General features: G+C 30.8%; 17 protein-coding genes across 20 annotated transcripts in view; 9 read left to right on the top strand and 8 right to left on the bottom strand.

The window, feature by feature from the left end:
- Nucleotides 1–3,009: 3,009 nt before the first annotated feature.
- On the bottom strand, nucleotides 3,010–5,217 carry LOC113874460. The gene is made up of 3 exons (XM_027512684.1): nucleotides 5,011–5,217; nucleotides 3,753–3,990; nucleotides 3,010–3,158 (listed from the first exon to the last, which is right to left on the bottom strand). The coding sequence occupies exons 1-3, from the start codon at nucleotides 5,215–5,217 to the stop codon at nucleotides 3,010–3,012; spliced, it is 594 nt and encodes a 197-aa protein (XP_027368485.1).
- Nucleotides 5,218–10,074: 4,857 nt separating this feature from the next.
- On the top strand, nucleotides 10,075–14,331 carry LOC113846741 (receptor protein kinase TMK1). Its single transcript, XM_027475335.1, has 3 exons — nucleotides 10,075–10,202; nucleotides 10,294–12,651; nucleotides 13,392–14,331. Exons 1-3 carry the CDS (start codon nucleotides 10,109–10,111, stop codon nucleotides 13,922–13,924), a joined length of 2,985 nt encoding a protein of 994 aa, XP_027331136.1. The 5' UTR covers nucleotides 10,075–10,108; the 3' UTR covers nucleotides 13,925–14,331.
- Nucleotides 14,332–19,200: 4,869 nt separating this feature from the next.
- Nucleotides 19,201–21,028, top strand: LOC113848001 (U-box domain-containing protein 20-like). The gene has a single exon (XM_027477346.1). It carries the CDS (start codon nucleotides 19,292–19,294, stop codon nucleotides 20,597–20,599), a length of 1,308 nt encoding a protein of 435 aa, XP_027333147.1. The 5' UTR covers nucleotides 19,201–19,291; the 3' UTR covers nucleotides 20,600–21,028.
- Nucleotides 21,029–28,008: 6,980 nt separating this feature from the next.
- On the top strand, nucleotides 28,009–37,540 carry LOC113848216. Its single transcript, XM_027477625.1, has 5 exons — nucleotides 28,009–28,133; nucleotides 28,263–28,301; nucleotides 29,642–29,911; nucleotides 37,124–37,270; nucleotides 37,388–37,540. Exons 2-5 carry the CDS (start codon nucleotides 28,269–28,271, stop codon nucleotides 37,538–37,540), a joined length of 603 nt encoding a protein of 200 aa, XP_027333426.1. The 5' UTR covers nucleotides 28,009–28,133; nucleotides 28,263–28,268.
- A 2,138-nt stretch (nucleotides 37,541–39,678) lies between these two features.
- On the bottom strand, nucleotides 39,679–42,229 carry LOC113848407 (PHD finger protein MALE MEIOCYTE DEATH 1). Its single transcript, XM_027477896.1, has 3 exons — nucleotides 41,917–42,229; nucleotides 41,336–41,579; nucleotides 39,679–41,230 (listed from the first exon to the last, which is right to left on the bottom strand). The coding sequence occupies exons 1-3, from the start codon at nucleotides 42,209–42,211 to the stop codon at nucleotides 39,679–39,681; spliced, it is 2,091 nt and encodes a 696-aa protein (XP_027333697.1). The 5' UTR covers nucleotides 42,212–42,229.
- A 4,188-nt stretch (nucleotides 42,230–46,417) lies between these two features.
- LOC113847059 (potassium channel SKOR-like) lies at nucleotides 46,418–57,129 on the bottom strand. Its single transcript, XM_027475905.1, has 13 exons — nucleotides 56,506–57,129; nucleotides 53,557–53,781; nucleotides 53,270–53,333; nucleotides 51,963–52,302; nucleotides 50,881–51,176; nucleotides 50,158–50,238; nucleotides 49,477–49,575; nucleotides 48,894–49,115; nucleotides 48,584–48,769; nucleotides 48,363–48,438; nucleotides 47,983–48,277; nucleotides 47,236–47,357; nucleotides 46,418–46,713 (listed from the first exon to the last, which is right to left on the bottom strand). The coding sequence occupies exons 1-13, from the start codon at nucleotides 56,805–56,807 to the stop codon at nucleotides 46,472–46,474; spliced, it is 2,550 nt and encodes an 849-aa protein (XP_027331706.1). The 5' UTR covers nucleotides 56,808–57,129; the 3' UTR covers nucleotides 46,418–46,471.
- Nucleotides 57,130–67,597: 10,468 nt separating this feature from the next.
- Nucleotides 67,598–70,967, bottom strand: LOC113846309. Its single transcript, XM_027474404.1, has 6 exons — nucleotides 70,844–70,967; nucleotides 70,269–70,359; nucleotides 69,824–70,040; nucleotides 69,045–69,184; nucleotides 68,838–68,969; nucleotides 67,598–68,761 (listed from the first exon to the last, which is right to left on the bottom strand). The coding sequence occupies exons 1-6, from the start codon at nucleotides 70,930–70,932 to the stop codon at nucleotides 67,598–67,600; spliced, it is 1,833 nt and encodes a 610-aa protein (XP_027330205.1). The 5' UTR covers nucleotides 70,933–70,967.
- A 121-nt stretch (nucleotides 70,968–71,088) lies between these two features.
- On the top strand, nucleotides 71,089–77,100 carry LOC113846310 (tRNA threonylcarbamoyladenosine dehydratase). The gene is made up of 11 exons (XM_027474405.1): nucleotides 71,089–71,302; nucleotides 71,600–71,643; nucleotides 72,269–72,362; nucleotides 73,005–73,152; nucleotides 73,705–73,917; nucleotides 74,279–74,413; nucleotides 74,850–74,984; nucleotides 75,266–75,481; nucleotides 75,813–75,937; nucleotides 76,439–76,496; nucleotides 76,802–77,100. Exons 1-11 carry the CDS (start codon nucleotides 71,208–71,210, stop codon nucleotides 76,910–76,912), a joined length of 1,374 nt encoding a protein of 457 aa, XP_027330206.1. The 5' UTR covers nucleotides 71,089–71,207; the 3' UTR covers nucleotides 76,913–77,100.
- A 10,556-nt stretch (nucleotides 77,101–87,656) lies between these two features.
- LOC113846878 (aspartic proteinase PCS1-like) lies at nucleotides 87,657–91,350 on the top strand. The gene is made up of 2 exons (XM_027475597.1): nucleotides 87,657–90,270; nucleotides 90,424–91,350. The coding sequence occupies exon 1, from the start codon at nucleotides 87,867–87,869 to the stop codon at nucleotides 89,190–89,192; it is 1,326 nt and encodes a 441-aa protein (XP_027331398.1). The 5' UTR covers nucleotides 87,657–87,866; the 3' UTR covers nucleotides 89,193–90,270; nucleotides 90,424–91,350.
- Nucleotides 91,351–93,710: 2,360 nt separating this feature from the next.
- On the bottom strand, nucleotides 93,711–96,605 carry LOC113847535 (putative pentatricopeptide repeat-containing protein At1g09680). Its single transcript, XM_027476703.1, has one exon. The coding sequence runs from the start codon at nucleotides 96,586–96,588 to the stop codon at nucleotides 94,750–94,752; it is 1,839 nt and encodes a 612-aa protein (XP_027332504.1). The 5' UTR covers nucleotides 96,589–96,605; the 3' UTR covers nucleotides 93,711–94,749.
- A 1,855-nt stretch (nucleotides 96,606–98,460) lies between these two features.
- On the bottom strand, nucleotides 98,461–99,277 carry LOC113848388. The gene has a single exon (XM_027477874.1). The coding sequence runs from the start codon at nucleotides 99,130–99,132 to the stop codon at nucleotides 98,617–98,619; it is 516 nt and encodes a 171-aa protein (XP_027333675.1). The 5' UTR covers nucleotides 99,133–99,277; the 3' UTR covers nucleotides 98,461–98,616.
- A 1,485-nt stretch (nucleotides 99,278–100,762) lies between these two features.
- LOC113847015 (glutamine synthetase cytosolic isozyme 2) lies at nucleotides 100,763–109,378 on the bottom strand. Its single transcript, XM_027475838.1, has 13 exons — nucleotides 109,361–109,378; nucleotides 104,259–104,332; nucleotides 103,748–103,787; nucleotides 103,320–103,423; nucleotides 103,084–103,132; nucleotides 102,782–102,888; nucleotides 102,590–102,677; nucleotides 102,001–102,129; nucleotides 101,611–101,685; nucleotides 101,473–101,526; nucleotides 101,347–101,384; nucleotides 101,096–101,255; nucleotides 100,763–100,912 (listed from the first exon to the last, which is right to left on the bottom strand). The coding sequence occupies exons 1-13, from the start codon at nucleotides 109,361–109,363 to the stop codon at nucleotides 100,763–100,765; spliced, it is 1,071 nt and encodes a 356-aa protein (XP_027331639.1). The 5' UTR covers nucleotides 109,364–109,378.
- Nucleotides 109,379–117,940: 8,562 nt separating this feature from the next.
- On the top strand, nucleotides 117,941–119,844 carry LOC113847224 (nudix hydrolase 18, mitochondrial-like). The gene is made up of 5 exons (XM_027476191.1): nucleotides 117,941–118,140; nucleotides 118,353–118,464; nucleotides 118,584–118,667; nucleotides 118,953–119,081; nucleotides 119,197–119,844. The coding sequence occupies exons 1-5, from the start codon at nucleotides 118,043–118,045 to the stop codon at nucleotides 119,350–119,352; spliced, it is 579 nt and encodes a 192-aa protein (XP_027331992.1). The 5' UTR covers nucleotides 117,941–118,042; the 3' UTR covers nucleotides 119,353–119,844.
- A 3,514-nt stretch (nucleotides 119,845–123,358) lies between these two features.
- Nucleotides 123,359–124,743, top strand: LOC113848107 (cysteine-rich repeat secretory protein 60-like). 2 transcript variants are annotated; one of them, XM_027477494.1, is made up of 2 exons: nucleotides 123,359–124,161; nucleotides 124,632–124,743. In XM_027477494.1, exons 1-2 carry the CDS (start codon nucleotides 123,425–123,427, stop codon nucleotides 124,741–124,743), a joined length of 849 nt encoding a protein of 282 aa, XP_027333295.1. In that variant the 5' UTR covers nucleotides 123,359–123,424. The 2 variants fall into 2 exon arrangements, with proteins under 2 accessions (XP_027333295.1, XP_027333296.1); XM_027477495.1 differs by having other exon boundaries at nucleotides 123,359–124,136; nucleotides 124,622–124,743.
- A 2,575-nt stretch (nucleotides 124,744–127,318) lies between these two features.
- LOC113848131 (15.7 kDa heat shock protein, peroxisomal) lies at nucleotides 127,319–128,121 on the top strand. The gene is made up of 2 exons (XM_027477520.1): nucleotides 127,319–127,533; nucleotides 127,722–128,121. Exons 1-2 carry the CDS (start codon nucleotides 127,392–127,394, stop codon nucleotides 128,012–128,014), a joined length of 435 nt encoding a protein of 144 aa, XP_027333321.1. The 5' UTR covers nucleotides 127,319–127,391; the 3' UTR covers nucleotides 128,015–128,121.
- Nucleotides 128,122–135,368: 7,247 nt separating this feature from the next.
- On the top strand, nucleotides 135,369–138,719 carry LOC113846223 (probable inactive receptor kinase RLK902). 2 transcript variants are annotated; one of them, XM_027474242.1, is made up of 3 exons: nucleotides 135,369–136,445; nucleotides 136,506–136,862; nucleotides 137,666–138,719. In XM_027474242.1, exons 1-3 carry the CDS (start codon nucleotides 135,584–135,586, stop codon nucleotides 138,325–138,327), a joined length of 1,881 nt encoding a protein of 626 aa, XP_027330043.1. In that variant the 5' UTR covers nucleotides 135,369–135,583; the 3' UTR covers nucleotides 138,328–138,719. The 2 variants fall into 2 exon arrangements, with proteins under 2 accessions (XP_027330043.1, XP_027330042.1); XM_027474241.1 differs by having other exon boundaries at nucleotides 135,369–136,862.
- A 3,117-nt stretch (nucleotides 138,720–141,836) lies between these two features.
- Nucleotides 141,837–143,545, bottom strand: part of LOC113847039 (ADP-ribosylation factor-like protein 8c) — a 3,667-nt gene continuing 1,958 nt past the window's right edge. Inside the window, exons 5-6 of one of the 2 annotated variants that reach the window (XM_027475877.1) lie at nucleotides 142,380–142,541; nucleotides 141,837–142,251 (exon numbers count right to left, since the gene is read on the bottom strand). In XM_027475877.1, coding sequence (XP_027331678.1) covers nucleotides 142,134–142,251; nucleotides 142,380–142,541 — 280 coding nt within the window. In that variant the 3' untranslated portion in view covers nucleotides 141,837–142,133. The remainder of the gene's footprint in view (nucleotides 142,252–142,379; nucleotides 142,542–143,545) is intronic. The other variant, XM_027475878.1, reaches the window with a different exon arrangement.

Here is a 143,545-nt window from a genome sequence, read left to right on the forward strand (position 1 = left end):
TTTTTGTTGAGCTGCTTGTTCTCAATTTCCTCCCTTCTGATCTTTCTTTCATGTTTCTTCAAGGTCGATCACCCCCTCTTAATTTATTGCTTTTCTCAAAACAATAATATGCTTCAAATTTAGTAGAAAATAATATCCCACGATGACGACAATATCTTATATCTCTCCCCCGAAAAGGACAAATAAAAAAAAGAAGATAATATATTCAAATAATCAAGTTATTCCAACTCTTTAAGTACATACTAGTAATTAATCTGGCTTGAGGGAAAAAAATAACCTAATCTCCACTATCATATATAAAATCACCATTTATCAATTTTTTACCTAATATAATGATCTAATGGTTAAAAACCTCAAACTTCATAAGACATGATTTTTTTTTTATAACAAAACAAAGTAATTAAATTGAAAACAGTAGAAACTCTAATTTCATATATATTTCTTCTTTCTTTTTTTTTTGGTAGACACGTATAATTTTTCTGAATTAGTCTAAGAAGTTGTAAAACTCTAAGGCGACTCTTTTTGGATTGCCAATGGCCCAATATTCAACTGGATCAAATTTAGGTCCAAAATCCCACTAGCCCTATTGCTCCATACCTACTTGCACATCAAATCATAATTAAAAGTTATGCCTTCTATTCCAAGGGTTTATATCTTAATATTTCTACAATTAAGCTACATTGAATTGTACCTCGTAAGACTGCTACAATATCTTGTCTTTCCTTCCCTCACATCTAAAACTTGGCTAGCATCGCTGTTCTAAGTACATTGTTTATTTTCTGTTGAGTGCTTAATTAAGTCTCTTGGCAAGTACATCATTTTTCATTCTCAACTTCAAGCTCGTTATGTTGCAACAGACTAACCACCAATCTCTTTAAACTGATCATCCTTAAGCCTTTCAGGTGACACCAAAAGAACAATATATATACACACACACACGAATTTGCTATAGAAAAACTAGTGGATCTATACCAATAAGATAAAACTTCTGTTTTCTTTCTTTTTCTTTTGCGTGCAAAATGTTAATGTAACATTAATTAAATGTTAAAAGTCTCCAGATCCATTTCTAAAAATTTTACCATTGTATCAATTCAAACTGTTAAGTTTGGTTAACCTTAATTACTTCCTCTAACCAAAGCCCGGAATGGAAGATAATGAGTTAAGGATGTAAAGTACAAAATCCAAGTCAGAGTATAGTATTCGTTTAAATTATATATTTTTATTTAAGCGTGTTTTTTTATTAAAAAAAAGAAAATTGATTATCCAACTGTGACAATCAAACTGATGCGTACCAGTTTCAAAGTGATGAGAGCAAAATACACAACGAAGATCCTGTAGAATAGAGAGCATAATCCTGGTCTGCAAATTGTGTTCCGTGAGTTTATTCTAGATAAAATGTACTAATAATGGATCAAGTACACTAATACTACAAACCAAGGCTCTCCTAATTAAACTTTGTATAAGCGTTTCATGTTTCCATTTGAATTCACAAAGGTTCAGTTTGAGTAAACCTATTGGAGTAGTAGTTATAAAATAAAAAAAATTAATATAAATAAAAAGTTAGTTCGAGTGCATGATGAAGGAAGGATCAATAATAACTATGTGGGCCCATCTGACAATAGGGGCATAGCCCATTTGAGGCCTTAGTCTGTGTTTTGTTTGGGCTATTTTTATTTCTTTTTACCATTCAAATTTTTAAAAAAAACTATGTGGGGTAAATTACATATTATGTTGATTCTAGAAGTTCTTCATCTTCATAGATCTTACCCCGCGCAAATTTTTATTTTCTGTTTCCACCCTTGTATTTCTCTAACATATATATTCATTAAGCAAATACAATATTAAATATTATAAAATATATAGAGTTTTTAGATGAACTCCCGAGGTAAATTTGGTTATAAGAAATCTTCATATTAATCTTTCTATTAATTCCGAAAAATAATTGTTATGTATCTAATTGTACATTTTTTTTTTCTAACTTGAATATATATGCCGTGTCCTATACTTCGTAAAATCAATGAAAACGATTAGACCTTTCAATATCTCTCCCATTACATCTCGCAAAGACAAATAATTTGATAAAGAATAAAACACAAATTGGCGACTATAAAAAGACTATATGCATTTCGCAAAAGAATATCGAGATAAGAATTTTACATTGCATGGTGAAGACATAAATTGCTACAATCGAAACCGATAATTTGTTGAAAGCTTTATGTACTTTCTTTAATCTTTTTATCTACATAAGCAAAAGACAATTATATTCCTTCTCCCGATTTCTGCTTTAATTTTTAATGGTATAATTTGGTTTTTCTTTTTGGTCCGCTATAATTTAAAATTTTAAAAACAAAAACCAAAGACACGAAAATGAAGCTGGATGTAATCCGGATCTCAATTCTACACCTGGCTTAATTGCACCATTTCAGAACATTTTCAAACATACACTCCAAATTGCACCCCCAAAATGGCAGAAGAAGAACCAACAAATTAATGTTACAGTATTACACACTACTTATATAAAAACAATAATAAACTGTTATGATAGGACCTTGAACTCAGGTTTGATAAATGTAATGTCTTCGAATTTTCTATATGTAATTAGTAGCCGCGCTAATATTGCATATACACTGTCGCTTTCACAAAAGCATAAATTACAACACTTTCCATGATTACATCATTTACCACAGCAGTCCAGTTTCATGGATGTTATAAGTTGTACAATAACACGTAGCAACATAAGCTAAAGAGGGAGAACAATGGCAAAGTCTTTCCAACTTGAAACATCATACATAAAACCAAGAGTTTTATCAATTACTATGAGCTCATTCGTACAAAACCGAACCGTGGCATTTTTATCAACACAAAACATGCATGCTAGTGACAGCCGTCGAAACCAACCCATGAGCAAGACCAAGGATAAGACACTCTACCAATCAACAGAAGAAACTTTTGTCATTCCAAAACATGCACGCCTAAGAATCCCAAGAAGCTTCCATATGTGATCGGCACCTAATCTGAATCGTTGTGTACAAGGTTGCGGGTACCCCAAGCAGCAGAGTAAGTAGTAATTGCAGAGCCAGTCACACTCAATGACTGTTTTGCAAATCCAAGGCTCTTTCTAGCTACCAGCCACCCGGAATAAAAGAATCCAATCCATCCTGGCTCGTATCATTTTCATGTTCAGACAATATTACAGTGTTAGCCCACACAAAAAAGAGATAATAAAAGAGCAAATCAAGTCCTAAAAGACTCTATCCTCGAAAAGGTAAAACATAGTTTTAGATTTTAGTGTGGAAGGGACCAAATCTATTGCCATCATAAAGTTAGAGATGCCGCAGACCCTCTGCAGTGGCCAGCATCTCCACAATACTGGTCTATAATTTAGTTATAAACTAAGGTGCATTTGGAAAAACTTATTCTTTTTATTTTATTCCAATAATTTTTATGATTAAATTTATAATATAATAAAAAAATAAACACTTAATTAAGCTAAATAGTCAAATGCACTGTAACGCAATCTTTAATCCCAAATAATCTGAGTCTTCCTATTTCAACTACAAAGGGTGGCAATTCAATTAAAATTAGGAATCTTGTCTGCTGTAAAGTTCAATTTAATCATACATTTGTTAAAAAAAAAGGTGTTACTTCATGCCCCAACCTGAACTATTGGGATTCACATTGCACACAACCAATCAAAATCATCATAACAATTTAATACCAACAGCTAATATCAGGTCCAAACAGAGTGTTACCTGTAGTAATCAAAATAGCCACAACAGCCCAAAATGTAACAGTGGAAATAACAAATACGGTTACTGATAGTGCTCCAATATATATAGCTGTCACAAAAGCAAAGAATAGAGCCAAGAATCCTCCAGCTACAGCTAAAGAAATTAGAAGGGAGACGAAGATAGCATTTATAGTTGCAGCGACAAAGAAAATCATAAAGGCAAGAAGTCCAGCAAGAGCAACAAGAGCAATTGTCCCAACCTGCAGCAATTCCGAACACAAATCAAAAGCCATTCATCACAAACATCAGACAAAAATTAACAACTAAAATCAAACCCAACTTTATTTAATTACTCCTTCCAGACATCACGTAATACTAATGCAGATACAACAGCAACAATTAAATTTATTCCGTTTGGTGAGTCGGATACACAGCGCTATTGAATTTGGTAAAAAATAATACTAATGTATATATCTTGATAAAATAATTAGTTTTTATTTATTATTATGATAAAATGAATTGATTTTACTAAAATATTGTTATTAAACGATTTTTTTTACACGTGAGTACACAATAAGAACTTACTTATTATAATTTTTTTATTAAAAATTACGTGATATTACAAAATCCAATACGAAAATAACATTAAATGCTATCATTTTCAATAAAAACTTACACCTTTAAATATATGTTAAAAAAAATTGTTTATTGAAAATATTAAAATTATTATATTAATTAAATGATAACATTTAATTTTAAAATTATTTTAGTTAAGTTTTCAAGACAGTCGATGATTCAGTCTAAACCAATTTTATAAAATATAGGATTTTAACTTTAAATTTAGAGCTTAGATTAATTTTTATAAACTTTTTAACTAAATACCAATCAAGCTCTTTGCTAGGTTTATTACTACTTTTAGGAGATCAAATTGAATTTAAGTTCGTTTAACTTGACTCGTTAAAGTTCATCATCAGCAATGAGACGGTCTGAATGGCCTGGGTAGCGGATTTTAACAGCTCTAATTTTAGCAATTAGCTGGGAAAATTTATTCCTAATAAATAATTTTTTTAAGAAAAAAAGTAATTCATGCTTAACTTGAGATAAATAAAATATGTTCAAATAATTCTAATATGAGACGAGAAGAAGATGAAAGAAGCGGAGGCAATGTAGAAGGTCAAAAGCTACGGTCACGAGTGATGCTATTCCTACATTCAAATGTTGAATTGAATTATACGGGTGTGTGTGTGTGTTTGTATAGAGAGAGAGAGAGAGAGACTAACGGAGATGAGAAGTAGAAATCGGAGGGGAGAGCCTTGGCGAGACCAGAGGAGAAGGTGTCGAGCGGAGTTTCTAGAAGATTGGGGAATTAGAGGGACAATCTTAGAAGGTTCGTAGATGAGACGGTAAACGACGTCGTACAAGCTGGCCTTTGTCGTCTTCTCCGTCTCGAATATCACTTCTTCTTCTCCCTTCGCCTTCTCCGCCATCTTCACTCTTCAGAATTCTGATGCAACTAACTGAAATGGTCAAAATACAGACTATACTCAACACGAGAAAGAGTAGCTATGGTCATTCTATCACAAGTGCGTCCCTCGTTTTAGTCATGCTTCATTATTTTATTAGTAGTTGAAGAATATGCAAAGAATTTCATTTTAATATGATGTTACTGGTGTCAAAAATATTTAAATTATTAATTATTTTAAATAGACTTATTATGATAATTAATAATTTTTAATTTTATGATAAATTATTATTAAATAATAATATAAAAATTATATTATTAATATATGTTAATTAAATTCGTATACAATTTATAAGGTTGAACTTTCGTCGTGTGAAATTTTGTGATTAATATTTAAAATATTTCAATGCTTAACATTTTTTTAAAGTGTATAAAATTGTCTTTTATTGTTTTTTTAAAGTAAAAATAGACATATTATGAATTGAATATTAATCTTATAATCGTTTAATTGAATTAAATGAAAAAAATCGTTGAAGAATTGTTTGAGAATTAAGATTAAGAGAAAATGGGCCACTCTGGCTTTCAGAGAAAATGTGATTTGTGCATAAATGTAAACACTTGCATTCATTCCAGACTCAGTGACTCATATTCTTGTCTGAGAGGCTCTTCGTTTGCTTCTTTCTCGCAGCCTCTCTCTATCTTTTGTTCCAGAACAAATTGTAAATAATTTTTTAAGTTTTAACTCTACATTTATTAGAATATTTGTGTATGAGAAAACTTAAATTGAAAATCTTGAAATTGAACCCAGACTTATTTTAAACCCATGACAATTTAGAATCTTATAAAATTGGTCCTTCAAAATAGCAATAAGTGAAAAAAATGGTTTTGTCTTGTAGTTAATTTGGAATTGCAGCTACAATTTTGTCGTTTCACTTTTGTTACATTGTTTTGGGTCAATTAATTTTTGTTACATTTAAAGTGGTATTTTTTTAATATACTTTTTAAGATTGATCATGTGGGCCCAGTCCAAGTTTAATTTCCCTCGATTAGGTTATTGGGGTTTTAAGAATTTATTCCAATTCATTTTTTCTTAGTTGACCAAAAACATACACGCGCGTGCGCAGAAAAGCTATATATATTAAAAGTTATTTTTAAAATTACAATTATAAATGTATAATTTTATTTTACATGCAGTATAAGTTTATTTAACAGTTTAATTAATAAAATTTAATATATACTAAAATTTGTCATTATTTATATAAAACCAACTAATTTCATTTTTATCATTATTTTTTTTTATAACATGCCGTTATCATATCACTTGCTAATATTAATATCACGAAAGGATGATAATAACGTCCATTGTTTTAACATACATTAATATTATAGAGCATTTCAATTTAAAGTATTATGTAAATTAGGTTGAATTAAGCTAATTATTCAAAACGTGCCTCGACCTCAACCTAAAATATAGCAAATCTAATTGCAAAACTTTATACATATATATATATATATATATATATATATATATATATATATTTTGTCAACTAATTTGAAATCTTTTTCCTGGCCTAACTAATTAATTTCATGCTGAGTTGGGCTGGTTAAGTCTTAAGCATCCTCGTTTTTAATAATTAACAAAAAAAAATATATTTTTATTAAAAGTGTAATATGTTAACTATAATAAGTATATTTGGTATTAAGGGTTGAACTGCATTAACTTCTTATATCATAGTCAGAATGTGTTAGATACCGTGACTAATTTTGCTTAATAGACTAATAGAAAAAGATATAGAACTTTAAATAATGAAGACGTTCATTGTCAAAAAGGCTTCGTCGCATTATTTGGTACGTAGAATAATTAGTGCTGTTTAAAAAAATTGCGGCAGTTTTTGGTTGTACCTAAAGGTATGCTTATGAGATGAATAAAAAAATATAAATATATTACTTTAAATTTTAAATAGGTATATAATATTTACTAAAATAAATAAACTAATATATTAAATTTATACTAATTTATTATTTCACTTCTAAAAATTTATTACTAATTTACTAAAATAAAGAATACTTGTTTGAAATAAACATTTCACTTTTTTTTTGTCCTTTCCAAAATTTAACACCTAAAGCATACCCATTAAAAATTCTCTTCTATTTTTTCTGGTAACTTTCTTCTATATACAGTTAAATTATAATAATATTTATGCCTTCAATTAGTTAGAATTTATTTTTTTTAGCCAAGTTTGGAGTTAATTAAAATAAGTTAGCTTCCCACTTTTCGGAATCATTGACTTTGGTATAAAGACTATTTTCAATCTAGTATTATCTTTTGTACTTTCTTACTAATCTTATGGAATTTTTTAAGAATATTAAATAAGAAATATTATTTTTTTTAATATAAATGTTTTAAAAAATTTGTAGAACTTTTAAATTTAAAAGTCACAATAAAATTTTTTCATAAAAAGAGGTGAGAATTAAATATTCTTATGAAGATAGAATGTTTTTTATAATATAAAATATATAATTATATCTCCTGATATTCTTAAATCTAAATAAAATTTGTGCTATATATTTTTATTTATCGTTATCGTTTATCTAAAAATCCAATTATGGTCTTATTAATTATATGGTTTATTTAAGATTTTGTTATGAAAAAAATATGTTGTTAAAAAAATAATTACTTTTTATTTTTTTTAAACTTACTTAGTTACTTAAGACCATGAAATGAATCAGAAGTTAAAAGTAAGCATATTTTAAATAACTTATAGATCTTGCTCACAATATTTATTGATGAATCAATAAACTATTTTGATTAAAAGTTATGCTAAGATGTATTAAAATTATAAATTTATAACAAAAACGAAATAACAGTTTTGTATCTAATAATCTTATAAAATAGAAACATATTTTTACCCAATATCTTTAACAAATCCTACTCATTGCTATCCATATATGATAATGAAAATTGAAAAAAAAAGGTTTCCTTTTGTCTTAGTTACTTCAAAAGGTTGAAAGTGGTTCTTCAAAGTCTCTATTTCCCTCACTAGCAATAGCAATATATAAATGTACCCTCCAGCTAAGATATTGAGAGCACAACGCAAGAGTGACAAATTGAGAGGTTCATGATAAGGGAGTGTCCACGGTTCCCCATTCAACCTCACTCCTTATTTAATTTCTTCCTTTTTTGACACTTTATCTTTTTTTGTGGGGTTATTATTAATAACAATCTCTACCTTTCCCTTTCTTATCTGTTAACATGCCCTAGCAAATAAGGACTCAAACATAGTGTTAATATATACTTGTATATCTTTTATGAGGGTAGTTGTAATCAGTATTAAGTGATGTTAATATTTTTTTCTCTCTCTTCAAATATCTAAAATCTTTTTTTTTAAATTGTTCTATTATCATATTTTTCATTTAATTCCTTTAAAATAAACATCAAATGAAATTTCAAAATATTCAAAAGATAAAATAATTTTTTTTAATATAAGAAAATTTTGATAAAAACATTACAAATAATTCATTCAAAAATATAAAAAATGGTGAATTTTTTAAGAATTCAAAAACTTAATTATACTTGTACCCGATCTCGTTACTCACATTTTAATACACTCAAATATATGTATTTATTTGATAAATTAATAAAACATGAATGCTATTATAATGTTAATATTAATTATTAAAACTAATAAATTAGAGCATTAATTACAAGTAAAATACGTAACATAAATATAAAAAAATTAAACATGGTATAATTCTTAATTATAAAAGTATTATGAAAAAATTGTTTAAAAAATATTTAAATTTTTTAAAACTTTTGTTGTAAATATAATACATCTGTTATTCGGACATAAATATGATCATATAAAAGAATACTTATAATTTCGTTTTTACCTATAAATTGTTTTATAAGTAATTAATCATATTTACATTTGAACTTATTTAACACATGTATTTTATTTACTATAAATATTTTTTATAAAAAATACATCCATTGACGTTGAATAACAAATTTAAATATTTATATTACTTAATAATTTTTATAAAAAAAATTTATTAATCTAAATTTTATCAAATAAATTAATTTATAAAAAAAAAAATTTTAAATTTATTTTATTATTTAATTTTATTGTATAATATATATTAAAAATTAAATAAATATTAACTGTTAAATGTTAAAATTTTAAATTATATAATATTAAATATACATAATAATAAAAAAAATATTATATAAATTAATAATCAAATTAATGAATATTATATTTTATAAAATTTTATTAAAGAATATAAATATTTGAGTTCGGCGTTACCGAACTCATTCTTTTAATAAATATCTATTAGATATGGATTCAATTATCTATCCTACCTGTTAGTCATAGATACAGATAACAACTAGGCTAGGGTTTGCTGTCTCTTACCATTTAGCCCATATTTGCATGTGACGCCTATACAGCACAACGTTATTTTGTACATATATAAAAAAGTGACATTTGATTGCTTTAAACCAAAAGTATTTTCGTGGAAAAAAAATAATTTTATTATTAAAAAAATGTTTAAAAATAAAAATACAGATTTTCGTTTTATTTCCATTATTCGAACTATAAACTTATTTTAAAATATTGTATCTTAATTGCATTCTATATCGAAAATTAAATTCATAAAAACTCATTACATGTTTAATTTATTCTAGGAAGACAACTCTTTTTTCTAACTTCCTAGGATTGTTTTCTTCAAAATCAAAGATGCCATTACCCCACATGGCCACATATATTCGAGGTTTACATTAAATTCCAAAATTTAATTTCTTACATTACACCCTAATTATTTTCTTTACACATTAATAATAACATATATTTAATAAAAGAAAATGAAGATGAGAATGTGGCCCATGCAGCAGAATCACAATTCACACCCCATTGATGACAATACAATGCAGCCTCCCAATCTTTCCTCATCAACAATGGTCATTACAACCCGGGCTTTCAGATACCTGGGCCCCACATCCATGTGCATGTGCGTTACTCACACACTCTCTGTCTCGCTTTCTAATTTCTATGCTCTTCATCACCATTCTCTGTAATCTCCCTTTCTCTCTCCATTGCAGACCCAAAGAAGAAGATGAAGAATAGCTACACTGACACTAACACTAACACCAACACCCACCACGTAAAGCCTCAAGCTTTGGCCATTTTCCTTTATGGGTTCTTCTCTATGACCCTCTTCGCCACTTCACAAGACGACGCTGCTGTAATGCAAGCTCTCAAAAACAGCCTCAACCCACCCGACTCACTCGGGTGGTCCGACCCGGATTGTTGTAGATGGAATCACGTGACTTGCTCTGATGACAAACGGGTCACGCGGATCCAAATCGGGCGGCAGAACCTGCAAGGCACGCTTCCTCCAACGCTTCAGAACTTGACCCAGTTACAACACTTGGAGCTCCAGTACAACAACATTTCGGGTCCTCTTCCTTCTCTAAACGGGCTAACGAATCTTCAAGTTTTCATGGCCAGTAACAACCGTTTCTCCGCCGTCCCCGGCGACTTCTTCGCCGGCATGTCGCAACTTCAAGCGGTGGAGATCGACGACAACCCTTTTGAGCCTTGGGAGATTCCTCAGAGTCTTAAAAGCGCTTCTGCACTTCAGAACTTTTCAGCTAACTCGGCTAATATCAGAGGAAAGGTTCCAGATTTTTTTGGTTCTGATGTGTTCCCTGGCTTGACCCTTTTGCATTTGGCCTTCAATGACCTTGAGGGAGGGTTACCCTTGAGTTTGTCTGGGTCTCAGATTGAGTCTCTGTGGTTGAATGGACAGAAGAGTGAGAACAAGCTTGGTGGAACCGTTGAGGTTTTGCAGAACATGACTTTCTTGACGCAGGTTTGGTTGCATTCCAATGCTTTCACTGGTCCTTTGCTTGATTTTTCTGGGTTGAAGAGTTTAGAGGATTTGAGTTTGAGGGATAACAGGTTTACTGGTCCTGTTCCGGATTCTTTGGTTGGTCTTAAGTCGCTTAAAGTTGTGAACTTGACAAATAACTTGTTTCAGGGTCCAATGCCTGTGTTTGGTGATGGGGTTAAGGTGGATAATGATAAGGATTCCAATAGTTTTTGCTTGCCGGGTCCTGGTGATTGTGATCCTAGGGTGGATGTTCTTCTTTCTGTTGTGAAGGATATGGGTTATCCTCAGAGGTTTGGTGAGAGTTGGAAAGGGAATGATCCTTGTGTTAATTGGATTGGGATTACTTGTAGTGATGGGAACATTACTGTTGTTAATTTTCAGAAGATGGGTCTTACTGGTGTGATATCCCCAGAATTTGCTAAGCTTAAGTCATTGCAAAGATTAGTGCTTGCTGATAACAATCTCACTGGTTTGATTCCGGAGGAGCTTACTACTTTGCCTGTGCTAGCTCAATTGAATGTTGCAAACAACCAGCTTTATGGAAAGGTGCCAAAATTTAGGAGCAGTGTGGTTTTGACCACGAGGGGTAACGTTGATATAGGGAAGGATAAAAGCAGCCATTCCCCTCAGGATCCGGTTTCTCCCGGAGGTCCCAATGTGAATGGAGAAAGTGGAGGGAGTTCTGGAAATGGTGGCAAAAAGTCTTCTTCCCATGTGGGAGTAATTGTCTTTTCTGTGGTTGGGGCTGTGTTTGTGGTTTCGTTGATTGGTTTCTTAGTTTTCTGCTTGTTTAGGATGAAGCAAAAACGATTAACCAGGGTCCAGAGCCCAAATGCATTAGTTATTCATCCCAGGCATTCTGGATCAGATAATGAAAGTGTGAAGATAACGGTTGCAGGTTCAAGTGTCAGTGTTGGGGGTGCTAGTGAAACCCGAACTGTAACTGGCAGTGAGGCCGGAGATATTCAGATGGTTGAAGCAGGAAACATGGTCATTTCTATACAAGTCTTGAAGAATGTCACTGACAATTTCAGTGAGAAAAATATATTGGGGCAAGGAGGTTTTGGAACAGTTTATAAAGGTGAACTCCATGATGGTACAAGAATTGCTGTGAAGAGAATGGAGTCTGGGGCAATAACTGGGAAGGGTGCAGCAGAATTCAAGTCTGAAATTGCTGTTTTGACGAAGGTTCGCCACCGGCATCTTGTTGCACTTCTTGGTTACTGCTTGGATGGGAATGAGAAGCTTCTTGTGTACGAGTACATGCCTCAGGGAACGCTAAGTAAGCATCTGTTCAACTGGCCAGAGGAAGGGTTGGAACCACTGGAATGGAATAGAAGATTGACCATTGCCTTAGATGTGGCAAGGGGTGTTGAGTACCTCCATGGCTTGGCCCATCAAAGCTTCATACACAGGGATTTAAAACCTTCAAATATTCTCCTTGGAGATGATATGAGGGCAAAAGTTGCAGATTTTGGTCTAGTGCGTCTTGCTCCAGAGGGAAAAGCCTCTATAGAAACAAGAATTGCAGGAACTTTCGGCTATTTGGCACCGGAGTATGCAGGTAGCTTTTAACTTTTAAACTCCACATCATCTCCCTATGTCTTTGTGGGCTATGCCATTTTTTAACCAGTTTTCCCAAATAAACAGTAGTGATAATGTAGGTGATATATTTTGAGTCAATGGCTTAGTGTCACAGTATCCCAGGAAAAGTATACTATAGTAAAATCTAGTTTGATTAGCATATTTATTGCCAGCTAGGATCCACAATGCTTTAAAAGCAACTGGAGACATTCATTTCTTTTTAGGAAGCTAATAAGACTTTTTTTTTTCTTGCATAATCTCCATAACCAACTCTATGCCAAGATTTGGCTAATTTACTGATGAAGAGATAGAAGGAACTAGGAGGAGTTGTTTTCTACCACCATACTAGGGCCTGGTTGTATTGACTAGAAGGTTCAGTAAAACCATTCATTAAAAATTTATCCTGTACTAAAAGTCAAGAATGTAACTTGTGCATTCATTTATTCATGTTATTAAAAAGCATTAAAATGGCAACGGATATGGATTTCGCTTCTTCAAGTCTGAAGCATTCTTTGTTAAATGTGCTTTCAACATGTAAATTTCCTGGTCTTCCATTGATATGGTGTATTTGGATTGACTGCATGTTTGTGATCTGATTTTTTTTCTTGGTGGTATGAAAGTGCTGAATGCTTGTTGAGTTGTGTTTAATCTTTGTTGGATGTTCATTGATTTTGGGCATATGGCTCTAACACCACCATGCAAATGGCTATCTGCTTGCAGTTACCGGCCGTGTGACAACTAAAGTTGACGTGTTCAGCTTTGGCGTAATATTGATGGAGCTGATGACTGGAAGAAGAGCGCTTGATGAAACCCAACCTGAGGATAGCATGCACCTTGTAACATGGTTCCGCAGAATGTCCATAAATAAGGACTCATTCCGCAAAGCCATTGACCCGACAATTGAGCTCAACGAGGAAACTCTTGCGAGTATTCACACTGTAGCAGAGTTAGCTGGCCACTGCTGTGCAAGGGAGCCATACCAAAGGCCTGACATGGGTCATGCTGTTAATGTGCTTTCATCTCTTGTAGAACTTTGGAAACCATCTGATCAGAGTTCTGAAGATATATATGGTATTGACCTGGACATGTCCTTGCCGCAAGCTCTTAAGAAGTGGCAAGCTTACGAAGGTAGAAGCCAAATGGAGTCTTCTTCTTCTTCTTCTCTTCTTCCAAGCTTGGATAACACACAAACAAGTATACCTACACGCCCATATGGATTTGCTGAGTCTTTCACATCAGCAGATGGTAGGTGATCATGCTTGGTTGTAAATAATTGTAATTTGTAAGGTGTTTCTTTAGTGTGTATGTTTATTCTCCTTGATTCTTGCTGGCTTTTCTTTTGTGAACTTGTTTATCTTTTCCCCTGGTGTAGTTCTCCATGATTATTTTTTCCACTCTTTTTGGCACTTGTTAAGGACTTTTCCTGGCGGTTCTCAGTAGAGGGTTTATTTTTCATCTCACATTCATGTTTTTCATCCTTTCAGTTAACATTGAGATGTGTAAATCAAATAGCACTATTGAGCACCCCCTTATAGCTTTAGCTTATAGTTTGATTAGTTCATGTATTGTAGATTGGTTGCAAGTTGTATTGTGTGCATGTGGATGATGAATGACACATGGGGATCAACCCACAACTGGCATCATTTTGAAAATCTGCAACTTGAATAGATTTTTAAAAATTCTGAGAATACAACTTTAGTACTACCTGCCACAAGGTGGCTATCATATCGATGTTGGGTGAGAATTTGGCGTTTATGAAGCAGTTTTGGATGAGCATGAAATTGTGAAATGGACAAAATAGACAAGTGAGGTAGTAGTTATAAGAAAGAATCAAATATTATTTGTTGCTGCAGCTTGCCTCTTTGTGAAAAGGTCACAGTGTGGCAAAAGGCGAGTGCATGTTATGCCAAAAGATGTCTGTCAACCCTTTCCAACTGGCTTCCACAAAGCACTTTATGGTTTCTTATCTGTTAAGTTTTAAGTTTTAACATTTTAAAAATAAAGGAGAAAGCATGAACAAAAAGCCATGGTCCCTTTTAGCCTTTTAAGTTAACGCCTGGTTGTTATTACAATGAGAGAAATTATAATTGGACAACAAATTTGTATACTTTTTTTTATATAAATTAGGAAAATATAAAAAAGAGAAAAAAATAAGTGAGTGATAAAATAAGTGATGTAATGAAAAGAGATAAATAAAAAATTGAATTGTACAAAGTGTTATAGAAATTTTTATAAATATATTTGTCTCTTACAATAATTGAAAATAGTTATCGATTCATTTTGAATAGATGGATTAATTCGTTTTGAAGACTATAGAGGATTATTAATGGAACATTTTAAGATGACTATTGGGCAATCATGCATTTTTGTTTTGTTTTTGGTCCAATGCCTTTATGTTTGAATTAGTTAGATGAACCTAAGTACATCTGAATTCAATATTTAATACATTTTTTTCATACACTTTCTATTATTAGTTGATTTTATTTAAAATTATAAATTACTATGAAAATCATTTATTTAGAAGTTAGATTTACATAATTATGTAATTTTTAATAAATTTCAATCAATAATAAAAAAAGTGTATTAAAAAGATTATATTAAAAAACTGTGTTACTAACCTTTCTCATATTTAAATTAGTATTATTAATGTCAAGAAAGTTGACATTAGTATTAACTTTAAGAAAGATGGTGTAGTTAGTCTTTTTATAATTCTAAAACAGTTATATGTTAAGATACTTCCATTTATAAAGACCTTTTTTGTTTAAACTTAAAAAGAAAAGTTAACATAAAAAACAATTTTATGATATGGATTTTACTTTTTGTTTTGCAACTCATTATGATTTTGCAGTTAAAAAATACTTTGTAAAAAATTAGAAACACAAACAAACAAACGTTCAACTTGTAACATGAGAGAAAAGAAAAGTTCATTTTTTCAACCCAACATGTGTAATCTTTAACTACCATTTCAATTAGTGCAACTAACAAAAAGAGACACCAAACCACTTCACCCACAAAGTCAAGGATAGAGGGATTAAAACAACGAATGATGACTGTAGAGGATTTAATTCTATTGATTAAAAGAACAGTATAATTATCCATGCTATGTGTTCTTTTAATTTAACTTTTTTTTTTCTTCTCATACCCTCAATATTCGAATGTGGCATTGACCTCATCAAGTCATGTTGATCGTACAAATTTAATGGAACTATAGAACACAACTTAATTACAATTAAATATCCATGATTTCTTATATTGGAGGAATTTAACCATTATTCAGTGCCATGCATGTCTTTTTATATTTTTTGGGTCTAAAACGCTTATATATTTCTAACAAGGTCACCCCAAGTCATTTGGGCATAGTTTGAAGAACAAGTCCAATTTGGGTCATTCGAGATCCATTAGTGGAATGTTGATATAATGAAAAGACTTGAAGAAGCCCTCATATTTTTTAAGATTTTGAAGACTGACATCCTTATCTGACCAAAAAGAAGAACACTGACGTCTTTCTAAAGAGTTTTTGTTTTGATATTCATTATTTTCTTTTAAAGATTATATTGTCGACTTTCTTATACTTTTCTTTGAATGAACGTAACTAAATCCATAATCTTGTTATGTAATTCTGGGTTTCTTATTTTAATACAATTTGTACTTTTTCCTTCACTAATTGAATTTAATCTATTATTATTTTTATTATAAAATTAAACTTAATTCACTCAAAATACTAATTCAAAAAGAATAATTTATCTAAGAGAATCATAAAAAATGTCTTATCATACTTTTAGCTAATGTAAAAACACTTAATGCACGTTCTCATGCCCAAAACTAAATAAGTAGTAGTAAAGTTTACAAGACTGCGACATTATAAAAAAATATTATTTATACTCTTAATTAACAATTATAATTATTTCAAATTGAAACTTGATCGATGTTATTTTGTTTTGTTTAATTAATTGCCTATTGACCATCACAATTAATTAATAAAACTATGAAACAAATTCAGTTTTAGAATGGTCAAATGAACAACTTGTAATTCCTTACAAATTATATGATTAACAAACCTCTTGTTCTTTATGCTTTCTTGACTAATATCTTTCACGATTGAATTGGATGTTTTATTTAAGAAAAAGAATAGTTTAACGTTATTTTGATACAAATAAAAAATGAAAGATTGTCTATACCACTCTCATATGTTTGTTATTCTTCTTCATTTAAGATTTTTTATTTGAATATTGTTATTATTAATTTAATTAACCAATAAAATGTTTTAGAGTGATATTAGACTTACTCATAAAATTTATAATATATTTTACTAAATTTGACTAACTGTACTGTATTTGCTTTAATGAAATTAAGTTTAAAATAAGGTTAAATTTAGTGTAGAAAAGGTGTATAATTATTTATTCATATGAATGGTTTATCACATTAAATATTACACAATTTTACTCTAGAAGAGCTAAACTCAAAATCTTAGTTACAATATTTGAAGTATTTTTTTTATTAAAATTAAAGCTTAACATAAGAAATAAAAGTTAACTTTTAATGTTAATTTTATTATACATTACAATGAAATATTAATTTTGATTAAAAAAACACTAAAAATAGTTAAGATAGTGTAATATTACGTTTTGATCTTTTTATTACTTCCGTGTTTGTGAAAATTAATTCTCCCTTCTCTCCCCACGTTGCACAACTATAGCTATAAAATGTGCTAAGCTTGAAGCTCAACGAACGCGGGTACTTGAATAGTACTATAGGATTCAAATAATATACAAAAATGGAGGTTTCATAGACTTTTTGTATAAGAACAATAGGGTAGATATACACAAGAAATTAATTAGAGATGACAGTGGTTAGATGGTGACTTTTGTAGCTGTTAACAGTTCACCTATGCTCCTTACTCAATGGGACAATAATAGCAGTCTGGTATGTACAAGAGAGTCAAAATTCAACCCAAGTATACGAGACAGCATTAGGAGCAACAAATTAACAACTAAGCAAAAATATATAAACATCAACAAATTAACATTCAGATGTCAAGTTGAGTTACATTTTAATTTATCCAATTTTACGTTGTTTATTATGTTTTCTCCTACTTATTCGTTATGCAATATGCTATATATTTTGTATGAATACAGTTTTAAAATATAAATAATCCATTACATACCTAATAATGCCAGGCAAATAGAGAGGAAGATTAGTTCCAGCCTTCCAGGCAAGACTGCATGAATAATTAATAGGCGCAGTTACATCATCTTTCTATACATCTAAATTTTTTATTATATTTCGCAACTATTAAAAAATAAATAAATTAGCAAGTCCATTTCACGTGAAGAATAATATAAGCTTATAAACTACTCAGAATTGAAGCAACTTATCAGGACTAAAAATGTACATATTAAAGTTTGAGTAACCATTCACAGAACGCTTTTCAGTTAATGAAGAAAACAAAAGTAAATTTACATGTGAAAAAAAATTCAAATTTCATCAATTGTTAAAGATAATATTTTACATCACCATTTAATAATATATATATATATATATATATATTTTACATAATTATTATGATAGGTAAGTTTTTAATAATTTAATATTATCATTGTAAAAAAAAATCTTCCAATAATACTAAATTAAATCCTAAAAAATGTAACTAAAGCTATTGAAATGAAATATATATTTCCGTGTTATATAGGACCATACCACACTTTTTATTTTCGTTGAATGAAAGGATTAAAAGCAGCATACACCGACCCATGTTTCCTTACGCGGCTGGCACAAACTAAACGCGCACACGCACTCGAAGACTGACCTCATGCCTTGACAAAGACAAAACATAGGTATATATAATATTTTTAGTATTATCTTTTAATTAAAATAAAAAATTTACTTTAATAAAAGATTAAGTTACAAAATTATCATAATTAAAATAAATTTTAATTTAACACAATATTAAAAAATTAAACAAATATATTATAATGCATGTATTTTAGATTCACAATTGAACACACTTTATCTTGTTAATTTTATTTTCTGTATTAAATTTAAATTTAAAAGTACTTTAATGTATTTTCGATTACGCGCAATTAAAATTGATTATTGTTATAATTACAAGCAAAAGCATAACGAGCATGCAAATAGCTCTGCATGCAAGTCAGCGCACCGACCAGCTGACTCAGTCCGAGTCAGCTCCCGAACCACGCCGTTCAAACTTTCGACCGTCTTATTGGTACAACCTCAACAACTATGAGTATTCTTAATTTCCTTAAATTATTTATTTATTTTCAAGAACCTCCAACCTCGACTCAGTTTTCAAACTTTCAACGTTCAACGTTCAAACAATAATCTTAGCCTACTAACACCCACGCACAAAAAAAAAAAAACCCTCGTTTCCCTCTCATTTTTCGCCTTGTTTGACACATTCTCTTTAAACTATTCCTCTTTACCTAGCTATAGCTTTGACCCGCGTACCTCTCAACGTATGACTTATCATTGTATATATATAAACAAACCTCACAACCTTCCCTTCATCGCATCACATATCCTTCACCACCACTTAACCCGGAAAACAAAACATAGAAACAATTCGGAAAAAAAAAAAAAAGAATTATCTCAATTGAAGCAAAATGGTTTTGTCTTGGACAAGGGGGAGAGTTTTCCGTCGGGCCCGTAAAGGGAAAGAGTTGAATTCCGGTGGTGATTTGGAGATAGAAATTGCTATCCCCACCCACTTCCGATGCCCGGTTACTCTTGATTTGATGAAAGATCCTGTGACACTGTCCACGGGAATAACCTACGACCGAGAAAGCATTGAGAAGTGGATTGAAGCAGGGAACCACACGTGCCCGGTTACCAAGAGAGAGTTGACCAGCTTTGACATGATCCCAAACCATGCCATTCGGAGGATGATTCAGGATTGGTGTGTTGAAAACCGTTCTTATGGGATTGAAAGGATCCCCACTCCTCGTATACCCGTCACTCCGTACGAGGTTACCGACACGTGTACGAGGATCCTGTCGGGTGCGGAAAACGGTGATGAAAACAAGTGTGTGGAATTGGTGAGGAAGATTAAGGCTTGGGGGAAAGAGAGTGAGAGGAATAAGAGGTGTATTGTGGGCAATGGTGCTGCTCTTGCGCTGGCTAAGGCTTTTGATTTTTTCTCACGTGGGTCGGTTGATAAGCACGTGGGTGTTTTGGAGGAGATTTTGGGGGTGTTGACATGGATGCGTCCTCTTGCCGAAGAGGGTAGATCCGTGTTGGGGTCAGTGAATTCTGTTAGTTGCATGGTTTGGTTTTTGAATGGTGAACAAGTTTATACCAGGCAAAGTGCTGCTTTGTTGCTTAAGGAAGTGCATGTTGAAGCGTTGGTGAAAAGTGTTGGTGTTGTTGAGGCTTTGGTTAAGATGATTAGGGAGCATGTTGGGAGTGTTGCCACAAAGGCATGTTTGTCAACGGTTTTTAACATGGTTTCCTCGTTAGAGAATAGAGATGGAGTTTCTCAAAGGTTTGTGGAATTGGGTTTGGTTTCACTCTTGTTGGAGGTTCTTGTTGATGCGGAAAGGGGGGTTTGTGAGAAAGCTTTGGGGGTGTTGGATTGCATTTGTGATTGCAAACAAGGGGTGGAAGTTGCGAAGGCAAATGCTTTGACTTTGCCTCTTGTGATTAAGAAGCTGTTGAGGGTGTCTGAGTTGAGTTCTAGTTTTGCTGTGTCGATTCTTTGGAAGGTTTGTGACAAGACGGAGGAAGGAGTGTTGATTGAGGCACTTCAGGTTGGGGTGTTTCAGAAGCTCCTTGTTTTGTTGCAAGTGGGTTGTGGTGAGGGCACGAAGGAGAAGGCCACTGAATTGTTGAGATTGTTGAATGGTTATAGGAGCAAGGCAGAATGTGTTGATTCATCGTTGGATTTCAAGCACTTGAAAAACCCTTCTAATTGATCCATTAGCTAGGGTGAGATTTGATTTGGTTTCCCTTTTTTGTATAGGTCATGTCATAGAAACTCAATACACATTTGTACAAAGACAGTCTCATAGAAGACACAAATTGTATCCCTAACATTCAATTGAAGTTTTGAGATTCATTCTTTTTTCGGGTATTTTAGATTTGAGTCATACGGGCATGCTAAGGGCTTGTAGTTGTATGCTTATAATTCATAAATTCAGAACTCAGTAGAAGAAACTGTTCTGGTTTATTTTGCAAATTGTTCCATTATTTGAAGCACTAATTAAGGAATTCTTAAAATACTAAAAGCGAAATTGGTATTTGTAAATTATATGATGCTAATTTGTGAATTATGTGATACAAATTGTAAATAAATTGTGAATTATTTACATCTAAGATGTTTGCTCCAATGGCATAGGGTACCCAGCGGTTAAAGTTAAAACAAAAAAAAAAAAATTTTTTTTTAATAATTTAATATTTATATAACATCTTTTATTTCTTTTCATCTCTTTTTCCTTTTATCATATTACATTGCTTATTAAATATATTACTTCCTTTTATTCCTATCCCTCTCTAGGTGATATTCAAATAGTTCTAAAAAAATAATGGAAGCAAATTCTTACAAATACACTTTTAAGAATGAAATTAAATGTTTAGATTTTTCCATAAATTAAAAATGTTAAGATTTTAAGAAATTATCATGTACGACATTTTGTTTTGGTCTGGGAAAACACTAGCCAATGCAAGAACCTGGAGATTAGTTACATGAGCAGAGGAATAAGAATATTCAGGGTGTGGAGGTACAAAGAAAGACAGCCAATCACGGCATAGTCCAATGGTACTTGGATTGGGGTGGATGCAGTCCAACTTGGTTGCAGAATGCCAGAATGGATTCTCAAGTCCAACGTAGACGGCTACAATCATGGTCAAAATCGGATAACGCCAAAATTGCTTTTATCGTTTATGTGAAGTATAGGCCTTAGCGATATCGTTGTTAATGTAACCAAGAGAGAAGTTTTAGGCCAAGCCCATTAGCTTAATTCAATCTTTTAACTATTATAAAACACTAAAAGCCCAAGTTCATCAGCATGTGCATAATTTTAATCATTTAAAATATTGTAGTAAAATAATGATTATCTAATAATTAATACGCGAGGATGCAAAGTACAAGCTTGACATTAATTGTTTACAGAAATTTCACAGTAACCCATGTTAAGTGAAAATGATTTTCTCACATCTGGTATGAAATGAGGATGGAAAAGAGAGAGAGAAGTAAAAGAAAAGAAAGAAAATAAGGGATAATAACTGGGTAAAGATATCACATCTTCAAAGAAAATCTGGTCATAATGATAGGAGCTAATATATAGCTGCGTTTAAGATTCGTTCGTTGCTGTGTTAAGGTTCTATTCAACATATGGATGATACACTGCTTAAACTAAAAGGTTTCATATACATGTATGGGAGTTATGGAACCCATTTTATGCCTACTTCTGGTTGGACTCGAGTATCCTAAGTCTAAATTCTCACGGACTATTGCAGCGTTTAGAACAAAAGATTTTGACATTAAAAAAGGAACAAAAGTTTCAGTTTGATAAAGAAAATAAAAAGCACAAATAATAGTTAGGAGAATTAAAATAATATTAAATAGTAAAAAAAAATATTTTGACAAAAACTATATACAAAAAACTTGACGTGATTTCAGTAAAATTTATTTTTTTATTCTTTTAACTTTTATTTAACCGATCATAAATCATGCCTAAAATTGTCAAAAAAATTTCATACAAAATAGCAATGCTCATTCAGAAAAGCTACCATACCATTCTGGTTATTATACAATAAAAACTTGTCCATAAAAACGGATAGGTTCATACCAAGCCATCAAAATAAGAGTCAACCAAATAAGATTAGAGGGTATTTAGATATAAGATTTAATTAAATTTATATCATAATTTTAATGATAAATTTCATTATAATAAATTAAATTTAACTTATTTTAATAAGTTATATCAATAAGTTAAAAAAAGTTAATAAACAAATTTTATAAACTGTTTGTGAACTCTTTCAATCCCTAACCCAATAAGCACACTTATTTCTCAATGGATTATCGTATAACAATAATCCAAATAACCCCCTCTCTGCTAATCCCACCTTCATTTCTCTCATTTTATTTACAAACCTTTTTTCCTTTCTCTTTCACGCAATCCCAACTTTGCAAAGGATAAAACTTAAAACTGTAGCATTATAAGTATTATTGGTGTTATTTTTTAATTAAAATATTTAAAAAAAGAACATGACCATAGGCAACACGGTGTTAAACTTGTTTTTTTATTTTTATCCTTATAATATAGTTCAACAGTGAGAGTTAACAGAATAAATGTAGCATGACTATTATTTTAAAATTATTATCTTGTATATAACATTCTAACATAAAGTTGACCAAGGTTTCGAAAAAGATGTCGTTGAAGTTAAATGGACCGTGAAACAGCTTTATAGCTACATGTATTGGGTAATGAGGCTTGGTGGAGTGTTTTTGTTGGACCATTATTTCCGTCTTGGGGAGCAGCTGGAGAAGATTATGGGCCAATGATTTAGGTGTTGGACCTGGTAATATATATATATATATATATATATATATATATATATATATATATATAATCTTTTATACAAAAGTATATGAGTTTTGGAGAAAAATTTGTTTTGACAACTACATTAATATTAACATATTAATATATTTATTTTTATAATAATAAATATTAATATTTTAATTCAAATTAATTAAATGTATTTATCTTTAATGTGCAATTTTAATACATTCAAAATGTGCAATATTTAAGGCAATTATAAATTTTAATATTAATGGTTTATTATTTTTATAATGTTTAAGGCAATTTTGAGTTTATATATATAAAAGTAAATAAATTTTTGAGAAAAAATTGCCTTCACAACTATATTAATATATTAATACATTTATTCTTGTAATAATAAATATTAATAATTTAATTTAAATCATTTAAATGCATTTATCTCTAATTTATAGTTTTAATATATTCGAAAGCTGCAACATTTTTTTAAGGTAATTTTGAATTTTAATATTAATATTTATTTTAAAATTTATTATTAGAAACTAATAACTGATAGAATTAATATGAGTTTATATATTTGAAAGGTCGTAAAATGTAATATGGATAATTAAATAATTTTAATGTTGTAAATACAATTAAATGGTGTACGAGAGCCAGATGGATAGATGAAAACCGTTTAAAAGTGAGAAAAAATTATATTTTATTTGGTATATATAAAAGAAAATATAGGTTGTTTGTTCGAAATAATATTCCTCTAAAATGGTACCTACTATTTTAATGCATTCTGAAATACAACTTGAGAAAGTACACTAGAAGATAATAATTCTAATAATTCATTTGTGATTTTCTTTTGAGATTAGAAATAAAAGTCAAGTCAATAGCGTGAACATGATATTAGTTGATTAAAAGGTGAAGCTGTTTGATTTCTTTTGTCGAAGTGCACAAAAATTTCTTATTATTTTAATTCTTTCATCTTCTCTCATTATTTCAGAATTCAAAGATTCATTGTACTGTTAGGAATAATATTATATCATGTTATGAAAAATTATTGCATGAAGGCAAAGTGTATATCATAGAAAATTTTATGGTAATTACTACTGAAAAAAAGTTGCAACCCACTAAACACAGATAGAAGTTAAATTTGATAGGAACAATTGAAGTTTCAAAGGTCAAATGTGACAACATCTTTTGATTTTGTTCTATTCTCAAAAAATTAACTTTCCTATAAGAGTTTTATTCAATTGATTTTCTTCTATTTTATTGTTGTAGATTTAGTCTTCACATAAGAACAACTAAGGAATTTTACATTTAGTGAAATTGCTAGAGAGCAACAATAAGAGTTTGGCTAACTTCTCAACCATGTCTCAGCCAGATATGACAATGGTTTCAAAAACACAAAATAGGCTTACTCTCGATGAGATAAATTGTGATACTAAAGTATTGGCTACTGAGCATATTCATTCATCGTCTAGATTTATATATGAATAAAGAAATATTTATGACAAAATTATGTCAATTGTTTCTAAAAATGTTGAAGGAGTTGGTTTTGTTTTTATGGTTATGGTGGTATTGGCAAAACTTTCATTTGGAATACTATATATGCAACTATTATGATCTAAATGTTCATTCGAGATTTGTTATTCCCATCAATGTGAATGAGGACTTCACTTGCAATTCAAATACGAAAGTCACTCGGCTGAATTGATTATTAGATCAAAATTGACAATATAAGATGAAGCTCCAATGTGTCATAAAAAATGTTTTGAGGCTGCAGATAAAACATTTAGAGATATTTTAAGATTTTCTAATTATAACAAACTAAACAAGCCATTTGAGGGGAAAGTAGTAGTTCTTAGTGGAGATTTTAAACAAATTTTACCAGTAGTTCCAAAGAAAGGAAACAAGACATCATTTATGCTTTTGTTATTTCTTCTTATATGTGATAGTATTGTCAAGTGTTAGAACTCACAAAAAACATCAGACTTCAAACTAGAAGTTATAATTCAGAGGTTGATTATTTAAAAAAAAAGGATTAAATTTTGAGTATAGGTAATGGAACAATTGATAAACAATTAAATGAGAAAATTATGGTTCAAATACCAGATTATCTACTCATAAAGGAAAGTAATGATTCAATTGCTTCTATTGTGCAGTCAAAGTATCCATCTTTTTTTGGAAAACATGATACATCATTTGTTTTTCCAAGATCATGCTATACTAAACCAAGTAATGAGATTGTTGACATGATAAATGATTACATGTAGACTTAATGCCATCAAAACAAAAAAAAAATATCAGTTTTGATTCCACATGTAAGAGTGATGTGGATTTTGACAAGCTTGATAATATTCAGGCTCTAGAATTCTTTAATATTATTAAATCATCAAGTCTTTCAAATCATAAGTTGAAGTTGAAAATTGGTATTCCTATTATGCTATTAAGAAACATAGATAAATCTTATGGCATGTGCAATGAAACTTGATTAGTAATTACTTTGATGAGAACTTATATCCTTAAAACTAAGGTTATTTTTAGAAACAATGTTGGTTAAAAGGTATTCATACTAATATTATCTTTGACTCCTTCGGATGGTAAGATATATTCTAAGTTTTAAAGACGACAATTTTTAATTACTCTTTCTTTTGTAATGACAATTTACAAAAGTCAAAGTTAATTTTTTAAGCATGTTAGGATTTTCCTTCTAAAATAACTTTTTTCTCATGCTCAATTATACAGAGCAATCTTTAGGATAATTAATCAAAAGAAATTAAAGATTCTTCTACAAAATTGTGATGAAAAAAGTACAAAAATTATTACAAATATGGTGTACAAGAAAATCTTTTAAAATTTAAATTAAGTTTATTATAATTTTTTTTATTAATATCAATATAAAAGAAAAATAACTTTATAATGTTATATATTATATTTCTTTCTTTTAAATAATTAATATTTTTATTAATAATAATATTAATATATACTAATTAATTTTAAACTTTAAAATAATTTTAACATTATCATAAAAAGTTTTATAAAATTGTTTTTTATTTTATAATTGATAATTATAATTATAATATTATACTATGACATAATATAATATGTATTAACTTTGTTCTTATCATAATATTTGTCTATATTTTATATGTGACTCATAAATTTTATATTATATTAACAAGTATAATTTTAATTGATACAAAAATTAATTTTTATATTTAATAAAACTATTTTTCTCTTTTAATTTTTATTTAAATCTTAATTAAATTTTTTAAATATATAAAATATATAAAAATATTTTTATCATATTATTTAATATAATAAAATTTTATTATTATATATTTTTATATTTAAATTATAATTTTTTATTTTAAAATAAAATAATTTAATAAACAATATAAATAAATTTGTGTACCACACAAATATATTTACTAATTTATAACTAAATTATTATTATTAAGACTTATAATATTTAAAGTTATATAAAAATTAATTTTAATTTATATATTTATTTTTTATAGATAATTTATTTTAAAAAATAATCAAAATTTTTATTTAATATTTTTTATATTTCTGTTATATTAAAAATAATTATTTTTATATTTAAATTATAATTATTTTAAAACTAAATTAAATAATATATATATGTGCAAATTTGTGCAACACACAAGCATATTTACTATAATATATATATATATATATATATTATCCGTCAAACTAATTGTTTTTTTAAATTTTTTTGTGAGCTTTTGGTTTCGACCCTTTTGATGTGGGCTAATTGGACTGACCCATTGTATCATTCTCGGGCACAAGAAGGCCCATGATGACATTATCCAGAGAGGTTTCTTCAACAAGTTTTTGATTCCTGAGATTGCAAACATCAACTTTGGACTGATCCCAGAAAACCCTTGTCTATTTTTGTCTCTTCTTCTTCGTTCAAACTTCTCCTTTTCCCTCCCTCTATTCCTATTCTACCATTCAATGTCCATATACACTGCACATGCTGTGCCCCACATTGCTGGACCATTGTTTCTCCCATATTATGCAGTTTCTCATCAATATTCACTCACTTTTTCTCATGGGTCTGTATTTACAAGGTAAACCCCATTCATAAAATTTGTATCTTTATTTTCAATTTCTGTTGGAAAGAATGATCCACGTGGGTAATTGTGATAGATTGAGACATGAATGTTCATTTGTTAGAACAAGTCTGAGAAAAACAGCTAAAACATAAGCAGTGTTGCTGTGTGAGGTGTGAACTAAATTTTGGTGCAAATTTGCATGGATAATTGGCACATAGAATAATACAGATTTGCATTGGCTGATTAAATTGTTGACGATTAATTGAAATTCATGATCTTCTGAAAAATGGTATTTTTTTTTTCTGTAAAGGTTTGTGATTCTAAAGGTTCTAGAAACTCCTTTGATTGATACTTTATTCATAACAGCTTCAGTTTGAGTGTATATATATATATATATATATAATATTTTCTTTTGAAGAAAAGAAGGTTCTCTTTCAGTTGGCCTTCTGTGATAAGGTTGAAAGTTGTTGAAAAGTTCAGCATTAGTTCCATGGTGTTTATGCCAAATGTCAAATTTGGTGGTTACATTCAGATGTGTCCCTTATATCATTGTATTCTCTATCATAATAAATATTTACATCAGTGAAATGGCTTCTTCTGGATTTTATAATGGCTTTCTAAGGAAGGATAGTAATTGAGGCCATAAAGATGAAACTGAATTATGCTAATGACAATTTTGGTGAGTCATGAGACATATAAATGCCATTGCCAAATAAACACCTGTCATGCATTTTGCAAATAAGAAGTGAAGTTGAGCCCAAACGCATCCGTTTCATCCGTAGTCCTCGCTGTATATATTTGTCTTTCTTCACTGACCGTATGAACTCATTTTGGATCATCAAGTTAGCATCGTATCGAAACGGTTGCTTTCTAGGGTAATACTTTCTCCCCTTTTCCTTTGTGTCTTGGGCATTAGTCTGATTCATCCAACTGCATCTGAAATTCCTCCTTAAACATCTATTCATTCTGAAATACATACCTAATTTTCCATTTTAATCTGCTAGGAAATTATGAGTGCTTCTTCGTCCAGAGAAGTGAACAAGGTATGTGAGTCAAAACCTTTTTCCTGTATATTTTCTACTTGTTAAATTGAGTAGTATTTAGCTGATACTTAATTCTCTTTGATCTCTTAGTCATTCTGTTTAAATTTCCCACAACACAATTTTCTGTAAATGGAATCTTGTGAGGAGACAATTTGTTAAATTTGATATGGATAAGCTCTTTTATCCTCTTGGTAAATTCATTGTTCATTGTTAGTTTTTCTCATTTAGAATTTATGAAGCACATACGGTTTCGGTTGCCTGGTAAGGGTTAAAGAGAGGAGAACAGTACAAATCCTATTTTAGTATTTTTAATGCAACTGAATTAATATTTAGTCAAAGAAGCAGCATGGAAGGACCAAATTATTGAAGATTTGGTCTCTTGGTCTTATATGGTTCAAAATCAAGATTAAATTAGAAAATGATTGAAGACTAGAAATATATGTTCTCACTAGATCGAGACAATTTTGAATTATTTAACTTCGGTTTCAGTTTATCTTTTGTTGCATTTGAACAAGGCACGCTCTCAAGCATAGAAAGGAACAACTATTGCAACTAAGCTTCTTTAATCATATCCTACTTTTCCGTATTGATTTGATTGGAACTGATCTTTGCCTTCTAGGTTTTTTGACACTCTTTTTGCTCATTTTTATATGGTTTTATGAGGAACATTTGTTCCATGGAATAAACTGTTATTGGCATATCATATTGTATCTTTGAAGTTTGAAAATCTTAAAGCTTTTCGTCATGTTGGTTTTGCTTGCAATAATAACTTCTCACATCCAATTCAGTTTGAAGCTAGAGAGTAGCTACTAAACTGAAGTAATTTCTTTTCAAAATTCCCTGTTTAGCATGCTTAATTTGCTAGTTATAGTTCCTGTCTGGTTCTGCAGTAAACCACTGGGAGCTCTGGCATTTAATATCATTCAATAATCAATATCATATAGCTAGATATTAACTGAGGGAAAAAGTAGCAGTAGGGAATGCCGGTATCATTTATGCTTGGCCTATTGTTTACAAATATTAGTTTACCATTATTTGTGATTGACTCATATGTACTGGTTTTTGCCATTGCGAAGATAAAGGAAACACTGAAAAGCGACAAAGTGCGCTTGAATACATTGGTGCATTAAAATGTGATGACGTAGTCTTCCCACCACAATATGCCAACATTTATGCAGGATGGCTGCTGTTTGGAAGGAAAGGAAAATGAAAACAAAATAAATAATGAAAGTTAACAAAACGACAGAAGGATAAACAATGATGAGATGATCATTGGTTTCAGAAAAGAAACTTATCTGCCCCTTTCAGTATAATCTTATGTGACATGGTTTACTTTGTAGGATGAGCAAGTGGCCCAATGCAAAGTCCGCAAGCCAAGGTGGCTTGAGGCTTTTCTGAAAAAAACTTTCTTTGACTCATGTACGGCTCATCCATTTCGTAGGAATGAGTTGAATAAGTACTGTATAAACTGCAATCTGTCAGTTTGCCAATATTGTGTATCATCAGGCCCTCATCGCAACCACAAGATACTTAAAATCTATAGACATGTTTACAAGGATGTTGTCTCCCTTGCTGCTATGGAAAAGTATATTGACACCTCGCAGATCCAGGTATGACATGGTATCTTTTTATTCTGATCAAATATTTTATCAATACGATTCAAAACTTATGTGATTCAATGCATATTTGTATGCTTTCAGTGAATTTGTTTGCTAGTCTAATTTTAGTTGCTTACATTCACATATTGAAGTAGTTGGTGATCATTATCTTTTCTAAGTCTTGATTGTCTATTTTGTGAAACACAAGAAGAAAACAGGATACAGGTCCAGTGGAACTTGATTTGAGTGCATTATTGATTTTCCTTTTAATTGTGTTATTGGGTAATAATCTTCCATAGTATTGCTCAGATAGCTTTAAATTTAGTGATAACTTAAAGTGCTTTATAAGAGATTCATTCTCTTATGTTATTTGACCTTGGAAATAACTGTGAGATCAATAATCATAAACAACTTGGGACTTGTATCATTATAGTGGTGGCATGAAAAACTGTTATGTAGGTATAATACAGTGTTGGATAATAACTAAGGCTATATTTGGATAACTAATTAATGATGAGTGGAATAAAATGACATGAAATTGATTTTTTTTTATCACTCCATTATTTAGATATTTTATGATGAAATGGAATAAAGTTCCATTCCATTGTCTGAGAAGTGGATGAAATGGTAAAAGATATAATTTTATTATTCTTATCTTACCCTTATCAGCAATAAATATATATTTGTGTTAACTTATAATCAAAATGGTAATAACTCAAAACACATATATTAAATGTTAAGAGATTATAACATATATTAATATTTTATAATTTCTAATACTTAACATAGTTACATAAATATTATGCTTAAGAAAATTCTCCACTTATCAAACACAAATAATCAATCTGTGGTCAGAGCATTGATATGAAACTAATGGACCATTTTAATTAGAGCTATATTAATATTAACAAGTTATAAACTGAGGTAAACACAGCTATATTGAGCATTTTAGTCGCTATTGCTTGGTAGTTCTCTACTTCTCTCTTACATGTTTGCAAAGGAAGATGGACACTGATGCATAAGGAGGAAACCGGCTGCTGTAATGTTGGACCCATAGCAGAAGAATATATGATTGATACTAATAAGAGACCGAAAGTGTGGAAGGTTTATGTTAGAAGGAAGGGAAGGAAAGAGTCAACTGCTAGTTAGTTGTTAATATGGTTAATAGATGCTATAAATAGAGTTAGATTCAGTATTAAGGGGGCTTTTTGTTTTTCTGTAAATTCTGTTAGGTGAGAACTTAGTATTTGTACAGGAGCTGACAGCTCTGGAGGATTCTTGCTAAAGAGAGCATTAACAATTGTCAATACTCTTCAATCTTTCTTGATCTTACGCCTGAGACCCTAACAATTGGTCTGACCTGCTGGATTCATTTTTTGCATGTCAACAAGGATGAGTGAGAGGGTGGAGGTTCTTGAATAACAAGGAAGATGAATGTTACGCAACAAGAATTGTGGAAGGAGATACAGAAGATGAGCGCTGCTAAGGTGATAGAAGACCAGTTGTATATGGAGTTGCATGGAGAAAGATTTGTAAATGTGAATGATGTGAATGCAGGGGGAGGAAACATTGATGTGGAGTTTCATTCTTCTGCCAAGAAGGTGGAACTTCCCGCTTTCAATGGTGTTGATTCTGTGGGATGAATTTGTAGAGCGGAGACCTATTTTGAAGTGCATGGCATAGGTGAGGCCGTGAAAGTGAAGTTGGCCAAGATTTGTATGGAGGGAACCACAATTCATTGGTTCAATTAGTGGCATGAGGAGGAATAATTTACCTGGTATAATCTGAAACAGGCCTTGACTGTTAGGTTTTGGAGTGATCGTTTGGACAATCCTTTTGAGGAGTTGAAGTTGCTAAAGCAAGAAGTTTCTGTGGAAGAGTTCATTGAATGAAGCTCTAGCCTCTCAGGTGCCAAGGCTGCTTGAGACCCAGTATCTTGGGTATTTTGTTGGAGGATTGAAAGAAGAAATCAGATTGAGGGTACGTACTCTAGATCCATCAGCTAGATGACATGCAATGTGTTTGGTGAGGGGTATTTAGGCCGAGATTGCCGAAGGTGGTGAGTCATTCCTTATGTGGAATAGGGGTTATGTTGGGGGAATGTTGGCTTCGGGATATCTAAGAAATTTTTTTTTGGTCTTTGTTCAACAAGATTTTGGGTGCATAGGGGGAAACTCAGTTAGTCAGGGGTTTAAAGCTCCTGCACTAGCTCCTTATTCCAGTACAATGATGATGATGTAGTCAGGTGTGACGAGAAACAATAGGGGAAGTCATAGTAGGGGCTTGAAGCATCTTTCTCATAATGAAATGATGGAGCGTTGACAGCTGAGATTATGTTTTAAGTTTGACAATTTTGGCAGAGGATGAGTAGAGTGAGGAAGATGAATCAGTGGCGGTTGTAGTGGGAGGAGATAGGTTTGAGGAAGAAGGGAGAGAGCTCAAATGCTAGGGAATGGGCCTCGTGGGTGAAAGTCTAGGTGGGCCAACAGCCATGAAGTTAAATGGGTTGTTAGTGGGGGTACTTGTAGTTCTCTTTGTGGATAGTGGAGCAAGTGAAAATTTTGTTGCTTCCCAAGTGGTCCTTTCTTTGGGCCTGAAGGTGAGAGAAGAGCCTAAGTGTAAGGTTAGGCTGGGAGATGGACACTTAATACATTTTAGAGAGTTTTGCCCACAGTTTCCTTTACAGCTGGCATTGAGATGACTTTAGATGCCCATGTGTTGGATTTAGGCAGGTTAGATGTTGGATTGGGGGTCACATGGCTTAAGACTTTAGGGATGGTGACGGTGAATTGGATAGATATGGATATGCAGTTTGAAATATGATTGAACTTAAGGGAGTTAGCTCCATGGAGAGTGAAAAACAGTGGAAATTTGGAGAAGGTCAGGTTCCTCTTTATAGCCTTGTTGGTAGTGCAGCCCTGTTGATTGAGGGGATGCAATGGTCCAAATCGGATTAGTGGGTGAGAGGAGATAATGTAGACTTATCAGCTGGACAACAACAAGATCTACAACAAATTTTAGAGGATCATAAGAGCATTTTCAGCGAGTTGAGCAGACTTCCTCCTAAGAGTTCAACATAACACATTATCATCTTGAAGGAGGGAATGGAACCTGTCAATGTCATATCTTACAAATATCCTCATCATCACACGAATGAAATTGAAAAAGCAAGTTCAGCTGCTGTTGGAGTAGGGAGTGATCCACTACATTTCTAGCCCGGTCATTCTAGTTAAAAAAAATAATAATAATACATGGAGAATGTGTGTTGATTACTGAGCTTTAAATGCCATCACCATCCTCGATAAGTTCCCTATTCCGGTAGTTGAAGAATTATTAAATGAATTTTTCGGGTCTCATTTCTTCTTTAAATTGGATTTAAAATCCGAATATCACCAAATTTGTATGCGAGAAGAGGATATACTGAAAACTGTTTTCAAAACTCATGAGAGGCACTATGAATATTTAGTTATGTTTTTTGGGCTAATGAACACTCTATCTACTTTCCGTTCTATGATGAACATGATTTTTCGTTCATATTTATGAAAATTTGTTTTGGTATTCTTTGATAACATCTTGGTATATAGTCATGATTGGTCTTCACATATCTAGCATCTGAACTGTGTTCTGCAAGTGCTAGAGGAGCATCACTTTGTGGCCAACAAAGCAAAGTGTTGTTTCAGGAGAAGACAGGTTGAATATTTAGGACACATTATCTCTTTTACTGGTTTACAAGTGCATAGAAATAAGGTGAAGAGTGTCTTGGAGTGGACCATTCCTAAAAATATAAAAAGTGTATGAGGATTTTTAGGCTTGACAGGGTATTATCAAAGATTTATAACTGGTTATGGGAAGATTGCTAAGCCTCTTACTGAGTTGACTAAGAAAGAAGGGTTTAATTAGGGACTCAATGCAGAAAAGACATTTAATTTGTTGAAGGAAGCTTTGGTGACAACCCCTGTTTTAACTTTTCCTAATCTTGATGAGAGGTTTGAAGTTGAAAGTAATGCCTCTGGAAGCAGAAGTGCAGTTCTTATGCAGCAAGGTAGGCCAATTGCTTATTTCAGCAACGCCTTGTTTGAAGGACATTTGGCTAAATCAATTCATGAGGAGTTGATGGCTATGGTTCTTGTCTTTCTACAGACACTATTATTTCTATCGTACAACTGGATAGAAATAAGGTGAATAGTATTTTGTAGTGGCCCATTCCTAAAAATGTAAAATGTGTATGAATATTTTTAGGCCTGACAAGATAATATCGAAGATTTATAGCTGGTTATGGGAAGATTGCTAAGCCTCTTACTAAGTTGACTAAGAAAGAAGGGTTTAATTAGGGACCCAATGTAGAAAAGGCATTTAATTTGTTGAAGGAAGCTTTGGTGACAACTCCTTTTTTAACTCTTCCTAATTTTGATGAGAGGTTTGAAGTTGAAAGTAATGTCTCAGAAAGCGGAATTGGTGTAGTTCTTATACAACAAGGTAGACTAATTGCTTATTTCAGCAAAGCCTTGTCTGAAGGATAATTGGCTAAATCAATTTATGAGAAGGAGTTGATGGCTATGGTTCTTGCCATCCTACATTAGAGACACTATCTCTTGGGAAGGGAGTTCGTGGTTTATACGGATCAATGCAGCTTAAAACACTTGCTGCAGCAGAGAGTGGTTTTAACGGATCAACAATGCTGGGTGTCCAAGTTGTTAGTATTTCAATTTGAGGTAATTTACAAACCCAAACCAACTAATAAGGCAGCTGATGCCTTGTCTCGGAAAGAGGAGGCATAAAATTTAGCAACTTTGTCAATTGCAATTTGTTTCCCGCAGTGGCAGCAGTTCTCTACCATACAAAAAGAAATCATTCAGCACCTTATTCAAGATCCTAATTCCAGACCTGGATATGTCTTTAGGGGTGGAATCCTATATTACTATGGCAGATTGATACTCTCTGCTACTTCCTCTATGATTCTAGAATTACTACATGAGTTTCATTCTTTCCCTGCTGGGGAGCATTCTGGTTGGTTTAGAAATTAGAAGATGGTTAAGGAGTTTGTTTTGGCTTGTGACATTGGCCAACAACACAAGTATGAAGTAGTGTCTCCTCCTGGTTTTTGCAACCTCTACCAATCCCATCTCTGATTTGGTATGAAATATTTATGGATTTTATTGTGGCACTGCCAAAATTTAGGGAATTTGATGCCTTAATGGTGGTGGCAGATAGATTAACAAAATATGGACATTTTATTCCTCTGAAACATCCTTATACAGTCAAAAGGGTAGCAAAAGTTTTTGCCCGTGAGATTATTCATTTACATGACCTTCCTTCATCAATTCTCAGTGACAAGAATCCTATATTTGAGTCACTTTTGGCAGGAATTGTTTGCTCTCCAAGGCACTAAGTTATTGTTAAGCACTGTTTATCATCCTTAAACGAATGAGCAAATAGGCGTTGTTAATCGTTATGTGGAAGCTTATTTGTGATGTTTCGCTTTGGATCATCCTACGAATTGGTCTTTATGGGTTTCGTGGGGAGAATTATGGTACAACACAACCTTTCATTTGTCGATTGGGACAACTCCCTTTGAGGCAGTCTATGGTTGCAGCCCCCCTCCATTCCTAAATTGATTGACGAAGAAGTTCGAGTTAAGGCAGTAAGAAGGAAACTAAAAGATAGAGATGAAGCCTTTAAGCAACTTAAGGGTCAGTTACAAAGGACCCAAGAAAAGATGAAGAAGTATGTAGATAGGCATCGAAGGAAGTTGGAATTTGCAGTGGGAGATTGAGTCACCACTGGCATTCATAAAAAAATAGTTCCTTGATTTTTTGGTCCATACCAGATTTTGGAGAGTTGAAAATGTTGCTTACAAACTACAGTTACCTAGAACCTCTAAGATCCATCCTACTTTTCATATCTTTCAGCTAAAAAAGGCTGCTCCATAAACAGCAGTCGCTCACCACTAGCATTCATAAAAAAATAGTTCCTTGAGTTTTTGGTCCATACCAGATTTTGGAGAGTTGGAAATGTTGCTTACAAACTACAGTTACCTAGAACCTCTAAGATCCATCCTACTTTTCTTAAATCTCAGCTAAAAAAGGCTGTTGGGCAATATGATTCTCCTACTGAGCTCCCTATTGACTTATCCTCAGAGGACATGGTTGAACCTGCATGTGTTATCTAGCTGTATAATTTCAGCTGAAGGTAAGAAGGTTAAGCAGGTTTTGGTCCAGTGAAAAGGTCTCTCTATTGATGAAGCCACTTAGGAGGATGAATTTGTTCTGTAGAATCAGTTTGTACAGGTGAGCCTTGAGGACAAGGCTGTTTCTTTGGGTGGAGGTATTATTGGACCCATGGCAGAAGAATATATGATTGATACTAATAAGAGACCGTTTATGTTAGGAGGAAGGGAAGGAAAGAGTCAACTTCTAGTTAGTTGTTAATATGGTTAATAGATGCTATAAATAGAGTTAGATTCAGTATTAAGGGGACTTTTTGTTTTTCTGTAAATTCTGTTAGGGGAGAACTTAGTATTTGTACAGGAGCTGACAGTTCTGGGGGATTCTTGTAATCCTGATTCTTGCTAAAGAGAGCATTAACAATTGTCAATACTCTTCAGTCTTTTCTTGATCTTTCGCTTGAGACCCTAACATGTAATGTGAGGGTTAGGTTAAAAAAGAGGATAGCAAATTAACTTATAAATATATATAAAAAAATAACCCATTCCATTCCCATCCCATACCCCCCAAATAAGAGGGGAAGAAAAATATATAGTCCTGGTGAAATTTAATGGAAATGGATCATGTTTCATTCCATTCCATTGTAATTTAAATAGACAATTGTTTGCTAGAACTTCTAGCTACTGTTGTTGTATGATGATTATTCCACGGCTACCTCATTATTTGTCATTGTCCTGTTTTCTTCCATGACATATTATCAGCTAAAACAAAACCAGGTCAGTTGGTGAATGGTGACAATCACCAAAAAGTGTTCAAATCACAATATGAATATTCTGATTAAATAACTTCTGCAAGATCTTGCATTCTTTACTGTTACTTTTCCTAGTATTAACTAACTTCCTAAATTACATGCACATGTCCCCTAAACCTTTCCTTACTGCAGTTTTGCATACCCAAAAAAATTTTTAATAGTGGGTTTATATAATTGAAATATTGTGGGTTTATATAATTGAAATATTCTCATAAAAATTGTGTGGATTTGGTTCCTCTTCGGTTTCAGCCCTACAAATGCAACAAGCGACTGGTTATTTCCCTGAATCCTCTCCCACACTGTGGTTCAGCAATAAATACTGAGGCATCATGTGATACCTGCAGTAGAAAGTTGACTGACCCTGATGTATACCGCTACTGCTCCATTTCCTGCAAGGTAATGACTGTTATTTGACAATCACAACCATTTATTGGCTCCTGCAATCACACGCCTACCATTAAAATGAACTTTATAGTTAGTAGTTTCTGACTTTTTTTTAATCTGAACATTCAGGTCAAAGCTTTTTTGTGCAAGCCTAATGATTCAGTTCCTCCCTTCATTTCCCTCCAGAGTCCTCCTCCTCAGGAAAAACAGGAGGACGCTGCTGAACCCCAAAAGGTGCTAAACAAAAGAAAGGGAACACCCCGCAGAGCTCCCTTCTTCTAAGATCCTCAAGTGGGTCACATATCCTTAATTGGAATATGCAGGATAGGAAGAAATTCCTTCTTTTAAAGTTTATTAATCAAGATTGTGAACCTATTAAATTTTGTTGTAAGTTCTTAAATATTCTGGATTAGGTTCTTTTGTGGCATGTGCTTCCTTATTATCGTGTGGCACTACATCATGATGCTTTATAACATTCAGCTTTGCAGTTTTGTTATTGGTACTTGGTAGTTTGTTTTTTGTTTTCAGTTTTATTTTGAGCAGGGGTGGGAGTAGGATTTGGTGGTTGAGAGTCTTGAGACCGGAAAAAATAAATATCCTTCTGGCATTTTGGACTCTTAACACCCTGGATAATAATGTCTCTTGCATGTTAAAGGAATATAATGTGAACTGACCAGGTGACTGAGAGGACCTCAAGTCTTTAAATTCAATATTTTTGGAAAAATTAATTGATATGGAGAAGATAATAAGCATGCAGTCATGGTTGTAATCTCAGATACCTCCTAGATGTAGTTTTGTTGTGGTAATGGGAAATGTTGGAACCTACTTTACTTCCTGTTTGATCGAATGAAAGTGAGCTTAGTGATCATTGTATTGTGGAGGGTGATCCTAGTACAAAACTTGCTTTCTTATTATCAGTCTTCTGCCCATATGTGACTAAAGTTTGATCACTGCACTGGAGCATTATCCATGAACATCACACTGGAACTACTTATATATGCTCAAGTCTGCTTTTCTTGTGCTGGTTTGTGAAGTTGATGACTCAACTTTTTGCTACCATTGCTCTGCTTTTTTCAATAACTGATTAGAGTTATTGAGGAGAACATGTTAAACATTCAATCACTGCTGTTGATGCAGTAGTATCCCGGAAACACTTTCGACAAAGAACACGTCTTGATCAAGTGTATCTCCGAGTGCTAATTAGGTATGCTGATCTTCAACTCTGAAGTTACATAACAATTTTTAAAAATTGAAATCCAAGATGGTTTATTTGGATGAGAGGAAATAAAATATGAATATCAATGCATTTTTTTTGGTAAAGAGAAAATGGAGAAAAAAATTGACTTTTAGAAGTTAAAAAATTCATTTTTTTTCTCCTTTAATTTTTTCTTTGATTTAAATTTCAAAATTTCCTCTCTCCTATCATTTTCTTTAGTCTGGAAGAGAGGGTAAGAGTGTTGTGCAAGTCCATCGGTCCATTCAAATGGATAAATAGTAGTTTCTAAATATACATATGCTATGTAATAATAATAACAATAATAAAAAAAACAATATATGCTGTTCACACACCGTTTTGTGTTAATTACTTTTACACCAGTGTTGACGTGCAAATATTTGGTGATTAGTGCATGTGTTCTGTAGTAAAATGCATGCTGATAACCAATTAATTTGCCCATTGGTCATCCGTGTGAAATTGATATGCACGTAACGGATCATTTTGGTCCCAGATGCGTGCCGTCGACCAATAATGTCACAATTAGTCACTTACCTAATTCTTTGATGAAAGGATTTAGAGGAAAATGGTCTTTCTTTATTTACAATCTAATCTAATTGCAATAGTAATAGTTCAGAGAATTAGAATGTTTGATCAATATTAGTGTTATTAACAAATCCATTTAAAATTCAAATCTTATGATACTTAATACGTATATGGATGTTTATAACAACACACTTTATACTGGTTTATCTTTTATTCATGTACTGTGATTCAATCCAAAATCCATTCATTTGTCAATTCTTTCAAGTTGAGGGGGATATAGATCCCTCAGCAATGAAATTTCACTGTACCAAATTTAGTGATATATTTCTAACCATTGTATATATATTATTTTTAAAATAAAAAAATTAATTATTTTAATGGTCAAGATCCTCTACATCAATGTTATTGCAAAGGATCCTTCCATTTTCTAGTTCTTTTTCCTTCACAAAATTGAATGCTTCAAATCAGCATAAGAAAATAAAGCTCAGAAACTGAACGTTTCAACTTTCGAATCACCCACCAAAAATGAACATTTCAAGAAGTATGTTAACACACCTTACTACATCTCATTAACAGAAAAATGTGTGAAAAGAATGAACAAATGAAATGAGAACAGAAACAAGTATCCTAAGCAACAGATGTTTCAATAGTATTCAAGCATTTAGTAACCATACCCATACTCTAGTAAGTGGGTAGGTTCTGCTGCAATCAGAAAAGAATCACTACAATCCATACCAACGCTGGTTTCTACCCTTGAGGGTACAAGTGAATCACAGCATCCAGTGCACACAAACAGTGGTGGCACAGTCTCAGAATCATCTATGCCACTGCAGCGTGTATGCTGCCACACCTCACAAATGTCACAAGCCACCATTCTCTCCCCATCATCATCTTGAGCTCCACATTCACATCTCACCTTCCAGTTGTCAGCACCACCCTGATACTTCAATGGGGTACATAAATCTATAGCAATGCCCCTCACACAAAGTTCCACACCAGATTGGATTAGTCCAAAAAGCACTTCCTCATCATCCGCAACCATCAGTTCTGAAATGTCTGTCACTATGAGCCTTTCTGCAATACAATAAGTGTCCCTCAAAGCAGCCTCAGCAGCTTTCTTCAAGTCCCCAACTGTTGCATGCAATGGAACCACTACAACCTCACCACATGGTAGACCTTTCAATTCAGATTTGATGTCCACAAGATTTGGTTTCAAACGGCAAATAAATGTCAATACTTGCTCCATTTCATCAGTTAATGGCCACTCCTTCACAAAGTGCCTACTGTCTAGGATTGTCTGAACTGCCAAGTCCACTGTTTCTGAATCTGGGTAACCCAAAAGCACATTCTTGTACAAATACAATACATCACTGTAAACATCACTACAAGGCACCCAAGATGACTCTACTTGTTGATCTACATGAGCCATTACCTCATGCTCCTGTTCAGCGGCCTTGAACCCCTTACCAAGCTCATGAATAGTGTATTCTAGGATTCTAGTTGATGGATTTACCATGCGGCGAACAACATAATTCCCAACAATCACATTGTTCAGTGATTTAAGTACGTAGTCAAGTAAGCCTGTGTCACCAATGTGGAGCCTAGCTGCATCTCTCACATCTTGTCTTGTCATTCCACCTGAGCCTGATTTCACAGCCTTGTTCTCTTTCAGTGCATCCACAATCACTTGAGCTGCAAACTCTAATCTCCTTGTGGGCCACCTGCTATCCATGTTGGCCACAGCAGTGCTGAACTTCTTATACCTCGCAGATTTCTCCTTCAAAGGATTTGATCTGCTTGGAAGTGTTTGTTTGGTTGAATTTCTTGAGATGAATGCTGTAGAAGGAGAAGCAGAAGCAGAAGAAGTGATTGTTATCTTAGACACAGGAGCACGAGAAGACTTGACAGTAAGCATAAACCTGAGAAGATCCCTGATTGAGATGATTTGAGTTTCACTCATATCTCTGTAGCAGCGAATCATTTGTTTGATTTCTTTATGGTACTTTGTCTTGCTCAAATCTTTTACTATCACATCAAGCTCTAACGAACCAAGAGTTTCAATTGCTTCATAATAGTTTTGGTCTGTCACACCAAAGCTTCCACGACAAAATCTATATCCCCACCTACCAAACCAAGAGTGTCCATAAGCTACTCCATGCAGTAAGCGAAGATCCATAGACCTCTTCCTTGAAACATCTTCCACTGCTATTTTCCTGCCATACAAAGACAATAGCTAGATAAACATTGACTATTGAACATTCAAAAAATGTGAGTCTTAACTAGGATCAAGATGAGTAATAAGTTGCTTTTTTCATTACCTTGCTCGGAGATTGGTGCAAATCCTGTCCCAGAGATCCATGATCTCTCTCCCACTTAAAACTTTGGAACCCCCTTCAGTACCATTAATACAAAGCAAATGGCCATACCCATTACAATGAATCACTCCATGCAAGAGATGACTCTGATTATCAAGAACACCTTCACCTAAGGGTTTATGCCACCCATTGTCCATTGGTATTATGAAATGGTACCTTCTTTTTGATACAAAATGGCCACTCCAACCTATCACATATCAATCATTAACCAAACAAAACCACTTATTAGCATCAATATCAATAATAATAAAAATCATCAAACTTTCTACCAACCCTTTTCAAGAATCACCAATCAAGTCCACGCCAGGTATATATATATATAAAACCCAACATTGCAAACAAAAGACGTCAAAGAAAGCACGAGTCTTTCAACAAAACCCTTTTCATGACACAAACAAAGACACAAAACTCAAGCATACCCAGTTCAAAAAAACAAACTGAAAAACCGGAATCGAACCGACCCAGTTCACGAATAAGTAATCGAACCAACCCCAAGAGGCAAATATTCGAAATTGATAACGAACCTACACAGCGGCAGTGATCACAGAATGGGTGAGAAGAGTGGTAAACGTGTTCTTCGAGGGTGTAAAGAGGAGCCATTAGGTTGGTCTTGTCATGGATGAGAAGGGTACACCAAAGAGGATTACCCAACACATCGTAATCTTCGAGTTCTCCAGCTTCTTGAAGGAAAAATCGAACGTTGTCGCGGAAGGAACCCGTAGGTGAAATGGGGCAACCAGGGTCACCGAAAGAGTGCAACCTGAAGATCTTTGGCCATCGTTTTCTCTTCTTACAGGCCTCGATCAGAGAAAAAGACATGGTGGGTTCTTGTTGATGGTGAAAAAGTGATCAGCTTCGATCTCTGATCTTCGTTTCGTTCTCACTCTCGCATCGTGTTTTCATGCACACAACAAAGCTCAATGCAAGATACATTACGGAGAAGAGACAGAGAGAGAGGGGGAGGGAGAGAGAGAGAATGGTTTAACTGAAAACTGAAACTGATTCTGTTAATGGGTTTTGCGCGCTTTTAAAAGTTGAATTGAATTGAATAGAATAGAATTGCCTTTGGGGGCATATTTGTCATTTCATTTGTTTTGAGTAGTGTTCATTGAGAAGTGTGGATCAGTGAACGACTAGAGAAGTAAAGTCAATGGTCAAATTCTAATTTCGTCCAAGTTCCTTCATGATTACTATTTTAGACCGACAAATGCGATTAATACATTTTATATTTTAAAAATGCATTTTACGTATAAAGAAAAATAAAACAAGTAAAATAATATCTCATTATTTGAATATCACAAAAATCATCATTATAGGCGTGATGATACAATTTCTCTCTTATTTTTTATATTAAAATATCTTTAAAAGATATTAGTTTCCTCGATAAGATCATTTTAAAAAATTAACTCGAGTCTAAAAAACCAAGAAAAATAGTAATGACTATAGATATTTAAACAAAATAGTAAATAAATTCTGACATATATAAGGGTTGTGGATATCATATTTTTTGGTGAAATAAATTTTGAGTTATAAACTTAACAAATGACTTCTACAAGTTGTGCTAAAACATTATTGACAATCTAGATGGAAAACATAGTTCAATGGATAGGAATATTAAATCAATCTTTACTTAGTAAATGTGTGCTTTCCTCAAATAATTTACTTATAACACCCAAGATAAACAACGCCTGATATATCCTTTCTTTCCTAAATTGTATTGTTGATAAGATCAACAATCATATTATTGACATAATTAAAGCACCAACAAAAGAAGTACATATCTTATCATGTACATATTATATCGTCAAAAGTGATATCACTAAAAGAGTTAATTTTTTCACTACCAAGTAACAATAAATTTTTTTAAAAATTTAAAAATATTTATCATGAAACATTTAATGAATTACCTCAAATTTTATCATAACCTCAATAAGAAAAAGTCACAATCCGTATCATTGATATTAATTTAAAAAATACTAGAGTAAAAATATTATCTTAAATAAATAAATTATAAATGAATAAAATTTCTTTTTTCACTATATTCTATATTTTAAACAATAAATCATTTCATCTTTACACAAATTCCCTTGCAATGCACGGATATCTTATATTATTACGTTGAATTTTCCACATGCTTATGCATTTGAACAACGTTAGGAAATTTAAAACTTCCACAAAATCAACATTGAAATTCTGAGATTTGGTAGGGAATTACTTTGGTATTAATATATATGTGTCGGGGCGTGAGAGTGTACAAAAAACAACGTTACTGTAAGAAATGTCTTACTTTCCAAGTCACAAGGAAAGAAACTTCTTGCTGCTTGGAATTTAAATAATGATATTATTCTAATAATCAATGAATTGAATATGCAAGCCTGAGGAGTCTTCCTTTCTACTAGCTTTCTTATCACGCCAGAGACTTTTCATTAGGACTCCACCATTATAAATTTGGCATTCTACACTCTACTATGCTTAGAACACCAAAAAGCTTTTAACTTGAACTTGAATTTGAACTTGGTTGAGCAATTAGCCATGAATATCATCAAATTGGGGGGACTTGTGTGCTCAAGCTTGCCTCTGTTGATCAGCTTTATGGAATCCATAGCTCAATTTTTAGTTGCTGCCACTGCTTCTCAATCACACTTCAACATGGTGTCCGAGGAAAATAAGGTGATCAACAAGAAAGAAGGTGAATCTAACACTTCTAATGTGGCAGCCCAAAAGCACTTTCGGCAAATTCAACGCACATGTTAAGAGGGTATCGTGGATTAAGGGTAATAGAATGTTTTGTTAATATTTAATTTGGAGGCATATCTATTTTCTCTATTAGTTTTGTTCGATTAAAAAAAGAAAAATTGGGAAGAGTGTTCTCCAATCTCTGCTAAGAATCTTAGTATGTTTTGTCACTACATGTCAACCTTAGTCGATTGTTGTTTGAGTGCTTCTTGTAACATGTTAGTTGATTGTTTGGTATTTTGTTTTTTGGGTGTGCAAGAAAATTCAGTACTGCCTAGTGGCGGCTGGTACAAGTCGTGTTGAAATTCAAAATCAAGTGAGAGTTACATTCACAGACAGAACAAAAATGGGTAAATGTGGACCATAAATTGTTATTCTGAATAATAATGAATATATAATACAAAATATTATATTCTTAATAATGATAATGAAGTTAAAACTTAATAACCACTCATAAGTAAATACGTTCTAAACAAATCATAAGGAATTTCAGACAACAAATTCAGGATGGTGTTGGGACAATGATTCGGGTCCTTTACCTTAACCTAGTGTATGTTCCTGTTTTCTCCTGAGGTCTAGCTTGTTAATAAGCTCAATTCAGAACCAATACTGAATAGAAAAATAGGTAATTAACACCAAGTAAAATAGGAATCACTGCATAAGCAACATTTTTTTATTAATGAAATCCATAATAATGTAACTAACCCTAAAGGGAAAGATTTGGCTGGAGACTGCACCATCTTGTTGAGCAGAAATACATTAAGATTTGACGATCTGAGTTAGTTGGAAATGATTGGATTAAAATGTAAGTGTGATATTCAACCTCCTCATGTATAACTCGTATATTAAAGATGAGATATATAAAAGAAAAATCCCTCCCATCCAAGTGGAGACTCAAACGCCTCATTACTAATTATAGTAAAGTTATTGAATGGTTTGAAATTAATAAGTACTGTAGATCTAAATTCTCTCACACTAAGGTGAGAAGTGGACGTCCAATTTTATTTTGGTTCAAATAATAAACTTAAAAAAATGTATAAAATGACTAAATTTGATTAAACAAGTTTAGAATTCAAATTTTGAGAGGAAAGGATGCAAGCGGAAGAGCGGGGTTGAGTGGGTTTGGTGGAAGTGAGTGTGGGGTGGAAAGAGAGGTCCTTGAGTATGGAGGGATAAGGGAGAAAGTGAGGGAATTGTACATGAGAGAAGGGAAAGAAGAAGGTTAAAGAAAAATAGTTGGATACAGAAGAAGAAAAAGGGTGGGGATGAGAGAGAAAAGGGAAGTGAAAAATTTGCTTAAAAAATATTTTATAATTTTTTGTTTAAACAAAAATAGAATTCAACATTTAGTTTTTGCATATCGGATAAGATATGAATACAGTTTAAATATTTTTTTATTAATTAATAAACATATGGTCAATATCATATAGTCTTAAATCATCAAATAATTTATTTTGCCAAGAGTGACGTAAATTGATATATGTTAAATCAAATTTATTATTATACTAGTTAAATTAATATCTTAACTACGTTAAATATCACTGAAATAATATGAATTTAGACACAATTTAATCAAAGTCCAAATCTTATGAATCAAGAAAGCAGAAAAATTGATTAAAAAATAGAATTTCTTTTCCTCGAAATTTCTGACTGAGTTATAGAAAGAAGTTGGAAGTTGATTAGCATATTTATATCTATTTCCCCAAGAACAATGTAATTTTATTTAAAAAAAAAAAAAAAAAAGCAGGACCTTGCGTCTTCATTTCTCCGCCCCATTATATTATACTTTGTGTGTAAGTAGCGTTAAGATTAAATGATTTACTTTGGGATTCCTTTGAAACAATGTTATTTTATGTGGGTTAATTATCATACGTAGCAAGTTTACTAAAAAACCAGATTAAACTGGATAGTAGCTAATCCATAAATTAAGCAGTTTTATTAAAATGTACTTTTTGCAAACCAAGTAAAAAGATTTTTTTTTATTAATTATTTAAAGAAAAATCATTTTTTACTTCGAATTAGTATGCTAACAAATCCGTATATTGTGTAGTAAAACCCAGTTGTTAAACACTTACATGGGTAATGAATGACCAATAACATTAGCGAGCTGAGCTTTGACGTGTGCCACAACTAACAGCTACTGGTGAGTACCTTATTAGCACGGACTGTTTTAAATGGTGCGGTTGAAGCACATGCACATTATTTGATCTTAGTTACTCTTGTGTTTTCTCACATGACACGTCACTTCGGTACGGTTAAATAATGTGCTCGTTTCTAGAAAGAAGATGACATCGCAAGAAGGCACATTATTATATTGATTTTTAAGAGCCATGATATGGAGGCCTAATTCGTTTCATGCACTAAATACAGCTTCTGACCATCCTTAATCATACCCACATCAGTAATTTTTCCAGCATCTTCGGATAAAATACAAGAATTGCCAGAAAAATCTGTGTGTTCTGCTGCTGTTTTGATTAGCTCTTCAATGGTGTGTGGAACCCATAATACAATTCCGTGTCTTCTATTATCTTTTGGATCCCACGGGTGGAAAGAGAACATTGTGCACTTCTTTGGGTGCATTTTATCTGAAAATGGTAGACGAAATTAAGGTTTGAGTTTACAGCAACAAGTGATCTAGAGTATAGAGAATAGAGGAGCAGACATGACAAAATAAAGTGCTTGTAAATTGGTATAAAATGTTCGTCTTTAGTCTGCTAGCTCGGCATGCATGGGGGAGAACAAGATGCAAACCATTAATATAACTGCTTGCACATCATGTTTGACGGGCAATATGTCGATAACCCAAAACATAAAGGAACTATATAATAAAGTTGATCACAATAATAAAATTTAACATGATCTACCGAAAAAAAAAAACCAACAAAATTTAACATGACATCGAAGTAGAGAACTATGTAAAAGGGGGAAGAAGTAAGACACTGATAAGATGCAAGGCTATGTAACAATACATGTTGGTCCATTTTATGAAATTCTTGGGGATTTTCACACTAGGATGGAGGAGTTAATCTGTCTAAATTGCTACCTAGCCCATTATACTACACTTTCTGCTACATCTCAGGAAAAGAAAAAAGAAGGGTATTCAGTACCTGTAAATTCCTGGGAGGGATATGGGAATTCTGACAGTTGAGCAGATTTTGCATCTTCCAGTAGCTTGATCAAATTCTTATTTCCACACATCCGGGCTTCATCGACCGGGGTATTTCCCCATCTGTTTGTAGTGAAACGGAAAGTTTTGGTTATGCAACTTTAGGGTAATAATGAAAAGGAAAGAAACAAATTAGTAGAAAATATATTCTTAAGAGTTCAGCAAGACTTTTGAAATTATATTTTACTGATAATAGATATGTGTGATGGACTTGGTTCATCTTATTTATACTAGTAGGGTGCGAATAAGGAAAAGGAAAACTAGTTGGCAATTTGGCAGCGGACAAGGGAGTTCAATCATCAATAATCGAGGGAAAAAGGCTGAAACAAAAGGATCTGAGGCCACATATCAACAGGCCGGTGCATTTTTGAGGTTGCCCACAAGAATAGATCAGTCTAAGCAAGGCAGTATCGTACAAGTGATCAGTTGACAATCTGTTGACCGCAATGACTGAGTACGTAGCGTGCTTGATAAAATGAACAGAAAAACATACTAATGCCATGTTAAAATTCTGTTATGGAGTTGTGTCCAGAATATGAAAGAAATGCAGGGCAGCAAGCTTCTAGTTGTTTTCACTAGACACCGAAATGGGTGCATGCATCCGGCGCCAGGGTCAATTCAAAAGGTTCCCTACCTTCATACACCAGTCACATCAGCATGAACATGCAAAATGAGGGATGAAAGATACCTGTCTTTGGTAAACACACTAGCTCCGGCTTCTAATAGCAACTTTGCCATGAAGTATAAACCTTCAGCTGCAGCAACATGAAGAGGGCTTCGGTAGTCGTAATCTTTCAAGTTGGGATCCAAGCCATTACATAAAAGTCTTTTAAGAAAATCTGAATCTCCCCTCGCAACTGCTATACACAAAAAACTACCAGCATTTTCTATCTTCATAGAGGCCCCTTCTCTAACAAGTAAAGAAGCAACCCGATCATGTCCATTCTTAATTGCTTCAAGTAAGGGTGTGTTCCCGAAGTTATCTATAAAATTGCCGAATAATGATCTTTGAGTCGGCACAAAATTTATGTCCGGTAGCAATCAATATTGCAGATGTTAGACAATTACCTCTAATATTGACGTCTACTTTTTCTTGAATAAGGAAAAGTGTGATGTCTTCATATCCTCTAGATGCTGCAAGATGCTATCGGAAAAAAGAGGTTTGTATCAGGCAAGCATTTCTCATAACAGAATCCTTGAGTTTCTGAGTTAATTACAAGAGACATCATAGATGAAGAAAAAGCATAAGAATGATTGCAAGACATCATAAGAAGTAGCAAGCTCCTTACCAAAGGTGACCTTCCATCATAATCTGTCTTGTTGGGATCAGCTCCAGCTCGAATCAAACCTTTTAGTTGATACAGATCCCCATTAACAGCTGCACTATTGACCTTCAAAGCAAGCTCAGCTTCTTGCTTTCCAATATGAAATGTGATGTCTGACTCCAATTGCTTACCTCGAAAAGACTCTTTTGCCTATAAAGTATGGAAATTTTAGCTGTCTCATGATCAGATATGAATTAATTACAATCTAAATGTGTAACTTGACACTCCACTAGAGGGAGGATGATGGGAGAAATAACATATGTAACATTATTACCTCTAGAAGGTTGTTTAATACTTTCCTTCCATCATAGAAGTATATATCTAGGATATTTGTAAATGATTGTTTATCAAGTCGCAGGAGCCTACACAGTTCACAAACACGGACAGTATATGGCTGAGGAATGTTGCAAAGAATAGATATTTCTCCAAATGAACTGTTAGGCTCCAGAAGTGAAACAGTTTCTTCAGACCCATCCTCAGCTATGCCTACTTCCTCCTGCATAGCAACAGCTTCCGGTATTCAACAAACATAAATTGAAATTCATCTTCCATGGAAATTTTTTGACGAATTAGTTCTAAAATTCTACTAAAAAGCTTCCTGTTTGACAACCTACTGAAGATACGATGAAGCATATTTAGAAGATTCTCAGACCCGCTATTCATGTGATACAACACTTTAAGGTGATAAAATAACAAAGAAGTCAGCATCACCCAGCATGTCCCAGGCTTAAAAAGATATGCATACCAGCATTCTATAATTTAAATAACAGAAGCTATAACTAAAATATCAGAAATCTAGGAAGAAGAAAAAAAAATTGAGCAATTGCAAAAGTGGTTCCAGAAATATAAAACCATACCAGCACACCATGACAGACAAAATAGAGTTGATCTACAACATTTCCTTGTTCCATTATAACTTCCCCTGGAAGAAAGAACTCCTCATGCAGCCTAATAACCTGAAAGATCAAAGGAACAAATTATTATCACTTCAACATCCCATATGTAGAAAAGGATATTGGACAATCATGAAACATAGGTACATTTAGTCATATTCAATCAATGGAAGAGGCCCATGCGAGTAAATTTTTTTATCAACATGAAGTTCAGTCTTAAAGTAAAAGTGGCTACTTCAGTAATGGGTTGGTAGAAATATGTGCAAAAGGAACAGGCCTTTGTCCAGTTAGTATTCTTCGTCCCATCAAGTCTTTCAAGGGTGACATAGCTGTTGATTACATAGATTACAGAGAAAACAGCAACTGAAATCTACAGAAGAACTTAAAACACTGATAACCATTTCCGGTTTACCAGAACGATCAATGGAAAAATAATATACATGTTCCGGTATTGAAGTCCATACAGCAAAAAATTACTTTTCAAATAGAAAAAAGCAAGAAAGTGCTGATCCTCTCAGTTTTAGTTGTAATTTGCAGACTATAGATAAACTACAAAAGGAAAAGAGAGCTATGTGCACCAAAAATACAGATAACATTAATTCCATTTCATGTTGCATGCCAGGCAATGGAAAAATGATTACTTACGATCTGATTAACGAATTCTGAAGAACACCCTTTAAAAAGAGAAACCTTTTCAATGCATGGCAAATATAATGTTTGGGATATCTGCAAAAAGTAATTAGACCACTACATCATTCAAGACCAAAATAATTGAAACATAAAATATATCCTACTCCAAAGACATAAATTCGAAGTGTATACTAACTGCTTTATTCTATTATGAGACTATGAGTAATCTCTTTATTTCAAATATAAGCATCTTAGTGCTCCCAAAAATAAACAAAATAGAATGAAAAGGGGAATGTTCAAGCTCATATTCTTTAAACATGACAAAAATACCTAGAAAAGCAGAAAAATTATATACAACACATCAACATTGAAAATGTCACTATAAGAAGTGACCTATAACTCCAGTACAAAATTTGAGACAGGGCAGAGTCAAAGGAAATAAACAGAAAACATGCTGCAAAAAAATTAAGGAAATGAATAGGTTAAGACATAGAGCAATCAGGAAAGTGAATCAGTCCAACACTATATTGGGATCATTATTAATTTTCTGATTTTACAATAACTGAAAGTGGAACTTCAAATGATCATACTTTAATCTACTGTAATTTATAAGTGAATAGCAGGAGAAATAAACGATATAACATGCCAGCCCCTTGGAGCCTACAATTGTATCCTATAGCGATGATTTTCGTAACAGACCATAAATGAGGTTCAAAATTCTCTTTTTACTCTTATTACCTTAGCTCGAATAGAAATAGGGATATCCTGAATGACAGCAGCCTCAGTGTAGCTACTCTCATACTGTAAGCGTACATGGCCTTTTATTTGGTCACGGATATCCCTTCCAAGTCTATTTCTGTTCATATATTTCATAAGATCTGTCATCTTGTCCCTATACTTTTCAGTCTTAGATCCCTTAACTATCAAAGCTGTCATGTTACCAATCAAATAAGCACCAAGAACCATGTCAAACGACACATATATCATTATGAATATCATTTCCCTCATATTTACTGCATGTATATCTCCATAGCCTGCGGAAGAAAAGAATGTCACGAACACGATTCATTCAGAGTAACTTTCAAGAGAGACAAGATAGTGAATACATTTTGCAAAGCAATCTTAGATACAGAGATCTATGAAAAAATTACACGGATCTATAATGTATAGCCCTTTATCATAATTAGTATCAGTTCTTTTATTCGTTACCAGCCTAGAAAAAGTTCAACAGATACAGACAAGGTATCAACTATGTCAGATGACAACTAAGGTTCCACCAAGCCAGTAATCTCAAAATAATAGGAGCTTTACTGGTGCTTTAGAGATTTGCTCTGTGAAAAAACAGTGGCTGAGGTTTTGTTGCTTTATTTTTCAAAATTCAAAGCATCAACACTCAAGGAACTGTGACAAGTTTACAGCAACAACAGTCAACCCTTACCCTACTAGCTTGGATTGGTTACAAGGATTAAACCATCCAGTTGGGCTCTAACGAACACCAAATTATCCCTAAATCTATTTAATTTGGAGTAATATCTTTTCTAATGGTTGCTCCTGCACAGTAATCCTCTAAACCTTTAATCAGGTTATCTTCTATTTTTTTTCCAATTAGAAGGGCTAAAAAAAGGGTCATTGATCCATGTCTTAAAAGATTTTTCAAAATTTTAAATTGGCTACCAATTACCTCACACGATCCTCCTATTTTATGCGGACTTATGACCGACAATGTTATTATTGGCAACATATGATGACATAGGCAGAGTTACGATAACTAATGACAAACAAAATGAAAATCATTTGGCTTTGTGAATTAAAAGAAGTACCAACTGTAGCCATTGTAACAATAGCGAAATACAAAGATGTCGTGTAGCGCTTCCAAAGATCAATTTCCCTGAAATGTGAATAACTGTAGTCACCCAGTTGTAAACTTCCTATCCACGTGTACCCCTCTTGGGATTCAGGTAGTGTAGTAGCCAAATAGTAAAAAATGCAGGCTGCTGTGTGGGTGCAGTAGAGTTCAACCACTATCAGTTTCACAATCCGAGTAATAATGTAATTCACACGAATGTCCTTCTCCAACTTGTGGAAAAAATCTGTGACTTTCCGCACCCGATATAATCTGATCCACAAAAGGTACCTTACTTCCTCTCTTCGACCACAAGCCTGTTCATAAAAAGTTATCCTAGTGGTTAGAGTAAAAACCATGAACTGAAAGACTTCAATAACAGGGAAACTGCGACAGACCCAGACGTCATAACAAAAAGCTGTTAACATGTTAGCATACTGTACAGTTAATGTCTCAAAACCACAACCAACACAAATTTTAAGTTCTTAACTTGTGCCTAGATAAGTTGAACAATAGGTCATACAAGAACAAAATTCTGACATTTAATAACAAGCTTCACCACTCGCACTAAGGTTATGTAAACACGATTTAACACTCAAGTCCCAAAACTTGAGCACCAAGTAAGAATTTTATTCATGTAATTGACTTGCATAATGGTTAAAAATGAAACTTAAACACAACAAAAGGACAATGGTCCATGCGACATTGCTACAAGAGGACAAACTCCCTATATCAAGATCTAGAAGACATCAAGGAAATGTCCACAAAAGTTCCATCACCATATAAAAAATAAAAATAAAGATGAGATCTAAAAGAGTATAGGCTATAAATGTATAATAACTTGATTTAATTATCCCAAATCTTATGTACAGATAACCTAGAGCACAAAATAAAACTTCCATTGAAAGTTGAGGAAGAAGTAAAATGAGAGCAAAGGTTTCTTGTAACAATTTCATTTTATTGCAATAACAATAATCAAGTCTTATCTCACTAAGTGAGTTGGTTATATAGATCACCAATGCTACTAAGCTCAGTCAAAAGGTAAATTCTTTTGCAAACTGAAAAATATGCTAGACGCCCAGAACTAATGTGAAATGTAAATAGCATGATAAAACACTAACATATAAGTGATGAAATTATAGATTCTGTTGGATGCTTGGATTAAATAGGAAAGTAAAGAGTTTCCAACAATTTTTAGAATCACGAGTCAGAGACGGTCAAAACAATTCAAGGTAAGCAATATAGGAGCTCAAGAAATTTGGGTTAATGTGGAAGAAATATAACCTTGAAGATGATGTCCCACGGCATACATCCAAGAAGATCAAGGATAAAGCCAGATTTTACGTACCTACATGAAAAGAAACATGTAAGCCATAAATCAATTAAAAAAAGTTCACACCCAAGAAAAGCCATATGCTATGCCATTTCAGTCCGAAAAAATATCAATTGCCGACTTTCCCAATGACCAAAACACAGGAGCATCTTAAAAGCTAAAGTTAGATAGTTATAAGCATTGGTGATCATGGCGAGAAGAACATCATTCAAGAGGGGAAAGAAGAGTAGAACATTACCGCAGAGCAATATGGGTTCGCTTGTGGACCATACGATAAGTCTGACTGTCTCTAAAAGCAACAAAGAACTGCAAAACAATGTCCACAAGGAAAGCTATTTGTCCAATGATGTCCAGTATAAAGAGATTCTCAGGAAGGCCACGAAAAAATCCAAACTCCATTGGGGTGAAGAAGGATGAATACACTGCCCATAGCAATATGAATTTAGTCCAAGCCCGATACCACCTGAAGTTTCCATCAAGATAAGAACATCGAGCAGTTTAGTCTTTTCCACTATTTGCAGCAAAGCATTTAATTATCAGTACTTGTCTTAAATAAGAGGTAAGCCGTAAGATCCAACATAGAATAGTGTTTTGAATATATGAAGCAAGGCCATTAACTATTTCAGCTTACAAGCATCAGCTGAACCAGTGAGAGATTTTGAGTAATTTATCAAGTGTTGCTCTCAGCCTCTTGCATGGCCCGTACTTACTACATGCATTTTACTCGTGGTCAAGTGAGCTGGCCCCATGTTCAACATAAATGACGAAAGTAACATTGTAATAATCGATTCTTTTCACTCCAAAAGCACCTTATTTTTCCCACTTCTCATAAATAGAACCTATATAATAAACGAATCGATAATCCAAACAGTGTTTTCCGAGTCTAAATTTTCCCATCATAATTTTACCTTTTTCTATTATGATATAATCATATTATTTAAAATATAATGAAATTACAATATAACTTCAAATAATATAACATTATCTCTCGCTGTTAAAATACAATATAAAATCATCAAAATGATACTAAAATAAAATATTATAATACTAATAGGCATACATAGTACAGAAAGAATAAAAAACAATACTTTTAGATGTAATATTGTATAATTTAAAATGTAATTAATCAATAATATTCTTTTATTTTCAAAATAATATCATTAAAATATAATATTATTAAAATTACGATCACTATAATAATGTTATTATAAAAATATTATAAATAATACTTCTACGATAAATAAATAAGCAAATTATATAAATTAAAAAATAATTATCAAATAAAATTTTAAAAAAATATCTTTAAAATATAAAGTCAGATTTTCATTTCTGGTTATATTTCTTAAGTAAAAATAATAGAAGTTTTTAATAAAATGAAATAAAGCGTACCTTATGTTTTATTCTATTCCATCTTAGTTTAAATAATTTGATTAATAAAAATAAAAAATATATTTTTTGTTAAAAATGGTTCTGTTCAAAGTGGATAAAATTATCATGAGAGATAATCAATAACATTCAAATTCAAAATCACAACTCAAAGTCCAACCTACATGTTAAAACAAAATAGTCTTTTATCAGTTAATTTATAAGATTATTAAATAAATTTCATTTTCTCGTATTTTCTAAAAAGATTTGAATATTGATATTATTTATTCCTTTATTTTAATAAATTATTATATAATTATTAATGTTAATGTATAAGAAAACTATTATAAATATTTACTTTTCATTTGTAAATATGCGGGGTAAGCCACGGATGTAATCATAGGTTGATATTTAAACTAGATCGAATCTCATAAATTACTAAGGCTGATTATCAAGTAAATGCCAAACAAAATTCTTTTTAACAAAAGGTTGATTTTCAACTTTGCATAGTTTGGGCTTGACGACGCTTGTGTGTCAGTGCGATTATGCTTTGCTTACGAAACTTTGGCAACGGAAAGAAAGATTGGGCCTGTTAATTAGCAACTCCTCCCCGAATCCCCCACCCAAAACCTAAAGATATATCATTATTATTGAATACTTGACTAAAAAGAAACAGATATATCGTTATCAAATGCGCAGATTGAATGCGAAAGTTTTTCATGCTTTTAAAAACGTTTATAATAGAGACAAAACTGATACATCATCTTATTGCATAAATAATTAAAATAATGAGTGTCAAGTCATAGTATGTATAAATGTTAAAACGACGGGTGAAGGGGTGATTATCGTCTTTTAGAATCAGCGCTGAAATTTTTCTTGATGGAGCTTTTTTTGGTGGGATAGTGATGACTTTTTACACGATCTTCTAGACAATTTGTAATGACAAAAAAATTATTTATTAACAATATATATATATATAGAGAGAGAGAGAACATCAGAACTTACTAGGTAAAAACTCAAGCAATTTTTTCATTAGTTTGATAAATCTTAATTATTTATGTACGAGATTATTATTTTTTACTATTTCAATATTAAAAATAACTTTTTTTTTATTTGACATATTCATGTGTCGACACATTATATCTTTTGGTGATAGTAAGAATACTTTTGATTAATAGCTAAAGACTAATTGAACGGTAAAAATTACTGAAATCAATTATATCTCTTTCGGTGAAATAAATACCTTATATATGTTCAATTAGTTTAACTTTGTAAAATACAAACGGCAATTTATGCTACTTGATGTGAAATTAAAACTATTTTAAAAAATAACTTATTGATCAGTATTTAAAAACCATAAGATCAGAAATTGATAAATTATTTCTTAATTAAACTCATATACAATACTTAAAAAGTACATTAAAATTAAATTCTAATTAACATATTAGAATTAACTTTCTTAGGACAGATATTAAAATCTATCTAAATTAGCATTTTTCTAAAAAGGGGTAAAGTATTAGTAATAAAGTAGGATTATGATAAGATGGACAACAAAGCAAAATCACATGAATTGCGGGTCCAGCCAGCCAAACAAACAGCACATGCCCCGTGGCCTGAATGAACCAACCTTCATTTCAAACTTGCCGCCATTTCATCCAACCATAACTCTTGTTATTTTGGAGCGAGTGTTTAATTTTTTTACCTTTTATATGAAGAGAGGACCCAATGTTGTAATTAAGTAACTAATTTACTAACAGTATCTTAATTTTTAATTCAATAATTAGTTAATATTAAAGAGAATGAGAGAGAAGTTAAACCAAACCTGTTGTCGGGATGAATAACGAAGTCTCTGGAGAAGCCTCGGATTCCATGGAGAAGCGCAAGGCGACTGAACTTGGTCCATCTGGAGTTGAGTCCCAACTCGCTCTCTATCAAATCGAATCGGCTTCCTCGAGACGATTTCAACCGATCCCGCAGGTCCTGCACTTCGTACTCTCTCTCATCCGAAGAAGACGAGGACGACGTGGTAGATGACGAAGAAGAAGAAAGAGATCTCGAACACGACGTCGTTTGCTTCCCCTCTCCCTCTCCCGCTTCCCCTGACGCCTTCTTGTTCCCCGTCATTTCCACAAACACACGGATTATCTATCGATTAACAAACAATAATTACTCGCCTTTAAATGAACGCTTTGTATTTTGAAATGGATCTACGATGTCGTATAAGAAGGTGAAGGAGAGCCACAAATGTTGGAAAGGGAATGGGTCACGGGATCATGTCACGGGAAGAAGGGTTCATGTTTTGGGGGTTGGGATGATGGGTTTATGAAGATAACAATTACAAAAAATGACGGTTATGAAGAAGACGTAAGAATGAAGGGAATTTGTTGTGGAAAGAGGGAGAGACGACGCTCTTCAATGATCAATCTCTTTTGCTGTCAGGTCTCTTCCACAATCCCGCAGGGGGTGGACACCATTTTATACCTCCACATGCACGTCCACGCGCAAATTAAATACTCTTATTGCACTTAATTTCATTTTTTGTTTTTTTACATGTGTTCAACATTAATTAAAAAATAGTAATAAATAATCATTTTTATTATAATTATAATACTATTAATGGACTAAATTTTGCGTCATTTTTTTATTTCTTAAAAAAATATTAATTTCAGTCTTCAGAATTAAATATAAATACAATAATTTTTTAATAAAAAAAATTTTGTTTTTCTTTATAAGGAAATTTTTAAAAGTTTTAGTCATTCTTTTTTATAAGATATTTATAATTTTTATTAAATATTTATTATATTTTTATTTATTTTGAACAAATATTGCTGATAGAATCTAAATTAAAACTAATAAAAATAAAAGTTAATAGTAAAATAGGTTTAACGGTCTTAAATAAGAATAAAATAGCAATATTATAATATTTCAAAAAATAAAAATGACTAAATTTAACTCTTTTGATTGATTTATACAATTCATTTAAAGGTATTTTATTAAAAAAATAATATTATTTATTTAAATTTAGCTTTGAAAGTTAAAGTTAACGTTTATATATATAATTTAACAATTAAATTAATAAATCTTAGAGTCTTAGTAATGTATAATAATAACAGATAACGCTGTAGATCACTTGGACAAAAATTGCATCACATATAATTTATAGTTGAGTTGGACGATAGTTGTAAATGTGGTGACGAAGGATTGAAGAGAGCAGTTGATAAACATGTGTGCGTAGACAGTTGTACACGATCCATCACTCTACTCCACATGGATTTTTTTTTCGGATGTAAAGTATTGTATGAGATAAAAGACCTCATATTAATTAATGTCTCGGGTTCACTGCTTTGAATCAATCGCATTTTCAACAAAGATAAAGCATGCTGTCGTAATAATATAATTAATCAATCAATTGTCTTTGTCGTAGGATTTCTGTGCTGTTATTCATTGTTGACTTGTTGTTTCGTTTCTTCTTCGTTTTGGAGGACAACTAATCATATGTGAGTTCGTTTATCATATTTTCTAAAACAACCAAATTAATTTATTCAACTCAATTTTCAACCTACATAGTCCAAAAAACAAGTTGTTTTTGAATTCGTCATAGACGCTACAGTTTAAAACACCAAAATTCAATTTAGATTAATTTATACACGAACAAGTACTTACGAAATAAGTTAAGATTAGTTTATATATCTCAAATTTTAAATAAATTAAATGAGAGAAATAAGGTATATTATAGCTTTTCTGTTTTTACCAAACAGGGTAAAAATTTGTAAAGAGCCTTTGCCGTATAAAAACAAAATTTACGTGACTTGATGCTTAGCACATTCTAGGGGTTAGTGCACACAACCAGTGGCACTCTTCCACTGGCATTGCAATGTGTAGTATTAAAGTTCGAAAGATAATCATGGTTTAAATCGTTTTGGTTAATTGTGAGAAAACAATAATTAAGCTGTGTATGTATATGTTTTTGTCTTTCAAAATTTACTGTATTTTGATTTTATTTTTTATTCAATTATCATGAACTCTACTTAAAAACTAACATGTAAGAGTATTTAAAATAAAACATATTTTGAAAAATAAGAATATACTTAAACACAACATGAATTTAAGAACAAATTGATATTACGCATAAAATGGATCAAAGCGATCCTCATGGTTTTATCTCATTTGAGAATCACCACTTTATCGTCACGTAAAAACTTAGTTTTTTTTATAAGAACACGAGTAACTCTAATAATTAATATTTCCCTTTAAAAGTGAAACGAATTTAAAGTAACCACACTAATCTCCCAAATTAAGGGCTGGTGAACTTTTCGGCTGCATGACTTGGATAATTTGATTACGATGACGAGTAAGCAGCCCTGTGTGACAGATTTAAAGTTGAACAAATCCAGTTTTTCTTAATTAGTTAGTCTTTTTGAGGAATAATTAAACAAGTTAATGAGCAATAGATTTAGAACAAAGATTTGGAAGGTTTAGCACCACAACTAAAGTCCACAACAAAACAACATATGCTTAATTATAATTGGGAAATTTAGGTCTGTCGTCCACCACTGGCACATTTGAGTTGAAGAGTCGTGGGATTGGGCTATCCACTATCCACATTCCACACACTGATGACTGAATCCATCTTTCTGATCAGTTGTTTATGATATTAGTGCCTTCGCCACTTTACTCTGTGCACGTCATTTTGCTCTTAGTTTATTTTCTGCAATACACTGATTTGGCCGCGTGTAGCCCATTCTTATACATCGATCCACGTTTGGCAGTATATTTGGATTTACTCTTCCTTTAGTGTTTATTAATTATAGTTTTGCATTAGATTTGTATCTTTAGTGTTATTAATTATAGTTTATGCATCAGGTTTGTGTTTATAATTTTTTAATTTACTTTTTAACGCATACTAAATGTCTATATATAGCAAGGTAAATACTAAATAGGTCATTTTAAAGTTATTTAATTGATTTTAAAGTTTATTTGAACGAAGTTTAATTTAAATAAATTTATTAATAAATACTTATAAAAAGTTAAATATGTAAAAATTATGTTTTTATAAATTAAAATTAAATTATGAGCACTTTTAGAAAAGTTTTATTTAATATATTAAAAAACTGAAGTACATAATGTTGTAAGTTTATAAAGATATTTTAAATTATTTAAATTATAATGTATTTAAAATTTAATTATAATAAATGAATATTATTACTTGATTGTTTCTTTTGTTTTTATAATGTGCTTGGATTGGGGGTGAAAGATGAAATGAAACATAATAGGACAATGTTTTAAATGGTTTTATTGTTTGGATTGATCAAATGTTTATAGAATGAAGTAGTATTTAATGAGTTGAATTTCATCTATTTACATTCAAAATTTTCACTTTTGTTCCTTCGATTTAAAGGGTATGTGAAATGTGATGAAACTTTAATTTATTTTATTTTATAACTATTAAATTATCAATATGTCTTTAATATAAATGCATAAAGTTCTAAACTCACTTTTTTACTTATTTATATTATAGGATAATATAATTTATTTTGCTTTATTTATTGTCTAAACAACTGAATGAAAATTTTATTCTATATATTTCATTATAACATATTCAAACAATAGAATGGATATTTATTTCGTTATATTCTGCTCTATTTCATTCCATTTTGTTTTAAATGGATTGGTATTTATTACCTTATACTATTTATCAGTTACATTTATTTTCACTAATTATAAACTATATTTATTAAATATCTGAAATAACAACAACTTAATTACTTAAAAAATATATCCGTGTTTCATTTGTGGTTCTACCCTTTCTTAGTTCTCAAAAGTATTATGAGTTTTTTGTTCTATCTGTTTGTAGTTTTAAGAAATCTTTTTAAAGAGTGTTAAATTTTGAAGAAAAAAAATTACAGGCGAATAGATTATTAAGGATAATGTCATTTAACATGTCTCAAATTTTAATATTTTTAGCACACAATTTGATTATATGTTTAAAAATATTTAATCTAATTTAACGTGTCAGTTATTTTACTGACATCGTTAATCAGATTAATAAATTAACATGGTGGGGGACACAAAGCATAAATCTGCCAGAAAATTAGAAATTAAGGCTATATATACAACAAAGTGATTAACCAATAATGGAAATCTACTGTCATATTCCACATTCTATTTAACTTTTTTATTGACAATACTCAAAAGTGGGGATACAATTTCCGTGGATCCCACTATTTCTGGTTATCTCTCTTTCGAAAGAAAATTAACGAAAAAAATGATTTTGTGAGCTTTATCGCACATATGTAATATATTTTTTATTACTTACATGCATTTTTCTTTTTGTTTCAACCAAACAAAGATAAGCATTTATCTCTTCTTTTTCGATTAACGATATTAAACAAGAGGTGTGATAACTTTTGGCTTCTTTTCTTTCCCTTTGTACTTTTTTTTTAAAACGATGAAATTCCAAGTTTGCAGTGTACAAAGTATTAATTTAAGTGAAAAGAAAAGAAAGAAAAAGGACTTCGACACATACTGGTGAATGATAAAACTTAAACATCGTAGTCATGTACAGATCTTTTATCTTAATATATATATACACACTAAGATTATTTGAAATATTATTTTTTTAAAAATATTTTTTTAACTTAATTATATAATCATAAATGATATGGATTAAAATGATAAAGATTTAATAAAATTATAATAAATTTAAAATATAATTTATTTTAAAAATAATATAAATAATATATAAGTATTATTAATTTTATATGAACAAATATATTTACAGAAAATTTAAAAGTTTATATAAAATAACAAAAGAAAGTTAAGTAATAATTTTTATTTTTAAAACTTAAAATTAAATAAAAAAAAGTAAAAATAATTCCAAGTATAATTCATGTATTATTTTAAAATAATTTTAATCTTAAAAAATACATATGACAAGTTGAGTACTTCACTTCAATTGATTATTTGTAGTCATTGTTAACATTATTATTTTTTAAGTAAAATTGATATTTGATCTTAATAACTATTTTTGATTTAAATTTTTAAAAAATAATAATAATTTCAACGTAGAATATTAATTTAAATTATAATATATTAATAAATTTTATGATATAATGCTTAAATTTTGTTTTTTTATTAAATTCTATTATAAATTTTTATTTTGATTCTTGATGAAATAAATAGGAGACAGCCATTATGTAAATCATATAATATGTTTACATCTATTTACATTTAATTTCATATTTGGTTATAAAAGCAGGAAAAGAAAAAAGAAATAGGTTTTTTTATAGATTTTATTTGAGAGATCGAAGAAAGAAAAATAAAGAATAGTTGAAAAGTAAAGAGGGGAAAGAAGAAAAAAAGTTCTAATTTAAAATAATTTTAAAATATAAATTTATAAAAAATTATATTTAAAATCTATGAAATACAAATTATTTTTAAATGAATATTTTCTCTATTTCCTAACATTAAGTCTTAAATGAAGCATCATAAGGTAAAAACAAAAACAAAAACTCCTTTAGGTAATTTTTTATTTTTTATTCATGATAAGACTCAAAGATTATTGAGCATTTGATTTAGATTATTTTGAAGACATAATATTTTATTATTATTATTTTTAATGAAATATATAATGATTCATTTAAAAATAATAATTAATTTATATAAGCATAAAAAAGTAAGGGAAAATTTGCCACTATACAGTAGAATAGAGTGGAGAATTAATGGTTGCTGGCTCAACAACCCACCCAGTTAGTCAGACACGCCAAATCAGATGCTTGCCACTTTCCCCGTTGCGTCTGCCGTTAGATTTCGACCGTAGTAATTAAAATATTAACGTAAAAGTTGAGTTTATTAATTAATACTCATCAAATTTTATAAATAATAAATTTATTATTATGCTTTTATCTTTTAAAATTTTAACATAATAAATATTTTTTAAAAGTTACTAATTGTAAATGGTTAAATTCAACGTTAAAGACTACAAAATTTATAAAAGTATGACCTAATTATGCTTTTATTATTTTAATTTAATTTATAAAAATATAGTTTTTATTTTTAAATTAATCAAGTTTTTTGTAAAATTGTGAAATTTTGTGTTTTTTAATTTTATTTTACTTAAAAATTTTAAATTATTATTCTTTATTCAAATATTTGACAAAATTATAAAAAAATATTCCCTAAAAATTTTAATGTTTAAAAGTTAAAAATCTAGTTATTTTAAAAATTTTATGGAAGAGTAAGACTTGAAGAAAAAAAAAATATATTTTGATTTAAATTTAACATTTGAATTTTAAAAAATGAATATTCTAAATAAAAAACTAAAAAAAAGTATGGATTTATCATTTGAGAAATAGGGAATTAGTCAAGTTCCTGAAAGATAAAAGATGTCAAAAGAATAATTTATCAATCAAATTACTTATCGTGTCAATTTTTAATACTAAACACTAACAAAAATAAAAATTTAACGTGACATGTTAAATGCCATGACAAAGGTGAGATTGAATCATGTGATTGTGAATACAAGAAAGAGGATAAGGGACTGAGATCCTCTCAAGTCATCAAGTGTCATGTTCATTACAGAAGTGTGCAGTTCTAAATCTAACTTAAAACATATTTATATGATTTAATTAAATTTAACATTATATTAATATAATTTGACTGGATGACATCTCTAAAAATGTGACCACAGACAATTTATTTTCGAGGACAAGTGTTTATTTAACCTTCTCAACATTGAACAATGCCACCACATGCCTGCATTTACTCTCCTCGTTCCAATTTCTCATTTTCATTTTTAAAAATCAAATTAACTGATATCACATTTTATAAGAACTAAGACAACATTTTACTTAAATTTTCATGTCAATTAAAGGTATGTTGGACAACATTAGCATATAAGTAAATTAAAAGTCAAAACTTTAAAAGCTAAATATTAATATTTTACATAATTGAATTGAAAGTATTTGATAATTTTAGATATTAAACTAAATGATAAATGTGTTAAGGACATAATTAATTATTAAACAAGAACTTAAAACATTTGGTAATTTTATAATTTTGATTAGTTATAAAAGTATATTTTATATTTTTTTTTATTATCTTAAAAATTAAAATATTATTTTTTAATTTTATTCTTATTTATAAACATTTATATTAAATTTATTGAAATAATATATTATTTTATTTAGGTGATTATTTTTTTAAATGACAATATCTTTAAAAAAAACTAACTATTTTTATTTATAAATTTAAATAATACTTTTTACATGTGTTAGTGGTTTGGACATTGAACATAATATAATATTATATATTAAATTTAAAAAAATAAACGAGTAAAGAAAAATTGTAAGAGAATATCAAATATAAAAAAGAAAAAAAATATTTTCTGTTAATAGCTAAAAAAAACACTAATTTGAGTAGCAATTTAAAATATATTAGTAACTATTTTATCTATTTTACTAAATAAATTAAATTTTATTGAATAAATTATTACTTAATAAAACAAATTCTTAAATAAAGATTATTTTATTTTAATATATTATTTTGAGTTTAAATTTTAATAAATACAATTGTGTAAAATGTGTCATACTTGATTCGTATAGAATTATCACTAGTAAAGGATAAGTATAGTCTTAAAAAAAACTATTCTTAATTAATTTAAAATAATACGAAACACACTTTAAAGCTTTGTTATAGCATATAACTTAACTTGGCACGTCACGTGTGCCAATAGTGTTTAATAATAAGAAATGAGTGTATTAAAAAATTGAAGGGTATTTGAGAAATGGTACTTGAAGAGAGACATGTTACAACGTAACCTACTTTCTAACTTTTAAGATCATAATAACGCTTTTCTTTAAGCAACCCCAAGAATGGAACATGAAGAGAAAAAAAAAATGATATTCCAATAACATATCCTAGAAAGTTTGGTCATGGAGATCGAGGTTGCTTTTCTTGTCCTAATAAACAAAAAGTCACACATAGCATTTTAATAACATACACACGTAGGCTTGGACAATGGACATCCTTGTTCCATACTAAATAATATAAAACTCCGTAATGTTTGCGTGAATGCTTAAAGTGCTGCAGATTGTGATTTCTGTAGTAAAATGCAACTAGGTTTTCGCAGCCTCCTGAACACGCTGTTTATATTCTGATGAATTGCCACTTGAGAAATTAAGAAGACACACAGAAACAACAAAAGTCTTGTTGGTGCATTGGTCATAGTCAGCAATATTTAGCCATTCAAGAAAATCCAATTAAATTAATTGCGTAAACCGTGGCTGACTTGGCTTTGACACATCACTGTACGAAGATACTACTGAGAAAACGTGACATACATATAGAAAATACTTGTGTAAATTATTCTTTCACTAATGTCATTTTTTTAAGTTTCGTTGGTATACACGATAATTTTAGATTTTTTTTAAAGAAATTATATGAAAAATTAATATAAAATGAATAATTTTTTTATAAAAATAATTTATTTTTAAAATTTAGAAAAGTTAAATAAAAATAAAAATTATTTATTTTTATACTAATTTTTTTCTTTTGTACAATTTTTTCTGTAATAAACTTAGTTATAATCCATCATATCTTCCATTTTATTGAATCTTTTTCTCTACGTCATTTTGTAAGATGTGAGCTAGACATTGTTTTAGAAATTATTATACTTCTGTATGTCGTAATAATTTGGTTACTCTATATTTTATTGTTATTATTATCCCGTGAGCTATCTCTCTCTCTCTTTTATAAATGAAAAGGGTTATGCGTATAAATTCCTAATACATCATTGTTTTATTTGAAATTGAGTGACTTTCGGGGAGGTCTCTCGTAAACTACAAGATTTTGATATGACTACAACCAAGATTAGCAAAATATAAAAATTAATATTCAATTAACTGTTTTGAAATATGAAGATTATTAAAATTGAATTTGTCTTTTTAATAAAATATTGGATTAATTAAGTGATTGCTCCCTAAAATTATTCTTACTTTTAGTTTAAGTCTATAAAAAAATAATTTGATTTTAGTTCCTATATTTAATGAATAAAGCATGCAATTTTAGTTCACAGTCAATGCCCAAAGACTAAATTCATATATATTTTTAATGTTTTCAAAGGATTCAAACTGAATAAAATTTTATAAGAACTAAAACAAAAAATTGTGATATTTTTAAAGACTGATTACTTAATTAAACCAAAAATATATTTATAAACTCTAATTGTCTATTAATTGTGTAACCCTTAAAGGTATGTTTGAGAAAAGATTTTTGAAGAAAAAGGAGGAGAGGACTTATTTTTATATTTTAAATAAATATATTTAAAATTAATAATTTTTAAAAGTAAAAGATATAAATTAATATAATAACAAAAACTTAATGTATTAATAATATATTTGTTATCCTAAATAATATATAATTCTTTTAATATAAAATTAAAAAATAAGCTTTCTCCTCCTTTTCCTTCTCAAAACTCTCTCCCAAACATAGCCTAAGAGAGCCAGTTGATCAAAATTCGAACTGACGTTTCGTATGCTTTGCTGGTGGGTGAATCCGGTCACAGACTATGGCAAATCTAATTTTCCAGTTTTTTTTATCCATCGCATTAACTCTCTCTCGAATGTTCTTTCCAAATTTGCTTTATACTTTTGTTTTATCATTCTGATCGCACTGAATCAACCACTTAACCATTTAATTTTAAATTTGCTTGACCGGAACAATAACTTACAAATTACACACACACACACACAAAGAAAAACCAGAAATGATCTCTAAAAATGCTAACACTAATCACGTATATATTAAATTTGGATTTAAGACAATTGTTCGGTTTAGATAAGCTTTTAGATAAATATATATAAGAAAAAAATTATAAAAAATAAATAAATTTTTCCTGATAAACTAAAAGTATTTTATACTCCTCAAATTTTAAAAAGTTAAATAAAAATGAGTTTTTAAAAAATAGAGAAACATAAAACTAACTTATACTCCACCCTTTCTCTCTAATTCTCTCCCCTTCAATTATCTTCCTCCTAAATACATCCCACCAAAGAAAGTGTTTTAAGTCTTTTGTTCAAGGAAAGGAATGAGTAGGACTTGAATCCAAAAACAGCTTACAGAGTTATCAGAACCTCTAGTCTTGTCTTCAATGAATTGATAGATGTCAGGTTCGCACTTACTTAGATAGGACACTTGGAGGACGGTTCAAGCATAATCTTGAAATAAAAATAATTGCTTCAACACCTTATTGTGTCCAGATTGAACTAAATAAGATAATGATTAGTTTAATTAAGAAGCATATTGGTTGAAAACTACGCATTTGGCATGGTACACTTATTAAGTTTTGTGGACATCAAAATTCTCCAAAGTATGCTATAGGTAACATGCCTTGTAAGATGGTTGGTTGGTGGTCAATGCTGTTTAGCCATTTGAAATTATTCTTTGATTAGAGGAGATTTTTTTGTGAAGATTATTGAGATTTAATGTTTAATGAACTTGAATATTTGGACAATGCGAGTTTATGTATTAAAAAATATAATTTTATTGAGATATTTTTTTTTAAAATTTTATGATCATCATCAAGTCATACCTTTTGAAGTTTTTGCCGACAGAAAAGAAGTTGAAAAGGATTAAAAAATGGAATTCAAACTGGGAAGGACCATTTTTTTTTTTTGAGAAGAAGCTTATAGAAACACATTCTCTTCAAAAGATCTAACATCTCATGACAGAGTATGGCTTCTTTAAAGTGTGAGATCACCTTTAGAGGATAAAGTGAACCCCTACACCTTAACCTCTAAAGTGCACACTGTACTGTAAGAGAGTCAAATCCTAATCGATAAATGTCAAATAAGCCAATCATATATGAATTCACCATAACGATGTGATTATAACTACAAATTGTTCAAAAACATAAATTAAAAAGGAAAAGATGCTTTAAACTGGACATATGCATCTTTGTCTGCTTCAAGTTGTTCTCCAAGAGTTTTCAGCTGGGTCTCAGTCTCTGCAAGATCAAAAACCAGGTCTTTAGCTTGATGAGCCCATAAGACGCTTCCACTCTTTAATATCTCCCTTTGTTTCCCTCCTTCATTGATAGCCAATTGAAAGGTCTCCCTCTCTTTCTTCAGTTTTGATAATTGTTTTTCAAGTTCTTCAATATATGAAGAAATTTCATTGACCTTTTCGTTGGCATTTGAAATGGTCGTAGTAATTTGCTCCTGAGTGTGTTTAGCTTCTTGAAGTTTGAGAAGGATATTTTCTTTAGCTTGGCTCAGTTCAATTTTCTTGATTCCAGCTATATCACATTCTTTATGGTGCACAACAGCATTGTTGAAGAAGAGTCTGAAGCCCTTTATGAATGTTTGCTGGGCAAGAGAAAGGAACTTCTCATTCTTCTGCAGCTCATCAAGAATAAATAGGACCTTTGACATTTGTTTGTAGTCTGTGGCAAAATTAACTAAACTAAAGGTCTGAATCAAGTCTTTCAGTTCTTTAGACAAAGCATCTACAGTGGAGCTTTGAACTTTTGGTGGTTCTGATTGAGTAGTAGATTGCTGAGTCTTAGAAAAGGAAACATTCCCTGATAGGATATATTCAAGAGCACTCAAAGGGTCATCTTCGATCATCTTGTTAATAGCTTCTAGATTGAGTGGGACGTTTACAGTAGAGACTTCATCAGTTATAGGGTAAACTTGATCTGGAGATTCTTGATTCTTGCTGGAAGCAACCTGTTCTTGAGCATTCGCTTCAGGAGGGTCAAACTTCCCAACAGCTTCAAAAAGGTTTTCACTCAACATTGGGTCAGCAGTATTTGTATTTTTAATATGTGTTGCATCAATGTTGGCTGGCATAGCCGCAGGAGGATCTTGAATTTGATGAGGGGGCGATGCAACAGCAGAGCTTGAAATTGCAGCAGTTGAAGGCTCATTAGGAGCAGTCTGCTTTGATAATGATGGAGAATTGCTCGTTTTACCGGAAGCCATCTTTTGAGTTAGTCTTTTTCTTTGGTAGATTACTAGGCCGTCAACATCTGAAGAGACTTCTTTGACATCTGCTTGTAAATTTTCTGCTGCAGGCCTCTGTTATGATTGAAAGAAAGGTAAAAGTGATTAAGGAGTAGAGGTACTTGGCATGTAGTGATGTAAGTAATTTTACCTGCATTAATTCCTTGGACTGAGATTCTTCATGCACATTTTTTATGGTTTTATCTGCCACATGCTTTATTCTTTTAGATCTTCTGGGTGTTGATAACTGATTGGAGGTCTTCTTGATTCTGAAGCTGCTAGGCTGTGAGCAAGAAGAAATTCAGCACAAGACAATGAAGTCAGTTTATATGATTTAAAGAATCCGGAGGAGAGTTACCTTTGCTTCTTGTGGTATGCCAGGTTTCAAAGGTCTTGAAGCTTCACCCATGGGAGTAAAATTTTTGGACTTCTTCCTCGCAGGTTTGTAGTTGGATTCTTGTTTTTCAGGAGGATCCATCAGTTTGATTACTTTTGAAACTAGAAAGAAAATCACTTTGGTTAAATTGAAGAAGCATAAGACAAGAATTATATTGCATGTATCCAACGGAAGGAAGTTTCAGTATTTGGATATTTTATGAAGAGCGTTGAAATAATATAGGTAGAGCTTGGTAAAAATTACTCTATTCCTTTTTGGTTCCTGACAAACAGCTATAGCTTAGCTCAGAAGGTCAGGATGCATATCAACCTTGCCAGAGGGAGCATTAGGTAGTGCAAGAAACTTTGGAAACCGTTTCACAAACTCCTTGTATTTAAGCTGTAGCTTTGACAACAAGGCCATGATGAAAGAGAATTGAAGATGGAAAGTAGTTCTAGATGACAAATGAGTTAGAAGCAAAAAGCCCAGAAAGGTCAATGAGACCATTATCAATGAGACCAGGAAAAACTCCAGTTCATAAAATTCCCAATCGTTTTAAGTTACGAACTAAGTGGAAATTCCCAGGAAAAACAAAGAGCTATACTCTTTAAAATTATATGCTCTGTAAGCTAGATATTATATATCTACACAATATGCATGAACATACATCACTATCAGTGGGCATGAAACTGCAACTGTGTATTATATAATGTACAAGAGTACAAAAACATACAGCTTCATTTTGTAAACCAAATTCTTACCAGATCTTGTCTTTATTTTATCAACTTCAGCACAAAAACCTGGTTGAAGCACCAACGGTGACTGACGTTTAAGGAGTTCTGGTGAACATTCAGGCAGTTGGCATCGTGAGTTTGAAGGTCGTTCTGGATTAGCTCTGGGATAGTTGGTATCAGTAACAGGCTCTGCATTGTTATGCGGAGTAGACCCAACAGTGTTAGCTTTCAGATTACTCACTACCTGCTCAAGATAATCATTCCATTAAGGTGAGCTCATTTTGGGGGCCGGTTGGGGGTAAGGGAGGCTGCGAAAAATGTGGAGGGAAACAAACCATAATACCATGCTCCCCAAAAAAATCATGACAAGACCATCTAAACATAATCATGGAGTTTTGAAAATACAAGACCATTGAGAGATGTTTAAAATTTAAATAAGTAACAAGATGAGCGAGACTGTAAATATCATTACCTCAAGATGCTGAAGAGAAGTAAGGTGTGCACTTATAGACTCCATAACAACATTACAAACCTGGCAAACAGGCTGACGAAATTCATTATACCTGCATACATATGCGGATACGAACAGTCAAAATATTATCAGGTACAATTTTATGCAAAAAATGGGCATGTTTTATGAAAATTAAACAAATAATAGACAAAACAAAAGCACAAGAACGCACAACTTTATGTCAGCAAACATATGAGTAGCGACAATCAAATGAAAATCGTAACAGGAGAAAATGTAGTTATTTGTACACATTGTTGCAAACTCAAATATAGCTACCAACACATACTAAGCAGAAAATTAACCAAATTGATAAATGGGCAAAACTCAATACATAAGCAGAAGGACAATATTGTCATTGTCATACGAACAGAACGAAAAAAGAAAAAAAGTAAAAATTGACGGGTATGCTTGTAACTAAAGCAGTACAATGGTAACAGAATAACATTTCCTCATGCAAAGTTTGTGAACGAAGAAAGAAAAAAATGAAGTCATTATAGATATGGATAGATGAATGAAATGCACAAAGTAGTACCAACCTCACAAGGGGGAACACTGTGCACTTTTCTTTCTTCTGGGCATGACGTTTAGCACGAGACCATCCCTTTTTCTTGATCTGTGTTGACATGTTTCTGTTCTTCGGAAGAAGAGTGTAGGGTAAAAGGAAAATGACTGAACAAAGCAACCAACTTTGAGCAAAAACCCCAATACCCAGATAATTTTGAACTGTTAATCTGTCGAAATTATATCCAAATTAGTTCTATATACGTTACCTCGAAAAAAGATACAAGAGCCCGCGAAATTGTAACCGGGTTATTTAACCCGACCCGAACCGGTTATAGGAAAAACAAAAAACCTTTAAAAAAAGACACGGTTTGTGTGTGTTTGGCAACGAAAGAGAAAATGGAGAAAGGCAAATATTTAGCATTGGTGGGAGGAGGGGCTTTTTTGGGCTCTGTCTCCACCTTCTTTCTTCTTAGGCTTCTTCAATCTCAAAAGTATGTGAGTTCTTCTTCACCAATATCTTCTCTCATGTACCCTTCTTGAACTGAACTATTTTTTGTTTTGTCCTAAGTATATACAAGAAGGGCTGGTGTTAGAATAACGTTTATTACTCAAAAATCGAAACTTTGCCTTATGGGTTGGCTGGATCAGTTTGATCAATTTTTGGGTCCTTGAGTAAAGGGATATTTTCTTTTTATGTAGTGTTCAGTGGATTTATTTATTGTTTAGGCCTTTGAAGTTTTTATTGTTATTTGGATGGTGCTGAATGTTTTTTGTGATGTTTGCAGAAGAAGTTTAGGGCAGTGCGGTAAGAATGTTATAGCTGACTTAAATGGTAAGTGACCAGGAAATGTGGAATTTAACTATGAAGTGATTAACTGTAACCACTTGTCTCCAATTTCTTTGTTATGACTCTATGTAGTCCTGTTTGTGAACGATCATCTTTGCCAAAAATTATCTTTGCTTATAAAATTTGTAAATTCGCATACTCGTAAATCAATAAAATTAATGAATTGAAGTTGCAAGTAGTCACCATCGATCAGTGCTTAAATTCTAAATGCTGACATTTTGTAAATTTTGATATTTTAGTCCTGATATAATTACAAATGTGAGAGAGAGAGAGAGAGAGAGAGAGCGGAAAAAGAAAAAGTCTGCATGCATACGATAGTTTTTAAATTTGTAGTGCTTGTAGAGCAGGTATTCCTTGTAATAGTTAGTTTATGAGGTGATCAGAGGTTGAAGGCACAGAGTGTATGCTACCTGTTATAGGCTTACAGCTCACATCCTGCCGTTTTGTTACAGAATCATGTGGCATATGTCAGCAATTAGAAACAAGTTCTGATACACGAGTAACACGACTATTGTTCCTATCTGCCTAAATCCTACTTTCACATTATAGGTTAATGAGACTGCTGTTCTGTGTGTCCTTATATAAGTGTTGGACTTTGCATCTCATACAGGTTTTGAGGGATGCACTTTTACTGAAAAGAAGAATGATAAAGTGGTTGATAAAGATCTTTTGAAAGATGAGATTGTTTCAGAACAGCTGACTAGGTATTGCAAATTTTGTTGCCAGCTAATTTGAAATTTTCTCTTAATAAATTATTTCTGAATGTAACTTTGTTTTGATTTGTTAAGTTAACTGGTAGAACATGCTCCTGCAATCTTATTTCTATTAGACTGTGAGCTCTTTTGTTTGTGTATGACAATTTTAGCATTCATACATCAGTTATCAATATAATTGGCTACTTGGCCATCAGTTTTAGTGCTAATTATTGTAGTTTGTGGCTCTTGACATATAATTCAGGCTGGACATGGCATGAAAGATTTTTGCCTTGCATCCCAAGGCATGTTTATGCTTTGTGTATTGTCTCATGACTCCCACCATATTTTAGTTATTGCATAGATTTGTTGCGTGTTTCTCTGGCTTGCTTCATGTGAGTGAGTTGAGTGGGGAGAAACAAAAAAATTTAGGGGTCTTGTATTTTGGTTAGTGGAGCTGGGGGAAGTTTTCTTCTATTTAATTTAGGGGGAACCAACACGTCACCTGCAATGCTTAAAATGCCTAAATTTTCTTTTATTACATTTTTTCACTCATGACATGAAACATGGACAGCACTTTCTTGATAGATCTCTATTTTCTTGGATTTCTACTAATCAAACTGTTTTTGGGTGAAATGTTAATGCTGTGACTAGGAACATTCAATTTTTTGGCTTTGAGTCTCAGCAGAAAGTGACTTCATCATATGTTGTGGTCATTGGTCTTGGAGGTGTTGGTAGTCATGCTGCTTCTATGCTCTTGAGGTCAGGGATTGGCAAGCTTCTTCTTGTAGACTTTGACCAGGTTTTTTTCTCAGATTGATTCTCTCCTTGATAATTCTAATTTGTCATGGCTGAAGATTTTGATGCCACTGACAAACAGGAAAATTGTAATGATGTTGCATTGTGAAATGCAAATGACATGCTCTTAATTATATTTGGAGATTCCTTTCTTGATTTTAGCTGGAGATGCTACATATTGTATGCATTAAATAGTACTGGAACATGATAGATATAAGTGCTGGAATATATTACTGTAAAGGTCAAAGATGCAAATTTATCAACTACCATAGTTTAAGAAAGTGAGAAACTGGAGTTTTGATTGGAAAAGATTTTATGTTACTTGATTCCCTGGCTTTTTAGTTATCATAAAGTACAGTACTTAATAATTATTCTAATCACATCAAATGTCAATCTCTGCAAGTCTTTCTTGTTATTTACTGTAGTGCATGGCTCAAGAACCCCAAGCCAAAAGCTTGCTAGAAATATTATTAAACAATATTTGCCTAGCTCTAGATTGTGTAGGCATTCCATTATCCATACACTATTTGTACTTATTTATTTGTTAAATGAGAAGGTTTCTCTTTCATCACTAAATCGACACGCTGTTGCAACAAGAGCAGATGTTGGCATCTCAAAAGCTCAGTGCCTTAAGGAGCATTTCTTGTCTATCTTTCCAGAGTGCCAAATAGATGCAAAAGTGCTATTATATGATTCATCTACTGAAGAAGAAATTCTCTCAGGCCACCCTGACTTTGTTTTGGATTGTATTGATAACATTGATACAAAGGTACACTGTAAAGATTACTCGTTATTTGACTATATTGTTGTATGTTTGTGCAGCCCTTTTATCATATAGACATTTGACACTCGCCAGTTGTCCGAACTCTGGTGTTTGGTGCTAATGATTCTTGTGTATTCAAGTCTTTTAATTTTCTTTCAGTTCTTTAGCTTTCTAAGCTGCAAAAATGTAAAATTTTGGGATGCATATGTGAATGTCACCTGCTGGATATTTTATATTTGTGCACATGCCTACTATATGACTTGGCTGGCCTGGAATGTTTATCTCCTATGCTCCTTACCGTTAACAATTCAAGTACTTGGTTGTCATATGTCTGAGCTTTCAATGCACGTTTTGCCATGTGTAATAGGTGGCACTTCTTGCTGCATGTGTACGTAGGGGTTTGAAGGTTCTATCGGCCACTGGGGCTGGTGCCAGAGCTGATCCAACAAGAATACGCATTGCTGATCTAAGAGAGTCAACTAATGATCCACTTTCTCGATCTGTAATATTACCTTAAATGCTTCCTTTTTACAGTATTTCCTAGAAATTTAACTGTATCTATAATTGTTATGGCAGTTTAACATAACTTCACGTTCCCTCCTGTAGATGTACATCCCAAAATCCCGATATCCCAAAAGTACATTAATATATTGCCTTTCCACTCCATTTTCAATTATGATTTACATGTTTAAGAGCAAATTTTTATAGAAAGGTGCACTTGTGTGCACAAAGAAAATTATTGTACTTTCTGTTTTCTTTTTTAAATTTAAACTGTCTTGTTAATAATCATTGATAAAAAGGAATCACTTCATTTGTGTGACCACAAATTCCAGCTAGGTGGCAGGTAGATCAGAACTGATTTGACTTCATCTTATGATTTTCTTTGTTCTTAAATTTGTATTAGCTACATAACTCGTTCTGCAATCATAACTATGTAGGTGAGACACCGTTTGAGGAAAGACTATGGCATTGAAGGTGGTATCCCTGTTGTGTTTTCTTTAGAAAAACCCAAAGTTAAGCTGCTTCCATTTAAGGGTCCAAGTGGAGAAGACGAAAACCCTTCAGATTACCAGGTGAGTTCATTAGTTTTAGTCACCCAGTAATTGTACCACTATCAATGTTGTGATTGTTCAATAATACTGTGATCCTTCTAGTGGTTATTTGCATACTTGCTTTAGTAAGATGCTCAGCGGAACCTTGCAATAAGCTATATCATTTACCTATAAAACATATAACTGTTTAATTATCAAACATTAAGCCTAACTTTTTTTTCTTTTGTCAAACCATTGCTCATTGTTATCATGGCATTTAGTGGCGCTAGCTACATATTCTGACTTCTTGGTCCACTTGCCAGATAGTACCAGGTTTTAGGGTCCGCATCATACCTGTCCTAGGTACCATCCCTGCAATATTTGGACAATTCATGGCCTCCTATGTTGTGACAGAATTAGCAGGATTGCATGTTCAAACAGAACCTGTTGTCAATTTTGACATGGATCATTACCATACTCTTCATCAGCGCCTTATTGAGCATGAGGAGTCTGTGTATGGAACATCCATGGAAGTGCAGGTATGAAGTTTACACCGTTTAACTTTTGTTTCATTACAACTTCCTTGTTCAATGTGATATCTTGACCTTTTCAAGATATTCTTTTAAAATGAAGAATCAGTTGTTTTTACATCTCTATTTATTGATGTGCACATGACCCCTTTATACAATCAAGCAAAGTCCTTCTAATGACTTTTTGCAATGCTAACCCTCTTTTCAAAGTTCAAAGTTAATGATTAACTAACAATTAGTGGTAATATCTTGACAAATGAAAAGTAATCAGAGATCAACGAATAAAAAATATTAAAGGATTGAATATTCTTTTATTTTTGATTTTTTTCCTGTTTTATAGGTAGATGTTGAAGAAGTGATGTATATTGTTAAAGAACTATGGCATGGAAGAAGTGCTAGAGAGCAGCTTGTGAAAGATGTTGGGCGAGGAATGTGGCGATCAGTAAATGAATTAATGCTTGTAAGGTACAAAGTGGATTTTGACTCCATTTTCAGTTTAGTTATTTGTCATTTTCAAGCTACTTCATTTGGTTACATTCTTTCAGCTGTAAATGTGTGCCTTCCAATGCATCTTTATCTGTGCCTTCAGTTTAAATTTGCATGCCTCCTCAAGTTATTTATCATTTTCCTTGTATTCCTTCTTCTATTAAAAACTCTCTTGAAACTTGCTCTTCCATTTATTGTCTCTTCAGTAAAGTTGTAAATTTCAAAAATTTCTTTTCTCATAATATAAATTATTTATGCTTGAATCAGTGGTACAAATTTAAGAACTACAGTTCTATTGTAGCTGGAATTTTCATTTTTGTGCAATATAGTTGGACCTATATGTAATTTGACTACTTTCATGTTCTTTGTTTTCTGGAACTGTATTACCTATATTAGCATATGTCAACATAACAATTTTTTCTTCTGTTTTCATTTGAATATTTTTCACCTAATTGTTTTTTACATTTATTTTTAATTTAGGTGGGATCACTCAAAACCGGCATCAATTTCAAATTTGATTCTTTTGAAATTTAAAGAGGTAATTCAGTAACTCCATCATATTGGGAAAAGGCTTTATTTTTTTCTCAAGAATTCCATTAATAGTGTGGAACCATATTTGTGTATCTGTTTATATAGTCAAATAAAAAAACCACTAGAGGGGTTTATCATTCTCCTGCATCTTGTATATTCTGTCATATGTACATTTAACTATGATATTGTCATTGAATGATTATCATTCCTTTCCTCAGATTCACTAGATAGATGAGGTTCAATTTTTGTACTTCACTGCCATAAACTATTTACATAGATAATTTAAGATAATGTAGTTCTTTATCTACTCAGGTGGATGACCATGAATCCCAAACATTGGATGACATAAAGGAAAAGGAACCAGAGTTTTACAATAGAGTGACTGCAGTGTTAAAACGAGCTGAACTTGACTTTGGTTTGTGACAGTTGTGTGTCTAACATGGTGCTCTTCTTTTTTGCTTGAATTTTGTCGAGAGGAATTTTATTACACCTTGCTCTAGAAAATATCCAAGGATCAACAATTGTTAAGTTTATATTCCGCACACTAAATGTTCTTTAGAAAACTTTGGAATTCTAATGGGTCTCTATATATCTTTATGATATCTTATTATGATATTTTGTTATTTTGTATTCAATTGCATGCAATAAATTAGTCTAGAAAAATTTGTGTGTTTATTTTGTTCTCTATGGATGATGGTAAGCAAGCATATTATATCATTCAAATCGAAACAGGATATTGACGAAAAAGTTAATGGCGAGGAAGAAGAATTAAGTTCTTAATTGAATAAGTATACAGTAGTTGGCTTTTGCATTTTTTAATACATAAATTATTAAAATAATTTTTCTGCTTTGAGATTTTTTTGTCGCGCCATTGCTAGTTTCATCAATGTAAGGATGAAACTTAATTATGCTGAAGAGACAAAATTAAGAGATTAAGACGTGATGTAATTTTATTAAATTTTACATATTAGATGGAAGAAATTTATTTATTTATATATATTTAAAAGAATTTTGTTTAGAGAGTATATGAAATTTATTTTTTTATAGATTTTAAAGAAAAATTTAGTAAGGAAAACTTATTTTTTTTATTATGCAAAATGAATGGTCGGTGAAGTAAAGCCTCTTATTCATCTTGGTGGTGTTGTGGTGATGTTTTAGACCCTTCACAAAAGTGAAACCTAATCAAATAAAAGAAGGCATAATCAACGTTCAAAATCAGTCAAGCTGTAATTGCGTTGATGTTGGTATTTTGAACTAATTACATTTTGCATAATAAAAAAGGCACAATTGTTAGAAACGAGTCTAAGCGACCCATCGATTGAGACAAATATTAAAAGTATCATTTATTGAATTTCATTTTGTTGTCATCGGTGAATGGTGCAATTAAGATTGAGATGCAGTGTGTGGAACATGAATTGCCGGTGGATCCTGTTTAACCATTTGGCAGCATACCTGTAACAATTGCTTGCTTCTGTTGCCTTTATTTTAAAATTAAAAAAAAAACAGAGAATGTCTATTGCCACTCTAATTTACAAGGTATGATTTATTTAATCTTTTTATGTTGCATTAAATTACATAAATAATAATCTTTTAACGTAATTTTATTTGTAAAAGTTTTTTGTCCTATTTTTTTTTCGTTTTTAAAAATGACTTAAATGGTGAATACTATATTAAAAAATAGATAAATTCTAGCAGTTCATTAGTGAAGCCATAGGTAAATGATTTTGATTCCTAATGTACTCCATCCGATTATTCAGATGGAAGGAAAATCAATCTATCTCTTTAAAAGATGAAGATAATGATTCTAATGGAGAATCTTCTTCTGTTGTTGGAGAACCTCATCAGTTTGGCAAGTATGAATGGGTTAAAGTAGAAGTTATGTACTATGCTTCGATTATCAAAAGTCAATGGACATTACACGATTGAGACGACGTTTATCATTGACTCATGATGGTAACAGATAAATTTATATGTGAGTCTTGTAATGAAAAAGAACGTATTTGCATGGTTAAGTCCAACGATGAAGAGCCACACTATATATATCTCTATGAAACACTTTTTGCTCAATTGGGTATTGGCCTTCCATTTTCTGATTTTGAATGTTCGGTACTAAGAAAAATTAACGTGGCACCTTCCCAATTACATCCTAATAGTTGGGCTTATATGCGAGCATTCTGCATAATATGTGAGTATTTGGGGATATCTGCAACCGAAACAAAATTTTCTGTTTTTTCCAAGTTAAGTTAGGAAACAAGGTTGGTTGGGTATCCCTTAGGAGTCAACGACGTAGAAAAATTCTTGAGGCTTTCAATCAATCTTATAAGGGATTTAAATCAAAGTATTTTCAAGTTAGATTCCAAGAGAAATGTGATGATTGTTTTATGGATTCCACTGGTGGATGCAAGTTTCCATTTTATTGGACAGTGAATCCTCGGCAAGTTTTGGGTGCAGAATATGGTCACTTGTCTAGTCTACTAATGAAAAAATTGAGGTAGATTATTTAGAGAAGCTACCCCTAATGAGTTGTTCTAAAGTGATAAGAATGAAGAATAATCCTTCTGCATTGAAGATGTATATGAGTAAGTTTCTTACTTATATAGTGTTATAATTAATATAATTGGTGAATGTCTAACTTACTTTTTGTTTTAGGAGAAATGGCTCCAAAGTTGTAACAAAAGGATTTGGTGAAGATTTTCAATCAAAGGAATGGGAAACAGGTATCATCATCTAGTCCTGCTTCAGCCACAATAAATGTGGATTCCTCAGGGACAGAATCTGGTTTGGTGACCCAAAAGGACATCCCAAATTATCCTGGGTCTGTCAAAAAACATAATGTGAAGACATCTCCCAAATTGGTTTCTCCACAACATAAAAGAAAAGCTCAAGATCTTATTTCTTGTATTGACAAGGTTGAGGTTGGATTGAATGTGTGTAAGGACTTTGAAGATTCTTTAGCAAGAGATCATGAAGTTCATTCTCTTTGGGACAAATGTTTTCGTATGATTGATTCAGAATTAGGAAAACATGTTGATGTGAGCAAGTATCAGAAAATTGGAGCTGGGTCTGGTGCTCATGTCATACAAGTGCATTCCATTAGAAATGCATTTCTAGCCAAGTCTATTGAAGCAGACTTACAGAACATAGAGAAAAAACTGAGTAAATTATTGATGGAGAAAGAAAAGTATGGTGAAGATAAAAAATTACTAGGGAAAAAGATGGCTGAGTTTGAGAAACAAGCAGCTAGGAAAGGTGATTTGGAAAAAGCTTTGGCTATCTCAGAGAACAAGGTTTATGAGTTGTCTTTGGAGAGAGGCACTTTGAAGGCCGAGAAGAATAGCCTTAATATTGCCTTGCAAGAAGAAAAATATGTGCATAAAATGACAATGGTTTCGTGGCTCAAGAAACAAGCAAAATGGGTTGAGGATAATGAAAGACTGAAGGAAGAGGCGTTGGTTCAATATGAAGCTGGCTTTGCCAGAGCTTTGAAGCAAGTGAAAATTCTCTATCCCAACATTGATCTTTCTGGACAGGGTTGTTTAAGGAAATCCAACATGGTAAGCTTGTGGAGATCATTGATGATGCCTCTAGCTAGAGTGGTCACTAGTAGACCTAGAGGGTTTAATGCATTTTTGTGTTTGTAGCTAGTAAGATATGTAAAGGTTTCAAATGCTACATTGACGATGGACTTGGATATATGGATCCAGTATAATTAATACGGAAATAGACCTTCAATTTCATTTTTGTTTAAGTAAAAATAGATTCACTTGAGAAAAAATTTAGAGAACGATAATTTTTTTTTAATGCAAAATTGGCTTAAGCGAATTTTTTTTAGCTTAAGTAAATTTTGTGTTTTTTTTTTTTTTTCTCAATCTTCTCTTCATGCTTAACACTCTCTCATCAACTTTCATATTCAACCCTCTTTAACTTTTATATTTAACTTTCTCCCTTATCTCATACTTAACTCTTTTGTTTCTCTCTTAACTCCCTCTTCCCTTCACTCCATGTCCAACTCCTCTCTTCTTTTTATTCTTCTTACTCTCACCCTACTTCATATCTATATCTCTCTCTTTGCTCTATCCCAAATTCTCCATCCTTCTCTCCCTCCACCACCACCTTTATACCACTCATTTCCTTATCTTTATCTATTCTCAATTCTCTCTACCTTCCATACCTAGCTTTCATATCCTCAAATGTACAAAATTTGCTTAAGTTAACATAATTCGCTTAAGAAAATCTGTAAAATTTACTTAAGCTAAAAAAAAAATTCACTTAAGCTAATTTTGCATAATTTTTTTTTTCATTTTTTGTATTTTTGTTTAAACGAATTTATTTTTGCTTAAATAAAAATGAAACTGAATATCTAATTCCTTCGTTAACTGCACTGAATCTAGATCCGTTGAGCTTTGGTTTTACTATTCCATGCAACAGTTATGATCTTATGTTTATTACCCATCTTCATTGCCTATTGTCATTCATTTTTACTTTTATTTTTTTAACATTCTTAACGAAAAGGCTGTATTAAACTTATGGTTCATCGCCGCTTTTATATCCTAAACTTCTAATTAATACTTATTAGTATCAAATATAAATTAGAAATTGTTTCACTCCAATTGTTTGTTGCTACTTTGTTTAGAAAATTAATTCCCAATGAGAAGTGAATGGTTAGAGTCTTACCAACAAAAAAAGAAAACAGAGACCATGAATAGAAATATGTACCTAATTTATTAAAATCTTTGTGCTACGATTGTTAATCGAATATTTTACGACTTTTTAGACATGAAACAACGGAATTTTTCTAAAATATAAAAGATTCACTTCCAACCAACAGACATACTAAACGTCAATACAAAGACTTATAAATTTACTTGAAGAGAGATAGCTCTTAGGGAAGGAATGCGAGTAAACAAATTAAAGATGCCTCCAATATCGTACTATAGAATAATATACTTTTATTATGTGGTTGTTGCACTTTAGAAAAACACATGTTAGGAGCAAACAGGAGAACACTACCAAATATGTGAATAATAAGTTGAATAAGAATATAGTCACAAGGACAAAACCATCTTTGTAAATTGAATTTTGCAAAATCATCTGCATTTAATTCGTGTCTATTAGTAAATTTTGTTGAGATAATACTTTTCCACATTCACATTCAAAAGAACATCGTGTTTTTAAGCACTCAAACGAAATATGATTACCGTTTCTTGATCATGGATCAGCTTTGGGAATAGTCGTTAGTACTGTAACTGTAACAGTAGGGTGTACTTAGATACATAATTTGTGTTCAATTTATAAATTTATTTTAATCAATTACACTAAGAAACTTATTTTAATGTTATAAAATAACTTAATTTGATAAGTTTGTTTTAAAAAGAAACGATAAATGTTATCTTAAAAAAATTATAGGGAACTTAATGCTTCACCTAATACACTATAAAAAAATATTTTTATTAATAATTTAGCATTATAGTTTAATCTTTGTTAGTATATATATATCAATAGTGTTTTAACGAATCTAGTATATATAGTACACCAGCCTTAAAATATCTCTTTCCATGCTTATCGCTTATTTTCTAAATTCTCTCTCTCTCTCTCTCTCATGGAGCTATGAGCTTTAGTTACAGACATCACCAAATCAACAATGATTAACTTTGACTCATTATATATTATCTTCAGGAATGTGGAGACAAATTAAGATGAATTTTGCTTGTCTTTTATCCCATTCTAACTAATATTTTAGACTCAAACCCAATCACAAACTTGCTATAACGTTAACCCCGATCGTATATAAATTTTTAACCATTATCAAGTCTAAGTAGGACAAGTTCAGGTCTATACTATCTCTATTCATCTAAGCAATCAAATATATATATATATATAAACCAATACTTCAAAGTTGATTTTGATATAATACATCTGTATATCAAATGTCCTATTTTTCTTTTAATATGTTTACTATAAAAGACAATATAACTGTTTACACAAAGATATGTTAAAAGTCTGAATAATAAACACCCCTAATTGTTTTATAAAACCATTCAATCATCTCTCTAATTGCATTTTTATTGCTCGAGGTGATGAGTGAGTTGGGTTTAGATGGCTCATTAGGATGAAGGCATGTCTTAAAAGTCGAAAAAATGTTTAGAGAAATACTTAACGATTCTTTACAAACGTCGTTTTTACGTCAGATTTAAACTCACATCTTTGTGGAATAAAAATTCAATTCTTACTATAAGCAATATTGATATAACTTAATTGTTTTATTTTGGAAAATAGGGATCAAATGTGTAATTATTTGAGGATAAGCTTGAAAGGATGAAACGAATTAAAATAACGTATCTTGTCCTTATCAAAGACCACCAATTCTATATTAATATGCTTCGATCGATCCAGAACCATCCAAACAAAGCAATAATATTTTGGTGTATGGTGTAACGATTTGAGTGGAAAGGCTCCTTTTCTTTAAGATGGCTACAGCAATCAAAAAGTAGTTTATCTTGTTATCTTATGTTTACATCAATTCGTGATGGAATGTTTGTAAATTTACCGACACAATAATTTGTCTGTTATAAATTTTTATACTTAATCTAAGTGGTTCTGTCACCCGTGAATTATTTCTCTATAATATACATATGTTGAATTTAATTAATTTATTCGCAAAAAGTACGGTTTCTAACCATTGATTTAAAAATTGAAAAGAAAATGTAATGAGGAATCGCCACATAGTGAATTAATTATATTAATTAGTATTGATAATAACAGTGATAGAACAATCGCAAAGTAAACATAAATGGTGTACATTAAATTAATAGTGAATTAAATAATGTGATGACTAATGACCCCCCCCCCTTCCGGCCCCAAGTAAGACTCTTACATATATATTCAGTGCATTTGACGAAATAAAACGTCAAAACTCTTTTAATTTAATGGAATTGATTTTGATATATTAATTAGTATAAATTTCCTTTCAATTGTAATTAAATTATATATGATCAGAGATTATTAAATATGTTTCACAATCACAAATAAATATTAAAGGAGTCTAAATAATTTAATGACAATATCCAACTCATTCATGTGTGAAAAAAAAAATACTAAAATTAAATTGAATCAAAATTAAACGATAACTTTTAATTCACCAAATCTGTTTCAGCATCTTGTATGTGATTCTTTAATCTTGTGCTCATACATGCTCTTAAAGAACAATCTCAATGTGGAGAAATGTAGATTGCGTAATAGGTAGCCCTTAAACAAGATAAGCATCTTTGTAACTCTTAGTTCGGCCTGCAGAACCAAGTTGTGAACAAATAACAGAAGAATGATCTATTTTTACGTTATTTTTTTTTTTTTATGTTTAGAAAAAACAATTCTTAAAATTAATGGGAACACAGTTGATAAAAAAGGGCCGGCATCCCGATACCTCTATTTTTAATCAATTAATTAATGATATAATTAACAATATTAATAAAATAAAGTCACTTTGCCTAAAAAAGATAAATCGAAGTCGATGAAAAAGTGCTCAGTTCATGATCGTGGCATTTTGGAATTTGGACATTTTGCTTTACTTACTTTAGATATTTTGAATAAAATTATAACCCCAAACCCAATTATTTGATTAAAAGACTAATCACCCTCCTTATAGTATATGACGTAGAATATTGAATACATTCATAAAAGTTTAACAATGAAATAGAAAAAATTATTAGTTTCTTTAAATGAAATGTTACGATACAATATATATTCTTTTGTTTGTTTAATTTCATTTTAGAAAGAAGAGTTTACATTAGAAAGAGAAAAAATTATAATTATAATTTATTATGTATATCCATTTATTTTATTATTTATTACTATCTATTAAATTATTTTCCTTGATATAAGTAGGTAAAATTTATTTTACTCTTTCTAACATAGAGGATTTGGTCACTTATAAGTTATAATTTTATATTAATAGATAATAGAATTAGCAGTTTAGTTAAATAAGAGATTAATATTCTTTAATTTTTAAAATAGAAGAGAAATTATAACTATTAATCTAAAAAATATATAAAATGCTTTTCAAAATTTTCAACGCACCTTAAAAGTAAACCAACCGAAGCTTAATTCAAAATAATCGGTAATAATCCGACACTGATGAACCCAACTCTGATATATCTTTATTTCTTTGAAGCATCAATGCATGCACAAGTCCCACGTTCACAAAAGCAAAAGGAAACTTGCAGCCTGATCTCAAAAACTAAAACGAACATGTTTCCTTATATCGTAGACAACGTAAGAATGATGGTACTTCATGTCGCTGGTTAACATATGTATTGTTTTATATATCCCGTGATAAGTTTATTACTTTATCGTTTTCTTAATCCGTGAACTATCACACACGGATTTAACTTCATCACGCTCTTTTTACCTTCATTTTGTCTCCTTTTCAATTTCTTTTCTCTGCTTTAATCATCAGAACTATTTTTGTTTGTGTATTTTTTGGTCCAAGGAAAGGATTCTTCTAAATACAATGCCTCTTACGATTGTATGTCAAGACATACACACACTATAAGTAATAGGAGCTTCTTTCTACTAGTTACGCTGTGTTGATTACAACCCTTGATCGTGTTCATTTATCTACGAGTCATGAATGTTATTTCAAATTCTGCTTGTTAAAATTTGCAGTATACATAGTGTAATTCGGAAGTTTAACAACCTTTTACACAGACCCACAAAGTTTCATAGATTGTATACAAAGTATTTTTAAATTTAAATAATATACATAAATGGTTATGATCGTGTGCTAAACTTAAGAAAATGTTATCTCTAATAACTTTTCAATAAAAGTGAATTTTATCAATTTATATAAACTTGGAGAGACGTACTTGTAAAATTAGATTATGACATGTAGAGTACAATAGTGGAAAAAGGGTAATTTACAAATTATAGTGAAGTTAATTACTAATTCATTCATGTTAATTTCACGATATTAAAACCAAACAAATTCAGCATTTTTGCAAGTATAAACATACATAATTAGGCATGCAATATGCAGTTTGAGCAGTAATATTATCCAGAGAATATATGTAGTAAGCAAGCAAAGTTTGTTAGATTTAGTTGGAGGGTCGAGTTTCATATTAAAAAATCTGTGTGGGGTTTTTGTTTCATTAAATTTGTAAAAGAAAACCTAAGACCTAAATAGGAAGCCCGAAATGGTTGGTGGTGGTGGCTGCTAGTTGTTCTTACTTGCAAGCTGGACCGAGCTGTAATTGACTGCAACATCCCACTGCCTCATCAAATCAGTGGCCCTTAAACTCGGATCAATATCTTATGTGAGTCCTTTGTCTTCGTGTCTCACGACATACCCTTAATTACCTACTTGTGTGTGTATATATATATATATATATATAAGTCTTTTCTTCTTCTATTTCTTTAAACAAAACTTAAGTTAAATACTACATAGGATAGATAAGACTTTATAAAAAAATAATATAAAATTAATAAAATTTCTCTCAAATTAAAATTAATTCATATTTTTTTATTTTTTAGAAGTTAATTATCTTCATCTTAACTTCTCTCAAACTTAAAAAGATAAAATATTTTTAATTTATAAAAAGATTATTTATTTTTTGTATTACTTTTGGTTTTTATAAAAACTTTATCCATAAGTTCACTAAATAGGATCTATGTATTTTTAGTATTGTTCTTTAATTAAAATTTCATATTTTTCATCTTTGAAGGTTATAAATTTTATTTTAAAAATTCATAATAATGATAAACATAATTTAAAAAAAAATAAAATTCTAATTTTAATTAATAAACAACACAAACAATACTTAAAAAAAAAAAGAAAAAAACATAAATATTTTGTTGCTTTCACCTCCAACCCTCTATCCTCGTATGCTTTAATGGCAATTGCTAGAAAACCGTCACCGCTCTAGGGAATTCTTGCCATCCAAAAATGTGTTCGTACATTAAATTAAAATTAAAGAACATGTAACTTTTAAAATTTTGAATAGTCAAATTACAACTGCATGACCCTAGAACTACAAGTGATCGCTTCCTTTTCCTGGTGTTTTAAATTTATTGATATTTTTAAAAAATATTTATTTAACATTCATTTTAGTTAATAGATCTTAAATATTTATTGCAAGAAACAACGATTAATAAAATAGTACATAATTTTTATTTTTATTTAATTTTCTTGAAAAGGTACAGTAACAAGAAGAAGTGAGAAAGGGTAGGTTTAAATTTTGAGGAAGATAAGTGTAACTCTTTTGGGCCTATTATTTATAGAGTAATAATATTAAGATATCACTTTTTTAACCATAATTCCTATAATTTAGGAACGGGGAGAGTTAAGAAAATAACAGAGAGGAATGTGAGATAAAAATGAATGATGTGATGAATAAATAAAAATAAACTGTAAAAAGTGTTATAAAAATTTGTTTTAAGTATTACATTAATCTTATTTTAAGATTATTTTAGCAATTATTCTTAAAATTATATTAAAAATAGAAAAACGTCGAGTTTGTACATTACTTTTGTATAAAAAACTATAAATAAAATAGTATTTTACAATATATATATACAAAGAGAAGAAATAGTACTAACGGCAGAAAATCGCAGATTTTTCTTAATTATTTGTTGATATTATAAATATAATATAATATAAAATGAAAATTCGTAAGATGGACCCCAAGTTGAGTGAGTGGCTGAGTCAAATTCAGAACTTGGATATTGAAATAATTATATAATATGGGAGCCCATAGAAGAGAAGAACACAATAAACAAGCTAAAGTATTGGATCACTTTAAAATATATTATTAATAAACGAATAAAGAAAATGAATGTGATAATTATATAGCATCTTCCAGAGAATGAAATAAAGCAACTCGTAATGTATGAGTTAAGTAATCCAGGATCGCTCTGTGGCACAATTTTTCTCCTAGTTTTGAATTTTACTAAGACTTTCTCCACTGTATCATAATTACATAGAAACACATGTCAGTTTATGATTGATAAACAAATGAAATAAAGAACAATGGTAGGGATATAGAGAAGAGGGACAAATACGGATCACAGAAATGAAATAAAATCCATTAGGCTTCAATTAACCGAACCATACCACACCGTCCATATTCTAAAAACGGGTGGCAATAGATTAGGGGAAATTTAATTGGGTAATGGGCATGATAATGTATTTAGGATGTGAAACAGAGCAAGACTCACCCTGTTTTAGCTAAAGAAAGAATCATAAGATTCACCCACTCAACCAGAGAAAAACGCGTCCCCATTCCCTTCCATTGTTCCTTTCCGATTCAATTTCTCTATATAAATACAACCCCCAACCTCACTCTCCACCTTACCCAATACACTTGGAAAAAGTTTAGAAAAAAAAATGACTCTGTCTTCATCTGTTCCACTCTGCATGCTTCTCTTCTCATTCATTTTCTTCTTCACTTGCTCCTCTACCAAACTTAATCATGATAGTAAAAACGACTCTCTTTCCCTCTCTTTCCCTCTAACGTTCTTTCCACTCACCAGAGAGAAACCACTTAAGAACAACCCTCAACAGAGAACCCTTTCTTCCTCTTCTTCGTCATCATCATCGTACAACGTGAAATCTTCATTCAAGTACTCCATGGCTCTGGTTGTTACGCTTCCGATAGGTACTCCACCGCAGCTTCAACAAATGGTGTTGGACACGGGAAGCCAACTCTCATGGATTCAGTGTCACAACAAGAAAACACCTCCTAAGACGGCGTTTAATCCTTCTCTCTCTTCTTCTTTCTATGTCCTCCCTTGCACCCACCCTCTTTGCAAACCACGCGTTCCCGATTTTACCCTTCCCACAACCTGCGACCAGAACCGCCTCTGCCACTACTCCTACTTCTACGCCGACGGCACTTACGCCGAGGGCAATCTCGTCCGGGAAAAACTCACTTTCTCCTCTTCCCAAACTACCCCTCCACTTATCCTCGGCTGCGCTACTGAATCCAGCGACGCCAGGGGCATTTTGGGAATGAACCTCGGTCGCTTGTCTTTCCCCTCTCAAGCCAAAATTACCAAATTCTCCTATTGTGTCCCCGCCCGTCAAACCCGACCCGGAACTATCCCAACTGGGTCGTTCTACCTCGGAAACAACCCGGCTTCGTCACGGTTCCGTTACGTTAACATGTTGACCTTTGGTCAAAGTCATCGTATGCCGAATTTGGACCCCTTAGCCTACACTCTCCCAATGCAAGGAATTAAAATCAACGGCAAAAGACTGAACATCCAGCCTTCGGTTTTCAGGCCCAACGCTGGCGGGTCGGGCCAGACCATGATTGATTCCGGATCCGAATTCACGTTTTTGGTGGACGAGGCTTACGGTAAAGTGCGGGAGGAAATAGAGAGAGTGGTGGGACCCAAATTGAAGAAGGGGTACGTGTACGGTGGAGTTTCTGACATGTGTTTTGATGGTGATGCGATGGAGATCGGACGGTTGGTAGGGGACGTAGTTTTCGAGTTCGAGAAGGGCGTGGAGATTGTGATTCGGAAAGAGAGGGTGCTTGCAGACGTGGGCGGTGGGGTCCACTGCGTGGGAATCGGAAGGTCAGAAAGATTGGGTGCGGCGAGTAACATTATTGGCAACTTCCATCAGCAGAATCTCTGGGTGGAGTTTGATCTGGCCAATCGTAGAGTGGGATTCGGTGAGGCTGATTGTAGCAGATCCATAAACTAAGTAAACAGTATCACACGACGGGATACCGATCGTGTGCGTGGCGGTGCATGTCGTTATCATGCGTAGGCTCACTCGTTTTTAAAATTTTAAAGCTTATTAGGGAGCGGTCTTCGAGGAGAAGAAAGAGGTCTTCCGTGGTGTGTAGGCGTAAACGTCAACGTTTTGGACGGATGCAAGATGTGGGGCTTCGCTTCGTAGCTCTTTCAAAAGAACGATGCGTCAAAGCTCATAATCAAATCGTGTACATTAATCTGAATGAGACTGATGTATATATCTCCATTACAGGGTTCCAATCAATAATGTTGTGTCTATAATTTCTGTTTGTAATTAGATAAGCTTCAAGGAGATACAAAATAAGGTGAAGTGCTGTCCACTAATTTAAATATAAATTTGTTTGAACCCACTTAATTTTATTTTCAACCCATGTCATGTCATTAAAGATCATTAATTTTTATGATAATTAATTTAAAGTTTATTTATATCCATCAGTTGAATCAGTCGATAAATTAATATGTATTTATGCTAATTATTTTGGAAATGTTTGCTCAAAACGAACAGAAGAATTGATAAGTAGAGATGGGTTATTTTCAGATTAACTTGCATGTGTTTGACAATTGTTGCCCCCACCTAAATGATAAAAAGGTTGATCCATTGTATTGTAACTTGGTACTATTTATGAGTGCTAGAAACAGGGCACCCAAGTTGGAGTTCATGAAGTATCTTTATCAATACAGTTACCGATCCAAGTTGTAGAGAGTAGTAGTGTTGAAGTGGAAATATGGATATGATTTAATAAGATACCAACTGATTAATGAGGCCACACACCTTTTCTTAACAGAATGGACATTTTAACAAAGCTTCACCACAACGCCCTCGTGGTGAAAGAGACACAGCATTCATAAAACAAGGATAATAAATATCTAAATTATCTTATAAAATAAGCAACCTCAAATTAAATCTAACAAAAAATTTACTTGTAAAAAAATAACGCAATTTTTAATATAATAATTTATCTTAATTAATTTACTTAAAATAAAATTATTTATCTCGTTTTTTAAAAAAAGGGGAAAAGACATAGGCTTGTAAGTGCAAAAGGGAACAAAGTCAGAAGCAGCGGCTGAGGTAGTTGCGGTCGTGGCAAAGGATTTTACGAGGAAAAAGAAGTGGGGTCCACACATAGGGACAGCTCAGCTGGTTGAGACCGCCAAAGACACGAAATGCTTCCACATAGTTCCCGACACTAACATCGTTCACATGATTATGAAAAACGTGTGTTGTTTAGTTAAGGATAAAATCTAGCTTTTACCCTTTTTCTCTTTAACCTTGGTGTACGTGGCTTTTCTATACGCCTCCATTGTTTCACAATTATTTTCCCCTCCTAAATTACTTTACCTTCAATCAAAGAATAGTTTTCAGTTCCAAATCTTGCCATCCAAGGGATAAAGCTCTCTCTTTTGGTTCGATTATATGTTACACAATTCAAAGTGTTAACATAAAGTAAAATTATCTTCAAATATCTCCGCACATCTTACCTTTACAAAGAGTTTTATAAACTTCTTTATGCACCCATTAATTTAATTCTTTCTTTCTCTTAGATCTCTTCATTACATCTCAATACTCTTTTATAAAGCATTGTTGATAAAGCTACACATGTAGTAACCACAAAACCATGGTGAGGAAGTTGTAAAAGGAAGGACAATAGGGAATGAATAATAATGGAAAATTAATAGCAGTTAAAAGGAGTGATCACTCCTCGTGAACTTTTTTGGCTTTGCCTTGTATGTGATGCATGATATGATAAATACTTTTTATTCAGTGTGCGATAGTGAAATTACTTTATAACTAACAAAGAGAAAGACAGTCTTTGCAACTGGCTCGTGTCCCTTGCTTTGGGTCAAATCTGTGAAGTTTTAATGCATAAAATATTTATGAATCATCATAATAATTATTTTCGTTGGCCAACTATAGAAAATTAATTTCTTAATTTCAGGATTTTTTATTTTTAAAAATATAATTTTCTGAAAATACTTTTTGAATTCAAAGACTCTCTTATCTTTAATTGAAACATCGTTCCTTTATTACAAAAATTTTCATATTACAAATTAGATTTAAGAGACATATTTGAATTATGTTGTAGAGATCTATTCTTTAAAGGTTTGCAGAAAAAAGGAAAAAAAACTATTTTATTGTGTTTTTAAGTGTCATTTAAAGTAACAATACACAAGTTAAAATATATATATATATATATATATATACATTTTTTTATAATAATTCATTACCCGAATTTATTATAAGCACGTAAAACAATTAATGATTAAGTGAAGGTTTATTGTTGAAATGAATAATTAATATTATCATAATTTTTAAAATAACAGATAAATAAGAATAACTTTTATATGAACATCAACTAAAATGAGATTGAAGTTGTATTATGTTATCCTTTTTGAAATTACAAATTAAATAATAAAAATGATTATAACAAAAAAAGTTATAATATTTAATAAATAAAATTAATTATTCTTAGTTTTAGAAATTAAGTAATATTGGATGTTTGAAAATTTTTATGTGAAACATATGAAAGTGTTTTATAATAAATTCTGATAATTTTTTAAATTTATTTTAATATTTTTCTTAGTATAATTATCAAAATATTATTTTTTAACTTATTGCAAGAAATTTTATGGTCAATTTTTTACGTAAGTCTTTGTATATATGGTAAGATTTTATTTTATAAATATTTTTTATATTCTAAAAGTACCTTATATGTATATATTTTTAACGCTATACCAAAATGAAGCATCTCGTAATAATTTTGTTTATAGATGTCACGTTTTTTTTCTCAAGTTGAAAAACAATTCAAATAATAATAACAATAATAAAAGGTGTCTGTAACCAGAAAATAAAAAATTTGGGACATATTTGAGAAGCAAAGGTAGGAACAGAGCCACTTGGACATAGGTTTCATTAAATAGCAGGTCCAAACGTACACACGCACTGAGTGGCCATAAATGAGTTGAGAAGTACATTAAATATTTTCTTGGTTTTAGGCTTTTATCTAGTAATTTTATGTTTTATCTTTTTGGTTGTATGTATATAACTATATAATACAAGTCCATGTGCATATTATATATATATATATATATATAACTAAATAAATATTTGTCTATGATTATATAAATATAAAACTAGAGTTTGCTTTGTAACAAATATTTTTGGGAGAATATTTAATTTTTAAAACATTCTTTCATAAAATTTATTTTTTTTCCAAAATTAATTTATCTAAAGTTTTGTTGGAGCAACAAATGCCTGGATTCTTGGCTTTTCTCTTTAATTTGGCTTTCATTATTGGAGTTTTGTTAACATTTATTAAAAATTATAAAATTAGTTAATTCTATAAAAAAATACTAAATAATAAAATGTTTAAACTTCTTAAATCTAAATGTTTTTATTTTCACTATCAAGTACATAAATCAATTCATGTGAAATTGTTAATATAACTAGTTAACATAACTAATATTTTTGAGTTCTCAAGAATGTAATTATATTAAATATATTTTTAAAATATTACTTAAAGTTAAGTAAAATTATCTTTAATACAAATAATTTAAAAAATTATACTTTTTTTTTATTTGCATGTAACTACTTTCATTTTTAATAATTTATAACAGAAAAATAATATTATCATTACTAAAAAAAATTTTGCCCTAATAAGAGGTTAGGACATGGAACAATTCAAATGAGGGAGAAAAAAAAACAAAGAAAAAGGATAGGGAGAAGGTTACATCACAAATCACAGTGACATTAAAGGAGGCAACCCTGTGGTCACAGAGTGTGGAGCAGATGTCATGTTGAGGTTGAAGGGCATTCCAGAGAAGGATAAACTTTCCAACATCTAAAGGTGCTGTCTTCATTGAAGGAATGAAGAGCGGGGTAGGGTGTGGGTGATCCAAGTTCTAAATTCAATAAGGTACCTAATCACTTTTCAAACTTCACTATGTTAATAAAGCATGACAGAGAAAGTAAAAAAAAAAACAGTAATTTTTATTTAGCGGTTGTTCAGAAGAGATTTTTTGAAAACTATTATTGGAATGGTCCCAAAGACTCCAAACTAGGACTCGTGTCCGTAACACTGTAGCAGCTTAGGTTGCAATAAATTTCATATGAAATCATATGGCTGCTAGAGTCATGATTTTCATACAAATTTTCTTCTGTTAAAAATAAAATCTAGATATGACAAGAGGACTAGATTAAAATGCTTGCAAAATGAAAGAAATTTGACTTCGACTCAACTTCATCCCCTAAACTTGGTGTGACTTTAGCTGCATGTATCTACTGAAATTTAATTACTTGCAATGAATGTCTGTTGATTCAAATAATATTAAAAAAATCACTTCACTTTAAAAATTTGGATTCCAAGTCTTGTGAATACAAAAAGAAATAGAAAAAATTGTTCTTTAGATATATCAATTTAACTTGACTCAAATTAGTTAGGATTGAATATATTTATGAGTTAGAAATACCAATATAGTTCAGGAAAAAATATCCCAAAGGCCCAACGAGACTCTGGGAAATATATACATGTTTCACTTAAGAACATCTCAAGCCCACAACACTCTCAAATGTTGCATAGATACGGGCTGGGTTTGAGTACTGTATCTACACAAAACTACGACGGCCATAGTTAAAAATTAAATGAAATTTTGAAATAGCATTCAAATATGTTAATACAAGTGTGTGTGTAATGTCAGTTAAAAATCAGCAAATTATTATCATTAATCATTTCTCCCTTCAAATTCCCTCCTTCCCACTAGAAATTCCCCTATGAATATTGATCACTTGCTTTGCATATGTATGTTAACTATGAATGTAAGAACTGCTGAAATGGCACCCACCACCAAAACCGAGCCTTCTGAGAAAATGTAGTTTGGAAAATATCACAGGCTTTGATTAGGGGGAACATTCCTCCATAGAAGTATCATCCATATAGCAAAAACATGTTTCTTTCTTCTACAAATCCATCAGGGCACTTTCTTTAAGAATAAACTTGGGCATCCATAGCAGGTTGTTAGGAAGCCATTTTAGATGCAACTGAATCATCTTAGGTAGCTCTCGGTTAGCTAGTCACGCTAACCGTTAGAAGCAACTTTAGCTTCTGGTATTGACAATGGCAGCCCAGTTGCCTCATTTACAAGGGATCACTGAAGCAGACAAAAGAACCTCAATTGCCATTAATTGTATCCACCATACACAAAGTGAAGAGCGAAGCAATCCCAATCTCCAATAACTCTGGTGTTGTTGCAAACAATGAAGCTTCAAGCTTTTTAGGGTGGCATGGGTTTTTACATCAAAACATATTTTCAGATAGATTTCCAGCAATCCACCAAGGCAATCGTCAATTTTGTTATGAAATTTTTAATGTACTCTATAGGCCAACCTTGGCTAAATACTGATCCAGAGAGAATAGTTAGTAACTTTTGATTAACTCTGAAACCGTTCTATTTGTAAGCCAGGTCTGACAATTGTGACAGCTCGGCAAAAAAGGGCATTCAGTAGCCAATCATCTCTTTAGGCGATCTTTTGAAATTTTACTTGATTCATTAACAAGTGCTGTATATGAAGCATAGTCTGTAACAAGTCCTTTCTCAGAATTAAATATGTTAAAATCAACAGTGCTTCCATGCTTGCAATGGCCGTCCAGTAAAATGTTAAATGTAATATCATTTGGAGCCACACCCAAATTAAGCATTGCATCTAACAGCATTTTAGCATTTTTCATCTGACCTTGTTTGCACAGTCCATTCATTAGCGCATTATATGTCACAACTCTTGGTACATGTCCATCACTTTGCATCTCCTTGAGCAACTTGAATCCCATTTTAACATCACCCTTCTTACAAAAGCAATCAATAACCATGGTATATGTTGGATCATCAGGTTTGAAACCAGCATTCAACATATCTCTCAACATTCTTTCAGCGTCATGAACCCTTCCATCTCTACAAAGCCCAGAGAGAAGAGCAGTGAAAGCTACATCATCAAGTTCAATCCCCTCTTCAACCATTCTCCTCTTGATCTCCAACGCCGATTCCAAATCTCCATCCTTGCAACATCCATCTATTAGTGTAGTGAAAGTGAATTTATCAGGCTTCAAACCACTTGCACCCATCTCATTCACAAGCTTCCTAGCTTCCTTCAAATCCCCAACCTTGCAAAGGCCGTTGATCAGTGCATTATACGTAACCAAGTCAGGTCTAATGCCCTCAGCAAGCATCATCTGAAAATTTTTCAAGGCCAAATCAACTTTCCCATCCTTGCACTGCCCATCAATCAAAGTGGTGAAAGTAACACCATTGGGGGCCAAGCCTCTCCTGCACATTTCATCAAACAAAAGGCTCGCCTCATCCAACCTACTCTCCTTACACAACCCATTGATCAAAGCACTGAAAGTGAAAACGTCAGGACAAATCCTCTCACTCTCCATAATACTCTTCAACGTGAAACCCTCCTCCACATTCCCCGATTTACAGTACCCACTGATCAAAGTGTTGAAACTAACAACCGTAGGACGCAAACCCCTCTTGGGAATTTCATCAAACACCAACCGCGCATTCCTAACATCACCACCTTTACAAAACCCGTGCATCAAAACATTAAAAAAATAAATTTTTGGAGGATATCCACAATCCAAAACCTCCAAATAAAAGTCCCAAGAAGGTCCAACCGGTTTCAACTTCATCACGTGATGAAGCAAATGCCCACAAGCCCTAAACGGTAGAGAGAAGTTCTTCTTCCTAACCAACCTGAAACACTGGATAGCATCAGACAAAAAGCCAGAATCAACGTAAGCACAGATCAAAGCATCAAACACGAGAAAGGAATGATGAGGTGGGGGCATGGATTGGAGAATTGAAGAGAACAGAGAAGAAGCAGAGCCGGTCCCTTTTCTGGAAATAACGAAACAGAGGAGAGAATGTGCTTGTGGAAGCAAACGGTGGAAACAGAGGAAGTGAACCATAGTGCAGTAGGAATGAAGAGTGTGGCGAAAGGGAGGACGAGAAGCGAGCCAGTTGAAGAAGGAGAGGAGAGAGAGAGGAGAGAGAGAAAGGGGGTTGAGGTTGATGAGGTTGGTAACATGGCGGGCTGTGAGGGAAGGGAGAATGCGTCTGAGAGTGGGGTTGAGAGAGTAATCTTCAAGATGTTTGGTTTCGGAATTGTTGATGGCTTCGGAGATTGCACAGAGAAGGTCATGGTCTTTGAAGGGATAAGGTGACCGTGGGGAATGTGGAAGATTGGTGCAACCAGAACGGTGAGGGTTAGAAGAGAAGAAGCGAAGGGAGTGAAGGTGATGGGTTCTTGTTTTGCAGAGTTTCGCTTTCAGCTTCACGGCCATGGCCATGGCCAGCTCTGTCTCTTACTCTCACTTGTCTACGTTGTTTCCTAAGGTCTAAATAATGCTTTATTAGGAGCAGTTTTGTCGTTTAATTTTAAATGCTTAATAGTAATAATTATCTATTAAAAAATATTTATAATTTTTACTAAATAATTTTTTATTTGTTTAAAATTATTAATGTTAGAAATTTTTATATAATTAACTTGACTTTTTTGGTAATGAGGAATAAAAACAATTATATAAAAACAGTGTATTTGAATGCCTAAGTAATGACGTAAATTATTTTAAAAATTTATTAAAAAACAAAATGAATAAAAAAAATTAATTTTTTAAATAAATATATGATTAATTTTTTATTGATTGAGAAATACAAAAAGGAAAAAAAAAGTAAAATAAAATGAATATTTAGTTAAAATTTGTGTGAACAAATAATATAATTCATCACAAACCTAATAGTAATTAATAAGTGTATAGTGTAGTCGATCTTTTCATAAGTTGCTGTCACTCTTGTTCTTGAAGTAATATTATATAGTTATTAAAAATATATTTTATCATCTAAAGTGTATATCATATCATTCCCACTTCAAAAAGTTAACTTTTGTCTGTTTTAGTCAACTTAGATAATTAAACTGCAAGACATAAATTGTTAATAAATAAGTTTGATCTCTCACAATAGGTTGCCTTTTTTTATTCTTTTATTTACAAAATTAAAGTGTAAACTTAGGTGTTTTTGATGTTATGTTTTAATTACAATTATAAATTTATTTTGTTGATTTACACAATAAAAAATGATATAAAAGTAATAAATATTGCTCATCAAAGTAAAATATTAATAGAAAACAATATTAAAAATATTTAGAGTACTACACTCGATGGCTTGCCTTTGTGGTAGCGAGTCCGGAAGCGATTGGCGGAAGTTTGAAGAGGAAAGGAAAAGAGAAAATAATTAATATAATTTTGTTAAAAATTATCCAAAAATACACGTGATTATGAAAGTTTTCAAATGCTTATAAATTTTGTGAAAGTTTTATAATTTATTTAAATTTTTCATTTTTCATTTAATAATTCTATAATCATTACATAAATCATTTTTTTATCTCTCACTTTTTGTGAAAAATCAACTTCCAAACAAAATATAAGAAAATTAAGTTAAGATGAAATTGGTGGAAGGGAGAGTCTTCACGTAATGATGACGTTGTAGTCTTATTACCCAAATCTTATCCAAAACTGCGAAATTAAATTGTAAATGAACAACGACACTTTCCCACGCAATGTCATGACTCTTTATTCTCCTACGTACAAAACCTTTTCTCTTTCACTTAAATTGTACAACGACACAAAAATGAATAAAGAATTTTTTTAAAACCTGAATAACTTTGCATCTTTAAAATTAAACCAACCATAACAGGAGGAAAAAAATATTAATTAATTAATTAATTTAAATCGATCTAACATTTTTTACACTGAATATATATATAAATATAAATAAGAATCTTAGCACAAACCAAATAGACTACAGAAAATATTGTTGAAATTATATATTTTTTGACGATATACCTATGTTCATGCATGTATAAATAATAGAAAGAAAGGAGAAACGCACCATGCATGATATAAATCTATCAATTTCCATTATAAAACAAATAATTGGTAATAATACCAAAATCATTAGAAATATAGGAACCGATTGTACACCTATGTACACCATCATAACAAATTTGAGTTATTATTTTTCATGCTGCATATTATTAATTAGCCTTTTAGCTAATCATGTATATGCTCTATCAGATACATACAAACAATATCTGAATTCATTTTTAAATTATACCCCCCCTACTTCTATAATCATTTTAATTTCAGAGATATTTCATAAACAAAAACAGCTTTTTATTTCTTTTCTTTTCTTTTTTGAAACAAAACTTGATCTACCAATAACTAATTTGTATATCAACAAGAAAATCTACAACGACAACTAGTAATAAAAGTATAAGCAATTGAAACATGTCAAAACTAATACCAAGCATTAGAAAATGATCACAAGTCACCATTAGCCATTGGTAAACACTTAACCAAATCAACCACAGGTACTTGCTTTGCCGGTACTTGAGAACCATTCCTCAAAGCTCTTGGATTAACCACATCTTCCTCTCTTCCGCATACAACCCCATGCCTTAGCCAAAACCCTTTTCTAATCTTCTTCTTCTTCACCCTTCCACCACCAATATCAAAACTTACATTTGTAGAGTTGTCAACACCTTTAGAAGACTCTATAAGGCTATTCAAATGCCTTGAAATGCTTTGTACTTCGTATGCATCAAGAAGAGATAGTTTATTGGAGTGAATTGAGGACCCTTCTTTTGATTCCTTGTCCATTCTCATAGCTTCTAACTTGTAACGCGAAGGCCCAGGTGCATGGTGAGTTATTGTAGCATCAAACTCACCCGTATTTTTCCCCTTAGAATCAGAACCATGTTGGTGCCATGCCCATGCAGCAGCCTTAACAATGGCTAATTCATCGTTGTTGGGTTTAGGAGGGTTTGATCTCTCCATGAGAGAGTTGAGAAACGATAGTTTAGAAGCGATGAGAATTATGAGAGATGAATGTGGTGTGAGAATGTGTGGGAAAATTAAGTTCCACGCAATGCAATAAGACAAGTAGGTATGTGTTCTTTTGTGTGTCAAGAAAGGTGTACGTGACTTTCTTTCAGTGTAGTGGGCTGGGTTAGGATGAGAGCAGAATTTAATAGGATCATTTAATTTGGATCTGTACATTGGGCCCACAATGGAGCCCACCTATGAGAATTCGTTTGCTTCTTCAAATTAATTAATTGTTCCGACTTGTCTACAGCACAAGATGCTTTTATTCTTAATACTGATAATGAAATACTATTCTAGGGAGTGATTGATAATACATTATCAAAAATTATATTTAATAATTTTTATAAGAATATTATAAGATCTATTGATAATATTAAATATTATATTTTTTAATAAAAAATATATATTATTTATCCTTAGACATATATTAAAAGACTTAATTAAATATTTTTCCATTATAAAAATTGTATAATTTGAACTTAATTTTAATAAAAAATTATGAAAATATAATATCTACTTTTCATATTTTATTTTTAAACTTTTTAATTAACGTGAGATATTATTAAACATTATCTTTTAATTAAACCACCTAAAGGAATTAAAATAAAGTATGAAAAAAAAAAAAAACTTTCATAGGATTAAATATTTAATTAAGTGTATAACAAAATCAGTATTTTGTATAGATAGGTGGCAACTTCTTGTTAGACTTTTGAGAGGGGTGAGCAATCACTTAACTCGAGATCTTAGCAATTGATCAGGGTGTATCGAGTTAATTACTAGAATTAAAGAAAATCTTAACTAAATTCCTTTTCCACCAATCCAAACCGTCACCATTTTACTGTAATAAATCAAGCCTTAATAGTTAGCCAGAAGGGTTACGCACTAAATCCCCTTTTTTTCTCAACACCACTACCCAAACAATTGAGCTTTATTGCCAGTGAGTCTAGTAGAGCAGGGGTGATCCAAGTAGCTTGAATGGTGGCAATTCGGGTAGCAGTATTAGAAAGAGAGCGAGAATGGAGGGGAAATGGTTGTCACTGGCTGTTACCACTGTTCTATTGCTGTCGTTGCGGTACTACGTTGTAAGCAATTTATGAAATAAAATCGGATAACATGTTTTAGTATCTTTTCCTTTATTATAAACAACTGCTCCTCTATTTTCAATGCTATCTTTACTATCACGTAAAAATTAATTCAAACTTCTTTAAAATAGAGAGGAATGTGATTTTCCCTTTATTAAAAAAAGGGTGTAGAGTGAAGAGTACCAACTAGTTATTTGGCGTATGGAAGAGCCATTACCAACCCATAAGCCATGTAGAATTATGAAAAACTTGATCGATCAAATGGAAATCCTAACAAGTCCGAAATATGTTCGAACCAAACAACAACATTGATGGACATTACGTAACACAAGGAAATGAAGCACAATACTCGGTAGCCAGTGCCACCAATAAACAAGTCCTTAAAATTAAACATCACGAGCCAGCCAAAACAAGAGTGCAAAAAAACCATTGAAAAACAAATTGAACATCAACAATGATCTATGGAAGACACATGATTGTTTGTTTTTTGAGGGTGTTTATCATTTCCATAGAATAGTTGTCTCTGCAATCATGGAAGTAACCACGTATGGATCCATGTTAGACGCAGGCCTTCTGTCCTCAAAATATCCCTTCCCTGCCTTCTCCGTGTCCCTCCCTACCCTAATAGAGGCACCACGGTTTGCAACACCCTATATACACATTCAATGTATTACTAATTAAGCAAATAGTTAATTAATGGTTAATGTATATAAACATATCACATATTACATTAAAAGATTTTTTATTATTTTTTTAATTAATATTCTAAAGATATTAGATAATAATAAGACGTTATGAACTATCTTTGATTTTAATGTCATTTTCTTGCTTACCCATTTAAAGGTATTAATGTCAGCAGTCTCGTGTCGTCCTGTTAAACGACGTTCATTGCCTTCTCCATAAGCATGGATGTGCTCCTTGTGCCTCTTCTCCAACTTGGCAATTGCTTTCTTGATGACTTCATAGCCTCCATTGTTTCTCATTGACTTGGTACTGGAACATTATCATCCACTTATTATTAAGCACCAAAAAATGACATTATGTTAATTATTATTAACCCATAATCATTAACCATGATAATTACCTGTAATTCGTGTGAGCACCAGCACCATTCCAATCACCCTATTAATAACAAATCAACAAGTTCAATAACAAATGTCTAGAAGAAAAACTATATATATTGAAATCGGATGAGTATGGGATAATCAACCTGAATTGGTTTAGGGTCAAAGGAAAGCACCACCCCAGCAATCTCAGTAATCCTCTATTAACACATTTAAGAAGATTTTAGTTTCAGATTTATATTTTTAAAATTAAAAAAAAAATTGAGTAGTCAAGTCTTTCCTACCTCTAGAATGTAACGAGCAACCCATATCTCGTCACCAGCAGATATGCCAACAGCTGGACCAACTTGGAATTCCCACTACACATCATAAAGGATTAAATTAAAAGGAGTTACAATTGAAAAACAATAACATATTAAAAGAAAAGAAATATAAGGGTAAAGAATGATGAATATGAAAACTATAACATGCATTTCAAGAAGAGTATTAGAAAGATAGGTTTTACTTACTCTTTTTAACATATTTTTTTACTTAATTAAACTTTATTAAAATATGATAAAAATATTAAATTAAAAGTAAAAAAGTAAAATTTATATAATTTTTCGTAAAGTCTAATTAATACTTGAAACATATGTTAAAAAAATTGTATTACTGACATTCATGTTTCAATTTACCTGACCAGGCATCACTTCTCCATTAATTCCACTGATGTTAATGCCGGCATAAAGACAGGCTTTGTAATGGGAGTCCACAATATCACGCCCAAAAGCTTTGTTAGCACCAATGCCGCAATAGTATGGTCCCTGTTGAGCAAGCAAAAAGAAAAAATAGAATACATCTACACAATAAGCCAAATTGATTCGAAAAGCTTATCATCTGTTCACCTTTGAAAAATCACAAATATCCTAAAAATAATTTTGTTTCACTGGGATAGATTATTATAAACAATAAAATTCTTTAACGTCTATTGTTATATTACTTTGGTCTACAACAGTTTGCATTTATCATTTAAGAGACAATTGGTTAACTATAAAATTCAAAATAAAAAAAAAACAAAATAGATCCTAAGGTATACAAATTAAAACTTTAAAGAATAAGATTTAAGTTTTTAAAAAATTTAAAATCACAATATAAAATGTAAGTGAACAGGATTATTAAACGAATGCTATAAGCAAACGAATTTTACACAAGGATGATTTACATTAAACGCAAAAACTTTTCATTTTGAAGACTTCAAACATGGGTGAAGAAAAAAAAATTCACCTGCGGTCCAGGAAAACCACCAATAGGCCATCCAATAGGCCATTGTACATCTTTTTGCAGCAAGGTGTATTCTTGCTCGATACCAAACCTATTTGGAGATCATTAAGTAATGTTTAATCAAGGAAAATATAAACAAAAATTTCATGGCAAAAGGTCATTAGAAACTGCAAGGAATCAACATAAGATACAAACCATGTTTCTTCAGCAACAACATCAGGATGGCTGAATATCTTTGCAGCGTTATGTCTCTTGTTTGTCGGAATGGGCTCCCCAGCAGGAGTGTAAGTGTCACACATAACCTACAACCAATTATAATTGAAAAGCATGAAATGATTACACCATGGAAACAAGTTTAACTTAAGAAAGATGTACCTAATAAAAATACGATTTTTCTAACTCATGCAGCATTTAATGCTACAATTTTTAACAATATGTAATATTGCACATATTTAAAAAATTAATAAAATTAACATAGTAAATAAGTAAGAACACACCAAGATGTTGTTGCCCCTCCTGAATGGATCCTTGAAAATTGCTTGTGGACTGTTGTATTGGATTAAGATACACAACATTAGTAAGAAAAGTGTGGAAATGAACCAATCCTTAATATGTAAAGGCAAAAATTTAGAAGAAAATAAAACAAGATTTAGAAGTATATACTTGGGAGAAATGATCAAACGGGATTACAAAAAGAGGCTTCTTGTACTCGGGAAAAAAAAAATAGGCTTACTATAAGATGACTTCACTATCTTCTCCAGGAGCTTGACCAGTGCTTGAACCATCGTAGTTCCACTTAGGAAGCTTGGAAGGGTCATTAACCGGTCCTGAGAGAGTCTATATCCAAATTCATTTTGTATTTGCATCAGTTACCAGTCAAACAAAGTTAAAATTAATCAATATTTTCCCGTCCTTTTGTAGGAATTGTAAATAATTTCTTAAAACATGTAAACCATAAATAAGTCCTACAGTTTGAAGTAAAAAAAAAAAAAGGTTATATAGCGACCTAAAAGAAATTGGCTGAGGTACGCAGTTGAAAAAGCTTCTTCAAACTGTACTAATTGTTAAATAATTTTTAAACTGTTGTTTAAAAATCCAAAAGAAAAGTAATTTTCTTTTATTGTTACTTTTTGTTACAAAATGATGAGGAAAATAAATTACCCTTGCTTTGCTCCTCATGTCAATACCGGATCCACCGACCCTATAACAATTAAAATAAAAGGAGGTAAGTGTTAACAAAGGGTGGGAAAAAATAAAAAAAGAGAACAATTTGAATAGGTAAAAAGTTAATTAAAAACCAAGCATGACCACGGAAGGACAGAGTCAAAACGGAGGAAACATTTAGAATTATGGCCAAACGAGCAGAACGAAACCAACATCAACATGGAAACAAACATTATAAAGTCTAAGAAGGAATGTTATGTAACACAGCAAAAACTAAAAAACGGGAAACAGAACAGAGTAACACAGGGACTAATAGAGAGCCGTGTGATGGATTAAAAGGAAGATGAACAAAGATAAATCACACCCATTAAAAGAATTATTTTATCACACGTAAATGCATGCACATAGGAACAAATAATTGCAATGCTCGTTTCTAAGTGCAGAGGAAACAGAGAACTTGAGTGTTTTTTTTTTTTTTTGTGGGGAGAAACGATGGAGAGAAACTAACCATATGTACTCGGCGATCACCTTCTCCGAGGTGTCGGAGAGGTTAAGATTGACTAGATCAGAGAGTAACGACATCTTGAGGAAAAAATTAAAAACTGAGCAGAGACTGTTCAGAGAGGCTGTTTCTCTGTCACTTCCTTTCTATTTCCACTTCTCGATACAAGGGTTGTGTGGATTTTATAGAGAGATCAACGACTTACACAGAAAAAAAAACAAACTTTTAAGAAGTTACCATAACATAAGATAATTTAAAATATTTAAAATGAATTAGCTCTTAAAAAGAGTACAAATCGGGATAGGATAATCTGTTTTATAAATCTTAAGTGTTTTGCTTTTTGGATATTATTTAAGTTTGCTAATCCAACTATGCATTTCCGTGTATAATTAAACCCAAAGGTCGTTCGTAGAAAACTTTTGAAATTTAAATATATGGATACATGATTTTGCCTTTTCAACTTCAGTAATTACGCTTTCTTTTTTTCCTTGCTCCCTCTGCTAAATATTCTAATTCACTGTTACATTATAAAAATTATTGTAAATGTCTAGATAAGTTATTATATATATTCTCGTGTGTCTAACGTATTGAATGAGAATATTTTCTTTATACGTGAAAATAAATTTTAATTATGATATTATCATGAATAATTAAAATTTGTTTAAAATGTTACATAATTTTTTATGTAATTATCTAAATTTAAAGAAATTATTATTAAATATTTATGTATAATTATACAATTAAAAAATGCTATTTTTATATGATTTTTTTAATATTAGACGTTAAACTTTAAATTTTACACTATTTAATAACTTTTTATAGAATAACATGTTAATTAATTGAATTGTTGGTTTGAAGGTTATCATCAATTAAATTAATTTTATAAATTTTATAAAAAAATTATTAAATACTTCATCAAATTATTTTATTTTAATGATAATATAATTTTAAAATATAAATAAATATTAAATTGTAAATAATATATTTATAAATATCTAAATTATATAAAAGTTAATATACATAACTAAGAAGATAATATAAGCTTAGTTGAGATAAAGTTTTAAAGAAGCCTTTCTAATATTAGCAAAAAAAATAAAAAATTTTAAAAATAAAAATAGAAACTTACAAATAATTCATGATTCTCTATTTTTGAGATACTTATAATTTTTAAAAAATTAAATAAATATTTTTTTAAAAAAAAGTGATTTTTAAATTATGATAAAAATTTATTATTTTTATACTTATTATTTTTTAAAAATTATAAAAATTTACTCAAATGATACCATAAATAAATAAATATATATATATATATATATATATATATATATATATATATATATATATATATATACATAGACCAATGTGGAGGGAAAGGTAGGAATCACGTGTGGTGTGTGTTGGAAAAAGGCATTTACAATTACATTGTTTCATATCTACACAAACCTCAAATCAAATTATGAGTCAATTTTCATTCTCCACTTTTCCTCTCAATTTTCAGTAGCACTTTGTTTACAAATCAACTTAAACGTAAAGACGCTCATAATCGAAGCCCTTGCTTGGCCCTATTTTGTTATCCAAATTTGAGGTTTCAAGTTTTGGAAAGGCTTGCATTTTCGCTATAGAATTCCTGATATTGTGGTTAGTTTGGTATATTATTTTGAACATGAGATTCAGAATTGTCATTTGTTGAAGCCTAACACCAACTACAATATTAGGTTAAGGGGCTCGAAAGTGGATTCAGATATTGTTGATATGTGCAAAATAAATAGCCAAAATGATAGAGATATCGAGATCTATTTCAAACACCCTATCATTCAGGATCCTATACTATTCCTAGACTCAAACGTACCATTGGATTACCAACTAAAGTCAGCAATAGAAAATCAGAAGAATAGCGATGTTCCAATTTGGTTAAACTTCCAGATAAATTGCAAGGGATAAAAAAAATAGCATAAAAAATATCTAACTTAAAAATTTTATTTATTTTTTATATTAATATAATTCTCTTAAAAAGACTTTTTTAAAAGTTTATTTAAACTAAATGAGTCTTCCATGCTCTTTTTTTTTTAATAATTGTTTGCTTTATAATCCTAATATGTTTGTGTTGCACTGAAAATGGAATTGAAGAAGTGGGTAAAATGATAGAGGATAATATATCCAATCCATTCACCAACAATGTTGTTTCCCACACCCTCCAATTTTTCAAACACTAAATTATTGTGCCAAATGTGCATACGACATGGCACATTTTAGCTACATTAATACCTCTCTATCATAATTAATTAATAATACAATATCAAAAGTGAAGTTTTAAATACTACGTGGATATTTTTTTTAAAGAAACTAAAGTAAATGATTCTTATTCTTTCAAGAACTAAATGGGTGAGTCGCTTTATTATATTTACAATGAATTATTAATAATATTTTATTACTCACAGAAAAATTATATGAAACTCACAAACACATTTCATTTTCAACATCACATACACGCAATTTTCGTATATAATATATATGTTCCTTGTACAAAATCTCATTTTTAATTAAATACGTTTATTAATGTCGTTTTTTTCTTTAATCCCAAAGGCCATTTTAAAAGAAAACTTGTAAAACATAATTTATGTGGCTACTCGATTGTGCCTTTTAAATTTCAGATATTTTGTTCCATCCAATAAACAAACTATTATCTTATACACCTCATTTACGCCTTATCATAAAGGATAACATTCATTTTTTAACATATTCTCTCTCTATTTTTTATTTTAATTAAATACTAATTTAACCTTTATTTTAAACAATTTTTATTTCGATTTCTGTATAAAAATATATATTATTTTTTATATAAAAATCTTTATAAATTAATCTTTATTAATATGAAAATTATAACAATATTAGTTTTTATTGAGTTAATTAAATTAAACTAAATATTTAATTTCACTGCTCGACATTATTGTTCTGTTTAGTCCCTACAAACAACATAATTGTCTAAACTTTAGTTTGGTCTTTATATGAAAAATAACATATTTTAATTTTTATATAAACGATAATTTAATAAAATATAATATCATTGTAATTTTGGCAAATGATAGAGATTAATTATGAATATATAGGTATCTTTATTATTGTTTGTACATATAAATCGTTGACTGAAAATGATATATAGGATAATAGTCAAGTAAATAAAAAATAAAATCTATACTTTGGTCTTTTAATATTATTTTTTATTTCAAATTATTAGTTAATTTTATATTATAATCTAATTTTTTTTATCAAATTGTTAGTTTAAATAACAATAAAAAATCACCATAATTAAAAAAGTAATATAAAAATATAAAAGACTAAAATAAAATTTAAAAACTAGTTCAAAGCAAAAATTAAACTTTTATATCTAAAATTATATATGACAGAAGATAATTAAATATTATCTAACAATACGCAGAGGCAGCGGAGTGTACCACTTTCAGTCATTGAATTATTTTTTCAGTTTTGTTAATATTTTTTATCATTTTCAATTTTTTATTTAAAATTAAATCTTATTTCTAATGATAAACTATTCCAAAAATAGGCTTCTCTCTTGAAGTGTTATTTGGTTGTCTTCGAGGGACAGGTTCTTTTGTTCTTTGGCTCATCTTTTAATTGTATAAAAAGAATTCATAATTTATTTTACTCTTTTAATTTATAATATATTGTTCTAAATTACAATAGAATATTGTTCAAATGACAAATAATAATTTAGATTAAAAATATTCGAAAAGATAAGAAAGTGAATGACTGCTTAACGTTCCATAACACCAAATCTTTAACACCCCTATTGCATTCTAATATGTTCCTGATAAAAAGAGGATATTATCCTTACGATATTTTTTTATAATATAAAAAAAAAATTATTTTTTATTATAGTACTTATATCAATACCTCTTTTCCTTATTTAAATTATTTTATAAAAAAAAACTATACAAATTTGTTGTACAATTTTCATTTCTTTGGTAGAAATACTTCTAGTTCTAAGTCACTGGAAGTAATAAAGAGTGCCTTTTCAATATTTGGCTACTGCCCTTTTTTTTGAAAATGACGCATCGCACTAAGTTTACACATTATTTTCTAAAGAGGGAAAGTGTGGCCAATTTGTGGGATTTGTTGATTCTCATATGCGTAAATATCCAATATTTTAAATGGTTGTTTTCATAAGTTTTTGGCTTTTAAGTCAACATACAGAATAACGCCAAGAACATTCATATAGAACAGCATGGAACTAGTGCATGGCCATTGTCCATTGTCGCTTGTCTACTCATCTTTTTTAAGTCATTAATTGACTACTTATAATAATAAGCCAAACCCACTTTTTTGGTAGATGGAAAAGAAGCCTAGCTTGATTTTCTGATTTAGATACATGGTGCTATTATTTATTATGAGTCTGGCATTGATGCTCATCCCTATTACAAGATCTCTATTCTCTGCTACTTATCTTGTAGAATTTATCGAAAGCAACAAATTATTTTGTACTTTTCAGCCTTGCTGATACCAAAGTTAGAGGTTGCAAGGTGGGCAAATTAAAAGTCATCTTTATTTGTAAACTTTTCTACAATTTCTTTTTTACTATTCTTGACTAAGATAAATAGGACAAGAAAAAAATGCATGAGATAAAATTATTCATGTAACATAGAGACAAAAAATAAATGAAAAATAATTAGTATTATATTATACAGAATCGTTAACTTTTACAATAACTACTTTAAAATTCATATTTACAAAGATTTTTAATCAGATGATAATATACAAAAAAAAAGTATGTATTAACTATATCGACCTTAAACTGATATAAAATAATATAATTCAAATTGAAATATATACACACGTGACACGTTTTATCTAACAGCATCTGTCTCCAGCATCTGGTGCCAAACTAGTAATGGCAGGCTTTAGTTTGTAATCTTTATCTACAATTACAGCCTATGTAACTTGATGGTTACTGCTGCATAATTCAACAGAATCATCTTCATTGATCGGTTTACAAGAGCTGTCTGTTCTTGACAAATGTTTTATTGCAACAATAAGGAACATATTCTATACTGAAATTGTTCCCTACTGTCTATGATCTGCACATTCTGGACCATTGAATTTTTTTCACTTTGAAGCTAAGTTCATCTTAACCATAGATTATAAATTCTCCTAGATCGACTTCGCTTTTTTATGTTCTTATTTACCAAGAAATGTGTAAGCAACTTTTATTTCCATGTGTATGTTACTTACCTTTATGGGCAGGACAGGTATCTTTTTACCTTTGACAGGCAAAATATATGCGCTGGAAGCTTCAACAGCATAACAAGGATATCACTTTGGAAAATGCACTAATTTTCTTTTTTTAAAGAGAGTAAGATGCATAGCTCTATGCTTTGCAAACTTTGTACGATTTAGGTAGCAAATATTTTTTCAGTTATAATTAATAATGGATTACAATGTACTGTCCAGTGTGACTTAAAGTAATTAACATCTTATATATAAAAATGAAATGCATTTAATAAGAAAATTTCCCATTTTGAAGTTGTAAAAATTATAATTTTAAATCACATAATCGTATATGAATGATAAAAAAAAAATAAAAGTTAATTAATAATTGAGTTACATGACCTCTTTAAAAATTATATCATTACATTACATTAGACTCTCAAATTACAAGTATCAATCAAAACTTGTAATTAATCTAATTCTTATATATTAACAAAAATTTAGTTTGTGATTTTAACAATAGTAAAATTAATTTAGACATTAAAATTGATAGCATTAAGTCAAATTTATCTTTACAAAATCAATCGATTTATTCTCAAATTTCAATGAACATTGTTAACTTAGTTGTAAAATTAACGACCATTAGTCGATCTAAATCTAATCCTTAATGTTAAGGCTAAAATTGACTAATAGATAACAAAATTAGAAACAAACTTAATTGATGCTTCCTAAAGTAAGGAATAGAAATATTTGATAGTTATTGTTACAACTAGAAGGTAATAACGGTACAACGAAAAAAAAAGTGTTTAAGAAAAAATCTTTTAAGAATAGAAGAGTTGGTACAAAAATTTATTTTAAAAAATCTTGGAAAAATTTTAAAATAATATAATCTTTGAAACAAAAATGAGTTCGATAGTCATTTATGCGTAGGGAAGGTATTAGTATCTTATAACGTCCGTTTAAAATTAGTTACCTAAAATTAATTGTGTAAATTTATTTTAATTTTAAAAAATATTTATTTAATTCCTAAACATTTGTTATTTTTATTTTAGAAGAAGAAAAATTATTTATTGAAATGTTAACTTTGTATTTTAAAAAAAGAAAAAAATTATTTTGACTTAACAGATTCGGTTTCCGCTCTTACGTATCATTAGGTGCATTAGAGAACTTAAAACCGCGTAGTTCTATCTAAAAATTATAAAGTTGGTTGATTAAAATTAAATTTAGTAAAGAATATTTATTTTGAGATTAATTTATAAAATAATATTTAAGATATGAAATAACGCATCACGTATCCTTCGAGATATAATATGAAAGGTGAAAGAAGATGACTGCAAATCATTAAAATATATTTTTATTTGTAAATGAAATATTTGAATTTAAATTTTAAATTATAATTAATATTGAAAGAAAATTTAAAATAACATAAGTTATACATAAATCTCTTATAATTTATTGAATAATCGAACGCAATGTAAATTATACATCATTGTCGTAAAAATTTGTATAAATAAGTAAAGAAATATTTAATTATTTAATTTATCAAAATTAGAAGTATGACTTAAGAAATTTTTAAATATAAAATTAATTTTATTTTGATAAAAAATAAATTTATTTAAATTGATTAAAGAAGATACTTATTTAATAAAAAGATTAAAAATTTCATTTGATAGATTTATATAATATAAAACCTAAGATAACGTTAGTACACATAAGTTTTTGACAATTTATAATGCATAAAGGTAGAGTCGCTACACGTTAGTATTATAAATTGTTTTATTAATAAAATAATTTAAATTTAAATTAGTTGATTTATTCATAAATTAGTAATTAGAAGGAAAATATATCTTGATTTATTATTAAGATAGGTAACTAATTAATTAAAGATAATATATAATAAATTAATATTGCATCAAATCTTGGTAACATAAATACACATAGACTTTATCAATTTATAATATATGATAATAGAGAAGTTATACATTAGTATTATAAATTAATGCAATTATATTATTATTTATTAATTAATTATACAAAAAATAAATAATTTACTATTCATAATATAAGAGAAAGTAATCATAAATGTAAAATTAAATCACATCAATATTCTACAAATATACAATAAATGAAATAAAAGATAACTTGCATAAATAATTGATTTGATATATAAAATATTTTATTCAAAATATAAATATGCATGAAGAAGGAAAAAAATTGTATAAAATATATAATAAAACTTACTTAATATTCTTGAAATTTTTGTTTGCCTTTTGTTCTTTTTCTTTTTCACTAGCCCAATTTTTTTTATATTTTTCAGAAAAATCTCTTCCTCTCAAATTCTTGAATCCCTTTCTCATAGTTTCTCTCCCTTTTTATTGCTAGGATTTTTATAAAATGCCAAAAATCTAAAAATTTCTCTTTTTATATATAAAGTAACATTGGTTTAAGAGTTTAATTATTTGTCAATTATATTTTTTTTAAAATTTATTTTTCTTTAAAACTCTTTGTTTCCATTCTCCTTTTATAATATTAAAATTAAAATTTTAGTGTTGACAATTATCGAAATCCATAATGAAGACTAAAATGGTTGTTTATAAGCCAAAGCATAGATAGATCCTCTTGGGCCTCTAATCACAAATGTTCTAGACCTAACAAATGTTACAAGGCCTCTCAGCTGCGTTGTCCATGATTATATAGGGCCACCAACATGAATATTTTGAGTGTCCAATAGACCCCAAACTACAGTGCAGTTCTTGTTGAGATGATTAGTTTAAATGCAGCTTTAACTTGCAATAATAATGATAAGAAGAAGAAGAAGAAGAAGAATGATGATGCAATTGAATCAATATTTAGACCCTGGGCATAAAGAAATTTTAATGTGAGAAACAATGTTATTCCCACTAGCACCCCTCAATGGTGAAAGGACCGAATTGAAACACCCATGCTCAAGTGTGGATGTTCCCCATAAATCACCTATCTTCTTTTTCTGTTTCTATTTTCGTTTCCCAATACAAAAATAAAATTAATAAATAACAGAGACTCTTACTTTTAAGAATACAGATAATTTTTTTATCAACGTGTCATATTTTTATTGGGAATAAAAAAAAAACAACGGCATGCAACTTCTATTCATTATTTGTTGACAACGGCCTCACAACCAGATGATCCTTTCCTGCTAGTCCTAAATTTTAATATTTTACTTGCGTTCACACGTGTGAAATTGATTTATTTAATTGAAGATTTTGCATTTGAATTTCATCGTATTCAAATCTCCTTGAACCAACGATAGTCATGAATCATAAGTAGAGATTAATTTTAAATTCTTTAAACTTAGAACACCTTGTAATTTCTAACTTTAGAAAAAAAAATTCTATTTTTATAATATTTTTATTTTATTTCAAAAAACTTGTTAATATATCTTATTAAAATATTTTAAAATTTAATTTCAATAAATTTTATAGTCAAATTTATAATAAAAGTTTTTATATGATAAAAATATTATTATACAATTACTTAATTAAATTATTTACCATAACACTCCTATCCTTATTAGGGGTGGATGTTGTGGAGAGCACAACAAGTATCCAAAAAGGCTCAATGGGGAAAATGTGGCCCTCACCCATTTCGTTGTGGACATCATGCAAATGATAGGGGCCCAAATTCCATTTCCAGACAAATTTATGGTCCTTGTAATGCCATTTCTTTTAGTATAGTCTTTTAATGAACACTATCTTGAAATTCTTGGATTATGGAGAAGGGTACTTTTAAATGCAATTAGTCTTTTAATTCAAGTCTTTGCCCTGTCCCAGCCGTTTCCTCTCGTTTTCTTGTCTCTAAGATCACTAAAACAAAATAGATGAATAAAAATTGGGTTCAATGAAACGAAACAATCACATCATCACTGAACCAAAATCTGAAACTAAAGGCTGCAGACGATAAACCAACCACTATGCCATTTTATGAGGATGAAGAATGGAAATAATGAAGTATCCTTTATGTGTGAGCTAGAAATTTGTGTTCTCAAATAATACAGCATTATTGAACAAAATTTAGTATCCTTCCTGTCACAACCAAAATGCCAAAACATTTATCTGATGTGTAAAGTGAGTTTTTTTTCATAACCTTTTTTCGTATATAATAATTCAAATTTTAAATTTTGTTTAAGCGATATCGAGCCATACTAAGTTCAATTTTTATTATGTTTTTCTTTTAACATTACATGGTTATAAAATGGTTTAGTTGTGTTACATGAGAACAAAGGACATTGATTATAGATAGAAAGTTGTTATCTTGCTAATAATATTCAATTTTATGAGCAATATAGATCAATGAACTCACCTTACTTCTTGAAAAGAAAAATAATCATGAAAAATATGGATGATATGACATTTTACCTATTTGCAAAACATGATGATATTAATGAAAATAAATTAAGCTTATTTGAATTAAGGTTTAAATGGTGAATTTATTTTAATATTATTAATTATAATTTTTTGATATTAAATCTAGCTTATAAGTTTTTGATATACTTTTGACTATTAAATAATCTGTAATTAGTGTCCGAAATCTCATCATATGAAGTACTTTATAAAATTTAAATTTTCTCTAATTTTGACGTGAATATAACTATTCAATTAAGATTTGTTTAAATAAAAAAATTTGTTAACAAATTTGCTTAAACGAGTTTTCTCTCACTGAAAAATATACAAAACTTCTTAAAAACAACAGTAATTTCTCTGATCCTTCAATTTTATCATCTTCTTTTCAACCTCACAATTAAGTCTTTAGCAGTATAGATGATTTATACGTAATTCAAAGCAATGACATTATTTCTCGAATTCACCTTAGAAATCATATAATGATGCTATGTGACTGTTAATTAATTGCAATTAACTGCAATAGTTTACTATATATAATTGACACCCTGTGACACAACAAGCGAAAAAAAATAGTTTACTATATATAAAATGAAAAGATAAAACTATAAGCCATAGCATGTTTACGGTAAAAAAAAAAAAAACCTATATATATTCATTACACAAATTTTATGGTATAATTTTATTTCCAATTGCATATACTTATTTTGAGATTTCCTTTTAGGTTGATGTAACTAGTCCCATATTAATTAAACCATAGCTAAGTCTCCTCAATTAATTCAAATAAAGCTTGATGGACTTTAATTATTTGAGGGAAGAAAAAGTAAAGAACCCTTCAGTACCTTATTTTTCTTCTGTTAAATTAAAAAATGTAATTCATTATTACAAGTATATTATATATCTTTTATAATTTTAAATATTCATTTCAATCTTATGTTCATGAATAAAGGGTAATTGCTAGATAAGAATAATGGTTAATTTGGTTTACTGTGTCTCCGTTTATTTATTTATTTATTTTATAGTGCACTGATTTGAATACATTGCATTCTGTATATGTTCCAAATGCATAGTATTCCCTCTTTCAAAAATCACCAAAGAAATACACAGAGAGAGAAGGGACTTGAAATATTCTTTCTTCTTCCTCGATTTCGTTTTTCTCAATTAGACTTCTTACGCATAAAATTAATATTAAACCAAAAATGTTCACCTAACTAAAAGTTGAACTGTAAAGTTTTAGCAGTATGAAATTTAAGTATGTTTGATGAAAGCATACTCTAACATGAGGATAGTTTTATAGTATTTTATGTATAAATTTAAATAAAAAAACAGTTTTGTAATAAAAAAATAATAAAACTAAACAACCCTTAATTTTCTAACATGACGATGCAGTGTTTGAATTTGAGATTTTGTTTTAAAAAAATTGGACACGTATTGCATGAATATTTTTGAAAACATAATTTAATAAGATTGGACGAAGATAATACTTCATTTTATTTTTTTTGTTTGCTTTTCGTAAAGGGATGAAGATAATGATACACATTACCAAGTGTAGACTTGGGAGAATGAGTGCAGAAAATCCACAGATGCATGCTATCGCTTTTAAATTACTTCTATGAGCAAGAAAACTTCCCATTTCCGTGAAACTTACGTAAATGTTGTGTTAGTTTAATTTTAAGACGTAGTCCAATTCCAATAGGAGAAAGGCATGCACGAAGAAGAAAATCATGGAGTTATTACGCTTTGCCCTTAATTAATTGAAAATTATGTTCTACATATATTAATTTTTACCATTTTTTCAATATTTGTTTGTCTTCTTTCTACTTAATTCTATCTTTCACTATTTTGACTGTTTTTCTATTACATCATTAAATTTTGTTGTTCTACTCATACCATTCCACCGAAATAAATGTTATATGAATGCATCAATTTATTTTCATAATTATCTGTTTATATATATTTTCCGTTGACACATTTATATTTTTAACCATATTTTTAAAAAGGTTTTTCATGCGCTATACGATTATTATTAAATTAAATTATTTTAAAATAATTAATTAATGATGTATTATGTTATTATTTTTAAAATTAATAAATTTTATAAATTAAAAATAAATACTCAATAAAAAAAGTTACATGACATAATGAGAAAAAAAAATAACTCTTTAAAATAATTATTAAAAACACTCTCCGAGAATTAGATTTAACACATTGAGGTAGATTAAAAAACTGTAACAATAAAGAAAAAATACCATCCCCTATTTTTTTAATATATAAACATGTAATGTGCCTCCAGTAATTATTTGCACTTTACAAAACTTCACAACTTTGCATGCTGCGAATATGATAATTAGAAAACAAAAATCTATTTGTAGAATACTTTGTATATATTCTTTTATAATTAAGAATAATAGAATGATAAAAAAAAAAAAAGGTGTGGGATAATGGTAAAAGAAGATAGAGAGAAAATTTTGATATATAATTTAAAAGATGTGAAAAGAATGTATAAGAATTATTTAATTTAAATAAACAATGTTAATCAAAGAAAGTGTTTATATTAAATAATTTTTCGTTAAATTAAATATTGAAGGTTTACAAGAAAAGCAAAACATTAATTTTAAGAAACATATAGCCAGTAAACGAAAACGGCAAGACGACTGTAGCCAGCGAGTTAGAATTTTATGTTCTACTAATGAAATGATAAGAGAGGATTAAATTGACTTTTAAATTGAAAAAAGAAAAGAAAGAAAGAAAAAGAGAAAGAATAAATTGATGGTTGAGGATGACAATAACTCTAATTATTATTTTTTAGATCACAATAACTATTTCTTTTTAGTTCCTTAAATTATAATCATTAATTATTTAAATTTATAAAAAATCATTTTAATTTTTAACTTTATAAATGTTTTTCTTTTCATTTTTTGTACCGCAAGAGTATATATTTTATGACTTTTTCATTAGATTATTATTATTATCATTATTATTATCTTTTTAAGGATTGTTGAATTTGATTAAAGGGTTCTTTTAGACATTGACTGCAATTAACTATCAAAATTTTGTGAGAGATTAACTCAGATTGTTCTTTAGACTCATTTTGCTTTAATTTGAGAATTTTTATATTTTAACAAAAATTGGTCAAATTTTATTAAGAGTTTAACTCGTTATTAACTTACAAACTTTGTTTTACAATTTTATTTCATTTTGCATCCTACCCACAGAGAATTAGATGAATCAAGATGATAATTCAAAAATGTAATTTCAAGTGAGATTTAACAATGTTATAGAGAAAGAACTAATTTTAATAAAATTAGATTGAACAAAAAAAATTTATAAAAAAAAAATCAAAGAATCAAATCATTAATTTTATCTATTTTCTATTATAAAAATTTAAAAAGAAAAAAAAAACTTTAGCCTTAGGTGTCCTCGCATGCTAAAAACTAATATTAACTCACGTAATATTTTTCAAGTAATGATGTAGGACTTATATGCATCATCTATAAAATTAGAAAATAAATTATTTCCACTTTAACTTCATGAATTATAGAACAATATCAATTTCATATTCTCACAAATGATAGATAAATTTAAATAAATAAATAAATCGGCTCCCAATAGCAAAACGCTAATTACATCATTATTTTGATATAATCATGATTTTTATTTTATTTTTTAAAAATTCTTTACATTTGGTAATGTTTATAGTATAAAAAGTAAGTAAACTTAATTGATTATGACCTTGGACAAAATTGGAAAGTAGGGTAAGAATTAAAACTGGAAACTTAATTGTTTATGATATAACACAGACATATTTCTATAAAATATATTTACATAACACAGACATATTAAATTATCAATAGCCCCACCCTACAATGTATTAAATTACCAAATATTATAGTTTAAATTAAATATATAAAGTGAAAATATAAATGTCTTAGTTTAATTTAAAACATATAAAATTTATGAATAATTTAATGATAAATGTAGTGTATTTTTACATAACTTTCTCCACTTTCTGGAAAAAGCCATTGCCCTTGGCTCTCTCTCTAACGTTACCATCCCATTATTAAATAGGACCGCCCTTTCTGTCATTCTATCCACAAATAAACACAACTTGCTTTCGTTGCATGTTGGCTTCTTCTATCAACTTCTAACCTTTCTTCTCTCTCCCTCTTTCCAAATCCTCAAATCCCAAAAATGGTGACTATGGTTTCTCAAGACAACGTTGTGGCATTGGTTTCTCGTACAGGCAGAGAGTTGCAACGCTACAGAAAAGGTCGTCGACAGGTCGTGGGGTTCGTCTCTTATTTTATGATAAGTTAATATATATATATAAATTTTTTGTACCAAGAAATGTATAAATTTTTCAGTATTCTTCTTTTTCTTTCTTTTTGCTGATTTTAGAACCATGAGTGATTTTGCTTAAGCCTTTGTTTCTCTGTTGAGTCTCATTTCAATTGTGATTGAACTTTTTTTGTGTTCCAATTTTGTCTATACATCTGTGTAGATGCATACCATACAGATATAAAATTGTTGATCAAACTTCCTTGGAGGCACCTGAAGAATTAGAGGTTTTGGTTATCACTTCTCAGAAAGGTAAAGGGATGCTATTTCCTAAGGTAAGCATAGCTACACTAACTTATTAGTCAATGAAATTCAACACCCAAATGGCATGTTAATTTGGTTTATTTACATTTTTTTTCACCCCATTTGTGTTATTTGTTTGACCAAACACCAGGGAGGTTGGGAATTAGACGAATCTAAAAAGGAGGCAGCTCTGCGAGAAACCATAGAGGAAGCTGGTGTTCGAGGCACTGTTGGGGTGAGAAGCTACTTGATAAAATAACTGATTTTGATAACTTAAAAATTGAGTTTAAGAATATAACAATAGTAAATTTTTATTAAAAAATATTTAAAACATTAAAAATGTAAAAGGGTAATAAATATTTTTTGAAAAAATATATATTGACTGTGCTTAGATGTTTAAATTCAGTCTTCAGAATTAAGGTTAACAGTAAAATAATAAACCATTGGCCACTAGCATATCTAAACTTGCAAGTTGAAATGAAATGCTCATTTTTTATATTTTTCATTATGGTTGATGCAGGGTAAATTGGGTAAATGGAGTTTCAAGAGCAAAACTCATGATACTTTTTATGAAGGCTACATGTTCCCTCTACTTGTTCAAGAGCAATTAGAGTTTTGGCCAGAGCAAAACTTTCGTCAAAGAATATGGGTGGGTAAATAAAAAACATGGGAGCACTGAGATAGTGTTTGAATTATTCTTTTTGTTCCTTCTTCTAAATGATCACTGAGATAGTGTTTGAATATTTCATTTTGGGTGTGTGTAGATGAGCGTTTCTGAAGCAAGGGAAGTTTGTCAACACTGGTGGATGAAAGAAGCACTAGAGAGACTAGTAAACCGTCTCATGGGTCGGAAACTTGGTCATGTGAAACAAATTGTAGGTTCTATACACTGCATTGGAGATGGCAAATCTGACTTGTAAACAGGGCTTAACCCTTTTAGCTTTTCTTGGACGGCAAAAACTGAGGAACAGTAGGCTCCAAACACTTATGGAATTAGAACAAACTGATAGAATTAGAATATAAATAGTAGTAGTTGAAGTAAATCACATAGAAGTTTACAATGGCCCCATTAAAATGTATGTGAGAATTCACTTCATCTGTACAGTGAGACTTATGAAAATCCATTGTTCAATAAACAATTTGCCTTTCTTTTCAATCAACATTTGGATAACATGTAAAGTGAGGGGCTTAGCAGAACTGGGATATGATATATTATTGCACAAGCAATGGTTGTATTGTATATGCCTATATAGGTAAGTGGAGATAAGGCTCAATTGAGTTGAGACTGTGAAATATTGCTACTTATTACTGTTTGACATGGTTAGCGTGTCAAGAAATTTGATGTTCTATTCCCTTTAAGGAAAAGGACATTTTGTCTAGCATGAATAAAGTTGAACCATTTGATTCGAAGGAATCTACATGAACTGAGCCAATGTTCTAGCATTTACCACTAGAAACTTGGTTTCTCTGCATCTTATGTCGCGTACAAATCTGACTTTTTGTTCTAATTAATGATTGATTATAAGTTTATATATATTTTTAGTTTCCATAAATATTTTTTATTAGTTTTAATCATTATGAATTCAAAAAATTTAAAATAATATCAGTGAATATCCATTAATGTCATGATATGTATTTAGTTATGTTAAATCAATTACTATTTTGATGTAATATGTGACCTAACATATAACATATATAAATATATGCCATATCATTTGTAAATAATGATTGAGAACATTTTTAAAAATCATAAAATTCAAAATCAATAAAAAAAAATTAAAGCTAAAAACTAATATAACCATATATAAGAGGCTAAAATATATTTTATGCTCAACTATACCTTTTAATTAAAGATCAAAGTGAAGATATGCTTCTTCCTTGTTTTCTTTTTACATTTTTTATACTGATTTTCTGTTGAATATCCTTCATTTTTTTTTCTTTTGGAAACATCAACATGAAGCTAAGATTGGAAGTAGCATAGTTGGTACTCTAACCGTTTGAGGTATGAATGACCAAGAAAAAAAGAAGAAGCTAGAACTCAAATAATCCTTTGATGGTTGGAGGAATACGTGTGGAATTGGTTGACTGAGCCATTATCTTGATCAACAGTGGAATACCCTAGACCAAATTGAGAAGTGAAAAGTTGAAGATTTTGGTCAAGGAGAGAAATTTTATTGAAGAGAAGAAGGGGTTGATAAAAAAAAAAAAAAAAAAAAAAAACCTCTCAAATCTCAACAATTGGTCCAAACACTATATTGGACTTTGATCTCAACACACACGCTACTAACAGCAAAAAAAATAAAAGGAAGAAACTCGCACATTAAACTATATATTTTTTTGCCTCTTACTTTTATTCAACTGTTTTTGAACATATGCTATAATTTTTAATGTTTTATTTGTAGCATTGTAGTATTGTTCTATTTTCAATGTTCCATTTTACTTCTATTTATACTAATATTATCAACAAAAGTGCATTAAAGTTTATGGGTGTGCTAGCGTTAACGTGTGAAAATAAATATTCTACATAGTATAATATGAAATCAACTTTTATAATAATTTTTATATTTTAAATAAATGTTAACCATATATTTCAAAAATAAAAGAAAAAAAGGTTATTAAAAAATAATCGACATAAATTAGATAAATATGTTAAATTTAAAATTTAAATTAAAAAATAGATAGTGCATGTATAGATAATCTTTTTACAAAAATTGGTCAATTAGATCACCTTAGTTTAAATAAATAATAAGATGAATTTTGTAGAATTGGGCCGAGGATTGTGAACTGGGCTAGACGAAACTGGGCTGACTGTGAGTGTAGAGTAGAGTTGCCTGTAAGGATTAGAAATCAAGACAAGGTTACATTTAGACCCAAAAAAAAGGCAAAGTTACATTGTAAACTTAATCAATTTCATTTTTTCTATTGATCTCCCTAGTGCAAATTATATATAATTTATATTTTAATTTTACCTAATTATGTCTCTCGAATGTGGGAGAATTGTGAAAGAAAGAACAAGAAGTCAACATTAACGGTTTTGTTCTCTAGTAAAAGCAAGAGTCAAGGGCATTAACTTCAAAATAGTCTGGTTCTTTATTCTCTACTCCTTTTATTCATTGAAATTGCACCAGATTAATAGCTGATCATCATTATATAATATACTTCCCTTTGATATTATATACTTTCAAGCAGGGAACCTATTAAAACTTATGATCCTATTAAAAATAAACAGTTTAGCAAGTCATTAAAATTCTATTGTAATTTAGCCAGAACTACCAATTTTCCCTCTACTGTCCTATGGTGTTCTCAAGCTACGTTTCTTTCAAGTGTGCATCTGAATGTTTGTATAATTAATTACACGCTCAAGTATCAGCTTTGATTATGTACATTTCTCTTTGGAGGTGACCCTTATGATAGATATATTGGAAAAACCTTGTACTCCTATTCAAGATCATTTAGAACACATTTATATGAACTAATTATAGGTCGTGCTAAAGTTAGTATGAGATTGAGAAAGTGCGATGTCAGTTGTCCTAGAGCGTCTTCTATTGAAAAAAGCATTTGTGTAGTGTGCATCATTGGGAAAGTGTTGAAGCTCTTTCCTTTATCAGCGTGAGCTTTACTTCGCCATTAATCCATAGAGGCTTAGATTAATATATTCAGAAATCATTGGTACCCAATAAAGAACAATATTTTTCCAAGTTAGTATAATAACGCCAGTAGTAGTAGTAGTGGGCTTGTTGTACCAATGTTCCTTTTCTAAACATGCATAGCATACATTAATCTATATATATATATATACAATACAAAAATTTTATTCGTTATATATATATATATATATATATATATATACGAGATAAAAAGACAATAAAAAAATTTATTAGTGATATGAGATATCAAAGAGAAGTAAAGTAATAGAAAATTGAAGAGACTGTAAATATTTAAATATTATTATTGTGAACAAGATATGGTGTACGGATAGGATGGACGGATGGAAGCATGTGTTTTAGGGACAAAGAAACAACAAAAGTAAATTCGAACATTATTGACATGTTTTTGAAACCATGACAGAAACTGTTATGCAACCAATTTATTTCGGAACACACTTTTTTAATATATTTTTAATTATTAGTTAAAATTTATTTAAAAAATACAAAAAATGAAAGAGATTAAATAAATTAAGAATAAAATGATATAATTTATATATTTTAAATTTTAATTAATATTTTAAAAAGTACGATATTAGCAAATTTTCATCTTCCACACCGGAATGCTCTATCATCGACAACTTGGGCAAAGAACCAAAATGAGCATAGACTGCAATACCACAAAAAACTTAATTAAACCAGATAATTAGAGAGAATTAATATCAACCACTTATGCAAAATTTATACGAAAGAAATTGACTCTTACCAGCCCACAATCTCAATGTAAATTAATATGCAACTATGTCCTTTGAAGTTAACATGTCCGATTTCAAACAACTCAATTAAGGAAAGTTCAAACTGTCACTCTCTCCAACTTTAATCAGATATATAATGCTTTTCTGCGATGAAGTTATCTTCTCGACCCATTCACAATTTAAAATAATTTTCTCAATGCTTACCCAAGTATAAATCTGGCTCACTTTTAACATTATCAAAATTTTGAAGTTTTGTTTTCAAAAGAAAGAAACTAAAGTTGCTACTTTTTTTTTTTTCGATTATATCAACCTAAAAGAAAAAGAACCAAGTATAATAATCAACTAACCCAAAAAAAGGAAAAGAAAAACAATGAATGGAAGCTTTTTCAGCTTTCTTCGGCACAGATATTACATGGGTGGATTTTGCTTATTTAAAGCAACTGCTTGTGCATGCACACAGGTCGTTCTCGCACCAATTGCATAGCTCAAAATCTTCATTTCATTTCCAATTTTCCATAACATGATTCACTAGTAATCAATCATATACATGTACACACGTACGTCAACATCTCCAATAAATTAAAATTCCCAAAATGACACTCTCACTCATAATTTTTCTTCTTTCTGTGATTTCATTTCCTCGTTTTTCGGTGTCTTCCTCCACAAGCGAGTTCCTCTACAGCGGGTGCACGCAGCAAAGGTACACCCCTAACTCGGCCTACGAGTCCAACCTCGACTCGCTACTCACCTCTCTGGTCAACTCAGCCACGTACTCGTCCTACAACAACTTCACCATAGTGGGCTCCACTCCTCAAGACGTCGTGTACGGCCTCTACCAGTGCCGCGGTGACCTCGCCATGCCGGACTGCGCCACCTGCGTGGCGCGTGCCGTCACGCGCGCCGGCGACCTCTGCCGCGAAACCTGCGGCGGCGCGGTGCAGCTCGACGGCTGCTTCGTGAAGTACGACAACGCCACGTTCCTCGGCGTGGAGGACAAGACGGTGGTGCTGAAGCAGTGTGGGCCCTCCGTGGGGTACAACCCCGACGCCATGGGGAGTAGGGATGCCGTGCTCGCCGGACTAGCCGGCTCCGGCGGGAATTTTCGTGTCGGCGGTTCCGGCGGTGTTCGCGGCGTGGCTCAATGCTCCGGCGACTTGAGTTCCGGCGAGTGTGAGGATTGCGTTTCGGAGGCGATATCGCGGCTGAAAAGTGATTGTGGTACGGCGGATTATGGGGACATGTTTTTGGGGAAGTGTTATGCGAGGTATTCGACCGGTGGGGCCCATCATGAGTCCAAGGCCCACGGTAAGGCCCATCATATGCTGTTTCAGTTTCTGCCATTGCTCTTTTACTACCTTCTCATGGGTTTCTTCAAGTTTTGAACATTCAAGAGAGAAGGGAAAAGTAGTGATCTTTGGGGTGTTGGTTTACTTTAATTTGGATTGGTTTGGACAGGATCATGTAATTTTCTTTTCCAATATGTAAGAAGCAAAATTTTAAGATGTGTTTAATATATTGTGATTGCTTCAAATTTTAGTATAATTTATAGTTTACAAATTTAAAAGTAAAAAAAAATTATTAAGAAAAGTAGATTTATTATATTAATAAAGTTTTAGTATTATCAATTTTTTAAGAGATGAAATTAATATTTTCTGTTTAATAAATTGAATTAATTTGTTTGTTTATTTAAAATTGACCTTCATGTATGAACCATGGATGGGACATACTGATAATTTGTTTGCTTTTACTAGCTGACTTATTTTTTTGGAATGGTGGGTCGTGTGTTGCAGGCAAGTCAAGTAAGGAAGGTCAAAAGACATTTGCTATAATTATTGGATCATTAGCAGGAGTAGCTATACTTATTATTTTTCTTGCTTTCTTGAGCAAGATTTGTGGGCGACAAGGTAAATAATACACACCTTTTATTTATATTAATCAGAATAAAAAGGATTCAGCAATATATTAACATGATTCCTTTTGGCTTGTATATATTTTCCCATGCAGGTAAATAAATTAAATTGAGTTTGTGACTTGAGTGCCATTCGCACTTATCAATTCTCGTCTTTTCCCCTCATGGCCTTCTATTTTAGTTATTTTTGGGCCTCTTTTGTTTCATTTGTTGTTTTTCTCTTTGTTTATCTTACCCCTTTTTCTATTTCAAATTTTGAAATTCAACTCGCAAGAGGACTTAGAACCTTAAGGTGGATACCTATTATGAGAAAGAAAAAGCAATGTACAATGAACATTTGTATTTGAATACAATGGGAGGGGATTGAGCTAAGAGATTCTGGCTACTTGGTACTTACTTCCCCACTTCACAAACTTGTGTTGTAATGTTGTCTAATGTCTCATGCTGGTAAAGAAAAAGTAGATATACCCTATGCGCTCATGAACTTTTTCGATGCTTTCTTGTAATGGAATTTGTAAATTTTTATTAAAATAAAATTACTCATACTATCGTATAAATTTGTGAATTTCGTATTGAAAACTTTTCAATTTATTGATCTTTCAATAAATTTGTATGACTTTTTTCGCATTTTATAATTATAGCATTTATAATAGATACGCACATTTTATAAATGCAAAAAAATGCTAAGTTCAGATTTGATCAGCGATAAGTACCGATAAAGTTTGGCTTATATGCTAAGTTTCTTACACAAGTATGGTCCCGTCAATGGCCCAATGCCTGCAGTGGTTGGCAGATCATATAAATGTTAATTAGCTTTATTTAACACACTCCATACAAAATTTATCTATATTAAAAATATATTGCCATCATAATTTTCTTATTAAAAAATTATTTTAATTTACTCTTAAAATTTAATTTATAATATATATATATATATATATATATATATATATAAACTTTATAAAACATATTTTAACCATATTTTTAGTCAACATAAAACATCTTAAATAAAAAGTTCAAAATAAATTCTGATACAATATTAGAATTTAAATATGAATCTAATTTCAGGCTTTTTTTCATAAATAAATTAAAAAAATTCATTAAATATAAAAGGAAAGTTACGATCATTCAAATGTGAATGTAATCAGACATAAAGTTGAATTGCATTTCTAAAGTATATCCTCTCAAGCATCCCCGAGGCTTCTTAACTAATGTTTCATAGTATGTCCCATCACCCAACCAAGAGGATAAAATAGTGAGAGAATATTTTCTAATAAAATTCATTTCAATATCATATAATGGAAAGAACCTAAAACAATTGCTCTTTACACACACCTTTTCTACCTTGTCTTTTACCTAAAACATCATCAATTGGATGGAATCCATCTCATTGGGTCTCTAGATGGATGCCATGTACCAAAGCTTCGAGATTAAGGAAGCATGGACCATGCACAGATGCACACTCTACATTATACATTAAAGCAGCGTAAACCTATAATCTTGTTTTGTACCCCACAAATTAGTTGTAAATTAAGAGACAAAGCAAATAAGCACTAGCAATTTAAAAAATCAATGCCAAGTATGTACTCGTACTGTACCCTAACCTGTTACAACTTGGGAACTGAGTAACTGAACTTCCCAAAGTTAGAACATCTTTAAAGGCAAATTTAATTTACTTTTTATAATAAGAAACTACGCTTTAGTAAGAACAATTACTAGAGAAAATGCTACTATTAACTTCTTAGTAAGCAAGAAATTCTTATACAAGAGCAGCTTTATTAGTATTTGTTCTTTCTAATTTCACAGTCAGTTAAAATAAGTGAAAGTTGAGTAAGACCCGCGCTTTTAAGGATGAAGCTTAAATTTTTATTATTTATTATCAAATTTTATTATATATATATAACCCTTTACGAGGAACCAAACATGTATCAACATCCATTGACGTGCTTAACGCAATTTTACTTTATTATCATACAGTTAAAATGAAAATTGTTCATTCTCCAAATTTTGCACAGCTCACAAATTTCATATGATTGCATTATCCATCTTATTCTATATATCATGGTCATGAAGATAAATATGTGACCTTTCTTAATGCTCGTTTTGTTTCACAATATTATATATATGTAAAATGTTATAATTAAAAACAAATTCATATTAATCATAACATTAAAACGGGTTTTAAATGCTGAAAGAAATTATTACTGAGTGACTAAATGTGTTTTGCTCTTTTGCTCCCACCCTTACTCCTATTTCCAGTATCAGACTCCAAGTCCAATCCAATCAATTAGCATAAACAGTTTCTTATTTTGTTAAGAAACAGTTAATTGAAACATTGCCTACTTGTTACTAGGCCCAAATAAATGGGCTCAGATTGGAAAACCCAGTTGCAGACTAAAACTTCCTCAGGAAGGACCCATTATGTCGACCAAAAACAAAAAGGGAAGAACCCAGAACAACGATGATTGAAGAAGAACCCAAAATCCCAGAACATTCTGGAGTGTCTGCGACAATTCCTATCATAAACATGAGAAACGAAAAAACATATATAATTTTATTGTTTATCACAAAAAATTGCAAGCACTACACTTATATCTCTTCTGCTACAACTCTTCTTCCCTTTTCTCTAGTGTATTAGGAGAATCAAATCAATGGCTGAAAGTATCTTTGGGTACCCGTTCAGACGCTTCTTCTGGGGTCATCCTCCAATTTTCAGAGAATGGTCTGGTTCAACGGCCCTCTTGGATTGGCTTGAATCCCCCACTGCCCATATCTTAAAAATCAATGTTCCAGGTACCATGTTAATGTTTTATTGCACTTTCTCGCCCTTTCTTGAGTTCTTTACTTTTAATGACCCATTAGAATCTTAAGTGGCGATTCTGTGTTTGGTAGTAAAAATGGAATCTTTTTGTGTGTTTGACTTAGTTAGTGAATTGGTTAATTGATTATAATTGAGTTTTGGATGATGAGTATATGGATAGGATTCAACAAAGATGACATAAAGGTTCAGATTGAAGATGGGAATATTTTGCACATCAAAGGGGATGGTGGGAAAGAGAAGACTCAAGCAAAGGAAAAGGACACTGTTTGGCATGTTGCTGAGAGAGGGATTGGGAAAGGGGATTTCTCAAGGGCAATTGAATTGCCAGAGAATGTGAAGGTGGATCAGATTAAGGCACAGGTGGAAAATGGAGTCCTCACTATAGTTGTGCCTAAAGATGCTACACCCAAATCGCCTAAAGTGCGAAACGTTCAAATCTCTAGCAGACTTTAAACCTTTCAAATATAAATATAGTTACATGAGTAAGAATTTGAGAAAAATAAAAAGATGTATTATGTTGTAAACAAATTACATGTTGTGATGAATAACGAATATGTGGTTAAACAATAATAGCGCAGTGCTTATTTTTGTTTTTATGTTTGGTCCCTCTTTGATGGATAATGAAGCGTGTGTACAACAAACAATAATAATAGCAAAGTTAGGTACGCAACACAGATCATGTGATGAGAATGCTATGTAGGAGCTGTGTAACAGGTAATAAATCGCCAACTAAATTTCAAAGGAACACGAGGATTGGAAGTTTGGAAAATACAAGATATTTTTGTGCATGAAGATGGAATTAAAATTAGAATATAAATTCCAATTCAGAATCTAATTGTATATAATTAAAAAAAAAAACATTTGATATCATTTTCAATTCTTAATTTAGACACTAAACCTATATCCAGTGTGGAAGTTTTGGAACAGAACTGTCGAAACTATTTTTGCTGTTAAGTAACTCTTTATTAATAAATCATACAACTGGAGATAGATGCTTTAATTGAGTTTTTAGTTTTTCAACAAATTTTAAATAATTTCTGTTATATTACTTACGATTGTGATTTTTCATATTAAATGATATTTATGTTTTTTAAAATATATTATTAATTTTTATTATTTATCTACACATTTAATATAAGATTAATAATAACAATCGTTTCATATGTTAAGAGGATATATTATTTAAATGTTTTAATTTGATTTTTTGTTTTCAATTTTTTTCATGTAAGTCATTTATCGTATATATATATATATATATATATATATATATATATATATATATATATATATATATTACTAAATGATGCTTTTTATTTTTGTTTTATAAATATCTTTAAATGGAAATTTCTATTGGTCTTTTACAATATTATGAATTTCTTTTTGGTTCTCGAGGGAATAAATGAAAATTTTATAATATTTAAATGGACTAAATAAAAAATAAATAAATTGAACAAATTTTTTTTATGAGACTCAATTGAAAGAATAAATAAATGAGAGATTAGAAAGATTGAGAGAAAAAAATAAAAATAAATCGAGATAAATAATTAGGAATTCATATATACGTAACAAATTTTTGTATACGCAATCATTGTATAATTGTATAACTGAAAATAAAATGGTGGAACGAAAATAGATACGGAGCTTATGCAGTTTAGGAGAAAATTGCAGTTAGAGTCTAAATTTGCTTAAGTAAAATAAAATTTGTTCAAATAAATTTAATAAAAAGTAATTTTAACTTAAATAAAAAAAATTTGTTTAGACAAAAAATTTTAAAATTTTATTTTCTTCATCTTTAAACTATAAAAAAATTGAAAACTATTTGTGTAAAATTACGTGGTCGTACTACAAAAATTTAAGTGTTTCAAAACATATAATAATATAATTATTTCTCAATTAATTTCTCAAAATTATCATTCTTATAATTTTTATAATCATTTTTAACAATTTAATTTGATTTCAAATAAATCCATCTCACTAATATTTAGCACAAATAGCACACTAAATAATATATTTAAAATATTTAATGAGATAAAATATGTAAGAATTTTTAATAATTAGATAATCACTAATAAAAAATAAAAGTTCTTCAAAATTTCTGTAATTTAGAAAAGAAAAAGATAAAATTTTGAAATTTTTTATAATTTTAATTTAAGTGTTTTTTAGTTTAAGTGAATATTACTTTTTATCAAATTCATTTAAACAAATTTTTTTAATTTAAATTTAAATTAATTTTTTATTAAATTTATTTAAACAAATTTAAGCTAAAGATAATCTAAATCCACCGAAAATAAATCTTAACTACGCCGTTGGCAAACCTAATCACTACGATCACCCAAAGTTGCTTGTCAGTACCAACTTTTAAGCACTGGTGATGGCATCCTCCTATCCCTATTCCCACCATATGCTTTGCTCACGTTGCTACCAATATTTTTTGGGTTTTAAAAAATTATTAATATTTGTTTTAAAATTTATGATAAAAATATTAATCATTTTATTTTATATATATATATATATTTGACATTCACCATTTTCGTTAATCAAGAACACAAGTTCTATTCAATTATTATTTGTATTCAGATTTATAATTTTCTGAATATTTTATTTTTATTTAATCTTTCGTTATTTTAAGTTTTAATTTAATGTGCAGACCTTTTCTTTTTACACATTTCCTTTGTTAGTTTTTTTTTTTTTAATGTTATATGTGAACTGTTTATCTGTCTCTTGAGAACAAATGACCAAATTTCAACTCTAACAAAGGTATATATGAAATTAAAATTGCGAACTTCAAATCTGATTCAAACTACCATTCAAATCGGCTTTACTAGTTTTAATGTTTAAAGGAGAAAGAGGGAGGAGAAAAGTTGGGTAGAGAGAAAATTAGAAAAAAGTTAACTTATATTTTTTGTATTGGCATATTTGACTTAAATTTTTGTTTTAATTTTTATATATATATTTTTTATATTAGTCATCTACTGTTTACTAAATATACAATGGAGGTAGTGTTTTTTTATGTATAGATTAAAATAAAAAAATAATATGTATACGTGGGAATTAAAATGTAAAGTTTTTAACATGAAATAGCTAAAATAAAGTATAACTTTTTTCGTCTAAGAATTAAAAAAAAAAATAGTATTAAGTATATAGATTAAATTTAATATTATTATGACTTTGATAAATAATAAAGACAAATTTGTAACTAATTTTCTTATAGGAATTAAATTGTAATTTTTTAAAAAGCACTAGAATAAAAAAGCATTTTAAAAAAAGGTGGAAAAAAAATCAATGTAGGACTTCTATAATATTTTTCTCTATTTAATAAAAAGGAAACTAAAATTCATAATTGTTTTTTTTTTCTTTTGGATACATATGCATCTATTTACCTTTCTTGTCCAGTGAAAGGTCTAGTTAAATCTTCTCAATTAATTAGAAAAATAAAAATGTTATATTACTTATTCATCTTCATTCCTCTCATATTTTTATTCCAAGCAAACATGTAAGAAAAAGATTTCAATTTCTTTCTCTTTTAATTCTTTTCGTTTTTTAACATTCAAAAAATTAATAATTATTTAGATGAATTGGACGTTAGTCGTTGGACCCGATTGATATAGATTAGTCGCAAATTATTTAGTGGATGAAATTAATAATAATAAAATGAGAATGTCAAAACATATATCCTATAGAATGATATTTGCAAGGATTCTTCGTTTAAGCTTTAGGCAGGTAAATCCATCGCTGATTAATATAAAATGTGCAACATATTTCTCGTTTTACATGCTTAGATACTGGATAAAATGGGCCGGGCCCAGCTCAATTATTTCACTGTACTAACCCAACTTCATATGACAGATATCTCACTTCAATTTAGATACACGTTCAAAAAACAAAAAAGACACGTTAAAATATTAAAAAATGTTTATTTTATTATAAAATGGTTCTGTAAAAAAATTAATATCTCGTTAATTTTGACTAAAATTAATTTAATTTTTAAACTTATATTTAAATCAACTTGATAACTTGTAATTTTTACATTGATTTAAAAATTTAATGTTGATTTTTAATATAAATTTACTTCTGAGAGATTTTTTCAAACATAAATAACATAACTTTAAATTCAATTTTAAACAACAATAAGTACATTCAAACATAAGTTTATAACAGCATATTCGTAAATTAACTAAAAATAACCCAGGTGAATTGAACAAGCACTGGTTGCTCCTTGGTCAAAATTGAAAGTCCAAGTAATTAATTAAAGTCAATATAATTGTGGCTACTTGGTCAATATTGTATATCAATGAAATTTCAATCAAGTTTAATCAAACTTAAAGGACGTGTAAATAGTAAATAATTAATCCCCTGAGTAAATTCACAAGTTCTGTCTGTAATAAAATATACAGCATTGTATGAAGATTTTCTTTTTATCAAAATTTAAAATTCTTGGTGCATAAGAATCGAGTTCTAAAGGCAAAAAATAAAAAAAAGATCGTGATTAAGAATGGGAAGGTTCATTTCACATAGAAAGTTTATTCATGATTATAACATGTACCTTGCTTATAACAGGACAACCCAACGCATTGGATACACGGGAATGAAAAGTCCAAAATGATGAACAAACACAAAGCACTAAACATTACGAGATATATTAATAATACAGTCTTTTAAATGTATTTTTTGCAATTAAATATTTTTTAGAAATTTATATTACCATCAATTTTGGACATTATAAATACACATTGATGGTGTAAAATATTAATGTGGTACAGAGTGCAGAACTGCTGCAGATTGAATGCGTTTCAGACTTCCAGTGAGCATGTCCTTTCCAAACCACTAAAACTGAAGGTCCCTCATGGGCTCCACTATTTTTAATACATTTTTTAATATAAACTAAAATTTATTAAACATTAAAAAAAATACGAGAATGTGCTATTATTACGTTGTTAAAATGTGTGCAACATGATGAAACATTTTAAAAAGACACATTTCGCGTTTTGGCAAGAAGAAAGGGTATGAATGAAGACATTTAAATTACGGAAAGGGTATAACATTGATACGATATGAAACGACCCCGGTTGCAAAAACGACACAAGTTGGACCCACCGTGCTAGCGTTAGTTATTTGGGTTAACCAATAATTTGTCAACACATGTCATTCTCCCAATTCATCACTACCTAATAATAGTAACTGCAGCCAATTATCAACTAATTGGACGGCACCACCGAAAAAGTAGGAAGTCGTATATTATTATTATTATATGTATAAACTATAATACTAATTCATAAGCTCTGTTCAATACATACTATAAGTGTTTGACCTGTTAAAATAGTTGTAGTTTTTTTTTTTTTGTTAACATAATTTTATTATCAGAGTATATGTAAAAATACCAAGGCTTTACTATTTAGATTTTAATGGCAATTTTCATTTTGTGTGACCCCACAAACTATTTATTAGTCTTCTGACTTAGAAAACAGTTGCATGAGTAGCGAATTTTGATTGAGAGGGACGAAAGAAGAAAAAGGTATAGTTTGTGTCTCTTAAATCTTAATATCCTCTACGACCATTTCTAGCCATCTTTTTTTGTTACTTTTGAGAATGGTCAACTATATAGCATTATTATCATTCTCAAAAAAATATCTTATCAGATTATTTGTATTCTGGAGCACATTGAAGACATTCAATTCAAAACCATGTAACGAAATAATTAGATTTCCATATATACAGAGAAAAAAAAATATATGAGAGATAAATTTAAACTTTAATAATGAATTATCAATGTTGAAATTATCATTCCATAATTTTAAAAATGATAAATTTAATTTTTTTTATCTATAAACATAAGAACTGTATTAATATGGAAATATAGATATAATATATAGAATGAAAAAACTACCGCATTCCGAAAATTTATGACAGTTTATGAAGAGTAAAAGAATCTTAGAGAACGGTTTGGTTGTGGTGGCGCGGAATGAAAATTGCATTCACACAGCTGAAAAGACAAAATCATGAAATAGCAGAGTAGCTTTTATTAGCTCTTCTGTAATGCAGTAAAAAATAATTTAAACTCTTACAAAGATACCTTAACCACTGCGAAAACTTCACTTTTAATATTGAATTTCGCTGACTAATATATTTAAGATGCCCGTTAAAGAATAAATAAATAACAATTTTTTATTAATATATATATATATATATATATTAAAAATTACGGGGTGGATATTTTGTTTTACATTTTAAATTATTTTTTATTTTTAATTCTTTAATCAATACTCTAAGATTACTAATTAGCATTTGCTTTTATTTTTTAAGATATATATTTTTTAAATATATTATTGATATGTTACTATTATAACTCTTAAGACATTTTTTATTTATTATTTCTAAACAATAAAAAATGTTTTAAGTTATATGACTGAGGGTAGACAATTCAAAATGAGAGAAACTTAAAAAATAAAAACATTAATATAGTGCATAAAATACTCGTTAATTAATCAATACAAACTTGATATTCTAGGCAGAAACTATCATCTTCAACTAAAAACATTAATCTCATAATCAATCGGTGCAAAAAAAAAATAATAAAAAATTAGAACTTAGTAATTAATATATCTGGTCAACACTAGGAAGCAACAAAAATGGCTTTAACCTTTTGAATGAAACGAAAGGCGAAAGCAAAGATGGAATGATTTGGGTTGGGCGAAGTGTGTGTAAAAAACTAAGCAGTATTTCATTTAAGTAAAAGAACAAAAACATTACTCGAAAGGAAAATGGTCCATTTCAAGAGCTGAAAGGAAAGGGGTAGTCCTGTAAACGCATTTCCCTTTTCATCTAATTTAAACGCCCCAAAAATCCTATTTTTCATTGTCTTGTCCGAACTTTTAAGAATATATTTTTAATTAAAAGTTTAAATTTATTAAAAATCATGAGAAAACAAGAAAAAATATTTAATGAAAATTAAGAAAAATAAGACTTAAATGATCTATAACATGTAAACCTATATTCATTTAAGATATTTTAGAAGAGTTAAAAATTTTAAATAAACAAAATATATTTTAAAATGTATTTAATATTATTTCAATTTAGCTTCGTATCAATTATATTTTAAAATAATTACACATTAACAATAATAGATACAATTTTATATATCCTAATATTATATATATCATTATTTTAATTCATACTCTATTATTTTTATAATTTAATTATGAAAATAAATTTAGTATATTATTAACGTAAAAAAAATTATGTCGTTAACTAATTGAAATGTATTATGAATATAAATTTTATTATGAAAATAAATAATTTTGGTTGATTTAATAATATATAATTAAATGATAATATAAATTTTGTTTATATCATCAATATATTTAGATAAAAAAATATTAAAATTAATATGTTCTATCAATAGAATCTGTGAAATCAATTTTATTTTATAAATGGTGGAATTCTAATGGGTTGAATTTTATATAAAAAATAATTTATGAAAAATTGAAATCAGAAAAGAACAAAAAAAAAAACCCATCTCCGCACCACATGTCCCACTTACGGGCCCAATATTAATAACTTAAAAGCAAAAATAAAAACAAGTATGGGACCCACAATGAGGTTTTCCCTGAACAGAGGATCCAGCTCGGAGGTCACGCTAGGACGAATGGAATATGTGGGGTCCACCTAGAACCTTCCTCTATTTTTTTAATCATAAAATAATCACCCGATGCGGTACATTGGTCTTTTTCTGCACGTGATCGTACGCTAACATTTCTCGCGTAAAAGCGAATTCGATTCTCTCTCTTTCTCCAACCTCAAGAGGTTTTGTTATGTTATAATACGTGACACCCACCACCCTCTTTCACGCCACTCACTCTTTTCTCCTCTCTCTGCGTTTCTTTTTTCTCTCATTTTCTCAGCAACCAAACAGCACAAGCCGACCACACTTCCCTCAAGAGTCCCCATGCCGCGGGTTCCCTAGCCGACCCATTTTCCCTAAACCCCCCAAATTCGCGACAAAGAAGCTTCCTTGGCGCCAAAAAAATGAAGTCCGAGCGGGTCAAAGAAGCGCTTCTGCTTACTCTCACATCGTGCCTCTTCGTCATTGCAGGTTCGGATCTAGCTTCGGACAGAGCGAGCCTGTTATTGCTCCGAAGCAGGGTGGGGGGTCGAACCTTGCTTTGGAACACGACCCAAACAAGCCCTTGTTCATGGACCGGCGTGCTCTGCAACAACGGAAGAGTAACGGTTTTGCGTCTCCCCGCTATGGGTCTTACCGGTTCGCTCCCGACCGGTTTAGGGAACCTGACGGAACTGCAGACACTTTCTCTCCGATTCAACGCACTAACTGGAGGAATTCCCTCGGATTTCGCGAACTTAAAATCCTTACGTAACTTGTATTTACAGGGAAACTTTTTCTCCGGTGAGGTTCCCGATTCGGTGTTCGCTTTGCAGAACTTGGTGAGGTTGAATTTGGGTTCCAACAATTTCAGTGGAGAGGTTTCAACCAAGTTCAATAGTCTCACTCGTTTGGCCACTCTCTATTTGCAACGCAACGGGTTCACCGGCTCTGTCCCTGACCTTAGTGTTCCTCCTCTTCAGCAGTTCAATGTGTCTTTTAACCGGTTAACCGGGTCAATTCCCGAGAGGTTTTCGCGTTTGGACCAAAGCGCTTTTGTTGGAAACTCGCTTTGTGGGAAGCCCTTGCAACCTTGTCCCGGAAGTGGGAAGAAAGATAATAACTTGTCTGGGGGAGCCATTGCGGGTATTGTGATTGGTTGTGTGTTGGGTGTGTTGTTGATTCTGGTTCTTTTGTTGTTCCTGTGTAGAAAAAGGAGTAGGAAAAGCGATTCTTCCATGCAAACTAAGCGGGTTGTTGAGAGTGAGGTGTCACGTGAGAAGAGTCGTGGAGATCGTGGTGGTGGTAGTGGTGGTGGAAATGGTGGTAATTCAGCTTCAGCAGTAGCAGGGTCGGTGGAGAAGAGCGAGGTTAAGGGTGGTGGAGATAAGAGTTTGGTGTTTTTTGGGAATGTTAATAGAGTGTTTAGTTTGGATGAATTGTTGAGAGCTTCAGCAGAAGTGTTAGGGAAAGGGACTTTTGGAACAACTTACAAAGCCACTCTGGAGATGGGAACGAGTGTGGCTGTGAAGAGGTTGAAGGATGTTACTGCAACAGAGAGGGAATTCAGGGAGAAAATTGAGCAAGTGGGGAAGCTGGTTCATCAAAACTTGGTCCCACTAAGGGGTTATTATTTTAGCAGGGATGAAAAGCTCATTGTGTATGATTACATGCCCATGGGAAGTTTATCTGCTTTATTACATGGTAGTACCATATCATTTTCTTTTGAATGCTTGGTTGTCAATTTTGGACATTAGTGTTATTCTTTTTTCTGTGTGTCTTCATGTTATTTCTTTTGTTTCTAATTCAGGTGAATGATTGTGGCTGTTCTTGTGTCTACTCTGTGTTAGCTCTTTGGGTAGCTACTTGGTTGTTTTTTTGTTTCTTGATGCTCCCGTTATTGTTGTTTCTCATACATTTTTGTAGTCTACTGTGGTGGCGCGGTTTTCGGCTCCCACTTACTGTCTTGTCCAGAGCATGGCTTCATTTCATCTCATCTTTTGCCTGTCGGATTTCAGCTTACTTTTATTAATACAAGGCTTTTATTTAGTGACAAATTTGATATGTGATATTCTGGTTTGGATGTCATACATGTTTGCACTACATTATATCCATGGGACATGAAATCTTGCATCAAGAGTTTAGTCTGATACCTAAAGCATTATCTGAGAAATCTTGGAAGTTTGTGTTTCTTAGGTGGTAGCTGAGATCCTCAATGTTCTAATGGAAACTTTATTGTCAGTAAATATTTCATTTCAGAACATTACAAAATCTTCTGAAGTAAAAGTGAAAGTTCAAGGCTTTAGGATTTAGTGATTGCGTGTTAAATATTTCACCTAGATTGGATGAAATGCTAGCTGCAGGGATCAGTATTTCTGTTTCTTTTAGGTGAATGTTACTGCAGATTTAGAACTGGGATGTGAAAAAAATGGATTTTAATTTGGATTCTATACGCTCAAAAACTTTCTCTGACATTGCTTTCTTATACATCTTTTTTCTTGTTATAGCAAATGGTGGAGTGGGGAGGACTCCACTGAATTGGGAAACAAGGTCTGCGATTGTCCTTGGAGCTGCCCGCGGGATTGCATACCTTCATTCACATGGCCCAACAAGCTCCCATGGAAACATCAAGTCATCAAACATCCTTCTCACAAAATCTTTTGAAGCTCGTGTCTCTGACTTTGGCCTTGCTTATCTTGCTCTTCCAACCTCTACACCAAACCGCGTTTCTGGTTACCGTGCCCCAGAGGTCACTGATGCGCGCAAAGTATCCCAAAAAGCTGATGTCTATAGCTTTGGTATCATGCTTTTGGAACTGCTTACAGGAAAGGCTCCTACTCATTCTTCACTGAATGAAGAAGGGGTAGACCTCCCAAGATGGGTCCAATCTGTGGTTCAAGATGAGTGGAACACTGAAGTATTTGACATGGAGCTTCTTAGGTACCAGAATGTTGAGGAGGAAATGGTCAAGCTCTTGCAGCTTGCCCTTGAATGTACTGCCCAATATCCTGACCAAAGACCTTCAATGGATGTGGTGGCAGGCAAGATTGAGGAAATTTGTCATCCTAGTGTAGTGATAGAGGAAGGGAAGAATAATGATTTTAAAGATGCAGATATGGGATTTTCCCAACAGTACTACTCTGTTGATTCTGGTGCATCACATGCTTGAATATAGAATTGAAGAAACCTCATTATTTCATCATTGACCTGTTTTTGGCATGCATATTACAGAAGTGTTGTTTGTTTATTCATTGAAGTATTATAGCAATTAGCTGTGTATGTCTTTTGTCTTACTACCTCTTTTCCCTCAGTCTCTATTGTTATGCTCTGAGTCTTGGGGAGTGGCGGCTTATCTCCCAGTTTACTGCTTCATTATATCCCTCAAAAGACGTCTATTTATTTTCATTTTTACAGGATTATGTGTGAATTGTGAATAATTTGTTTGGATATCTACATTGGTGTCTTCTCCCTCTTATTTTCGAGTCGGATTGGTTTGTATCATAATTCTAAAGTTTTCTTTGCTTTTTGTATTTGGTAGGCTGGGTTTGGCCTATCGTTTGTCAATACTGGAGTGGAAGTTGCTTTTCATCTTAGGTTAGTTAGTCATTTTCAATCAAAATTTTTATGATCAATTTTTTTTTTCTTTCGAAAAGCTGAAATAAAAAAAAAGAAGTAATTTTGCTGGTTTTATTTAAAGTGATAAAATGAGAATGTTAAGGCACATGAGTGGTCACACAAGAAGAAAACATTAAAAAAAAAATGATCATGTGTGTAAAAATATTAGATTGACATCAATAGGAAAAATAATGATCGAAAATTGTTTTAAGTTGTTTGATTATGTGTAAAAAAAAAACACTACATTTAATCATAAAAATGAAAACAGAAAAATTAAAAATAATTTCACTAAAAATTATTAAAAGAGATTTATTGATTAATAATATTTATGAGAATTTAATTTTTATGATGTTTAATAATGTTATGTGTTTCATATAGTTAATGTATAAAATAACTAAAAAAAAAGAATAATTATATTGGTATTCTCTAAAATAAATAGTAATTATATTTATAACATGCTTAATTTAGAAATTATATTTAATCTTTTTTAAGTATTGTGTGTACCAATTATATAAAAATAGGAGAGATGCATAATTTTATAAAAAATAATTGGTGTCAATAGTAATAATTAATATATAAAAGAAAGATTGTAGGTATATTTTTTTAATTAAGGAAAGTTTGTCTACAATTTTTATTAACTTCATGAGAAGGAGATTATTCCCTAAATAAATTAGAGAATATATATATATTTTTAGGTATTACTAAGCAAAACCATTGAGTTAAACTTCTATAACAAATTTTACAAGAACAAAATTTAAATGGAGTACTATGGACATTGCTAACGTTGTTCTCCGATAAAAATTGAAATTTTACATATGAATAATTTGCATAATAAAGATCAACTAGTATGGTTCACAATAGTGTACAACAAAAATAAGTAAAAAAGAATAAGTGAGAAATTCAATAACTAAGTCGATTTTAGTGACTATGACAACTATAATTTTGTATTAGTTACTGTTATAAGTTATCATAAAATAGATTAGAGAAGTAATTATATTTTTTGTAATTGGTAATGGGAAAGCTTAGAGAGTGAGATTCTCTTAAATAACTTAAATTATAATTCTTTTGCCCAATTCTAAATTATTTTCTTAATAAAATTCAGAAGTTCTTTTCAATAATTATGGACGAATTCAATCATCAACACACCAACATTAATGATCAGTTCGTTTTGTAAATATATATTTCTCTACACTTATTTCCCTTTATCTCTTGCTTATGTAATTTTATACTTTGTTTTTTGTTTTCAATAAAAAAGAACGATGGAGCAGCCTTTACACAGATGCTTCTTTGGATCTGTTCAATGTTTGGACAACATCTTTGTGTCTTCAAATTCCAAGATAGATCTTTGGCAAAAGAAAGAAACAATTCTGTTACATGAACACCCGCTCTTAGACCAAGATAGAGAGATAGAAAATTTTCTGCTACCTGCTTTCCTTTCTCGGCAGTTGTTTTTGTTCTTGGAAATTGACATAAATTCTTTGTTGCACACCTTTTTGAGTGACAAGGAGAGCATCTGTTAAATATTCACGATTGCCACAAAAAAAAATATTTAATTGTATGCGAAAATGTTTTTTTATGCTTCTTTTGCTTTTCGATTCAACTTCGATTTGCTGAAACTTAGTTGTAAAGAATTACGCTTTCTGACTTATAATATAAAATAATAGCCATCCAAGAGAAAGAAAGGGAGAAAGAATAGATAAAAGTGAAATCTGGCTTGCTTTCGCTTCTGATGCAATTTTGATTTGTTGAAACTGAGTTGTTTTAGTTAGTTTGGGAAGTGATGATCTGAGTTAACTCATATCAAACACTCCATCACATGCTTCTAGATATGTTATCTTATTAGCATGACACAAAATTCTAGTGGAGGAGGTTGTGGGATCGCTGGTACATGACATTCACCACTTGCTTGTGTTAATAGGGTTGAATAGCTATATGATATTCATACAAGACCAACTTTAACGCAGGAGCATATGCAATTACTTACCTAGATTTTGTGAAAAAGTGATTCCACGTATATAATTGCTTGTAGAAGCATCGGTACTAATAAATATGAGCCTAAGTGAGGTTGATGGTGTAGAAAAATAAGATACCTGCACAGATAAAGTTAGCCTCAGAATGTTTAGTTATGTGTTGTATTTGGTTTTTATTTTTGTTCTGTATTAGCATTCACCATCACATTCATCATCACAACGACAAGTTCCATCTACAATAACTTCTCAATTTCAGAGAGGCTAGGTGAAAAGTTGAGAAGTGCACATTTGATTTAAAGTTGAGTAAAATTAAATTTAATAAAATTGATTTAGAGTCGTTGAATGTGATTGAAATCCATGCATAAATTAATCTGAACTACATACTTTTTTCATTAAAATGAACATTTTTCATCAGAAAAGTACAAAAAGTGGGAGAATTGATGTTATAACTTCAAAACAAACAAGCCCTCAACAAAATGCCGAGAAGTGGACCCTCATACTAAACTGAATTCGAGCATGAATAATGATTAACTACCTAATTTAGAAAATAAACGTGAGCTTTAAGCCCACACAAAAGGATCGTGATTGAGCTATCTTAGAATGAATACAGAAAAATCTTGTGTTAAACATAAGATGATTGACAGTGTTGACAAATAATGATATAAACTCCTAGTTTTGGCTCTGCCTTTGGCTTGCAGAGCATCCTTGCATGGATAACCAAAGATGCGCTGGAAATGATAATTTTCTGTAGTTATAAGTTTATAATCCAACATTAATATCAAAAGTAACATATATAAGTTCAACGAATATCTCTAGTAAGGCCATTTCTCATGTTACTATTTGCTGCTAAATGGTCATGGTCATGTTATCCTAACAGCGAGCGTTACTAGCACGGCCATATGACAACTCGTTAGTCATAAAAGATAGATTAACAAAAATTAAAATAAAATAAAATGAAAAATACATTACCAATACAATTTAAGGATTGAAACACAAACCATTTCCTTTCAGGATTCCAATTCAAGACGCAATTAGTCTCAACAGTTAATACACTTTCAGATGTTGAATAAATTTTAGTTGAGAAGCATTCGTCAAGATAAAGCTTTTGTTTTCCCATCATATATGGATCCAATAGTGTTCAATTTTTAAAACAAATAAAGCTCCTGGGCTTGTATCTTATTATGGATAGAAACCATAAGAAAATTGTACAAGGCCAAGTAATCGGTTTACTGAACATAAAAACATTGCATGAAAGATTTGACCATGTTTGATTACTGTACAGACACACGTGAACCACAACTAAAATTAAGGAAAGTGTATTCTACCAAGAAGGAATTTCTTTAACACCTTGCACCGTTGACCAAAAATGAAATACTGGTCAAACCAAGGATTATTTTGCAGTTCTTGAGTGTTTGATCAGCCAGTCAATGACCACATCTATGTTTACTGAGTCCTTGCATGAAATCATATAGCAGCAAACCTCTCTGTCTTTGATTGACTCAAGTCCTCTGAAATCATCCAAGGTGAAAAACCAAAGGTTTAATCAGTTACATAAGGCATCAAGACAAATTTCAATTAAAAATATTATACAATAATATATATTTCTAGAACAATTTCTTAAATTGTCTGAACTCACAGCTGATCTACCAATGCTTGCTTAGAAAGAGCTTCTGACTTGTCAATTTTGTTTCCAAGAACAAGCAAAGGAATCCCACTCAAAGAAGGTTTCGTCAATAGCTCATGTAACTCACTTCGAGATATTGGAACACCGTCTCTATCAGCAGCATCTACAACATACCTGTCTTTACATCCATCAATGAAAGGAAACAAAAGTGTAAAAGCACAGAGAAAAGCCACTTCCAATTACTTGAAAGGGCTGTATGATACACTCCACCAAATGAATCACGCATGATCAATCTTCCTTTTGATAATTAGAAACCATAGTTTTTGATAAAACCAAGCATTAAGTTTTCCATTCTAAATGTTTTAAACAAAAACAGCAAAGAAGACAAGCAGACAACAGTATACAAAATGCTGTGTGGGTTCAGTATCCTGTATTATAGGTTGTTAGAGATCTAAGCAACATGAAAGACAATATCTCGGTGCCTTTCCTAATGGAAAATACTTCAATGATGATTGAAACATCATATGGAATTAGAGACTCTTCCATGAGGAAAAGAGTTCAGTTCTTAATGCCTCCATCTCATATCAAATTCAGCTTCCGTATATGTAGTGATGAACATATGCTTTGTCCACACTTAAATCCCAATGTCTATTTTCATGAAGGTGCATATTAGAGCTCTAAGTCAAACCTATTCCTAGGTCTTCACTTGATAGCTTAAATAAACTTATAAGAGTGGGCTCACTAACATTATTCTTTCTGCGAATAAGATCTTAGGAGGTCTTGTGTTTCAAGGTATATGACATTTCAAGAAAGACTGTGATTAGGATTCAGGAGTATACTAGCATTTAATATTTTTGGGAATGTTTTGCAAAATTCAAATGATAGGAGAAACAGATGTGGTAGAAAGAGGTGGGAGTGGCAGTGGTTCAATGACAAGGTAACTTGGGAATGGGAAAGCAACTTACCCATCCCTCATCATGGGAGCAAAATTGAGGGAGCAAAATTTAGGAATGTTTCACTGGGAATTAATAATGCTCATTTATTTATTTATTTTGAGAAACAAATTATAAGAAACAATGGAATATCATATTCCCAAGTTCACTTTCCCAAATATAATATTTCTTGAAGCAAATGCACCCTTAGGGTATCTCAAGTAAAGAAGGGATGAAATTGAACTC

This window comes from Abrus precatorius, unplaced genomic scaffold, assembly GCF_003935025.1.
Source record: "Abrus precatorius isolate BTA unplaced genomic scaffold, Abrus_2018 Scaffold8, whole genome shotgun sequence".
Taxonomy (NCBI): domain Eukaryota; kingdom Viridiplantae; phylum Streptophyta; class Magnoliopsida; order Fabales; family Fabaceae; genus Abrus; species Abrus precatorius.

Coding starts and splice junctions, on each gene's coding strand:
- LOC113874460 (XM_027512684.1), bottom strand. CDS start 5,217: ATGGCGGAGAAGGCGAAGGGAGAAGAAGAAGTGATATTCGAGACGGAG. Junction 3,991..5,010: donor GATTTCTACTTCTCATCTCC/GTTAGTCTCTCT, acceptor GAATTGCTGCAG/GTTGGGACAATTGCTCTTGT. Junction 3,159..3,752: donor GGCTATTTTGATTACTACAG/GTAACACTCTGT, acceptor GATACGAGCCAG/GATGGATTGGATTCTTTTAT.
- LOC113846741 (XM_027475335.1), top strand. CDS start 10,109: ATGACAATACAATGCAGCCTCCCAATCTTTCCTCATCAACAATGGTCA. Junction 10,203..10,293: donor GGCCCCACATCCATGTGCAT/GTGCGTTACTCA, acceptor TCTCCATTGCAG/ACCCAAAGAAGAAGATGAAG. Junction 12,652..13,391: donor TTTGGCACCGGAGTATGCAG/GTAGCTTTTAAC, acceptor ATCTGCTTGCAG/TTACCGGCCGTGTGACAACT.
- LOC113848001 (XM_027477346.1), top strand. CDS start 19,292: ATGGTTTTGTCTTGGACAAGGGGGAGAGTTTTCCGTCGGGCCCGTAAA.
- LOC113848216 (XM_027477625.1), top strand. CDS start 28,269: ATGAGTGCTTCTTCGTCCAGAGAAGTGAACAAG. Junction 29,912..37,123: donor TTGACACCTCGCAGATCCAG/GTATGACATGGT, acceptor CTTCGGTTTCAG/CCCTACAAATGCAACAAGCG. Junction 37,271..37,387: donor ACTGCTCCATTTCCTGCAAG/GTAATGACTGTT, acceptor CTGAACATTCAG/GTCAAAGCTTTTTTGTGCAA.
- LOC113848407 (XM_027477896.1), bottom strand. CDS start 42,211: ATGTCTTTTTCTCTGATCGAGGCCTGTAAGAAGAGAAAACGATGGCCA. Junction 41,580..41,916: donor TGATCACTGCCGCTGTGTAG/GTTCGTTATCAA, acceptor GATATGTGATAG/GTTGGAGTGGCCATTTTGTA. Junction 41,231..41,335: donor TGCACCAATCTCCGAGCAAG/GTAATGAAAAAA, acceptor TTTGTATGGCAG/GAAAATAGCAGTGGAAGATG.
- LOC113847059 (XM_027475905.1), bottom strand. CDS start 56,807: ATGACGGGGAACAAGAAGGCGTCAGGGGAAGCGGGAGAGGGAGAGGGG. Junction 50,239..50,880: donor CTATTTCTATTCGAGCTAAG/GTAATAAGAGTA, acceptor TACTTTTTGCAG/ATATCCCAAACATTATATTT. Junction 48,770..48,893: donor TATTAAACAACCTTCTAGAG/GTAATAATGTTA, acceptor CATACTTTATAG/GCAAAAGAGTCTTTTCGAGG.
- LOC113846309 (XM_027474404.1), bottom strand. CDS start 70,932: ATGTCAACACAGATCAAGAAAAAGGGATGGTCTCGTGCTAAACGTCAT. Junction 70,041..70,268: donor CTTCTCTTCAGCATCTTGAG/GTAATGATATTT, acceptor TATCTTGAGCAG/GTAGTGAGTAATCTGAAAGC. Junction 69,185..69,823: donor TAAAATAAAGACAAGATCTG/GTAAGAATTTGG, acceptor TTTTCTTTCTAG/TTTCAAAAGTAATCAAACTG.
- LOC113846310 (XM_027474405.1), top strand. CDS start 71,208: ATGGAGAAAGGCAAATATTTAGCATTGGTGGGAGGAGGGGCTTTTTTG. Junction 74,414..74,849: donor ATGATCCACTTTCTCGATCT/GTAATATTACCT, acceptor ATAACTATGTAG/GTGAGACACCGTTTGAGGAA. Junction 75,482..75,812: donor GAACATCCATGGAAGTGCAG/GTATGAAGTTTA, acceptor CCTGTTTTATAG/GTAGATGTTGAAGAAGTGAT.
- LOC113846878 (XM_027475597.1), top strand. CDS start 87,867: ATGACTCTGTCTTCATCTGTTCCACTCTGCATGCTTCTCTTCTCATTC.
- LOC113847535 (XM_027476703.1), bottom strand. CDS start 96,588: ATGGCCATGGCCGTGAAGCTGAAAGCGAAACTCTGCAAAACAAGAACC.
- LOC113848388 (XM_027477874.1), bottom strand. CDS start 99,132: ATGGAGAGATCAAACCCTCCTAAACCCAACAACGATGAATTAGCCATT.
- LOC113847015 (XM_027475838.1), bottom strand. Junction 103,788..104,258: donor GTGATCGCCGAGTACATATG/GTTAGTTTCTCT, acceptor TAATTGTTATAG/GGTCGGTGGATCCGGTATTG. Junction 102,130..102,589: donor GTGGTTTTCCTGGACCGCAG/GTGAATTTTTTT, acceptor CTTGCTCAACAG/GGACCATACTATTGCGGCAT.
- LOC113847224 (XM_027476191.1), top strand. CDS start 118,043: ATGGTGACTATGGTTTCTCAAGACAACGTTGTGGCATTGGTTTCTCGT. Junction 118,465..118,583: donor AAGGGATGCTATTTCCTAAG/GTAAGCATAGCT, acceptor ACCAAACACCAG/GGAGGTTGGGAATTAGACGA. Junction 119,082..119,196: donor ACTTTCGTCAAAGAATATGG/GTGGGTAAATAA, acceptor GGGTGTGTGTAG/ATGAGCGTTTCTGAAGCAAG.
- LOC113848107 (XM_027477494.1), top strand. CDS start 123,425: ATGACACTCTCACTCATAATTTTTCTTCTTTCTGTGATTTCATTTCCT. Junction 124,162..124,631: donor GCCCATCATATGCTGTTTCA/GTTTCTGCCATT, acceptor AGGCAAGTCAAG/TAAGGAAGGTCAAAAGACAT.
- LOC113848131 (XM_027477520.1), top strand. CDS start 127,392: ATGGCTGAAAGTATCTTTGGGTACCCGTTCAGACGCTTCTTCTGGGGT. Junction 127,534..127,721: donor CTTAAAAATCAATGTTCCAG/GTACCATGTTAA, acceptor GTATATGGATAG/GATTCAACAAAGATGACATA.
- LOC113846223 (XM_027474241.1), top strand. CDS start 135,584: ATGAAGTCCGAGCGGGTCAAAGAAGCGCTTCTGCTTACTCTCACATCG. Junction 136,863..137,665: donor TTTATCTGCTTTATTACATG/GTAGTACCATAT, acceptor TTCTTGTTATAG/CAAATGGTGGAGTGGGGAGG.